Source organism: Sebastes umbrosus, chromosome 16 (assembly GCF_015220745.1).
Source record: "Sebastes umbrosus isolate fSebUmb1 chromosome 16, fSebUmb1.pri, whole genome shotgun sequence".
NCBI lineage: Eukaryota > Metazoa > Chordata > Actinopteri > Perciformes > Sebastidae > Sebastes > Sebastes umbrosus.
In genome coordinates, this window is record NC_051284.1 from 23340842 (window position 1) to 23476694 (window position 135853).

The 135853-nt window shown below is 40.5% G+C and overlaps 6 protein-coding genes across 8 annotated transcripts; 4 read left to right on the top strand and 2 right to left on the bottom strand.

Moving 5' to 3' along the window:
- Nucleotides 1–28803: 28803 nt before the first annotated feature.
- zgc:110158 (uncharacterized protein LOC553590 homolog) lies at nt 28804–78433 on the top strand. 2 transcript variants are annotated; one of them, XM_037747087.1, is made up of 18 exons: nt 28809–29584; nt 38573–38645; nt 39291–39352; nt 47536–47620; nt 64725–64814; nt 68539–68622; nt 69756–69815; nt 69951–70017; nt 71253–71317; nt 71644–71705; nt 71906–71951; nt 73112–73147; nt 73259–73313; nt 73540–73610; nt 74864–74942; nt 75037–75065; nt 75180–75281; nt 78256–78433. In XM_037747087.1, the coding sequence occupies exons 1-18, from the start codon at nt 29529–29531 to the stop codon at nt 78283–78285; spliced, it is 1152 nt and encodes a 383-aa protein (XP_037603015.1). In that variant the 5' UTR covers nt 28809–29528; the 3' UTR covers nt 78286–78433. The 2 variants fall into 2 exon arrangements, with proteins under 2 accessions (XP_037603017.1, XP_037603015.1); XM_037747089.1 differs by lacking the exon at nt 68539–68622 and having other exon boundaries at nt 28804–29584.
- A 5197-nt stretch (nt 78434–83630) lies between these two features.
- On the bottom strand, nt 83631–89124 carry LOC119504321 (ankyrin repeat domain-containing protein 34B). Of its 2 annotated transcripts, none has more exons than XM_037796384.1 (5): nt 89014–89124; nt 88060–88275; nt 87305–87487; nt 86256–86472; nt 83631–84693 (listed from the first exon to the last, which is right to left on the bottom strand). In XM_037796384.1, exons 1-5 carry the CDS (start codon nt 89068–89070, stop codon nt 83852–83854), a joined length of 1515 nt encoding a protein of 504 aa, XP_037652312.1. In that variant the 5' UTR covers nt 89071–89124; the 3' UTR covers nt 83631–83851. The 2 variants fall into 2 exon arrangements, with proteins under 2 accessions (XP_037652312.1, XP_037652313.1); XM_037796385.1 differs by having other exon boundaries at nt 88900–89118.
- Nucleotides 89125–90702: 1578 nt separating this feature from the next.
- LOC119474840 (RNA polymerase II elongation factor ELL-like) lies at nt 90703–99619 on the top strand. Its single transcript, XM_037747121.1, has 12 exons — nt 90703–91011; nt 93657–93701; nt 93803–93924; nt 94645–94805; nt 95801–96105; nt 96321–96445; nt 96701–97214; nt 97302–97386; nt 97479–97545; nt 97781–97952; nt 98353–98397; nt 98517–99619. The coding sequence occupies exons 1-12, from the start codon at nt 90880–90882 to the stop codon at nt 98619–98621; spliced, it is 1878 nt and encodes a 625-aa protein (XP_037603049.1). The 5' UTR covers nt 90703–90879; the 3' UTR covers nt 98622–99619.
- A 2651-nt stretch (nt 99620–102270) lies between these two features.
- Nucleotides 102271–113461, top strand: d2hgdh (D-2-hydroxyglutarate dehydrogenase). The gene is made up of 11 exons (XM_037746376.1): nt 102271–102443; nt 103985–104353; nt 104445–104502; nt 104590–104729; nt 104847–105040; nt 105394–105562; nt 105744–105887; nt 105970–106112; nt 106521–106686; nt 107450–107736; nt 113172–113461. The coding sequence occupies exons 2-10, from the start codon at nt 104011–104013 to the stop codon at nt 107710–107712; spliced, it is 1620 nt and encodes a 539-aa protein (XP_037602304.1). The 5' UTR covers nt 102271–102443; nt 103985–104010; the 3' UTR covers nt 107713–107736; nt 113172–113461.
- acvr1l (activin A receptor, type 1 like) lies at nt 108908–119684 on the bottom strand. Its single transcript, XM_037746377.1, has 10 exons — nt 119517–119684; nt 117806–117889; nt 116315–116563; nt 115374–115585; nt 114542–114641; nt 113784–113930; nt 113114–113389; nt 111951–112148; nt 111632–111762; nt 108908–110476 (listed from the first exon to the last, which is right to left on the bottom strand). The coding sequence occupies exons 2-10, from the start codon at nt 117876–117878 to the stop codon at nt 110345–110347; spliced, it is 1518 nt and encodes a 505-aa protein (XP_037602305.1). The 5' UTR covers nt 117879–117889; nt 119517–119684; the 3' UTR covers nt 108908–110344.
- A 2822-nt stretch (nt 119685–122506) lies between these two features.
- Nucleotides 122507–131245, top strand: LOC119474717 (otolith matrix protein). Its single transcript, XM_037746906.1, has 9 exons — nt 122507–122752; nt 122952–123088; nt 123662–123764; nt 124423–124608; nt 126193–126367; nt 127525–127592; nt 130002–130186; nt 130526–130697; nt 130864–131245. Exons 1-9 carry the CDS (start codon nt 122662–122664, stop codon nt 130872–130874), a joined length of 1128 nt encoding a protein of 375 aa, XP_037602834.1. The 5' UTR covers nt 122507–122661; the 3' UTR covers nt 130875–131245.
- Nucleotides 131246–135853: the final 4608 nt, after the last annotated feature.

Below are 135853 nucleotides of genomic sequence, written 5' to 3' on the forward strand. Positions count from 1 at the left end.
ACGCTTATGAGCAGTGATGTCCTGCTTGGATAAAGAGTGTTTGTCCATGTTAAATGGCTCAGAGAGAATAATTAGCCAGCAGAGCCTCCACAGTAACCTTTTTTCCAGCCGTCCTGGAGAAAGACGAAAGGTACTGGAGTCACTCCGGCGTTAGTCATCAACCGCAGACGTCACTTGTGTGTTTACTTATCTCTCTCTGCGCTGCTGCTCTCCATCTCCTCCATGGCTCACCTGCAATTATCCCAGCAGGCCACCAAATAAGACAGTTCTGGACGGAGCAATTATTCAAATACATGTCAAGATTTCTGACAGAGAAAAAAAATGTTCATGTATGTTTCATTGCTATTCTGGAATAATGGTGATTGTGGTTTGTCTCCATTTGCATCTCCAATTTCAAACTCTTGAACATTGCATTGTGAGCATTCATTTATTGACAGAGCAACCTGTTGGACGACGAGCAGAGATGAAGCAGTGGTGGAGGAGGAGGAAGTGGCAGCAGCAGAGCTCCGGTGGTGCATTCGGGGCCTCCGGAGAGCGAGAGCGGAGACAGACGAGGGAGCGGAGGGCTCTTACTCACTACTTAAAGCCCCTGCACAAGAGCAAGTGAATCACATGGCGAAGGCATGACGCAGGCATCTCTCACACACATGCATACACAAATATGTCCGTACACAAACACATTTGTTCTTTATCTGTCACATGCATATGTGTGTGAGTGCAAAACAAAGCTGGCTGTCTCTTATTCACAGGCTGTGGAAACAGATTTGCCTCAATGCTTTCATTGTCTCGTGAGGGGGAGAGGAATACAGAAAGAGATGTACGGCAGGGAGGTTGGCCTTCCGTAGAGAATCAGAGGAGGAAAATTAGTACACATACAGATGTAACCGTGGTACAAGTCCGTCTTTTGCATGCTCGCTGCACTAATGCTGAGCAGTTGCACAACCCCAAGAGGAACTGTTGGAGGAGAGAGTCTCCCTCTGATAGAGGGACGGAGAAAGGCTGATGCCATCTATAAGAACTGGAATCACTAATTCTTCATGTTTATAGTGTGAACAAAGTCATTATTTATTGTGCATAGTGTTTGTACAGTTAGCAGCACCAGAAAGTGCTATACGAGCTCAGCAAGTGTTCTTCTTACATACTTTATTCCTTGGATGTCATATTCAAATGTATTAACTAGGGCTGTCAAAGTTAACGCGTTAATGCAACTTGCGATTTTTAATGAACTTCTTATAAATCCGCCAGGCTGCCTTTGGGCCCGTACGCTATTCTCTCTTTCGGAGGTTATAGCGGGCTCAGGTTTAAAGCTAGTGAAGATATTGGCATCATATGAAACTAGAAAACCTAATGAATCCATTGTTACCAACCATGTCATACTAGTTTGTCGCAAAGGAGGTTAAATAACGCTACAAACTTATGCTTAATTTTGGCAAGGAAAACTGGCATGGCCATTTTCAAAGGGGTTCCTTGACCTCTGACCTCAAGATATGTGAATGAAAATGGGTTCTATGGGTACCCACGAGTCTCCCCTTTACAGACATGCCCACTTTATGATAATCACATACAGTTTGGGGCAAGTCATAGTCAAGTCAGCACACTGACACACTGACAGCTGTTGTTGCCTGTTGGGCTGCAGTTTGCCATGTTATGATTTGAGCTTATTTTTTATGCTAAATAGAGTACCTGTGAGGGTTTCTGGACAATATCTGTCATTGTTTTGTGTTGTTAATGGATTTACAATAATATATATAGACATATTTGCGTAAAGCAAGCATGTTTGTCCACTCCCATGTTGATAAGAGTATTAAATACTTGACAAATCTCCCTTAAAGGTACATTTTGAACAGATACAAAATGTTTGATTAATCGCGATTAACTATGGACAATCATGGGATTAATCGTGATTAAATATTTTAATCAATTGACAGCCCTAGTGTGAACACAGGAAGTGATAGAATCCAAAAGAGCTGATCTGATCATCAATCATTGCATAACAGAGCTCGCAACCTGCTGAAATGTGCTTGTATAGGGATTAAAAAGTCCATAGGAGCTTAGAAATACTATAAGTGACACATGCGGTGTGTTGAAACACGGAGCTGTCCGGCCTTTTTCACGTCTTCGCAGGGCGAAAGAAGCCTAAAGGGGCCGAAGCAGCGTGAATATTACAATAAGGCTTATCCCGTTGGATATGGCTTATTCCACCCTTATTCAGATCTGCAAGCAAGCAGGAGGTAGAGTTGAGCCTCTATAGGCTCTGAAGAGGTGGGGGGCTTTAACGCCACTGGGCCTATATAGCTGGGTTTGTGTAGGTGTGACCTTGGGATAGTGATGACCTCATCAACATCCCTGCCTGCAAAGCTAATCTGTTACATTCTGAAGGATGCTCCTACCGATGGAGCCACCCATGAAGGTGACATTGGTGAGAGGGGCTGGTGGCGTGGAGGCGCAGCCCTCGACGAGGCATTCAAATGAGGATGCATGTGAGTACTGTACATGCATGCAAATACATGTGCCCGTATTAGTCATTTGACAGAAAGATTCGTGCACACTGTCACGCTCTAACTACATGAAACTTTATGTAAAACCCCCTTGGTTTACATCAGCTGATCACCCAGATGCCTGCAGCAGGTGTTGCAGCATGATGGTGGTTAAAAGGTCAGACTGCTTTCTCTAATCTGACCCTAAATAATGCCGGATTTCTGCTCAGTGGCCAACACACGAGGCACACATTTTCTACCTTTTATTTTCTAGGAAATGTTGAACTTCTTTCTTCTCTTCTTTCTCATCCATATGCAGTAGTTTCACTCATACAGTATATGTTGCACAGCACCCAGCAGGTGCGGGTTACACGACTTTGCTCCCCCTCAGAGCTGTTGCTGCTGCCCTGGATTAACTGTTACCAATGATGCTAACGTGTATGACGGTTTCAGTTTATACAGTGTGTTGCATGACTATGCCTCGCCCTCCTCTCTGTCAACAGATGCCCTTGAGCAAGGCGCGTCCAGCTGATGCAGTGGAGCCGATCAGTGAAGAAGAAGAAGTCATGTTATGATTTGAGCATATTTTTCATGCTAAATGCAGTACCTGTGAGGGTTTCTGGACAATATGTATCATTGTTTTGTGTTTATGGTTTCAGTTTATAGTGTGTGCATGACTAGCCTTGCCTTCCTCTCTGTCAACAGATGCCCTTGAGCAAGGCACGTCCAACCGATGCAGTGGAGCTGATCGGTGAAGAAGAGCAGCAAGAGACAGACGGGTGTGAGTAAAATGAGTAGGAAGCAGAGCATAATGTGCATATATTCAGCCAGTTGCATAAGTTTTAGAAGCAGTTGTAGCCTACACACTATTTAAACTTAACAGTTATGTTACATTGGCTGAGTTTACACCTGATTTATTTATTTAGGGCTGTCATTCGATTCAAATATTTAATCACAATTAATCGCATGATTGTCCATAGTTACTCGTGATTAATGCAAATTAGCCGCACATTCTTTATCTGTTCAAAATGTACCTTAAACACAGATTTGTCAAGTATTTAATACTCTTATCAACATGGGAGTGGGCAAATATGCTGCTTTATGCAAGTGTATGTATATATTTATTATTGGAAATCAACTAACAACACAAAAAAATGACAGATATTGTCCAGAAACCTTCACAGGTACTGCATTTAGCATAAAAAATAAGCTCAAATCATAACATGGCAAACTCAACAACAGGTAACAACAGCTGTCAGTGTGTCAGTGTGCTGACTTGACTATGACTTGCCCCAAACTGCATGTGATTATCATAAAGTGGGCATGTCTGTAAAGGGGAGACTCGTGGGTACCCAGAGAACCCATTTTCATTCACATATCTTGAGGTCAGAGGTCAAGGCACCCCTTTGAAAATGGCCATGCCAGTTTTTCCTGCAGTGGGTAGAATTGGAGCAGATATGATTAAAAAAAGTTATTTTTATAAAACGGTCACTATATCCTGACAGTAGAGCATGAGACAGGTAATCTGGAAAAAAATCATGTGCCTCTGTGTCCTCCGGTGCTCCTAAAAGCACCTGCAAGATTTCACAGACCGGAGGAAAACAACCAATCAGAGCCGAGCTGGAGTCTGCCGTCTCTGAGCAGCTGTCAATCTCTCCCAAACTCCGATCAAACGGTCAAACTATTCAGCGCTGATCAAATATGAATCAATATTCTCTTACTGTAATGCCTATTTTTCTCCTCAAATATCTTCAGAAACATCTTGTAGTGTACAGTTAAATGAGAAAGTTTGTGACACGGCAGCCATGTTGAGATTAGATGAGGAAACACCAAGCACCGCCCACCAGCCAGAGCACAGCCAATAGGAACGCTCTCTCTCTGAAATGACCTGTGATTGGTCAAAGTCTCCCATCACAGGCTAGATTTTTTTAAAGCCTGAAAACAGAGCCATGAGGAGGTGCAGAAGTCTAGTTTTCTCTCAGAACACTTGAATTAAAATATGTTGAAAGGTTATTATGGAATTTTTGCCCAATGATGTCAAAAACTTTCTGCCTACTGCAGATTTAACTTGTCCAACATTTGTTGTAATTTATGCTTAAGGTACGATGACCAAACATTGCGGTTCTTCCCAGTTTCAAGCTGGGTGTCCAGAGTCCCGACAAATATCTGTAAAACACTAAAATGTCCCAGTTTTCAACATTCACTACCAAACTGTCCCGGTTTTCACCACAATTAAATAATAATGATAAAAAATATTTTACCTGTTTTCAGCTCTTACATAGACGTTTATCATGTTCTGTCCCTTTCATTGTTACCTAACCCAAAATAAAAACATAAACTGCCTACTGCACATTTAAATACTTGACAAATTCTCCCTTTAAGGTACATTTTGAACAGATAAAACAATGTGATTAATTTGCGATTAATCGCATTTAACTATGGACAATCACGCAATAATCACGATTAAATGTTTTAATCGATTGACAACCCTTTTCATAACATATATATTTCTTTGTGGCACTCTATGGTGAGTTCATGGTGGCTTCTACTTTTAATGATTATCTAGCATCCTTATGCATCATTCCTGCAGGGACATATAGTTTCCTGACATCTTTGCATAGTGTTTAGTAGGGTTATTTTTTGTAATTATATGCAGAATTTCTGTTGTTTATTCGTTAGTGATCGGAGCCTGTAAAATGAGAAAGTTTGTGACCCGGCAGCCATGTTGAGATCAGTTGAGAAAATAGCAAGCACCGCCCACCAGCTGGAGCACAGCCAATAGGAACGCTCTCTCTCTGAAATGACCTGGGATTGGTCAAAGTCTCCCGTCACATGCTAGATTTTTTAAAGCCTGAAAACAGAGCCATGAAGCCGTGCAGAAGTCTAGTTTTCTCTCAGAACACTTGAATTACAACATGCTGAAAGGTTATTATGGAATCTCTGCCCAATGATGCCAAAAATATTCTGCCTACTGCAGGTTTAAATACTTGACAAATCTCCCTTTAAGGTACATTTTTGAACAGATAAAACATGTGTGATTAATTGCAATTAACTATGGACAATCATGCAATATATTTTTACATATTATATTAAAAATATAAAATACATATATATTTAAAATGTTATGTTTCTTTGGTGCATTTACAATGTGTTTTGTGGCACTCTGTGGTGAGTTCATGGTGGCTTCTACTTTTAATGATTATCTAGCATCCTTATGCATCATTCCTGCAGGACATATAGTTTCCTGACATCTTTGCATAATGTTTCGTAGGGTTATTTTGTGTAATTATATGCAGACTTTCTGTTGTTTCTTCGTTAGTGATCGGAGCCTGCCTGTTGTGAGCATGTAGTGCGGCCGACTGGTCTGTGTGTTCACTTCAACTGTGTTTCTCTCAGACTCGGAGGAAAGCATGAGTGGACGGTTTCAAGCTCCCCTCTCGCTGAATTGATTCTACTATGGGTCCTCCAGAAACACGGCGCAGAAACACGGGTGAGCTCAGCTTCAAACTATCCCTTACATGTGCTTATTTTGACACTTTAAACACACTACGTTTAAAGAATATAAGTTTAAAATGTTAGCATGCAATTTGTGGTGCAGCTAAAACGTATGCATTAGCTATCCCCCCCAGGTTTCCTTGAAATGCACGTTTCCAACTCCCCCCCTGTACCCAAACATGGTATATTCCACAATTTATTCCAGGGAAAGACTGACAGTTTTTTGGGTCATGAAGCAGCTGTTCAAGTCAGTGGTTCGCCCTCCCTCTGCAAGAATAAGGAATTAGTACATTTCAAATTAGATAACGACAAACGTTGGTGCAAGAAGAGAAAAAAAAAAAAAAAGTATGACATTGTGTCCATGGCACAATATAAAGCATTTAAACATGATGCAAAAAAAAATATTTTAAACAAAAAAACCTTAAATTATCAGTAGATTTTTCAACACATTAATATGAGCACTGTTGTTTATATTTTTGTGAATAAATAAATTCTTGTGATATTAAAGATTGAAAGCTCTCACATACACACACACACATACAGTAGAAAGTGGAGTTGAACAATGGTGGAATTACAGTTGACCCCTCTTCAATAAATCCAGTCAACGTTCGCTTGTGCCTCGGCAATCCACCCGCCTCCTATATAGGTTTATATTTTCATCCTGGCCCCTGTGATAAAAGGTGATAAAATCAAAGATCTGTCCGGACTTGGCTACTCAACCTGCTTATTATAAATTCCATGATCAATACGGACCGCCCTTTTGATTTGTGTATTGATAAACGTATGGAATGCATCCATTTACCTTAAAAAAAACAAAACATGTGTCTATGAGGAGTGACTGAATCTGTGCATGGTGCTGCATGCGTGATTGTTTTTTGTGCATGCGTGTGCGCATGCAACGCGGGTCAAGCCCCTTGGAAACAGCAGCAGAGGTCCTCTGCTTTTAAGTGGATTAAAACTCCAGCACAATCCCCAGGGCCAGCAGGCATTGGACAGACTGGGTGTAGTTTAGATGAGGACTTAAGACTGATTATCTCTCATGCTGCCTTTGTTTTTGCTGCTACTGTTGCGTATATTGGTAATACTGTACTCTATGTGGACATATTAGCAGGGAGACAGGTATAAGCTAGTCAGTCTGCAAATTGCTTGTGTAGTTTTTTACCATCTGTGTTGAATCTTTTGCCGAGCAGCTCCACTTTTGAACATTACCAACTTTGTCGCAGTGGAAAGATTCCTCCGCTCTGGATGTGTATACCTGCAGAGTGTTTATGTTTAGTCTGCCGTCACGCAGCCTGTCTTATCTACGCTATAATATGTGAGCTCCTGTTATGGTTTCCCCTGGACCCAGTGTGTGTCACTCCCATACTTCTTGCAATGTGTCAGCACCAATTAACCAGGTCAATATTTCTGTGCTCCAGTTGTTGCAAGTCTGACTCTGACACTGATTCCACTTCTGATTTCGATGTCTCATTCTACAAAAATCGTAATAACCGGCGTACTTTAGTCTAAAGCTGCCCTAATGTCTTGTATAAATAAGAAGTTTTACTCATTATGTTTCTCATTTAAAGCCAAAAGGCCGAGTTCATTGGGTTAGCATTAGGGCTGTCAAATGTAACGTGATAATAACATGTTAACACAAATTTGTTTTAACGCCTCTAATTTCCCACAGTGAAGATGCTGGTATTATGTGAAACTAGAAAACTTAAGGAATCCATTGGTGCCAACCATGTCATACTAGCTTGTAGCGAAGGAGGCTAAATAACGCTCCAAACTTATGCTAAATTTTGGCGAGGAAAAACTGGCATGGCCATTTTCAAAGGGGTCCCTTGACCTCTGACCTCAAGATATGTGAATGAAAATGGGTTCTATGGGTACCCACAAGTCTCCCCTTTACAGACATGCCCACTTTATGATAATCACATGCAGTTTGGGGCAAGTCATAGTCAAGTCAGCACACTGACACACTGACAGCTATTGTTGCCTGTTAGGCTGCAGTTTGCCATGTTATGATTTGAGCTTATTTTTTATGCTAAATGCAGTACCTGTGAGGGTTTCTGGACAATATTTGTCATTGTTTTTGTGTTGTTAATTGATTTCCAGTAACAAATATATACATATATTTGCATAAAGCAGCATATTTGTCCACTCCCATGTTGATAAGAGTATTAAATACTTGCTAAATCTCCCTCCAAGTTATAGTTACAGATAAAAAAAATGTGTGATTAATCGCCATTAAATACTTTTAATCGATTGACAGCCCTAGTTAGCATACCATAATTAGGATTAAGTTCGAAAATGCAATACATCAGACATCTAATGTTTGTGTTAAGCAATATATTGTTGTGAATTCAGTGGTTGTTTTCCCTTTGTGTGACCCCGTATGATCTTCATAACCTCTATAATCTTCTTAGGATTTATGAGGCTTGGAACCAATGAAACAAATTAAATGATCCAGTCTTTTTTCCACTTGCACACATGTCGGCTGTTGTTGTATTAAGTGAGCATCACAGTAGGTTTTCAAAAGTAATGACAACAACAGTATATAAATGAAGTCACACCCACACTGTAGTCGTGATGCTTTGGGTGTGGATCTGGCTTCTGAAATCACATTATCTGCTCCGTCTCTGTCCCTCCCTCCTTCGGTGTTACTGTCCACTGTATAATACAATCCAATGAAGCAGAAATGCTATAAAATTAATGTTTAAGGAAGTAATGACAGTCAAACAGTGGCGCTCCCAGCCAACAAGATAACAATGTCTTTGGCATACAGAAGGCGACGTGCTCTACTAATCTGACTGGATACTTAGTTTTACCACTGATGCATTTCTTTTGTTTTTGTTACTTTGTGGCCTAAAAAAGCCCAAATCTGCAAACTATAGTGAATTAATTTGACAGTGCTCTATCTTCTAATTAGGTTCAAATGTTGCTGTGCATATTACAAAATAAAATAACCCTAATAACCCAACGACACATTGATTGTTTGACACACATACAGAGAAATCACTGTTGAATTCAGACGTGTGGTGCATTGTTTATGTTTTTATATTGGGTTAGGTAACAATGAGAGGGACAGAACATGATAAACGTCTTTGTAAGCGCTGAAAACAAGTAAAATATTTTTTATCATTATTATTTTAATTGTGGTGAAAACAGGACAGTTTGGTAGTGAATGTTGAAAACTGAGACATTTTTGGGTTTTACAGATATTTGTCGGGACTCGGGACACACCAGCTTGAAACTGTGACAAACCGCAATGTCTGGTCATCGTACCGTAAGCATAAATTGCAACAAATGTTGGACAAGTTAAAGTTGCAGTAGGCAGAACGTTTTTGACATCATTGGACAAAAGTTCCATAATAACCTTCCAGCATATTGTAATTCAGGTGTTCTGAGAGAAAACTAGACTTCTGCACCTCCTCATGGCTCTGTTTTCAGGCTTTAAAAAATCGAGCCCGTAACGGAACACTTCGGCCAATCACAGGTCATTTCAGAGAGAGAGAGCGTTCGTATTGAGTGTTCCTATTGGCTGTGCTCTGGCTGGTGGGCGGTACTTGGTGTTTCTTCAACTGATCTCAACATGGCTGTCGGGTCAGAAACTTTTTCATTTTTCCAGTTAAACAGTACACTCCAAGATGTTTCTGAAAATATTTGAGGCGAGAAATAGGCATTACAGTAACACAATATTGATTCATATTTGATCAGCGCTGCCTAGTTTGAACATTTGATCAGAGTTCGCAAGTGATTGACAGCTGCTCAGAGACGGCCGGCTCCAGCTCTGCTCTGATTGGTTGTTTTCCTCCGCTCTGTGAAATCTTGTAGATGCCGTTAGGAGCACGGCAGAGGCACATGATTTTTTTCAGATTAATGGTCTCACGCACTACTGTCAGGATATAGTGACCGTTTTACAAAAATAACTTTTTTTAATCGTATTTGCTCCATTTCTACCCACCGCAGCTTTATGTTGCGTTTTGGACAAGCTATGCATGTATGCATTCAGATTGGGATAAAAAGTCAGGCGGTTGTCCAGTAGTTGTTGTTGACCGACTGAGATAGATAAATCTCTTTGGAGTAGAATTACAATCCTTGCACGATGCAGCAATATGCACAAAATACAAGCATAATTGACGCAATCATTATAGCCATCTTTCCCCCACACACTTCCAGTCTGATAACAAGGCAGTTGTTATATTGTGACGCCCTCGAAGAACCTGATTGGACAGACCCTGAATCTGACCCTCAACGTCACCCCAAACATGACCATTCATTTTCAGCTCTTGTCACACGTCAACCATTCAAGTGCAATCAAGGGCAAGACTTGTTTTACCCGTATGATTCCTCTGGTTGGAGAAAAAAAAACACAGCAACTTAAAAAAAACATGTTCCAACAACATTTATCTGAGGTAGTCAGTGGCAACAGTGTCTCAAACATGGCCGCCGCTACATTCATTTCCACTTTATCTGCCAGTCTATGAGTCTGACCACAGAATTGAGCAAATACAAATTCCCTCCATTGTTATTTCTGTGGCCACTTGTTGACTTTTTTGTAGTCCTTTGTGATTGATTTATCCCATTGTTCTGGAGAATCTGGATTTGTCTATCTCCTTCCACATTTTGGCTTGGCACATGAAGCTCGCATGTCTTTTCAAACTTTTCAGTCTTCTCAACATGTTGTCAGTAAAAGCATCTTCCTCTACTGACGATCATTTTTCACCAAACCGAGCTACTAAACTCTCCGTCTTGCTCTCGACACATCTGGTTTCCTAGGACACTTGTGGTTGCCTAGGAATGATGTTAGGTTTTACATGGTGATGACATCACCCTACCCCCGATCCTCGCCGCGGCTCTAGAAAAGCAGGTTTAAGTGGCCGGAACAGGGTCAATTTGAACGTCTGAGAACCAGTATTTTTTTGCGATGAAAATGCTAAAATTTTTAGTTAAGAAACCAGTTCAACACCGGTCCCTTGTCGGTGGAAAAGCCTCAGGGGGGAAATGGGATCAGGCCCCACAGAACCCCATTGTGCATGTGTGAGTGTGTGATGCATGTATACCTGCATCTACATGTGTGCACGTCCATGAGAGTGTGTATGTGTGTGTGTGTGTGTGTGTGAGCATGAATGTGTGTGTCTACTCCCGCCAGCCTCTAATGGGGATCATGTGTGGAGTCAGCAACGCAGACACACAAAAACATGCTAACCCCCACCCCCCATGCACGGTCCGCATTAACACGCATGTGCACGCACACACACACACAAACACACACATGCACACAAATACGCAACACAGAGCGTGCCTCAGTCAGCGAGTTAAGAACAACTCCTAGGGGAGGTAAAGCACCAGTTTGTGTGAGTGTGAGTGTGAGTGTGAGTGTGAGTGTGCGTGTGCGTGTGTGTGTGTGCGTGTGTGTGCGTGCGTAGCAGAACATACACTCTGTTTCAGAAGGATGGGGGTTTGGGGGAGGGAGTGGGGGGGGGGTGTAAGGAAGGCGGAGGGGGAGGGGAGGGAACGAGAGGAAGGAGGGGGGGTGAAGAGAGAAAGGAGAAAGATATGGGCAGTGAGCACAGGCAAAAGGATGGAAGGAGGGTGTGTGTGTGTGTGTGCGTGTGCGTGTGTGTGTGTGTGTGTGTTTGTGCGTGGACGAGCAGGGGAAGAGAAGGAAAGCGAGAAGCGAGGGAGAGAAAGCAGAAGATCGACAGGGAGGATAGAGTGAATGGCTGAGAATAAGAGAAAGAAAGAGAGAGAGAGGCTGAGGGGCCCTGCACAGGGGGGAGAGGAGGCCCTGTAGTTTTAGCCGAGGGGCGAGACAGTCAACAACACATGTATCCAAACCTTCAGACAAACCTCTTCATCCAGGACAATAGCGAGCTACAGCGGCGAGGCTCGCAAACCTGCTCTGCATGTTTGTAACCGCCACAGCTTTATCCTTTTGTCATTTCTGTTCATTTCTGATGTGATGAATGTTTTTTTTTAGTTGAATCGGTGTTGAGATGTCGTGATACCTGATGGGGATCTGAATCGGGGGGGGTTGTTCAATGCACATGTTCAAGAAAACAATCCAGATAAAATCAACATTAAAAAACTATTTCTAAGAATCAAGCAGGTGTGAACATTGAACTGCCAAAAACAGCTTTGGGCGATCAAAAAGTCTCCAAAACTTTCTTTCATTAACTGTAAATTGTCAGTTTGGTGAGCTCCACAAACATTCATTTAACTTTTTCAATGAATGATTACCTCCGCCAAGGCCAGAGGCCTGGGAAGGAGGTTATGTTTTCACCGGCGTTGGTTTGTTTGTTGGTTTGTCCGTTTGGACGATAACTCCAAAAGTCCGCTATGGATTTGAATGAAATTGTTTGGAGGGGTGGGGTGTGGCACAATGAACAATCCATTCGATTTTGGTGGTGATCCGGATCATGATCCGGCTTTGGGAATTTTTTTTAATAACTCCGCTCAGCCTGTGCATTAACACAACAGGTGTACCTACATTACCCATAATGCAACCCGACTACTGACAGTTTGGTCTGGGAAGCTCAATTCTTTCTTATGAGCCTTTCGCGCTTGCGCTTCGCTCGGCGCAGCGAAAAGCCGTTGTGCTGCGCTAGCCATTGGAAATAATGCGTTTCAGAGCACAGTAGAGCCATTGCCACTTTTTTTTCCATTTGTGGAGGAATGGAATTTTTTCATTTTCAGACTTGTAGTCTTCATCCCCAATCAACACTGACTCAAGTGACATCAGTTGAGGCAATTTATCAGATTTCGGGCAACTCCCTCTGGAGCCACAAAAGGATTCGTACAACTTTTTCACATATGCAGTCGTACTCCACAACACCTGTAAACAGACTTTGCTGTGTAAAATCCACTCAGCTTTACATTCAAAGCAGCACTAATCAGTTTTTCTCCACAACGAGCTGATCATTACACACACACATCTGACGTATTATGGCCTTAAAAATCTGATTGTTAACATGTTCAACATATCCTCACACAATAGTTCGTAAGATATCTTAAGAAAGGTTATTTCAGATTTTTTGTGCATTCTCTTGCAAATGTCCAGCAACACGAGTGATCAGTGCGCCTGTCAGATCAAGTCCCTGCAGTGCAGAACCTGCTGTTTAAGCAACAGAACTACTTGGTTAGGTTTAGGAAAAGATCGTGGTTTAGGTAAAAATAACTATGTTTGTTACAAATACAACTCAAAACTCAAAACTCAAACCAACACAAGACTTTCAACCCAGGAGACCGCTGTTCGTGTCCCGTGTGAAACTAAAAGTTACGTTGACTTATTTTGTCACGTCAGTGTTTAGTCATGTGACTCGTCGGTATATCGTCAATCCCGTGAGTCACGTGAGTCGTCTAAACCTAACTTCCCGTGAAAACGGAAGTTTCTTTTGAAAGGACACTATGCACATAACGAGCCTTTATTGACTCACCGTCCCTGATCCGTCCAAAAGTAACGCTAGAAGAGTACCCCGTGCGCCAGTCTCCGATGCCGAGGGGCACTGACCAAGCGGCGGTATTTGACGAGTTGGGACTGAGAATGTGTTGAACAAGGAGGTGGAAAATGCTCCATAGAGCTGAGGGGAACTACAGTGTCGGGTGATATGAAAGGTAGAAACATGATCAAATATTCGCCAGTTTACAACTCTGATTTGTTTCCTCTCATAGAAACAGCAGCTGAGGCTCATGGGTATTGTGGTGTTTAGAGCTATAATAAACATGACTTCTTAGCACCAAGCTGAGATCATCAGAACTGATGGCCATAACATATACCTACTGTAGATTATCTAGTGTTTCGAACATGGAGGATGTGATAAAAAGAAAACTTTTAAATGAGAAGTTGCAGTGAGGAAAAATACTTCCACAGCCAACAGCTCTTCCTGACTCTGTTTTTGTCAATTAGGTGAATAGATATATGACGACACAAGGCATTCACAGAATAGCTCAAATTAATCAACATACTTTTTTTTACAGTAGCAGTTGTTAATATACTGATAAGAGCTGATACTGGACTGTGAACAGCATCGCCACATGGTCACCGGAGAACGCACCGTTCTCAATCTCAGAAGGTGACAGAAAAACAGCATCTGAAATTACTCTACTAGTTGAAAGAAAATAACATCTGTAGACTGTCTGCGCAGCCAATTATACCACCGCACACTCATGTTTGTGTCTCTGATAAAAACATAGAAAAAAAAGGGTCTTGTAACTGTTCAAACGTTTTCAAGAAGGACGCGCAATCTGGTTCCAATTTGACATCCAAGTCAACATATGTTTCTGTCGCGAGCTTTCAGGTCAAATGTAAATAAAAGGCTGTGAGCACTTTATGTTGTGAATTCTTCACACAAAAAGAAAATTGCCACATTTCTGAATCCATACCAAATGTATGACTTCTGCTTTTGTGGTGTGTTGAATGAAGTGTAGCCTTCATGTGTTGGTGAGGTCTACTATGTATTCACTGGTTTGGTTTTCTTCTGAAATGTTCATAAGTACATTTACAAGCATATAAAGAATTCCCATTTCAACATGGTTACTGTTAAAAATCTCAGCTTTTTGTTGACATATAGTAAACATAGTTGTTAAAATCACACATTATTTGATTATGATAAACACTTTATTTTGGCATGTAAACCTTCCAGTCCATTAATTTCGGTTTTGGCTGTTGTGTCAGTTGGACATATTTTTTAATTATGACAGCAACGAGATCATTTCAGCAGAAATAATGGTAAAATCTGAATGGTTGAAGTGAATAGGGGAGAGAATCAGGAAAATAAAAGGCACAAATAAGAGGGATTAAACATTTAAAAAACAGCCTTTCTCATTGAACTTTATAACTGTTGTTTATTTGGGGCAGCAGGGTACAATAACTCCCCGTTTATGAGGCATGGGCACAAGATCAAGGTTACATTATTCCTGGTGGTGTCAGCACACAGAGGACATCTGACTTGTGTCTCCCTTCAGAAGCCAATCAATCTTTTTTGGTGAGCATGAAAAAATATCTTTTACATACTCAAACGTGTCTTAAATTTGGATTGTCAAAGAGTTTTTTACTGACTGAGCGTCTACTAAGGATGCAAAACCGAACCGTAAAAATAACAAACCTTTCAATGACGTACAAACCGTTTCACCACTCTTAACTAGAGACCTGTTAACTATTTGATGAAGTGCCAGAGACATAGAAGAGGCAACTATCTGAACACCAACCTACTTCACCATTAAGTAGCCTGCGTTATTTTGTGTATTAAAAAACAGTGTTATGGCTTCATATTATATAGAAATATCATTCATTACTATCAATCAATCTACAGTCGAAGTTCAAACACATTGGAAATGGTTGTTTTTCTTCTCCTTTAAGTGCAAAACAAACCGAATTGAAACCAAAACCATGACCCAAAAACCGCAAAACAAACCGAACCGTGGGCTTGTTGAACCATTGCACCACTAGTGTCTACATAACAGTTAATGCATTCCTCTCATTGGACAAGAGACTATTTCCATTCTGCATATTATCAGTCAGTTTTTGTTTTTTTCTCTTTTTATATAGGGAAAGAAAATATCACTGAGTGTACAAAAGCTTTTCGATATTTTTGCATATGAACCTTCCAGTTTGTTATATGCATGTATATATGCATATGCACAGAAAGAGGTATTTAAAAGCCACAGTACTTGTGGGCCGCAACTCAGTCCTCAGGAAAGCTTTCATTCCTCCATCTTCACTTCTAGGAGTATATATCCGTGTATACCCTTAATCCTCCAGCGCATTCACAGGAAAAAGTGTGAATGACACGATAATGCGCGAGGCATTTAGCGTGCAATAAGAACGCCGTTTTTGCTTTGGGTTGTCATTTGTAGGCCACGTAGTCTGTACCTGTGCTGACCGCATAAATATGCAACAGTCAGAGTTAGTGACGGTGAGCGGGAGGGGAGGTCCAACAAACACAGGACTTCAAGCAGTAGACAGTCATTTTTGAAAGTTACCTTAGTGACGTTTGTCACATGTTTTTTGTTTTGTAAGTTACCTTAGTGAAGTTTGTGACGTTTGTCACGTGTTTTTTAGTGACTTTTGCAACGTGTTTTCAGTACTTATGTTACGTTGTTTCTGTACGAGTTTTACTTTGTTTACATTCTTATTTTGAGCCCAACCATGACGTTTTCCCTAAACTTAACTAAGTGTTTTTTTTTGACCAAACCTAACTGTAGACGTTACTGTAGTTTTGTTGTGTGGCGTACAAATGACATATCGAAAAAAACTAAAATGCGTCCTTATGACACGCAGAATGTCTTTATAATGTTGTGCTATTTATACGCCTTCCCGTGAGAGCGGTTTGCTTCCTCATATACAGGTGTAACACATCTACACAAATACCCATCTATATTCACCCGATTGGGCCACATGCACACAGTCAGCTTTTGTTTTTTCAAGAGTTATTTGAGAATATGGATACGTCTCTCATGTTGGAGCTGGGAGGTGATTAGCCTAGCTTAGCATGAAGACTGGAAACAGGGGGGATACAGTGCCGTTTCAAAAAAGGCCCCTACAGCTGAATAAGGTGTGAGGTCATTGACTTCCATTTTAATTAATATGTCACATGCTTACAGTGTGTGTGTGTGTGTGTGTGTGTGTGTGTGTGTGTGCGTGTGTTTATATGTGTCAGTCCCTGAAGGCATGTCCCTGTCAACCCTGGGAACTTGTGTGTGTGACTGTAAGTCCTCAGTCCTGGCCTGTCAGAAATAGGCCGGGTTAGGTTAGAAAATGTTTCATAAGCTTAGACTGACCTCTTTCCTCTCTGCGTCTCCCTCTCTGCCTCCCCCCCCCGTCTCTCCCCTTCTCTTTCTCTTGGTGTTGCTGTCTCGCTCTCACTCAAACATTAAAACAGTCGATACGCAAATAGCATCCCATACCTTTACCTGAAAAAGTCTACTCATTTCTCTTTGCTGTGCCACATCCCAACTTCTTCCACAACTCCCCGCTCTTTCTTCATTTTTAATCTCTCAGAAAAGTCTCCGTTCTCATTAATATTTCCTGCATTCTGTTTTCTGATAGCTTTGTGCTCTAAGAATAAAAATCCTCCCTGCTAAACTGACTGAGGAAGGTGACTGAAATACTTGAACGTACATGACACCACAGTGTGTGTCTGTAAAATAATTAATGTCTGTGCGTGCAGGTGTGTGAGTGTCCATGCGTGCAGTTGCCGGTCTGCATGTGCATTTGTGTGCGTGTGTGTGTGAGAGCATGTAATTGCATGCATGTGTCTCCGTGTTTGTCTCGGTCTACCATTTGACTGCCATCTGAATCTGTGGCACGTACAGCCGAGCTACGAAACGGCAGATAGACAGACAGGAGGGAGGGAGAAAAAAAAAGGAACAGGAGGGGTGAGAAGGAGTGAAGAAGTAGAGAAGAGAACAAGTGAGGTGGAGGAGGAGGAGGAGGAAGAGGGGGGAGAGATGAGGACAGAGAGAGGAGAGACAGGCAGAGAGAGAGAGAGACGGTGAGCATGAGAGTAAGACAAATAGAGATACAGAAAGAGAAAGACAGGCTCGGAGAAGAAGGAGGAGGGGGGCCATCAGCATACAGAGGCAGTCTGTGGTCTTCCAAGCAGCAGCAGCAGCAGTAAAAATAGGGGAGAAGAAAAACAACGATGGCTTGAAAGATTAAATTCCTGTTGGAATAGGAAGTGCAGAGAGAGGGAAGGGCAGAGGCTGAGGGAGGCGATGGGAGCACTGGGTGCTGCCCGGGTAAAGGTGCTGGGTTTAGTACATATTGTTTAAAGGAAGGATCCACACTAAACACCGTCAAGAAGAACAATTGGTGATGAAGGATGGTTGCCTGGGTATCAAAGCTACTGTGAACCTCGGAAGTAAAACTAAAGATATACCTATATAATATAATATAATATATAGATATCATTTTATTCAAATTCTAAAAAAGAAAAAAGCTATTTAGCCATGCAGATAGCCAAGAGTCATCAATCATAGACTGTATATAAGAAGTGGAAGTAGTCACCGTGACGACACCCATTGGTTCGTTGACTGCCGTTCTGAAGCCTCGAGTTTGGCATTTTGGCCGTCGCCATCTTGTTTTTTTGCAACCAGAAGTGACACGAGAGGGTCGAGCTAAGTACAACTGAAGGCTGACATTTTTAGGCGACCAAAAAGGTTATAATTAACTTTAATGAACAGAAAACACACTGTGAAATGGTTAAACCCTGCTTTAGGATCTATTTGACTCTAAATGGGACCATAATTTACTAACTGAACATCATGTTGTATTGAAGAAGACTTGAAACTAGTGATTGAGACCATAAACTCATGTTTACAATGTTTACTGAGGTAATAAATCAAGTGAGAAGTAGGCTCATTTTCTCATAGACTTCTATACAATCAGACTTGTTTTTGCAACCAGAGGAGTCGCCCCCTACTGGCTGTTAGAAATAATGCAAGTTTAAAGCACTTCTGCATTGGCTTCACTTCTCAGATCCCGGAGTTGCTCACTGTTAACAATACAATACAGTTAGCATCTATCAGTGATCAATGTGCCACCTTCATACAGGAAGAAGCCCATTGTAAGATGCAGACACACCAGTGACAGTGGCCTCAGCAGAACACCGTTATATAATTTCATAACATATGTTGTGTTTTCAGTAAGCGGCACACCTTGACTGGAAAAACATGATTTATCGCTCTCTTCACATGCACTGAATTCAGCAAGTTCAGGCACATTATCTACAGGTTGGCAAAAGGAACTATGAGAAATGTTGGAAATTATTAAAAAGATTGTCACAGGTTGTCTTGTGACTAGTTCAACCAAAGATAGTTTTTTTTTCTTAAATCTTTATAACTATTTTAGAGGCCTTCAGGGGTAAAACGCATCCAGTAATTTGCAAAAAAAATCTGTCTCGGTTGCTCTTCCTGAGTTTTTTTTCCATTTTTCCCTGTTAAAGGTGTTTGTTTTTCAGATGATTCATTTGAATTGAGGGGCTAAGGACAGAGGGTGAGGGCTGTGCAGATTGTAAAGCCCTTTGAGGCAAATTGGTGATTTGTGATATTGGGCTGTATAAATAAAGAGTCAGAGATAAAAAATAGAGTCAGAGAAAATCAACATCATCAATCACTATCCTGTTAATCATCTCACAACCCCTCAGATTTTATTTGCGATCTCTTTACAGAGTCTTAACCTCCAGATTGGGGAAACACTTCTGATGTGTTTCCACTGCATGGTACGGCTCTGCTCGACTCAACTCACTTTTGGTCCTTTCCTTTATGCCATGTTTCCACTGCAGGTAGTACCCCCTCAGTGTTGGCCAACACGTTCTCATCCCAACCTGTCACATAGGCCTACTGGCGCTTTGTCACTCCCCTTGGCGTCACCTTAGATTTAGGCATCAAAACCACTATAGTTACAGTTAGGAGAAAAAAACATTGTTGGGCTTAAAACTACTGTTTGTAAAGTGAAAATGAAACTGAGCGTTGTGACTACAGGGCACGAACGAACAGCTGATTGTAACATGAAAGTGAAACTTAACACACGGGACACAAACAGCGGTCACCTGAATGAAAGTTGTGTGATTGTTGGACCCATCAACCTCCTCTCCCGCGCTCCCGGCACACTTTCTCTGAGTGTTTACTATTGCCACGGATGGGTTTAAATTGTAGTTGTTGGAAGCCTGTAGCCAGGCTTCTCAGCTGATCGCCATAGCGAAAGCACATGAAACTGCCGTGACATCATCTTCAACGGCAACCAAACACAGGAATGTCTGCACTTCGTCAATTGTACGGCGTAGTGTAGGGTGTAATTTTGCAAGCTGCCATTTTTTTCAAAATCTGGGTTGAGTGAATTCAAAATTGCGGTCACTATTGACGGCAGCTTGGCTATTTAAAAACGGCGTGTTTGTGTCCCGTGACGCACTAGTGATGGTTCTCTCTGACCTATCAGTGGTCTACAGTGTTTTAACTCCAACTTCTACTATCGGCTCAGCTCGCTTGCAACCTCAACCGAGGTAGTACCAACAATGGAGCAGTCCGATTGGTACCATCCACAACATTTGCTCATGGAAACGCGAAAATAACTGTTCTAATGTGTAATGAAATGAACCGGACTGGGCTGCTTGGTGCGAACGCGGCTTTCATGACACTTCATCCAAAAATATCACACTGATAACAGAAAACTATCAAAAGTTTGTAGGTGAATGTGTCTCACATGAGAATATTCATATTAATGTACTTTCAGCAGGTTTGATGGATAATGATTCCCCCAAACACTGTTCTTACATCTTCTCATTTTCCGTAACAATAGTTTGGAATTTTGATTTACATTGATACGACACAAAGCAAATCTTTTAATTTTATTTCATTACCCCCTAACTCACAAAGGGAAAGCCTGTTTTTACAAAAGAATACGGAGGAGGAGAAGGAAGGAAGTGATTGCTAAGAGCTGGAACAGGTCCCACATCTCTCTTAGAAGCCAATGAGCTCTGATAGAGAAATTCCAACAAACTGACTGATTGGTGCTGCAAAGAATCCCATTCAATTAGAAATGAACGTGTGAATGGGACGCTTCTGAGAGGGATCTGGAGTGATGAAAAATACAGGTTTGGCATGATTGAGCTCCAACCTGTTTGGGGATTGCTCATGTGTGCCTTTGTGCATACGTGTGTGTGTGCACTCTCACTGATAGGATAGGGGCTTCGTTAGGGTAATTACAGCTTTGCTATGTAAATAAGGCTGTCATAGAGGAGGGAGACACACCCACCTCTTTTTCAGACCCAATTAACCTAACTCCCCTGGAATTAACAATCTACAGCTAACACACACACACCAAAATCAATTCCAGCACTATTGCATGCACACTTGTATACACTTTATTAAAGTGAAAATATACTTATCCATGCATTCATACTAGTGGGCTATACCTTCGGGTCTGAAAAGTGAAGCTAATGCAGAACTGCCTTAAAATTGCATTCTTTCTAACAGCCAGCAGGGGGCGACTCCTCTGGGTGCAAAAAGAAGTCTGATTGTATAGAAGTCTATGAGAAAATGACCCTACTTCTCAATTGATTTATTACCTCAGTAAACATTAGTTTATGGTCTCAATAAAGTAAATTATGGTCACATTTAGAGTCAAATAAACCATAAAGCGGGGTATGCTTTACGGAGTGTCTATCTTGGGATTGACAGGTCGTTACCACAGCGTTGTCTGGTCTGGGAGTTTTCCGCATTTTCGTTTTAAACATTATCCCTTTCACAGTGTGTTTTCAGTTCTTGAAAGTTAATTCTAACCTTTTTGGTTGCCTGAAAATGTCTTACTCAGCGTTCGGTTGTACTTAGCTCCACCCTTTCATGTCACTTCTGGTTGCAAAAAAACAAGATGGCAATGGCCAAAAACCAAGATGTCGATGGCCGAAAACCAAGATGTCGACGGTCAAAAACCAAGATGACAATGGCTGTAAGCCCAGATGGCGATGGCCGTAAACCAAGATGGCAATGGCCGTAAACCAAGATGGCAATGGCCGTAAATCAAGATTGCGACGGTCAAAAACCAAGATGGTGACGATCAAAAACCAAGATGGCAATGGTAAAAAAACAAGATTGTGACGGCCAAAAACCAAGAAGACGACAGCCAAAAACCAAGATGGTGACAGTCTAAAACCAAGATTGCGACGGCCGAAAACCAAGATGTCGACGGTCAAAAACCAAGATGACAATGGCCGTAAGCCCAGATGGCGATGGCCGTAAACCAAGATGGCGATGGCCGTAAACCAAGATGGCAATGGCCGTAAATCAAGATTGCGACGGTCAAAAACGAAGATGGTGACGATCAAAAACCAAGATGGCAATGGTAAAAAACCAAGATTGTGACGGCCAAAAACCAAGAAGACGACAGCCAAAAACCAAGATGGCCACGCCCAAAAACCAAGATGGCGACGGTCAAAAACCAAGCTGGCAACGGCCAAAAACAAAGATGGTGACGGTCAAAAACTAAGATGGCAAGGTCAAAAACTAAGATGGCGATGCCCAAAAACCAAGATGGCGACGGTCAAAAATCAAGATTGCGACAGTCAAAAACCAAGATGGTGACGGTCAAAGACTGAGCTGGCGATGGTCAAAAACCAAGATGGCGACGGACAAAAATCAAGATGGCGACGGTCAAAAACCAAGATGGCGACGGACAAAAACCAAGATGGCGACGGACAAAGACTGAGCTTGCGATGGTCAAAAACCAAGATGGCGACGGACAAAAATCAAGATGGCGACGGACAAAAACCAAGATGGTGACGGTCAAAAACTAAGTTAGCGACGGTCAAAAACCAAGATGGCGACGGACAAAAACCAAGATGGCGACGGACAAAGACTGAGCTGGCGATGGTCAAAAACCAAGATGGCGACGGACAAAAATCAAGATGGCGACGGACAAAAACCAAGATGGTGACGGTCAAAAATCAAGATGTGACGGCCAAAAATCAAGATGGTAAGAGTCAAAAACCAAGATGGGGACTGACAAAAACCAAGATGGCAACGGCCAAAACCTTAGATGGCGACGGCCAAAAATCAAGATGGTAGAGTTGGAGTTGTTTTCGTCTTATAACTTTAACCCTTTCACAGTGTTTTTCAGTTCATGAAAGTTAATCATAACACTCTGAAAATGCCTTATTCAGCGTTCAGTTGTACTTAGCTCCACCCTCTCGTGTCACTGGTACTGGTTGCAATAAAACGACATGGCGACGGCCAAAATGCCGAACTCGAGGCTTCAAAACGGCAGTCCACAAACCAATGGGTGACATCACGTTGACTGCATCCACTTCTGCAGTCTATGATTCATACGTGCACCAAACTTTCTCTTTCCACACAGAGCCAGTCGTAGACACAAGGCAGTGTGCAGTGTGTGTGTGTGTAAACTTGAGTCCCTTTGTGTGCATTGGATCCTGGTTGAGGCGGTAAACTACAGCGAGCCAGGTGATATCTGAATGCATAAGGCATCACCCCGGGCTAACTGGCTGCTGGAGCTGTGGTGAGCAGCATCTATCATCTGAGGCCGCTGATGAATGTCTGTCCTGAGTGGCTCTGTGGCATAGTGAGGGGAAATGAGTCATGGTGGAAGGAGAAGGGAGGAGAAGGGGGGAGGAGGAGGAAGTGGGGGGGCAAGGTGTAAAGACGAGGGAGAGAGTGGGAGTGATGAAGAAAGAGAAAGCAGAAGATAAAGATGGAGAGAAAAGGAATAAGAACACGTAATAAGAATATTCAGTAAGAATGTGTAAGAATGGAAGGATGGAGATCCAATTGGAAGAAAAGTAGAGGAAGTGCAGAAGAAGAGGAGAAGAGAGGGTGAGGGTGGAGATGCATGAACATAAGCAGGAGACAAGAAGAGGGAGAACAGAAATGGAGGAAGAAGAGGAAGGGGGAGGAGAAAGAGAGAGAGAGATAGAGATGAAGGATGTGGGTGCACGAGGAAGAACAGAGGGAGATAGTGGTGAGAAGGCAGGAAAGTGGGTCAGAGGAGAGGACGACGATGTGGAGGAGAAGGAAGAAGAGAGTGGTGAGGCGAGATGGAGAGAGAGATACCAGAGGGAGAGGTAAGAGAGGGATCATAATGGAAGTTTGGAGGGCAGCGTTGCCAGGTGCCGAAAACCAAATCATAAACCAAATAGGCCTCCAGAGTTTGCAAAGAATATGAATCTGTGCCAAAGGTCTGCGCCACGGTTCCAGGACGCACTCTGCATATAAGCAAATTGGGTATACAGGTAGAACGTTTTGTATTAGCCAACAAAACAATTATTCAAAGTTGTGAAATACAGTCACAAAGAGTTTAAAAGAGGTTCTCACGAGATCTCAGCAGAGATGTGATTGCATTATTTAGGGCAGATCCAGGGTCAGTTAATAAACCCGTAATACATTATTGATAGAGTACAATGTACAAATCAGGTTACAGTTTCATTCGATTTCAGTGTTATGGTGGGAAAAAAAACCTGAAGCTATAACCAGGCCTCCATCTACATGTTATGCATATTTTAACCAAATTTCCCAAAGATTGGCAAAAAGAAAATGCAAATGTATGTATGTGCGTTTATATATTAAGAGTTGGTTCATTGAGATAATAAACAGCTTGTGCTGCTTCAGTTGGGCGCCATTAAACCACCGCAGAGGACGAGGGCGCAACGAGATCATGTAATTAAATTAGCGCCAGTCAAACCTCAAAATGTGACGGAAATATGGCATTTATGTTTGTGTCATGTATTAATTTCATCACTCTAATGCGATATTTAACAATGAACAATAAAACTGTTGAAGGACAATGTACTCAAGGACATTCAGCTACGTATATACCTGCAATACTGCCATTTATATTTATATATTGTTGCCACTTTATCTGCACTGTTCTCTTTTTTCTCTCACTTTTAACTTTTAACCATGTTTGTTATCTTGTACATGATTACTATTTTGTTTATTGTTGTATCTTTTGATCACTTTGGTATATTTTTATCTGGTATTTTGTTTATTTAGCTCTTATAATTTGCCCTGGGAGTTTGATGCAGCAGCATTTCACTATACGTTCTTGTATGTATATGTGACAAATAAAATCTCTTGAATCTATTTAATTATTTTTCAAATTTTCTGCATTTCCTTTCAGGTTTTTTCTATGCTAGAATTGAAAATGTGAATAAAAACAGGTGGATGGAAACACACTTTTAATGACATGTTGAACTTATTGTATAATTGTATATTTACAATTTTTAGAATTATCTATCATACATGGTACAAAGGGTTAAGTTATCGTACAAATACAGCAATTACAGTACGTACAACTGCCAACAACACTGTTGGAAGGTGGTGTGGTTAGATGTAGGAAGGATGGAAAAAAGATGGATGGACGGGAATGAAGCATGTGTACAAAACACTACCAACCTTATCGGCTCATCTGCATTTGATAAAACCGAGAGGAAGTACACAGTGATGCTGCTTGTGTTTATCCTGAGCAACGGAGGAAGAGCCAGTGTTCCCGGGGATCATTGGGTTCTCGGATCAATACTGGTGCTATGATGAGACAGTGATAGAGTTTGTGGTCTAGAGCTTAAAAGATACCTAGCCTCCACCATCACTTTCTCTGTTTCTCCTTCTCTCCAGGAGTATACGTACAAGCCGGCAAAAAATTTGAAGATGCATCTTGATCTCACTGTTTTGGCCGTCTGTCCACACTATGCCGACATTTTCACACCCGAAAATGTAGCTTGTTTGAAAGAGGTCTCCAGAGTGGAGCCATCTGAAAATGCCGGCGTCACATTTTAGAGTGGATGGTGAAAACAGAACTTTTGGAATATTATGGCATACGCCTGTTCTAACCCTCTCTGTGATCACTCATTTTGAATGTACATATTTTGTCAGATGAATTTGCAATCATCAAATTGTCATTTAATTGATAGCATGGAGGGGCAAATTCACTATTCCCCTGTTTAAGCGCATATACTGTATAGTATAAGAAGTGGACGTAGTCACTGTGACGTCACCCACTGGTTTGTGGACTGCCGTTTTGAAGCCTTGACCGTCGCCATCTTGGTTTTTGGCCGTCGCCATCTTGTTTTTGTGCAACCAGAAGTGACACAAGAGAGTGGAGTTAAGCACAACCGAACGCTAAATAAGACATTTTTAGGTGACAAAATGTTACAATTAACTTTCATGAACTGAAAACACACTGTGAAAGGGTTAAATCTGTAAGACGAAAACACACAAGTGTCGCTGCCACAACGCCGTGGCAGCGACCTGTCAATCACAAGGTAGCCACGCCCTAAAGCATCCCCTGCTTTATGGTCTATTTAACTCTAAATGGGACCATGATTTGCTAAATGAACATCATGCTGTATTGAAGAAGAGTTGAAACCTGCGATTGAGAACATAAACTCATGTTTTCAACGTTTACTGAGGTAATAAATCAAGTGAGAAGTAGGCTCATTTTCTCATAGACTTCTATACAATCAGACTTCTTTTTGCAACCAGAGGAGTCGCCCCCTGCTGGCTGGTAGAAAGAATGCAAGTTTAAGGCACTTCAGGATGGGCTTCACTTTTCAGAACCGGAGGTTGCCGACTGGTTAAGAGGTATATTTTATGAGCCGCGATCAATTACTATTCTATGCTCTTTCAGTTTTCTGACAACAGACATTTTATGTGGACAAAGAAGAGGAAATTTAACCATTTTCGTTTATTTTTTTAGCATTTCAGTGTGAATGGAGATCATTACTAAAATGTTCATTATAAAAATGCAATTTTGTTTTCACATGTAAACATCATTTTCAGATTTAGCTCTAGAAGTAGAACAAAGAAAATGGCAGAAGGAAGAGAACATTTCGAGGTGTTTTTCTGTCTTACTCTGCATTTGTGTGGGAGTTTAAGTACAATTCAATGTATACATGTTATAAACATATACAGTATATCACTTATAACAATACATTAGTCTATACGTATTGTATCTTTCAGTACATATGTGTTGCAAAACATTACATACACTATTTCAAGGTGAATTCTTGCATTTATAAAGATAATGCTCCTCACTCCTTTCTCTATTTCCTTACTCTATTATTCCTCTATTCTTTTATATCACGTCTGCTCATCATGTTTGTATTCCCATGTTTAAAAAAAAACAAGCCCTACCACACACATACAGAAATGTATTTTCTCTCTCACTCTCTCTCTCACACACACACACAAATACATGCGCTTGTCTCTACACATACACACACCGGCGTGCGCACAAACACACACAGACAGTCAGCTGTGCCCTTCCCACAGCTAGTAGCACGAAAACAGAACACACTGCCTGTCCCTGCCTTACACACATATACACACACATGTGCACACACACACACTAACTCTGCAACTGCCCTCTACGCACTCTTAAAGGGACATGACACAGACTTATACATCGCTACCCAGAGCCAGCAGCATACCTGGACACTAAATAAACATTTACAATAACTGCAGCATACTATACACTGATTAAAATTCAGTGTGACTATGAAGCAAACTATTTGAAAGGGTAAATAGAGCAAAGTGTCATTTGTACGAATTGTTTGGGAGTGGCGGATATATTGAGAATTCATTCATTCTGTTGTTGTGGGTTTTTTTAACACTGAGGTAACAAAAGATGAACCTACAATGTGATTGTGTAAAAAATGCATCTTTACTACAATAAATGTTTAACTGATGGCAACAATTTGTGCATGATGTTTTTCTTATTGTTACGTATTGTATTATTCCCTCATTATTCTGTTCATCAAATGGTCAATTTGGATGTTTACAGTTTGGATGAAATGAGTACTGATGCACTACATTTTGAGAGTAGCATACACAAGACCATCAAAATGTAATATATAATGTACTATATCTGAATGAAGTGTTTACATTTATATTAGGTAAATGGTAAGACCACCTTAAAATCGAGAAATGAATGCTGTTCTAAATCTGCTCTTCAGTAAAGTCGGAACAGATTGGAGCCAGGAAGGAAACTGGCTGTGAGAACTGGTATGGCAGCCTTAACAAAAGTTTCAAATGATGGGGGTGAGGTTGAACAAAAATAAAACAATATGGACAAACAGAGACGTATTTTTGTCCATATTGTTCAGTTTGTCTTCAGGTGTATGCTAAGATAGTGGTTCCCAAACTTTTTCATGTCAAGGACACCTGAACTGACACAAATTAGACCACGGACCCCCATTTGATAAGATTTAGTCCAAGGGTCCCCCATCCGAAAGGATTTTTGCTTTCAGATGTTTTATTACCGAAAGTGTATGAAACCTGTGAACAAAAAGTCATACATTCTGTCATTGTGTTACTTATGGATGAAATTATCGTGAAAAACTATTTCCATTTTTGCTGAACCCTCTCAAGCCCCACAAGACCCCACTTTGAGAGATACCCTTGAGAAACCTCTTCTTCTTCTTCTTCTTCTACTTCTTCAGAGAACACGTAAAATAGACATGCTTTTGAACTCAGCCCTCATTTAGATACAGGAAAGCTGTGCTTTAAACAGCTGCTCTTGCAAATTAGATAACATAATTAAATAAAACTATTAAATAGTTGTTAAATGAAATATTTCCTCAATCAGTTTGGAGCCCCCTTCATCTCTGTAAGGACCCTTGGTAGTCTCTGGACCCCAGTTTGGGAACCAATGGCCTAGTATTGCATGGAAAAAACAAACAATAAAACTTATTATGGTTTCATATTTGCAGTTATGTAATCAGGTAACTTAATAACCACACCAATCAGTGGAGTGCATGAACTGTCTGCAAGTCAGGGGTGACAGTTAAAAACATTCACCTTTTTATGTGTGTGGAGTAAAGGGACGTGTATAGCTGTCCTAAGGTCCTATACTGTAGGACAGGTGCTTGGGTTGAACACAAGAGGCACTTTGGGGGGCACTCAGGTCAACCTAGGTGGACGTTTGGGCCAATCAAATGCCCTTCTGGTATGATATCAGGACAAAAACAACACATTGGAATGCACCAAGTATATGATACATTCAATTACAGTTTCAAAATAGTAATATGGATCAGTATTAGCAATTTGGTAAGTCAAACGTGATGTAAGGCCTGAACTCGAAGGCCTTCCAGAACATTCACCTTTTTATGTGTGTGGGGTAAAGGGACATGTTTATTGCTGTCCTAAGGTCCTACTGTAGGACAGGTGCTTGGGTTGAACACAAGGGGCACTCAGGTCAACCTGCGTTTGGGCCAATCAAGTGCCCTTCTGGTGTGATATCAGGACAAAAACAACACATTGAAATGCACCAAGTATATGATACATACAATTAGAGTTTCAAAATAGTAATATGGATCAGTATTAGCAATTTGGTAACTCAAATATGATGTAAGGCCTGAACTCGAAGGCCTTCCAGAACATTCACCTTTTTATGTGTGTGGAGTAAAGGGACATGTTTATAGCTGTCCTAAGGTCCTACTGTAGGACAAGTGCGTAAGTTGAACACAGTGGCACTTTGGGGGGTCAACCTAGGTGGACGTTTGGGCCAATCAAGAGCCCTTCTGGTGTGATATCAGGACAAAAACAACACATTGAAGTATATGATACATTCAATTAAAGTTTCAAAATAGTAAAAATAATCAGTATTGGCAATTTGGTGCTGTATATCAACTCAAACGTGATGTAAGGCCTGAACTCGAAGGCCTTCCAGAAGAGAACTTGAACTTGAGCGAAGTCGACTAAAAGCTGAGACACTGTGCCTTTAAGAAGCCCCCACCCTCTCACAACAGGGGGGGCGTGAGCTGAATCCTGGAACAGCGATTGAAAAAAAAAAAAAGCTCCACCAGCGGACTGTTTCAAGTCCCCCCCCCCGGCTGAAACCCTGCCTGATTTGTGGGCAATGTTGGGGATGTAGAGGAAAAAAAGGAAACCGGAGCAAAGAGAGCGCAAGGAAGGAAGGGAGAGAGAGAGAGATAGAGATAGAGAGAGAGAGGGAGAGACAACACTAACCGGGTAGCTATGGAGATAGTAGCTTCTCCTGGTAGCTTTCTTTGACAGGTGTCGAGTGGGATAAAAAAAACACAAAGTATCACAACAGCCTCCAAGATGTACGGCAAGGGTAAAGGAGCTGTGGTCCCCTCCGATAGCCAAGCGAGAGAAAAGTAAGTACATTATTGCACTGTCACAACACAGAGACACACAGACACAGAAGAAGAAGAGAAGAGAGGGTGCTAGCTGGCTAAACTTGCTAACTGATGTTCAGCAGCTCAGTCACTTCAGCAGCAAAGCTCTCTTTTTTATTATTAACACACAAAGCTACAAAAGTGATGCTAGTTTATTCGTTGTGTGTCGTGGTGCTTCTTGCATCCTCTAACTAACACAGTGCTAAGTTAGCCCCTCGCAGCAGCTAGCTCCACTGCACACTTTCTACTCTTAATTCAAAACAAAGACTTAAAGTTGCACAGCTTCTACAAAAGGAGGAGGAAGTGCTGCTGCTGCTGCACATGCTTCCAGCTATAGTGCATTTAAATGTGCACTCGTGGGGAGGTAGAATAGTCTGTGAGGGAGCGTTGATGGGGATCCCACTTTATAGTTCCATCTCGCCCCAGCCAGTGTGTGTGTTGAGGAGGAACAATGCACTCTGGAGGAGTGACGCTGAGCATTGTAGCTAGCTTGGCTTTTGTGTGAAGCAGCAGCAGGTAAAAATAGAATACAGCTGTTTGGGGGCTTTGTCACAAAATAGCAACAGGAACGCGTTCTAGAATTGTTCCAACGTTCCACGCTGATACTGTGTCTCCGAACGCGCTGCATACATTGTATCCATCATGTGTGTTCGGTCAGCGGAGAGAAGCCGCCAGAGCCGCCGCTACGTTCCTCCGTTGCTCGGAGAGAGAGCTGCGCCTCACAACTTTTGTGGCCCGTACAGATTTTCTCTCCAGTCAACGTGCTGGAGATAAAGTGCTTGTAATTGCCGCCACCGACTGCTTACAGGAGACCCAAACACTGCCTCTTTCTGTGGCTGGTTTAGTCAGGAAGCTTAGGTTAGGTGTGTGTTAGCTTGGGGGAGCTTGTAGCCCTCCAATCCCTTTGTCTGCACGCCACCGTCTCCATGCCTGTTGTTCGCTCAGGAGATCCATGCCGCGCAACCATTAAAACAATCTGGTTTTAAATCCATCAGAAATATGAATTCAACTAACTTAAAATGCATCAATTCTGAAATAGAAGCTAGTATCTGCAGGGAACTTCCTTTAGCTGATAGGCAGAGCTAACAAAGCCAGCTAAGACCTGTGCATGCTTTCATTCAACTTTGTAATTGTTTTAGAGCCCTGTGCTGTGTTAAAGGGTAAAGGTACATATTGCACTACAGAGGTAAATAAGAGCCTCCACACAGGTGAATGCTTATGGCTTTATTCCTCACAGCTGATGGGTTGAACACTAGCAAATGCTCACTCTTGACTGGCTGGACCAGTCAGCAAGATAGAAGTGGGACATAGTTGTCAGACTCCTGTGTGTGTGTGTCTGCGTGAAGATCAGCAGGCACCTCACAACCTTAAGCTCACAACTCCCTTTGTGTTGTTGTGAATTACTATTATTCTTTTCTTTATGCATCTCAGCTCTTCTAATGTCTTTCGCCATCCGCCTCCCAACTCTGACTCCCCATCTCTTGCTGCTCCTCAAAGTCCTCATCCCCTCCGCTTCAGTGTTGAATTATTGAGACAGACTGAAGCAGCTGCTCTCCGCTTTGCGTCAGAGTTGAGAGAGACAGAAGAGGAAGAAAGAGACAGAAGAAGAGAGGGAGATACGGTGGGCATCCATGTTTAAAGAGGGGGGTTTCGTCGTGAGCCTCCCGGCAGGATGTCAGGTGTGCCGATGGAGGTTTCTCAGTCTGATGTCCCATCTCAGGACATAGGAGGGAATGGCAGGGAGGGAGGTCAGGAGGTCACCTCACATGGTGTGGTGAAGTAGATTTAGTTTCAGCTTGAGAGATGCAGAAATCAAAAGTGTGATTCCAGCCATATGCTGTAAAACTTTGGTGTCACAAGGTGAGGTAATATAACGTCAAAAAATTAGAGAGTAAGGGTTGCTGGAGCTACCATTCAGATTTTTTTACCTTGCCTTATGAATATAATTTCACATTCTGGCTGTCAAAAACGACCACTGCTTTTCTAAATTCCTCTCCATCCTGACTTGACTGCTCCTCTGATCCCCTGTACCACCTACTGTTTCTTCCTCTATAAAAAAGGGGCATGCCCCCTCTTATGTTCCAGTCAAAACTCATTTTTCTCCTCCACCTTTACTCCGCCATCCTACAGCTGCTCCCTCTCCTTCTTCTCCCCCTCCTCCTCAAACTTCTCTTCCTTCTCTATGAGCTGGCTTCTGAGCTTTAATAATGCAGTAGGCCAGGTGCACGCACACGCAGCCCCTTTTGCAACCCACACGAAAACACACATACACACACACACACCACACATAAAAATTTCATCGAAGGCCTCTTGGGGAGGGGGGATCTGCAGTGTGATCCTCGTATCCCCAGACATAAGACCTTAACCATCCCCTTATAGTCAAACTCTTATAGAAAGCTGCACATGTGTTAAGCAAGCCCGTAAACCTGCAGTGAACCGGGAGATGCAAACAGTATCAATATTTGAAGCGCTTGCTGTGTCTTAAAGCTTCCTGTGAGCATTCGCTAGGCATTTCAAAACTGTCAAAATTAGTATAGATGTAGGCAATCTGTATGTGTTAACGTGGGATCAGTAAACGGCAAAGTGCAGAGGTAAAATAACGATCTTTGTGTGTGCTGTGCAGATGTGTGTGTGTGTGTGTGTGTGTGTGTGGCCCGATACTAGACTGACCTGCAAGTGGCAGTGACTTACACTCTACACCAGCGGTCACACACAGCTTTGTGACCTACAAATTGCTAGGAGCCTCAGAAAGTGGTCAGATTCCCCTGGTTAAAGTGGCGCGTGTGTTAGCAGAACTGCAGTCTTTAGTCTCTTAAGCGCATCGGTCATTTGCACAACAACCAATCTGTCCCACTGTCTGTGTTGAATTAAGCAAGTCGATGCATTCTTGCTGTTGGATATTGTTGTTGTGCAGTGATGGAGTTGAATCATATCAACCAGTGTAAATCACTCTGGGACGTATAGACTTGAGGCCACTTCTGCTTTGTTTGTTTGTTCATCTGGATGTCGGCCTGCTCATGTATGTTTTCTTATCTTGGTGGCTATCTGCTATAGAGGGGAACACCCTCAACTATTTATTACCTTCCGAGCAGGATGGCCCGCTGTTCACATACAGAGACACGTGCATGTTGAAATCACTGTTATACAGGAGGGGCTACTAATGCATGTTCGACCTGCGATTGACCCGTTCATAGTATAAGATTTATGTCACACTTTAATCTGTGGTGTGCGTTGTTTAGTGAGACTCATGTCTGCAACTGTGGTTCAATACATGATGCAGATAAACTATAGAAGTTTCAGTTTCTGTTCTCTCTGGATGCTCCGTCTCTCTAGTAACTTTTTCTGTTTTTAAAAAAAAACAAGTGGGGGGAATTACTTAAATTATTTTCAAACGTCAATAACTTTAAACGTGCAGTAGGCAGAATGTTTTTGGCATCATTGGGGGAAAAAAATCCATAATAACCTTTTCAGCATATTGCAATTCAAGTGTACTGAGAGAAAACTACACGTCTGCACCTCATCATGGCTCTGTTTTCAGGCTTTAAAAAATCTAGCCCGTGACGGGAGACTTTGACCAATCACAGGTCATTTTAGAGAGAGAGCGTTCCTATTGAGCATTCCTATTGGCTGTGCTCCGGCGGGTGGGCGGTGCTTGGTATTTCTTCAGCTGAGCTGAATATGGCTGCCGAGTCACAAACTTGCTCATTTTACAGCTAAACAGTACACTACAAGATGATTCTGAAAACATTTGAGGTGAGAAATAGGCATTACAGTAACAGAATAATGATTCATATTTGAATCAGCGCTGCCTAGTTTGACCGTTTGATCAGAGGTTGACAGCTGCTCACAGACAGCAAGGCTCCAGCTCGGCTCTGATTGGTTGTTTTCCTCTGGTCTGTGAAATCTTGCAGATGCCATTGGGAGCACCGGAGGACACCGGAGGACACAGAGGCACATGTTTTTTTTCAGATTATCTGTCTCATGCGCTACTGTCAGGATATAGTGACCGCTTTATTAAAATAACTTTTTCTAATCATATTTGCTCCAATTCTACCCACTGCAGCTTTAAATTACATTCCTATCAATAATACAACACAAAATCCAATTCAACAAAGTGCCAGCCCAGGTCAGGAGGATGGTTATGATGCCAAGTCAGATGCTGTGCGTTGACTAGAGCTGCAACAATTAATCGATTAGTTGTCAACTATTAAATTGACAACTATTTTGATAATCGATTTATTGGTTTGAGTAATTTTTAAAGAAAAAAGTCCACATTCTCTGATTCCAGCTTTTTAAATGTGATTATTTTCTGATTTCTTTACTCCTCTATGACAGTTAACTGAAAAAACAAGACATTTGAGGACGTCATCTCGGGCTTTGGGAAACACTGATTGACATTTTCACCATTTTCTGACATTTTATAGACCAACGACTAATCGATTAATCAAGAAACTAATTGTCAAATTAATCAACAATGAAATGAATAGGTAGTTGCAGCCCTAGCTTTGACCCATCCAACCACGGTGTCAGTCTGAAAAGGGGCGTACTGTATATGGACTGCTAAAGAGCACCAGCAGTATTTAGTCCAGGATGGCTATTTCAGTGCCCAAACTGCCCATGTTATATAAGGTTGGTGCCTTGGTGAGAAAGTAAACACGTCTATCTATAGTTGTGTGTCTGAATTATTAGTGTCGTACTTTATCATATGTACCAAATGCCAGTTAATATTAGTGTGTACTTATTAGTATGTGGCGTGCAGATCGCTTTGACATTCAAGCAGAACAGAGCACATTTAATCGTACAATTGTTAAGGAGCATGCATTTAAATCTGCCAGCTGCTGCCCCTCCTCCTGTGACGTTGTTTAGAAAATGTCTGCGTTGTGTCTGTGAAGGACAAGGTGTGATCATGTGGCAACCATCGGCTCCCTACTACAGTTATTGTCTATTTTTCCTATTCATACCTATTACGGACTACATTTGCATACTAACAATACATATTTTAAACATTTGCATATCATAAGTAGTAAGAACTGGCCAGGCACAGATCATATCTCCACCATCACAACACACTACAGCAGTTGTTGCCATTTCTGTTGCTCCCATGTGTTCGCCTCATCTGTAGCTTGATTCGAGGCATTTAGCACTAATAGTAACTAAATGAGTGAACTCCAGCATTGAAACCTCACACAGAACTGGCAGTGCTTTACTATCCCCCATGTGGACATTTATTTGTTTATGGTTATTCTCATAGGGACACACACTTAAGTGTAGACTTTTAACTAACTAGACTAATGCCTGTGTATTATAGCATTTATAGCCTGAGATAATTTGCAACACTTGTTCCTAAATGGGTATTCATAAAAAAACATTCAACGCAATAAAAGTGCGTATGTAATCATAAAATCCTAATAGAAAATGTAAAATTATAATAGAAAGCATCATAAAAGTAGAGGGAATCCTCAGGAAAGATATGAGCATGAACAATTATTTTCATTATCGATAAATCTGCCAATTATTTCTTTGATTTTAATCCTTGAGTCAGTAAAACATCAGAAAACAGTGAAAAATGACCATTACAATATCCTGGAGCTAGTGTTGTCATTTTCCTCAGAATCGATACACGGGTACTAGCTAGACCTGCAACAATTAATAGATTAGTTGTTAACTATTAAATTAATCGCCAACTATTTTGATAATTGAAAAAACGGTTGTTTTTTAAGAAAATAAATTCTCTGATTCCAGCACCTGAACTGTGAATATTTTGTGGTTTCTTTACTCCTCTGACAGTAAACTGAATATCTTTGAGTTGTGGACAAACCAAGACATTTGAGGACGTCATCTTGGGCTTTGGGAAACTCTGATCTTCTGACATTTTGTAGACCAAAAAACTAATTGATTAATCGAGAAAATAACCAACAGATTAATCAGCAATGAAAATAATTGTTAGTTGCAGCCCTATGACACACACAGTACTATTTATCTTTTAATAAAAATCAAAAATTTGACACCCTCAATTTTGTGTAAATTTTCCCTGTTTTACAAATATCACTATCTTTCAAGGTATTGCATCGAAGTTAGAAATTCCAGTATCGTGGCAACACTATCTGGAGCACAAGGTGACATCATCAAATGTGTTGTTTTGTCCAACAAACAGTCCAAACCCCAAACTATTCAGTTTGGTATTAAGTACGACCAAGAAAAGCAGCAAATCCTCACACTAGGTCATTGATTTTTTTTGGCATATTTGCTTGAAAAATTACATAAATGGTTAATCGGTTACCAAAGTAGTTGTCTGATTAATCGACCAATCCAGTTCGAGTTCTGTCGTGTAACGCCGAATTCACACCAAACAGCGGTGAAGTGCAGAAATTATTATATATTTTTTGCAGCTGTGCGGTGTGTTCCTGTGTTATAGGCGGGAAGAAATTCTTTGTGACATAGATCAACATGTCGCAGGATCTGGTCACTGATTGGCTGTGGGTCGTCTCTGGCAGCACTTCGCTGTTAAAAGTTAAACTTTTCCCTACTTTTAGTTGGGCCGCACTCCGTCGCAGAATCACCCGGCTGCAGCTTGCTGAGCTCGGGAGCGGCCGCCGCAGCTTTCCATAGACAATGCATGGCAGTTCACTGCAGGCCGCACTTCGCCACTGCTCTGGTGTGACTTCGCCGTAACGAGTTCCTCATATTCCTTCACAGGCAGCCTGTTAAAAGGAGGTTTTCTACAAAAGAGGGTTTCACCCTGTCACTGAGCATCTTAGGAGCACTGTGATGGAGAAATGTAAAGATAAAGTCTTCATTGGCAAATTAAGTGCAGTTATTAAAACTTACCCTATTTAATTTCTTAAGAACGCGGCGATAGAGAGAGCCTATCAGCTTCCTATCCAAAACTTTTATTGTCCAACTATATATCATGTTTAAGGGTTTTAAATGGACTTAATGAGCACCTTCATCCCACAACTGTACAAGAGAAGAGAGCTTTGGAAAAGAAAATGGGCTGAAAAACAAACTGCACAACAGCCTTATTATCTCAAAACCATGTTTCATTGATCAGTTCATTGACTAATGATGGGGACTATGACACTGAGCTACTGTCCTTCTCATTAGGACCTTATTGGCCTGTCAGAGGACTGTCTGCTCTGGGCACACAGAGCACTGTCATATCCACGCTGCCGGTCGATTGATGGTCCATTAACAGCCTATTAAACACGACTAAGTGAAGGCGTTAGGAGTACAATGTTGGGCCAATGGGGGTTTCCCACTCCACAGCATGGTTCTTGTGTCTGTTAATAGACCCTGGTGGATTGCTGTTATCAAGTGTGGCTGGCCTGTTATAATGGTGATTTAAAAAAAATCAGGGCGAGAGCTTTTAAAATGTTGTTGGATTGGAGTGCCTGTCGTGTGCAGCTATTTCCGTCACTATTTGGGGTGCTCAGTCAGGTCACAATATTTTTCATACAGGTCAGGAGGTGTTTTTCAGCTTCTGTTGTGATTTGAAGACTTTGGAGGCTTAGGATTGGTACGATGCACACGGGCAGTTGTGGCACAACTATACCGGCCACAGAGGTGCTGCGGAGATGGTGTGGCCCATTTCGATCGTAAGAAATCAGGACACTTTAGAGGAACTACGGGTGGGAGAAAAAAATCGATACGGCTTAGTGATATTTTGCGTGGCAATATTATATTGATACACGGACGTCAGTATCGATCTTTTATTATATAAACTATTAACCTCTCAACAATCTGACGGCCGCTATTCTGTCTTTCAGAAGTTGTGATCTTAAAGTTTAGGTGAAGATACGGGTATCATATGAAACTAGAAATCTAAGGAATCGATTGGTGCCAACCATGCCATGTTAGCTTTTCGCTAAATAACTCTCCAAAGTTAGGCTAAATTTTGGCGATGAAAAACTGGCATGGCCATTTTCAAAGTGGTCATTTGACCTCTGATGTCAAGATATGTGAATGAAAACTCTCAGATAAACAGAGTGAAAACTGTATCTTATTAGATAAAACAGATGTTGACAAACTGCAATATTTGCAGTTGAAAACTTTTACCTTGACTAAGGCGGAAATTGACATGTACGTCTTGTGTTGCTGGACATTCGTCTGCGGCTATGTCGACAACCCACCCGACCCGTCTTGAAACACGGACCAAAGAGTCTAACGCATGCGCGAGTCAGAGGGTGTAAGCAAAACCCTGTGGCGCAATGAAAGTGAGGGCCAGTGCACGCCGGCTGGGGTGGGATTCTGGCCCAGCGGGGTCGAGCGCACCACCGTAAAGTGGTATCGGTGCCGTTGTATCGGAGCCGTTTTGCGAGTACGAGTAAATGAGCATAGTGTCGGACCCGATACCAGTATCGGTGCACCCCTAATACGAACCAGTATATGAGAATTCTTTGTTAAATTACAGTTATACAGTCGTCTTCTCTATATATTGAGCAAAAAAAAAAGAGATAAAAGACGTGAACAAGAAAGAAAAACAAACCTTTTCTTGTATTTGCTAATTGTTTGAATAGGTTATATGCACTCGTACGGCCTACTTTGGAGACAGGCATCTAGACTACATGTCTGTTTTCCAGCATCCATTCAAACATCATAGTCACACAACAGTAAATTTACAAGAACAGCATGACTCTGTTTTGTTGTTTCAAGCGAAACCATGAAGCCATGTTTTTTCATCCATTGTTGGTGTAATCTCCACGGTTTCTCAGATGTGGTAAATATGCAAACACAAATAAACTGCAATAACGTTTAGTCCCTGCAATAGTTCTTGACTATTAGCTCAAGGGGCTTTATAGTTTATGGGACTATTTGGTTGCTGTTGTAGGTCTGGTTTTCATTGTGAATGAAACAGGCCACCCAAATAAATTTAATTTTGGTTGCAAAATAGGGAGTGCAAGTAGGAAGAGTCTTGAGAACTGAGGAGGCTGAATTTGGTCACTAACTATTTTTTCCTTTCCGTTTCAGGTTAGCATTATATGTGTACGAGTACCTGCTACATGTGGGAGCACAGAAGTCCGCACAGACCTTCCTGTCTGAGGTAAGATGACATCAATGACTTTATAAAGCACTGAACCAATCATTGTTTATGCCTCTTTTTGTGAAAACTGCTTATCTAGAGCTAAAGAGAAGAGATAAAGAATTGATGAAAAATCTCCTGCAAGGAAATCAAACACACGTCATGAATGTAAAACAGCTTTCCTCATTAGTAAAACTGTACATACTATAAACCCAGCCGTAGTTGATGTTTACAACAACTTGTGCCGTCAGTGCGAACATGCTAAACATGATTACAGAGCGTAAGGTGTTGCATCAATTTTTCAGAAGGAAATCCTATAAAGTTACACAGATCATGCTCCCTGTCTGCCACGGTGAATCCTGGTGTAAAAACAACTAGACATCTGTAGTGTTTGCATTTCCACCTAACAGTGAATGACTGCATGACTTCCCTTGATCCAAAACACATTTCACATGTTAAAAAAAAGAAACTGAACAGAGACGTAACGGAAGGAAAAAGAGAGTCAGGAAGATGGAGATCGGCAGAGGCAGAGAGAGAGATGCCTATCTCCACGTCCCAGGCCATTGACAGTTTGAGACTGACTGATTATATGTTCTTAACCTCCGGACCTGCAGACATAATCCTCTCTCTAGTGGCCGCAAGTGACTCTTCTCTCCTCTCCTCCAGATTCGATGGGAGAAGAATATTACATTAGGGGAGCCTCCTGGATTCCTCCATTCGTGGTGGTGGTGAGTGTCACTTTCAGTTGTTTTTTCCCTGTTTGTTTTGATTAGGACTGTCAATCTATTAAAATAGTTAGTCGTGATTAATCGCACGATTGTCCATTTATTTATATCGCACAGTTTTTGATCTGTTTAAAATGTACCTTAAAAGGAGATTTGTCAAGTATTTAATACTCTTATCAACATGGGAGTGGGCAAATATGCTTGCTTTATATAAATGTCTGTCTATATTTATTATTGGAAATCAATCAACAACACAAAACAATGACAAATATTGTCCAGAAACCCTCACAGGTACTGCATTTAACATAAAAAATATGCTCAAATCATAACATGGCAAACTGCAGCCCAACAGGCAACAACAGCTGTCAGTGTGCTTACTTGACTATGACTTGCCACAAACTGCATGTGATTATCATAAAGTGGGCATGTCTGTAAAGGGGAGACTCGTGGGTACCCATAGAACCCATTTTCATTCACATATCTGGAGGTCAGAGGTCATAGGATCCCCTTGAAAATGGCCATGCCAGTTTTTCCTTGCCAAAATGTAGCGTAAGTTTGGAGCGTTATTTAGCCTCCTTTGCGATGAGCTAGTATGACATGTTTGGTACCAATGGATTCTTTAGGTTTTATATGATGCCAGCATCTTCACTCTAGCTTTAAAACTGAGCCCACTATAACCTAAAATTGCATGATTCGTTAAAGAAATTAGTGGCGTTAAAACAAAACGCATAATTATCGTGTTAACTTCGACAGCCCTAGTTTCGATACAGTAAGCCTATCCATGTAAGCGGTGTATTCCCCCCCTAGCCACACATACACACTCATTGATAGGGCTCTAGTGTCCATCCTGACTCTACATAATTCATGACTGTCAAATGCACAAACAGTAGCTTCATTTGAGCGTTCGTGGTCTGGAGGCTCATGGAAGAACCATATTTCAATTTTGAATATATTAAAGGTAGGGTTGGTAAAGATTTTAGAAAATGTTTTGTTATATTAGTTGAAATTCTCCTGACGGCAATCAATAAATCAAACACTCTGACAAAAAAAAGAGAAAAAAATGTGGTATATGTGGCTGTCGCAGGACTGTAATAAACCCGTCCAATCATTTAATTCGACCTGAATGTAATGATTGGACGGACTACCTACCTGCCTTGCTGTGCGTACTCTCACTTATGAGTGCACACTCATAACACGTCAACGAGTCTTCCACAAGCTGCTAGCTTGACAGCTGTGAGTACTAACAATAGTCATGTTTGCCGTTAACATTCATTATGATAATTTTATGTTCATATTGGAGTGGCTTTGGAGGGAGGCCTGAAGGGACGGACAGCCGATTCGGCGACTTTCTCGCTGGATTTAGCGACTTTCAGAGCTAATGCTGCTAGCTACTTTCATTGGAAAAGCGTTGGCAACACTGGGCTGGATTGTTTGGTTGGATCAGTTTTAAAAATCTAGTGTCTCTTGCTAGTTTCTCAAGATTACAAACTCTGCCTTTTAAAGTCGTATTTTATATAAACAATCGTGCTTGAAAATGACCACGTTTAGATTTAATTGATGGTGCTTGTCCTCAGTCATGATTAAAAATGACTTCCATAGGTGGGGAGTTCTAGCAGCGTCTCAGCCTTGGGGTTGACCAGACTCACGGAGGGCGTGACCCCTCCCTCCCCGTCTTCTCCCCTCTCCCCTCCTCCAGTTCTCCATCCTTCACCCCCGTTCCTGAAACAATAGATCCAGATGGTTAGGGAATGGACTCCCCCCTCTGTACTCCCCGCCCCCTCCTCACCCTCTCGTCACCCTTTGTGTGCCCCCCTACCTCCCACTTTTCTCCTTTGTTCATGTGGGAGAGGGATTCTTAGCAGATTAACCCTTTGCATTCCATCTTCCTTTGTGTCACCTCTCCCTCCGCTGTCTTCCCCCCCCCTGTCATTTCTGCCCCTGGCTAAGATTTGACCCTTAAGGTCATCACCTCAAGCACCGATCAGCAGTTTCACTTGTTTTTGGACGTCGGAGTCACCCGTAGTTCACAGTCACTCTGAAATCAGGATGAGGCAGGGAATCAAAACACGTTTACAGGCACTACAATATACGTGTTACTGTAAAACCACATTTACATACAGCTGTCAGTGACCAGATGTCTCTCCTACCTACTATATGTTTAAACAAGGGCTGTCTCGGCCAAAGAAATTATTAGTCGACTAAAGCCTCAGTTATGCTTTCCGCATGGGCGGTCGCTCGGACATTAGCTCACGTGGACTCGTGGTGAGGAACCGCTCGGATCTTTTATACTATCCTCGCTGCAAAGAGACATTCTCAAAGCTCCTCAAAGATCTCCATATTCTCTTCCGCGTAGTTAGAACATTTTGATGTCCACGGAAACCTGCCGCAGGGAACCACCGCGAAGGCCCATGTCTGACGGTGACTTTGGCCGTGTAGACACTCGCAACCCTTGCGTATGCGGCAAGTATAAATCACGCTTTACACTCATATAGGATTTTGTCGACTAATCAATTAGTTGATTTAATCGACAAATCTGTAATTTCTCCACAAAGAATCACACAAAAGCACCACTTTAACTCTTATGTTTCAAGAGATGTGCTCAAAGTTTCTGTGAAATTAGACATTCAGCATAAAGAAAAGCATAAAAAACAACTAATCGACGAAAGACATCTTAGTTCACTAAGAACACAACAACCTATTAGTCGACAAAGAGGAGGCAGCCCTAATTTATACCCAGGCTCAGCAATATTTTAAGTGTATTAGTGATATATGATGCTGCTTCCTGACCCCAATTGATGTAAATGCACTGAATGACCATCGCTGAGGAATATCTTATGGCTCTAATGTAATGATACTAAATCCTTTACCTTCAGCACACCGTTATAAAGGATGAAGAGTCCAGTCTTTACCAGTGTGCGACTGTAGTTCAGACTATTGAGACTTGAATCAACTGGACTTAGCAGACCTGGACTTGCATGAAAATGTTCTTTAGCTGTGTGAGCTGAAGAAGACTTTGAGCCAGGTCATCAGATAATCTGACCAGAAAAGGATAGTTATATTATTTACACCTGATTTTACAAATTGTGTCTCACCAATGCAGCAGCGAAGTCCCGTCTTTTCATCTGCACAAACAAACACACGCAGCAATGAAAGCTAACGTTAGCTGCGGTCCTTTTCCTGTGAACTACAGACTCCACGTCCTGACAGGCTGCAGTTTGTTCATCCTGAACAAATACAATAATTCACCCTGATGATAACAAGCGGTTAAACGTAATGTAAAACTGTTAGGGATGTCCATAATTAACCGTTCAACCGTTAACCGGCATTAAGCATTTTAACCGATTAACGCAATCGGTTAAAACGGTTAAAAGAAATGTTAATAATTAACTCAAAAGCTGAACGGCTCAGAGGAGCGGCTCGTCACTTTAAGGAGTAAAGCCGGTCCACCTTAACAGCCCACCTTAAGAGGCGGAACCGGAGTTGCAGGATACAGGAAGCCGGCTCCGGTCTCTGGCTCGCTTGAGCGGAGTTGTAGTTTCGTAGCATTTATTCACCGACAAATAAACTGTACACACACTGCTACACCTACGTTCACAGCTATAACGCCACCAACAACCCCACACTCACCGCCAACACACACACACACATGGTCTGTTGGAAACTCGCTAAAGTTACGCAGACTACGTGTGCGGCGGCGAGGCTCTGGTAATGCTAGAGCTGCTAACGTAGCACAAATACACACTGTTTGTTGGACCCCACTAAAGTTATGCTGGGCAGACAAACAGCTGACAACCTCCTAAACTAAACTAAATGTGCGGTGGAGACTTTTACTGGGAAAGTGGCACTACACGCAGCATCGTAGCTGCCAAGTTAACGCTCCCTGACGGGTGAACTTGGGACTCCCGTCAACGAATATCTGTTGTGCTCCTGCAGCTGGTACGAGGCACAAATCTTGTCGGTTAACGGTTAACTATTTGTTAACGAGGGTCGATTATCGGTTAAGAAAATTTGTAAAAATGAGCATCCCTAATTCAGAACTTCCCACTACAACCTACTACTGCACGTTTCGCTGAGTAAAGACAGCGGCACCCCGAGCCTACGTAATATGACGCATTTGACGTTACAAAAAGAGCGTTTTTAGAAGCATTGCTCTAAACGACTACTTTCCCCTCTGAATTTCTGCCCTTGTGTCTTGCAAAACATAAAAAATCCTGCATTCACTTTTCAAATGGTCATTTTAAGGGAAGGTTAGGTATAAATTTAGTAAAAAAAATTCACTTGCAAGTTTCTATTTAACAGTTATGTTACATGTTTTAATAGTTTTTGGACAACAATGGAGATCTGTGGCACAGAGGAATAAGGCTTTAGCTACACAGACGACACTTGTTAGTAGGATCAATTATTAGTTTTGGTCTTTTCAGGGGATTTGTTGACAATAAGATGATATACAGTAGAGTAACACCAGCCTTATCCTTAAAATCAAATAAAGAAATAAACCCTACTCTACTTGAGAGCTAAACCACCTTCATTTGCTTCCAAATTGCAATTAAAACAGTCTGGCAGAACTTGAATAAATTAAGTTTTACTGCATGTGTGGATCACATGGTCCTCACCGCTCTTTTCTAAAGCTTTATCGTGGAAAATACTAAAAGTAACTGTATAAACAACCCTTTAAGGTTAAGTCTTTGCACTTCTTTCTTTCCTCAGGAAGATTAAAGCACCGCTACAAAAACTGAGCCGCTGGATTCAGAATAGATTCACTGTGTTGCTGAAGGACACTGTACGGATATTAGCACTGTACACATTACAAAGGAACAAATATTTAAAAACCTGTGGATGTAGAATTACTGACTTGTAAATATACTCTTAAACGGTCTTTTAAAAAAAGTACAGTATCTAGTGTAACTTTTCACCTGGGGGGGGTGGCTCTGCTGAGTCAGAAGAATGAACGTCAGGCTTAAAGAGCACCATCAGCAATATGAGACCAAGGACATGTTTTAATAAAAAGAAAATGAAGGAACAGAATAATAATTTGAAAGCCTACGAGCCTGGGTAAATCTAAAGAATATGTTTGTTCTCTTGCTCAGTTAAGGACTAAAATCTAGATGTACGGGTTTTTTTTTGCACATAAAATAAATAGTTTAACATTATGTTTTTAATCTGTAGACTCTTCTTCTTCTCTCCTTGTTTAGGCTTGTAGTGAAAAAGGATGTAATTTTCTTTAAAGAAAGGTTTGAGTCCAGTGGCCTCTAAGCATTTCTCCCTGTTGATGTGTCCTTGAGCAACACACTGACGTCCTTATCATCTGTAGCCCAACTCTGTCCTTCTTGCAGAACGAGGAAGTTTGAGGTTAAGTCAACCTATTCAAAATATTCCATAAATTCCTCTTAAAGGTCCCACATTATAAAAAAGTTAGATTTTCATGTTTTTTTATTATAAAGCAGGCTTAAGTCCTATATAAATACTGTGAAAGTATTGAAACACTCAATCCACATGGAAATACACACAGCCCGTATTCAGAAACGCTGTCTTTGAAACAAGCTGTCAGGATTTGTGTCCATTTGTGATGTCACAAATATACAATATTTAGACCCTTTACACAGATTTAAACATAAACATTTAAAATGTGTCCCAGTTTATTCCTGGTTGCAGTGTATGTGTATGTCATCAGCTGGCAGGAAGTACACATGGACCCAAGCTGTTGCCTAGCAACGCAATTCTGTTGCAATTTTGTCGCAATTCCGTCGAAATGCGCTAAAACGCAGCGTTTCAGACAGAGGGTGAATACAGGCATATTCAGGCCGACAGTATGAGGAAAAATAAAGTTGTTTTTTTAATTACAGCATGTAAACATGTTCTCTTAGAAACACAAAATACAAGTATGAACCTGAAAATGAGCATGATATGGGACCTTTAATGTGCTCAAACAACTCTCAGTGGAGCTCAAGATGAGTAACTGTAGTAGACTGTGTCTTCTGAAGTGCAGAGGTGTATGAAGAATTCCAGATGTTTGGGATTCAACATGTCTGTGTGCGTCGCAGATTGCCAGGACATGTGAAGTGGCTGCCTGATTAGTCCTCTCGTTAGCCATGTCCCTGTTTCACTGGGTCTATAGCACTTCCACTAAATCAATGCACAGAGACGGATTCGATTAGGACCTCTCAGACAGGTAGCATACAAGCAGTTAGCGTCGTCGCTGGCTGTGTGTTTGTGATTTTCCACTTCAAATGTTCAAATAGACTGAAACAAAAGCTGTTTATGTGTGTGTGTCAGCTCTTGTTGTTTATCCCTGAAAGGGTCAAATGATGAGCAAATACCCTCACTCAGAGGCCATTTACCATTTGTCACAGATAAAAGAGGGTATTGTACAACTAGGGCTGCCCCCTCCTAGTCGATTACTCGACTAATCAGTCTTTCGCTCTTAGTTGACTAAGATTTCTTTAGTCGATTTGTCGTTTTTTATGCTTTTTTTTATGCTGAATGACTCATTTCCAAGAAACGATCTCTGGTAAACACAAGATGTAAAGTGGTGCTTTTGTGTGATCCTTTGTGGAGAAACTGCGTTTGACAGATCTGACGATTGGAATCAATTATTCGATTAGTCGACAACGATTTTTCTTTGGTCGAGGACATCACTATTTACAATATTTGGCATGGCACCGCGGGATCTCTGTCTCAACCAATATGGAAGAAAAAAACAAGTCTTTGCTATGCTCCTGGCTAGAATTACTTAAATACTTGCTTAAATTCAATCCAACTTTTAATCTATGGATTTTGTTTTGTTAAAAGAGGCTGTGTCCTCAACTTTAACATCATTTGGCTACAAGTTCTGGATCAGGTAGCAAAGATGGACGCCTCAGACATTTCATATGTATAGATATAACCCCCGTTTTCTTACCTCATCTGTGTTCTTTGTGTGTTTATAAATCGTTTATCATTACTATCGAACCTAATTTGTAATGGAGCAGTAGGTTAGAGTGACTTGTGTGATGGGATTCTGTTAAAATGTAATAATAAACTGTTTTTCAATTTATATTTTGTATTAAAAAAAAATACTTGGAACAAAAAAAAAAGGGTATTTTAGGGATTGAGTTTAGTTGTACATTAGGGCTGGGCGATATGGCCACAATCCTCTCTTCCCGATATAGGTCATTTCATATCTCGATCACAATATAATAATGATAATTTATCTATATAGCACCTTTCCAAACAAGGTTACAAAGTGCTTTCCAATTAAGCATGATAAAAATAAAATCATATAAATAGTTACAACAGTGCACCATCAGTTTAGAAAAAGCCATAATATAAAAGTGAGTCTTAAGAAGAGATTTAAAGGAAGATACCGAGTTTGCCTGCCTGAAATCCTCAGGTAGGGAGTTCCAGAGCTGAGGGGCCCGGACGGTAAAAAGCCCGGTAGGTCACCTTTGTTGACAAGTTTGGATTTTGGAACTGTTATTAGGGCCCTGCCAGAGGATCTCAAGCATTGATCAGGCTCATAGGGAGTCAGCAAATCACCGATACAGACAGGAGCCAGACCGTTCAAGGCTTTAAAAACAAGCAGTAAAAACTCACAGGTAACCAGTGAAGGGCAGCAAGGATCGGTGTGATGTGGTTACTTCTCTTGGTACAGGTTAAAAGCCTGGCAGCAGCGGTATAGCATGTTTTCTGGTAATTCAATACATAAATAGTCCATATGAAATAACCACATGGTAAAACCTCTTTTGGTTTTTCTCATTTTAGTGCATAATTAATAGAGAAATTATGAAATAAATGAATATAGGCCTATATCACGATAGAAACGATATAGCAAAATGTAAACAATAGACATTTTTTTGACGATATATATCATCATATTGTCCAGCCCCTCTGCTCATGTATCCTTTAGAGTAACTGTTAAAGTTAAGGGTTAAGAAATGGATGCAGTCAATGAGTGGTCCATGCTAGTGTGGTAATGTAAGTGTGTGTGTGTTTTGGAGTGAGTGAGAGGTTGATTGAGGGGGCGACACCGACATTGTGTCCCTCTTACAATGACGCTCAAGTGTATGAGAGGCAGTTTAAGAGCGCTAGGGAGATAGTGAGAGTGTGTGAATGGGTTATGAATAGCTGTTACACATTTGCTTGTATTGCTCTGTATGGTAACCTTTGACCTCTCCCCACCCCCCCCTTCTCTCTCCCCTCCATTTCAGTGTATTCTGGGATTTGTATTGTGCAGCTCCAGACCGAAGGGAGACATGCGAGCACTCCAGCGAGGCAAAGGCCTTCCACGACTACGTAAGTGACGAACGAACACTTCTTTTCTTCTCACAGAAAAACACTCGCTGTGGAATTTGTTTCTTTATATGTCTGCCTGAGACACACATGTAAACAATGTTTATATTATAGTGTGTAAGGGGAATCTTGAAGTGGCACCCACAACAGCAGGTAGAGGACAGTGTGCACCTTTATCAATATAATCATTATCCGCACTGGGGATCAAACTTTCAACATGTTTCTCTAACAACTAGAAATATCAGCTGAGTACAAAGTAATTTGTCTACACAAATAATCATATTAATATAAAAATTTCAATTCATACCACATATTTGTGCCGTATTTCTGTAAGCAGGGAGTAGGGATGTAACTAACTTCATTTATTGATAAATCTATAGCAGTGGTGCCCAAACTTTTTCACTTGGAGGGTCAAAACTGAAACGTAATGGTGGGCCACGGCCAGTAAACACCTATTGTATTTTATTGTATTCTTAAGATGCAAAATGGTAGTAGCATAATTCATAATTGGGGATCCTGCATATTTAAAGAGCATTTTTTCCTCGCAAAAAAATATTACTGCATAACCAGTAATTTATATTATAATTTTTAAGAAACATAAGCTAGAAACATCTGGCGGGACCAAATCGAACCTTTTGGCTATTAATTTGTGCAGCCCTTATCTACAGATTATTTCTCAAAGTCGATTAATTGTTTGGTTTATGAATTGTAAAAAAAAAAAAAAAAAAGGCCCATCACAATTTCCTGAGGCTCAAGGTGATGTCCTCAGATTCCGTGTTTTATCAGCAGCAACAGCACTCCAAAACCTGAAGGTAAATGTTTGAAAGTCTTCATAATTTAGAAACTAGAACTGTGGAAAATTTGGCATTTTTTTCTTAACTTGCATGATTTAATCTAATTATTTTAGTTGCAGCAGGGAGAGGTGTTGCATCAAACCAAACGCTCCTAGTCTCTGGAGTTGCATTCATAGTCTCTGGGACAGAGTGTCTAAAGCCCCAGTCAAACCAACCCAACATCAGAGAGCTAGTGTCGACAAAGGCCACCAGTTGCGTCGCCTCACGTTGCCGTTGTCTCGGCCAAAAAGTTGCACTCGAACACACCGCAAAGACTACAGCCAACGGCCGACTACCACGTATGTTCTGCGCCTGCGTGAGATGAAATAACTCTCCACACCAGCAGGTAGCGGTAGTCTGTATTCATACCACTCAACTTCAGTCCCAGATGTCGTTGTGAAAATATCTGTGTATTGGAATGATAAGATGAGATGAGATAAAGATAATGAGAAGAGCCGTCTGTGTTTTTCCTCTTGACGTCACTCGTTGGCTTGCTTTCCTCACGTCCGTTTCTCTTCTCGTGCACTGATTCGTTTAAGCTGAAAAGCCAATGAGAGTGATTTCTCTCACCGACGGGCGCCGCCGCCGCCGATCCAACATGCTGAATCGGCCGAAAAAACTCAGCTAAAAGCAGACTAGAGCTGACAGTGCGGGACCCACCTCAAAAACTAGGCCGACGAACGCTCGCCGACGGCCCCAAACTGTCCTACGGCCGACCATCGGCTTGGTGTGTCAGGTCCCTAAGGACTGAGGGTGTTGCTTGCTGTACAGATTTGACAGAATATTAATAGAAAAAATCACAATACTTAACATTTTTATTCAGAATTGTAGCCGTTATAGTAGCCTTAAGGTTTGTTTACATTGTATGTATTTTGTTTTGTGTGCCTCCTTGAGGAGTTATCGATGCCTCTGGAAGCTTGAAGGAGAAATTCTTCTTTCCCTGTCTTGTTGCTCTCTGAGGTCAAAGGTCAGAGGTCAGCTATGAAATAGCCTTTCTGGAGTTTGTAGGGATTCAGTGTCTTGCACCAGGACCACTTCAGCAGGGTGGCCACATGTTGTCACAGGCGCTCAGCTCCAGTTCAGAAGGAGTCTCACTAACAACAGCTCCATCATGCTGCCTAATAATAATGTAAATACGTTTTTCTCCACTAAGAGGGTGACACTGTAACTGTATCCACTTGTGTGTAAATGTCATGTGTCGTGATTGACACTGTGCGTCTGTCTTCAGCCTGTCCTCGCAGGTCAAGACAGTGTGGCATTGTGTGCGTGTGTGTGTGTGTGTGTGCGCTGTATAGTGTGGGGAGATAATGGAATAGAGTTCTAATCCGGTAATCCCAGCACTGGGCCGAGGCTAAGCCAGGGATTTATGTGTGTGTGCGTTCGTGTGTGTGTGGGTGTGTATTTTTGGACGGGGGGGGGCATCTTTGGCAACCAGCCCATAGATGGAGGGTGGAGGGGCTCACACCCTCAGTGCCAGTGTGCCAGTTAACCCTATGTGTGTGTGTGTGTGTGTGACTGTATAAATGCAGATGGGTGTGCTACGTGGTTGCTGGCTGTCTGCTCCCTAACGGTGATAAAGCGAAGGAGACGGGACCGGTTTAATTTTGGCTCCGGCCCCCTGAGGCTGGTCTCTGAGCACAGGTCCTTTTTTTTTTACTGGTTTCAAAAGAACGAGCCGGTTAGAGGCGTCGGAAGACAAAAAAAATGTTTCACCTTAGCTCAAAAGAGTTTCTGTCTTTTGAGGATTGCTAGATTGCCACCCAGCTTTTAAGAGGCATTATCACAGTTCTCTCTGCTGGGTGCCGAGACGCAGCAAAAGTTCAGTTCTAGTCTTTCCACAGGTCCTGACAACTGGTTATAAATGTAAATGTTTGTCAACTTTCTAATTTGTTTATGTCAAGTTTGGGGTTTATCGTTGCTTATAAGTCGCTTTAAGCATCTGATTCACCAAAGAGGCAGACATACAGAGTTTAGCATTTGGAAAGCACATAGAGGCAATTTTTCCTTCATATACCGATTCATATCATTAATTTTATGTGTTTTTTAAATTGATCTATTTATACAGGCTTTTAGTTATGGCTTAACAAATCTGAAATACAGAATGTACAGAGCTCTTTTTATCATTTCATTGTGATGCATTTATTATTTGATGATATTCAGTTGAAGTTGGGAAGTAAGGAAAACAAAAAGATGAGGCATATTTTCATGTTGTGTTACAGAGCTCGCATGTTCTTCTATTTAGCTTCATTAATTTTAACTGCCGTGCATGTTGTCTGCTGCATTAATAAGACTAAACCTGTGTTTCATCATTCAAACATCACGTTATGCTTCGATTAATGTGCTGCCTTGATTAGCAGTATTAATTGTTGATTCTTAAATCCAGTCCATCCACTACCGTCACATGAATATTGGGCGTTGTGAGGAAGCACCAACTCCCTCACTAAATATTTACTAAGCCCTTTTTTTGTTAAGAAAAGGAGACATCCTCTCACACACAGTTTTCTTTATTTAATTTATGGTTCCAGTATTTCTTTAAAATATATTTTTAAAAAAAAGCCATAACCTGTCAGCGATTGAGTCTTTGTGGAAGCAGTCTTGTGCCGTTGCTTAAAGAGGAAGCACACCTCAACAGTAGTCCTATTATGTGGAGTTGTAGTGGTGGTGGTGGTAGTAGTAGTAGTAGTAGTAGTAGTAGTAGTAGTAGTGATAGGCCAGTTTAAACTGGGAAGGTTGTGCTATATGTTAGTGAAATGAGAGAAAATGGACTGGTTTTTGAAGAGCAGCACAAGAACTGTTTTCAGAAGTGTGAATAATACAAAGGTTTTTTTTGGTTTTCATGTTTTTTTTCCTCCCTGCCAGCATGACATTTTGTCTTCCTCACGTTTCACTATGCTACCCTGCACCTAGTCTGACTCACTGGATGTAGATTGTGGGTATAAGCCCGCCGTTGGCTGCGTATTTCGCTGTTTGTGTTATCTATTTTGCATTCTGTGCTTAGCACCACACAAGACGATTGTGATTGGTTTAAAGAAATACAAACAAGCCCCCTATACCAGAATGATAATGTGTGGAGCCAGACCTTTCTTGGAGATACGCCTGGCTATGTGAGAGACTTCTGCACCTCTACAACGGGGCGTATCGAGATAACAGCTGGTGACGCTAATTCTGTCAGGTCAGGTACCGTTAAACTATTGCAGAAGAAGAAAAGAGAGCACAACAAGATGATGTAACTACAAGAGCGGCAGTCAAAACTCAAACAAATGGGAATATGATTGTTTCATGCATTCATTTCCGAAATGTTACAATCTTCTCATCGGTCTAACCCAGGGGTCTGCAACCTGCGGCTCCGGAGCAACATGCGGCTCTTTAGCTCCTCTCCAGTGGCTCCCTGTGGGTTTTTAAAAATGGAAATTTATAACTGTTTTTTGTTTACATTTTTATCTTTATCATTGTTGTAGGTTTATGGTACGACAGAGTATTAGGGCCACATTGAGGGAAAAAAAATAAATCTGAGATATCGAGAATAAAGTCATAATATTATAAAGTAGTAATTTTACGTGTTATTTTCTTTTTTTCTCGTAAAGTTATGACTTTATTCTGGAAATCTCAGATGTTTTTCCCCTCAATGTGGCCCTAATACTCCGTCGTAAATTTGCACTTTGGCCCTCACTGCATTAGACTTATATACTACATACTATATACTTAGACTATAAACTGTGTTACCTTCATCACAATGATCAAATGTTTTGCGGCTCCAGACAGATTCTTTTTTTTGCCTAAAATGCCTCTTTTGATAGTAAAGGTTGCTGTAACCAGATCTGTTGATCTGATGCGTCATGACTCATTCGCTAAGTCTGCTTCCATTGCACTTTGTTGTATTTTGCTTTTACCAATACACCAATTTTTCCATCTCCGCCAAGCGTAAAAACTTTTTTGTGATATTTCGACTTTTGTGCATAAAAATAAGTGGATGGAAACACATTTATAAACATATTCAGCCTGTAATGAGGGGTTATGAATATGCTTTGCTTTGCTATAAAGAGTCACAAACCAAACGTGGTGCAGCTGTTTTAACATAACAAGATACACAGTAGCGGTACAGGTGTGTATGCATGTACGGTATTTAATCAGCACTGTGTTATGTTGTTGATACTTACTTCCTGATTCCTTCATCACAGTCTTCCTCTATTATTTTTTTTACCTGCACTGTTGTATCTGCCCACGTTTCTCACTTCTCTCCTTCCTCACTCTTATTTCTGTCTTTTACATTTGTGCAGCTCCAGTCTGTTCACATCATGTTTCCTCTCGCTGCTGCGACACCCCCACATCTGCATCTTTTCCCTCCCTCCCTCCCTCCCCTTCTTTCCCCACCTTTTTTTCCCTCCCACACTCTCTACTATATCTCTTACTCTCTCCTTCGCCCAGCACGCCAGTCCACCCCCTCTCGTCTCACTCGCCTTATCGCTCACTCCCTCTCTCCGACTCTCCTCCTCTTCTCCTATCTCTTCCCTGACCCTCCCTCCCTCCCTCACCACCACTACTACCTCTGTTCCCCAGAGAAGATTGATTGGCTAATCTAGCTGTTTACCCACAATGCCTAGTTGTGCCGAGGAGGAGAGGGCAGTGTAGACAACATGAAAACAAGAGAGAGTTAAGGTATTTGAAAATGGAGTGAGTGGGCAAATGTCAAAACAGCGAGAGAGAGATGAGGGGGAGACGGATGGAGGATAGGCCTAGTTTTATTTTTATTTTAAATCAAATAACAACACTAAAGAAAAAAAAGCTTTATATTGAGGTATGTGCTATTTTAGTAAAAATAAAAGAACTATTATTTTAGGAAAATAGTAGAGCTGCAACAATTAATCGATAAGTTGTCAACTATTAAATTGATCGCCAACTATTTTGATAATCAATTAATCGGTTTGAGTAATTTTTTTAAAGAAAAAAAGTAAAAAATTCTCTTATTTCAGCTTCTTCATTGTGAATATGTTCTACTCTCTTTACTCCTCTATGATAGTAAACTGAAAATCTTTAAGTTGTGGACAAAACAAGACATTTGAAGACGTCATCTTGGGCTTTAGGAAACGCTGGTCGACATTTTTCACCATTTTCTGACATTTTATAGACCAAACAATTAATCCATTAATCGCGAAAATAATCTATAGATTAATGGACAATGAAAATAATCGTTAGTTGCAGCTGTAGAACATATTGCTTCTTACATTTAGTCAAACTTGACATTTCGTTGTAGTGAGAATTGTACTCGTTTAGCAGTTTGTTTTATTAGATTGAGGCAAATATGACAAGGCAATATATTATGTGTCTTTTGTGTATTTAAAGGTCTCAACTGCATTTCTAAATTGTTCCAAGTACAGACAGTAGTATAAAAGCGCAGGAAACATTTTTTTAGTGTACATTTTGGGGCTTTTCGGTACCTTCTGATGCCTTGCAGGATGACACTAGTGTTATTTTAGTTTTTCCTATTTCCTTAAATGTTCATGAAATATCCAAACCCAGCTGTATTAGTTACGGTTACTGTCTTAAATGTTTCTTCAGAAATTCATTAAAACCAGCACAAATTATCCAGCATTTTAAACAACCTTGAATGTGTTTTTTTTTTCCTACTTTACTTTAAGGCCAAAATAATATTCATTGCAGTTGAATCAAAAGAAGCTCTGTTTTCCCAAAAGCTACTTGGGTGCATTGTGCTCTGTTTATCCTCCTCGCTTCTCTGCCACCAGCAGCATCAGCGCGCTGTCATGGAATAAGTGAAAAGAGCTCCATTAAACTTGATAATTAGCTGTGTGATGAAGTTAGGAAACACTGCGTTGCACGTGTTGCACAGTTTGATGTGTTACATGGGTGAAAACGGCAGTTTGTCTCCATGTGTTATTTTTGTACATTTTGGGGGAAACTGTGTTTTTTAAACAGTAGCGAAGTGTTTTCACATTAGCTCCCAGGATCCCACTCTAATGTTTTATGGAAAAAAAATGTCAAAATTCTCTGATTAAATGTGAATATTTTCTGGTTTCTTTACTCCTCTATGACAGTAAACTGAATATCTTTGAGTTGTGGACAAAACAAGACATTTGAGGACGTCATTTTGGGCTTTGGGAAACACTGATCGACTTTTTTCACCATTTTCTGACATTTTATAGACCAAACAGCTAATCGATTAATCGAGAAATGAATCGTTAGTTGCAGCTCTCGACTCAATGTGTGACTATCAGGGCTAACGCTCTCTTTAGGGCTGCAACTAACGATTATTTTCTGAATTAAACGATTAGTTGTTTGGTCTATAAAATGGTGAAAAATGTCGATCGGTGTTTCCCAAAGCCCAAGATGACATCCTTAAATGTCTTGTTTTGTCCACAACTCAAAGACATTCAGTTTACTGTCATAGAGGAGTAAAGAAACCAGAAAATATTCACATTTAAGAAGCTGGAATCAGAGAATTTTGACCTTTTTTTTTCTGAAAAAGTGCTCAAACCAATTAAGCGATTATCAAAATAGCTGGCGATTAATCTACTAATCGATTAATCATTGCATCTCTAGCTGCCTTGTACTTGTCTTAAACCAACTAACAGTGGAAATTGTGTACATGGTTTCATGCTTTCACTAAAAACCTGCAGTGGTAGTTTAAAGTATACTCTCTTATTGGACAGTTAGGGGTGGTGGAGCACCTGGGCAGATTATTTTGGCCACTTCCACTCCACACTATGTCATTTGGACAGCCTTTAATTAGGGCTGTCCTTGACCAAAGAAATTCTTTGTCGACAAATCGATAAGTTGATTTAATCGACAGATCTGTGAAACTGAGTTTCTCCGCAAAGAATCACACGAACGCACCGCTTTAAATCTTGTGTTTACCAAAGATGTGCTCACAAGTTTCTTGAAAATAAGTCATTCAGCAGAAAAAAAGAATAGAAAAACAGTAATCGACTGAAGAAATCTTAGTCAACTAAGACCAAAACAACTGATTAGTCTACTAATCAACTAAGAGGGGGCAGAGGACACACAGATACAGAGATGGAGTGGACAGGCTGAGGGTTTAGGGTCCTTATGGGATTGAGCGATAGTCTCCACATCACCTGAAAGCTGGAGACACGTAAATCTCTTATTGTAAGTTTGGTTGAAGCTTATTCTGGTTCACAGTTGTTCTCATTCTCCTCATATTCGTGTCTTTGGCCCTCTCTGCTTTCTCTCTGGAGTGTTGGCTAAGTGGATGTTGTGTCTGCAGCATGTATTAGTGCTGTCATCCGGTGTGTGTGTGTGTGTGCACGAGTCCGCCTGTCTGGTTCAGTACTGATGCTTTGGCAGCAGCTTTTGGGGAAGTGTGTTTGTGTGTGTGTGTGTGTGTGTGTGTGTGTGTGTGTTGCGCCAGTTTTGAGGACCAGCTGGGCTTTCAGAGATTGTGTGTGTGTGTTTGTGCATTTGTTTGTCAGACGTGACGGTGAGAGTAGCAGCCGTATCCTGTTGCTCCAGAGCGAAACACACTGTTTTGACTGGGCTGATAAATTAGCCAGATCACCACAGTCAGCTATTTTTTCCTCCCGTCTCCACACTCTCCCTCTCCTCACTCCTTCACCTCCCTCCCTCCTCTTTTCTTTCCCTCTCTCTGTGCGCTAAGGACAGCAGGTCAAGGAGACAGTGATGAGGTACATATCAGTGTGAACCAGAATGTAGATTAGTACCCTCTCCAGGCAGGGACACACATAAATACAGACACACACACACACAGATACATTCGCTGTCTCTTCCTACCTCTCCCCTCTCTCCATCCAGTGTTTATGTCTCTGTCTTTATCCCTGTGAAAGGTATCAGGCGGAGGTCAATAATGTGTTGAGCACTATTGATCTGTCCGGTAGGTCCTATGGGTGCAAGAGAGGGAGAGGGAAATGGAGAGGGAGGGATCAATGCTATTCTGTATAGCCATCTACATACTGTACTGTTCCAGCCAATCAGATCATTAGTCTTTTGTTCTCGGATAGATTCTTCATCAACGTTGTGGGTTTGTGCTAAGGAGGAAAAGCAAATACAACACGGCGTCCTCGCACGGAGCCACAACACGTCACAGTTACAAATATTTTTGTAACTAAGACACCATCGTGTTGACTCAAGGAGTTGGATAAAGTTTATTACACGGTACTTTTGGTTAGAAGCTTATCTAAACCTGCTTCCGTCTGACCAATCTAGATAACCCTCCCCTGACCTGGAGGGAGTAGCTTTGGAAAAATAACCTCATTAAAATAGCTGGATACCAGCAACCAACTGGTGCGTGTACTGGGAAATATGGCGGTAACCTATTTCTGGTGATTTAAAGTGGCAGTAGGCAGTTTATTTTTGGCATCATTGAGCAGAAATCCCATAATAACCTTTCAGCATATTGTAATTCAAGTGTTCCGAGAGATAACTAGACCTCTGCACCTCATCATGGCTCTGTTTTCAGGCTTTAAAAAGTCTAGCCCGTGACTGAAGACTTTGACCAATCACAGGTCATTTCATTGAGGGAGCGTTTCTATTGGCTGTGCTCCGGTCATGTGACCGGAACTTGGCGTTCCTTCACCAGATTTCACAATGGAGGCGGCGTCACAAACTTTCTCATTTTACAGCTAAACCGTGCACTACAAGATGGTTCTGAAAACATTTGAGGAGAGAAATAGGCATTAACGTAACATAACTTGAATTTCCCTCGGGATTAATAAAGTTACTATCTATCTATCTATCTATCTATCTATCTTTAATATTGATTCATATTTGATCAGCGTGGCCTAGTTTGACCGTTTGGTTGGAGTTCGCGAGTGATTGACAGCGGGCTCTCATAGACAGCAGATGGACAGCAGACCTCAGATCAGCTCTTACTGCTTGTTTTCCTCCGGTCTGTGAAATCTTGCAGCTGCCGTTAGGAGCACCGGAGGACACAGAGGCACATGATTTTTTACCTGTTTCATGTACTACTGTCACGATATAGCAACCGATTAATAAAAATAACTTTTTTTAATCATATTTGCTCCATTCTCGTCTAGTTTGTCAATTTATTCATCATTAAAATGTATTTTTCTTTAAAATTAGGACTGGGCAATGTGGAGACAACCAAATATCACATTATTTTTTACCAAATACCTTGATATCAATATTGAGACAAAATTGTAGGGTTAACTATTGGTGCTTTCACAAAATATTTAGCCAAATAAAAAATCATTATTAACGTGGATAGTCAGACACTAATTACTCTTCATCTAATGTTTTATGTTATGGCAAAGAAGAAAATTCATGGATGTGTAGCCAATTAAATAAATAAACACATAGTTGGTGTAGCTGTTTTTAATAAAATGTCGATCCTTAAATATAATTTTAAAGAGACTGACAATGTTATATCACGCTGTAAAAAGAATGCTAAAGTTAGCAGTTCTCCATCCAAAACTACTGAAGCCACAACGGTGAGCTACAGTTCAGGTCTGTGTGTCCAGATTGTGTATTATTGATAGCCAGGTAACATAAAAAATGTACCTAATATTATTTCTGTGCTTTGACACCGTGTTTGTGCAGCGCTGCCGAGGAAAAAGGCCATTAAAATATAGCTTACAGTTAAAACAGTGTAAATATTCCCAGACATTTGAAAATGTGTCCCGTGGGTTTTTGTTGAACTTGCAGCCAGCTTCAATGAAAGAAACGTATTCTTCTCCTTCCTGCTGCATGTCAGGCATTAAAGCCCTTTTTAAGTTGCGCCGCCACCCGCCGCTTCCTTTGCACACTCCTTCATTTACAGACTCCTCTCTCTCTCCGTACGTTCAGCCTGAAAATGAATAATCAACTACAAAAAATCCATGTTCATTATATCAACTAATTAGTGCGGCACTAATGTCTGCTGTGGATTGCACCGTCTGCATAAAGGTAGCGTTCGCTCTACCTGTACGTTGTGTCTGCATTATTGTTTACCTGCACCAATGTCAACAAGATAAACTAGATTTACTTTCTCTGTGAATCAAAAGTTATTCTGATTCAAGGAGGCAGTCTTGTCACAAGGTTTTTCCGACAGTGTGCCACTTCCGAGTTGAAATAGAAAGGTAGATATAGACGGTACTGTGGGCGCCACCACAAAAAAAGCACAGTTGGATCCTTTTTTTTTGTATTTCCCCGGGCCAGTTGGTTTTAATAAAGACCGACCGCATACTAAATCTACCTCTAACTGCACTTTCAGCGTGCTGGAGGAATGCACAAGCAGTAGGGCTGCAAGATTATGGCCAAAATGATAATCCCGATTATTTTTAAATCAATATTGACATATTATTTATCACGATTATTCATTGATTTTTGCGACAACATATTTTTTTATACTGCCCTTTCACAAAACAGAGCGCTGCTTTCACTGTATGTACAAATTAGAGCTGCACAATGTTGGAAAAACTGACATTGCAATCATTTTTTTTCTACGATATGAAGAAATACAGGAATATTCACCCTACCCTTTTCGCTAGCTACATTTGAAAGTGAAATACATCAATTTGGTGAACTTTGAGAGCAACATTAAGAGGCTAGATAAACAATTTTACGCTCTCAATTTAACCTCTTAAGCCCTAGGGTGCTGGAAGGTCTGGTTCTCCATGACAGACACACCCAAAATAAATCAAGAATAGCTCCACTACTACCAGGTCTATATGCATGATCTTGGTCTCTATGGATAGGTAAGACCTCAGAGAATTCTTCCCCAGTGAAAGTAACATTGTGACTGTTACTATGTCTGAGTAAATTGTGATGAACCAAAGGAAAAATGTACATCTTTACCGCGCCTGAAATGTTTTCTAGATTAAACAGTGGATAACACCGTTATAGCAATGATGCCACTGAATTCATTCAGCAGCTCATTGACTACAACTGTGCCAAAGCGGATATAAATAACACAAAACACATAGATTCTACAAAGGTTTTTAATAAGGATAGGACCAGACGGACTCTCCATTTGGCCACTTGGATACCCAAAGTGTGCCAAATGGGTTTTTCTACCTCTTGAGAGGGAATCTGGCTATAAAATACTACTGATATCCATTACAGGGGGATATGTGCACACAATGGAGTCTTTGGTCATGACATGTACCCCGTGCATCATCACATTCTACCATTGTGCACAGTATAAAATCAATACAAAAAAACAACTAAATTGTATAATTTTGACTCCGAATGGAGTCGTTTTATTATAATAATGAGATATGATCAAGTTAAACTTAGATAATAACAATTAAGATCCATAACAATGTAAATAAGACAACAAAAAATATTCCAAAGTCAAGTATGTACATTCTAAAAAAAAAAATATTATAAAATGCGTTGATTTTGTAACTATAATATTGAAATCATTGAGAAACAAACAATGTTTGGACGAAATACCACCACAGCATTACCGGTACCGGGGTCATCGCGTTAAAAAGAGATTAATCATAAACACATTGGTTGTATAGATTATATCTATACCCCAAAAGTGAAGCCAAAACATCTCGATCGCCGGCCGGTGGCTAGCTGTTAGTTTGAGAAGCGCTTGATTTGATACGCAGCCGAGTTTTCTATGAGCAGAAAACGCATTTTAAACTGCAATATCGCAGGTGATCCTGTTCGTTTAATTGTGGGAAGCCAAAAATCGTGATTAATATTCGATTAATTGTGCAGCGCTAACGAGCAGATAAGTCGATCATTAGCAACAATAATGTGACCAAGTGATTGATTGTGAACAGAAATCTTGGCTTTTTTCTCCCCCATCATCTTTTTTTTTTTTTTTTTTTCCTCTTCTGCCTCACTCTCTAACTCACTCTCTCCTCTCTCTCTCTTTCTCTCTCTCCTGCATCTTCTTATTCTCTCTCTCTCTGCGCTCCTGGAGCGGGGGATGCCAGGGGGACAGAGTGCAGATAGGAACTGTCTCCATAGCAACAGCTTCTGCAAGCTGCTGACACCCTACTGGGGGGGTGGGGGGGGAGGAGAGGAGAGGTTGTGATGGGGAGGAATAGTACAGGGGTTGGGGCACAGGAAAGGTGTGTGTGTGTGTGTTTATATGTGTGTTTGCCAGTGCTGGGAAAATAAGTGAGGGGGGTCACGGAGAGGAGAAAAGATGGAGAGAAAAGTGTGCAGAAGAAGAGATGAGAGGGAGGGAAGGAGGATGGAGGAGGAGAGAAAGAGGCAGCCGACCCGGCTTCTTCCCCAGGGACTCAGTGGCCTGCTCATGTTCACTAGCAGAATTAGCATAAAGATGGGGGGAGGTGTGTGTGTGTGTGTGTCAGTGTGATTTTTTTTTTTTTTTTTAAATGTGTGTTGGTTTCAGATAGGAGGAGAAGGGCAGCAAGTGTATTTGTGTACATGCGTGTAATTGGTAATATGTGTCCAAGCATACAGTGTATGTCACATGGATGTAGTGTGTTCGTCGGGTGTGCGTGTGCTGGTGGAACGGTAGATATATGTGTGTGTCTGTGTGTGTGTGTGTGTGTGCGTGTGTGTGTGTGTGTTTGTGAGAGCGACTCCCTCCCCTGGGTCTTAAACCCCCTCCCTGTTCTGGTCCTGTAGCCTGTGGTTCTCCCCTGTCTGCCTCTCTGTACTGAAGGGCTGCACTTTATGAGCCTGTGATGCAACTCTTTGTGTGTCCCTGACTGTGTATGTATGTGTGTGTGTGTGTGTGTGTTTGCGCGTTCATGTGCTTGCGTGTGTTTGTTCCGGCGTGCTTATGTAAGCACTCGGAACACGCTTCTCCATCTATGTGTGTTGACAAGAATACAGTTATATCATATTTAACTCCCGGGCTGAATCGTTCACCCCCCCTCTCCTCTATCCTAGATTCTAGTTTTATTTTTTCCATATTGTTGTTGACTGACGGGAAGGAGAAACAGTAGTATTGTTGTTAGATGCGATAATATGATAAGTAACAGTTGCTCAGCAGGTTTAACTGTTGTTTTGCTTTTAAACATTTTTTGGCTCTCCAGACTTAAAACTAGGGATCTCCTGATCAAGTTTGTTTGGCCCTGAATTGATCCTGATCCGAGTCTGTAGGGGTGGGAATCACCAGAGGCCCCCATGATATTATCACGATACTTAAGACACAAAATGATCTAAGTGCAAGTTTTTCCTCGCCAAAATTTAGCGAGAATTGAGCATTATTTAGCATTCTTCCCGACAAGCTAACATGACATGGTTGGTACCAATCGATTCCTTAGGTTTTTTTAGTTTCGTATGATACCAGTATCTTCACTCTAGCTTAAAGACTGACCCACTACAAGCTCTGAAAGACTGAGTAGCGGCCGTCAGATTGTTTAGAGGTTCACACTTTATATAATAAAAGATTGATACTTGACGTCCGTGTATTGATACAATATTGCAACAAAAAATCTCGCGATACTGTACTGCATTGATTTCCCCCCCACGCCTAGAGTCCTTTTATATTGGATATCTGCCAATACCGAGTCCGCTAGAGAGAAGAGGTATCACTCGGCTGGATTTATGGAAACCACGGCAACACTCAGTCCGCTCGTGGTTGTACAGTGGTGTCGGCTTTATTTTAGCCGATCTATTAATTAAAACATGCCCAGATCGACCCCGATACCGATCCGTAGGATTGGCTCGGGACATCCCTACTTCAAACAGCATCTAACACTCCTTATTTTTAGTAAATGTAATGTTGTATGATCTAATAATGGTGTTGTTGTGTATTATGAATTCAAAGTAAAATCTATATTCTCATATAGGATATAAAAAAAGTAATCGTAAACATTTTGCATTCCAACTTTCTTAAAACACCATCTAGTACCCCATTAATAGCTACTAAACACTACAAACTCAACTTATTTGCTGATGACATATTACTATATTTTTAAGTGTAATCCGTTGATCATATGAAGGATTTAAATAACGGTAATTTTAGATATGAGGATATACAGTCAAATAAATGTCTAAAAATGTATCATGTCCGTTATAAAAAAAAATATTTTGTGGAGAGATTTTTAATCGGGAAAAAAATTTAAATTGTTCGCTATTTATTGTTGATATTTAATATACAAAATACCTTGACAAAATGCCTTATAAAATATAAATTGTAAACTAACAAAAGTAGAAGAAACAAGTATTTTAAAACTAAGATGAAATAGATAATCCAAAGTGAAACTCACCTAAATAAAATAAACCATAAATATCATGACAGTAAAAGATGGACCTTTTAATTAACATATTTTTTTATATAATATGGAAATTATATGTGTAAAATGAGAAACAAAGATAAATCAGTAGTGGTTTCTTAAAAATAAATAAAACTCTTTAGTGATACAATACAACACCACCTACAGCATCCTAAGAGTTGAATGTACACCTCTGACACTGTGACGGAAAAATTAACTTTATAAAGGTATATTTGTCTGTTGTTTTTGTTTTCATTGGATGCACTCAGCTGTACCTAATAAACTGGCAACTGGAGTGTATTATGGCGTTTCAGGATCATCCAAAGATTCAGTTATGAATTACCATTGGGGATGCACCGATTATGAAATTCTTAGCCGATACCAAATATTGTTGTTATTTATTCCTTTTCTGTGCCGGGGAAACAAAGACATCTTCATTATATAAAAAAAATAACTGAGCTGTTTTAAAGTCATTCAGCGTTTCATTTCACTGTCTTTGCATTAGCACAATCATTCAGATGTATGAAACAACCTTTAATATAGCCTTCTTTCACATGAAAAAGATTATTTAAAAGAAATTGTAATAACCGGCACAAAATTGATGCAACACATTAGATTGGCTGATAGAATGTCATCTTATTTACCGATCAACAAGGCAAATATTAGCCGATACCAATGTTCGGCCGATAAATTGGTGCATCCCTAATTGCCATATTGCCACAGTCCACGCAAAGGGGAATTATTGTCTTAACCGATAACTGACCCTCGTTAACCGATTATTAATCGTTAACCGACAAGATTTGTGCCTCGTACCAGCTGCAGGAGCAAAACGGATATTTGTTGACGGGACTCCCCAGTTCACCCGGAGCGTTATCTTAGCAGCTACGATGCTGCGTGTAGTGTCGCAGCCACTTTCCCAGTAAAAGTCTCCACCACACATTTAGTTTAGTTTAGCAGGTTGTCAGCTGTGTGTCTGCCCGGCGTAACTTTAGCGAGTGTCCAACAGTGTGTGTATTTGTGCTACGTTAGCAGCTCTAGCATTGCCGGAGGCTCGCCACCGCACACGTAGTCTGTGTAACTTTAGCGAGTTTCCAACAGACCGTGTGTGTGTGTGTGTGTGTGTGTGTTGGCGGTGAGTGTGAGGTTGTTGCTGGCGTTATAGCTGTGAACGTAGGTGTAGCAGTGTGTGTACAGTTTATTTGTCGGTGAATAAATGCTACGAAACTCTTTCGCTCCGTTCAAGCGAGCCAGAGACCGGAGCCGACTTCCTGTATCCTGCAACCATGTACCCGTATCCCTCTTAAGGTGGGCTGTTAAGGTGGACCAGCTATTCTCCTTAAAGTGACGAGCCGCTCCTCTGAGCCGCTCAGCTTTTAAGTTAATTATTAACATTTCTTTAAACCGTTTTAACCGATAGTGTTAATCGGTTAAAATGCTTAATGTCAGTTAACGGTTAAACTTTTAATTATGGACATCCCTAGCAGATACCGATGTTCGGCCGATAAATTGGTGCATCCCTAATTGCCATATTGCCACAGTCCACACAAAGGGGTCACTGTTGATTTGCATACAAGAAAACAATATAGGAGTTCTGTGGAAACATCTGAGAGGTTGTACTGTTGTTCGTTAAATAATGAAATATACTGTAGAACTGTGTTTTTTATATGAGATGGACCATAATAAAACAAATCTACCTGGTAGATTAATAGGTTTTGACTTAAAGCAACAGCACATACTGGTCAGAAAAAAGCCCTTTTCTTTACAGCTTTGTGTCTCTGAAACTTCATAATGTTTCTCCCAGAGATCTGACTCCTTTAGAGTATAAGAATAACATCATTGTTGTGTGATTTCTCCTTGAAACTTTTCTCTTTGCTTCTATCCTAGTTCACAGAAAGAGAAGAGCTTCTCCTCTCTCTCTCTACCACAGAGATGAGAGGACTGTTTAAAGGTTTTAATAGAAGACACTTTTCTGAATTAACCATTAAACTTTAGATGAGAGGGGGGGTGCTGTGATTGCAGGTGCAGACACTGCCCCCTGTAGTCATATTTTGGCCAGTGCATCATGTTCATAAATATTACTGTAGAGCAGTTAGAGACACCTCATTTAATCACCCTGTTTGTGTGTTTCAGAGCGCAGCGGCGGCGCCCAGCCCTGTGATGGGCAACATGCCCCCGAACGATGCCATGCCAGGTGGTCCCATGCCCCCAGGCTTCTTCCAGGTATGACTTACCCCCTCTGTCACTGTCCTGTTCACTCCTCCATCACCTCCAATAACACTCATCTCTGTCTCTCTGCCATTCGCCCACCTGACTCTCCAAAAACAAATCAAGTTTAGGCAATATTTGCATATTCTTTGAAGGAGATGGTATATTGTATCGCAAAGTAAAGTATATTTATTTAATTCAGTTATGTTTTAAAAAGAGATTTAATGAAGAAGAACCACTTCACCGTAATTAAAACACACAAATCACCAAAATTCGAGGAGTTTTTTCAGTTTTTCCTTTTTAAAAAGCTAATTTAGAGCATTTCAGACTAATTGTTAGAGCCAGACTGATATCAGCAGGCCAATAGTATTGAACGAAATTAGGTTATTAAATATAAAACAGTGTTGGCATTTATGTTTGCACGTTGGGCAGAAACTGCAGCAGTAAAACAGCTTTGTTTACAGCTTTGTGACGATACATTGTTCAGCTAATTCACTGGGTTTAAAATGGTTTATTTAGCTTAAAAAGATCAAGGATTTTCTAAACCTACTGTTATGCCTGAGGAAAAAGTTTATCGTTCATTTTTCGTCTAGTCAGACGTATCTTAAGTAGGGCTGAAACTAACGATTATTCTTACTGTCAATTAATCTGTTGATTATTTTCTAGATTAATCGGTAGTTGTTTGGTTTATAAAATGTCAGAAAATGTTGATCAAAGCCCAAGACGACGTCCTCAAATGTCTTGTTTTGTCCACAACTCAAAGATATTCAGTTTACTGTCATAGAGGAGTAAAGAAACCAGAAAATATTCACATTTAAGAAGCTGGAATCAGAGAATTATTACTTTTTATTTCTTAAAAAAATTACTCAAACCAATAAATCGATTATCAAAAATAGTTGGAGATTAATTTAATAATTGACAACTAATCGATTAATCACTGCAGCTCTAATCTTTATCATAAAAAATGTTATATATATGTAAAACAAAAACAATATCGGCTGATTATCAGATTTGCATCGATCAATATCGCCCTCAAAAAATCCAGTATCCGTCGGGGTCTAGCAATTAAGTCCTTCACTCTTAAATCAGTAAACGAGGTTTATGAGATGGCGCCACAATTCCAGCTCTCCCACTTGTTTTTTCCTTTTTTCCCCACATTTTTCCAAACATTCCACTCTGGATGTTTACACCCACCACAGCCTCACGCCGTTCATTCATCTGTGGCTCGCTCTCACCGGTGCTGCCGTTCGACCGACCTGTGATTCAACCATCCCGTATTCATCCTCTCTCCGCTCGCTCCATCTCCGTCTCTGTCTCTGACCTGTCTCGGCTCTGTGAAGGGAAAGGTTTAAGTGTGGGAGATGGCTGTCTGAAGAGTGAGGAGAATGAGATGCATATACAAACACGTACATATCTGCACACATTCAACAAACACAAACACACTCGCGTCGTCCTCCGTGAGGCAGGCAGCGGTGTGATGGACAGCACTGGCATTTGGCAGGAGGCACGATAAGGTGGTGGAGAGAGGAAAAGCGAGTGACACGATAGAAGAGAGGGAAGGATGGAGGGAGATGAAGAGGGGTGAGAGGAAGAAGAGAGGGAAATGTGAAAGATCAGTGCCACCAGGATTGTGGCCCAGTGTTTGTTTCTGTGGCTACCTACCACTCCATTGTTTGCTTGCTGAGAGCGAGGCGATGTACAGAGAGGATGGTGGCGGTGGTGGTGGTGAGGCGGGATTAGTGAGAGTACGACTGTGAATAAGCAAGGGGAAGGGTTGGGGGAGAGAGGGTGAGGAGAGACGCATGGAAGTGCTATTTATAACATTGGTGGGGGAGTGAGATTGGGCGAGGGTTTGTGTGTGTGTGTGTGTGTGTGTGTGTGTGTGTTTGTGTGTATGTTGTGTTCAAGGGGCCTTACTGTAACGGAAAGCTTTGGTTGTTTGCTGCAAATGTGGTTCATACTCACAGTTAGGGCCATTTCAAATCTTTTCGATACTCTGCTTTGAGAAATAACATATTTATGTTGTTCTTTTCATTTAATCCAAGAGGCCATATGCTCAAGTGTTGAAACTAGGGCTGTCAAAGTTAATGCCTTAACACAAATTTGTGCTAATGCCACTAATTTCTTTAACACAATCGATCTTTCGGAGGTTGTAGCAGACTCAAATTTAAAGCTAGAGTGAAGATACTGGCATCATATGAAACTAGAAACCTAATAAATTAATTGGTACCAGCCATGTCATACTAGCTTGTTGAAAAGGAGGTTAAATAACGCTCCGAACTTGCGCTACATTTTGTCAAGGAAAAACTGGCATGGCCATTTTCAAAGGGGTCCCTTGACCTCTGACCTCCAGATATGTGAATGAAAATGGGTTCTCTGGGTGCCCATGAGTCTCCCCTTTACAGACATGCCCACTTTATGATAATCACATGCAGTTTTGGGCAAGTCATAGTCAAGTCAGCATACTGACAGCTGTTGTTGCCTGTTGGGCTGCAGTTTGCCATGTTATGATTTGAGCATATTTTTTATAGTAAATGCAGTACCTGTGAGGGTTTCTGGACAATATTTGTCATTGTTTTGTGTTGTTGATTGATTTCCAATCATAAATATATACATACATTTGCATAAAGCAAGCATATTTGCCCACTCCCATGTTGATAAGAGTATTAAATACTTGATAAATTTTCTTTTAAGGTACATTGTGAACAGATAAAAAAGGTGCGATTAATCGCAATTAACTATGTACAATCATGTAATTAATTGCTATTAAATATTTGAATGGATTGACAGCCCTAGTAAACATGTTGTTAGTTGTTTTCATTTAACAAAGGAGGCCACATGCTCAAATGTCAAAACACAAGCAGGTGTACAAGAACTTTGTCTGAATAAAATCTCTTTATTTTAAATAAAAACATGTCTGATCAAAGCATACAAAAGATTAGGACTGCAGCCTTCATTATGTGTTGATTATATATATTTTTTTAATAGATGAATAGTTTTTATTCTATAAAATGTCAGAAGATAATAAATCCCCATGACCGCCTCCCAGAGCTCATGGTGTTTCAAATGTCTCGTTTTGTCCGATCAACAGTTTAAAGAGAAGAGATGAAGGCGCTGACCGTGATAAGAGCGGAAGAGAGACCGTTGCATAATGAGTTATTTATTAGGGGTCGTTCACCTCTTGTCTCGAGGTGAAATGTCAGCAATAACACAGCAGTGTGTCGCAGGAGCGCAGGGGTTGCTTTTGTTGATACATTGTTGTACTGAAGGTGGTTCACAATGAGCAGGAAATAAAAACTTTAACTAGTTTTTGTCAGGATCATCTTCGTGGTTTTAAAGTTGCCACTTAGTGCCTGTCCTGCTGCTTCCTGTCCTGTTGCACCGAGCCTTTGGCAACACTGCCCCCATGTGGTTGAGAGGAAAACTACCTGTAGTCCTCTAACCTGAGGGTCCGAGAGGAAACCATCAGATCGACAAAATAAATATTTCTGTTCGCTTGTTAGGCAAATTAAAACTGTTTTCCTGTTGGGCTTTTCTGTGTTTTCATCCAAGGAGTATCTAACTGCAGATTTTAAAGAGCTTTATCCATCTTCTTGCTCCTCTTCTTCCTAAAGACTCCCCGCTGACTCCCCCCCTCCTCGTCCTCCTCTTTTCCTATGATTTTGATCGGGTAACTCCTCCAGGTGTAAAGCCCACTTTTGGGCCCTCCCCTCTCTGATATCGCTCTTCTTTCTTAAAGGGACCACCCGGCTCTCAGCAGTCCCCCCACGCACAGCCCCCCCCACACAACCCAAGCAACCCTATGATGGGACCCCATGGCCAGGTAAGACGCAAACTCTTTCTCTCAAACACCCCTCTCTCTTTCATCCACCCCCCTCGCCCACACACAAGCTCTTTTCCATTCACACACTTCTTCTTCTTCTTCTTCCTCTCTTGCCCTCGAGCCCCGTTAGCTCTAGTTCTTGCTCTGGCTAACTCCTCGTAGATGCCGAGCCCCTTTGGTCCCTCTCGGCTCCTTAATGAAAGCATCCAGAGGCAGCGGGGCCCGCTCCTCTCCGAAGCCCAGAACCGGCTATCCCTGTGTGGGATGAATAATTCACTCCTTGCCCCACCCCCAGAGCAGCTTGTGGGGGGTTGCACACTTATCCTCCACTGTTAACACACACACACACACACACACACACACACACACACACACACACACACACACACAGCCTACTCCCCTCCGCTCTGCTTACTTGTTCTTGCATCTTATAAATAAAACAGGGGGACAGGCACTACGGACACGTCACACATACGTACAAAACACATGGGTACACACACTTTACACACACATAGAAAGGACTTCCAAACTAAATAAGAGCGTATTGAATATATTCAGCCCTGATAAACTTTCTCAGTCAGCGTCAGCTTATCCAGAACGGTAGCTACAGATGCCACTGTGGAGGTAAAGCTAGCCTTTGCCCATTAAGTGCGGCAGCCCGGCTCTTCATTCTTGTGGTTTCTGGTTTCCGTCTTGTGTGCGAGAGAGTGTGGACATGCTTCCTCTGAGGCTTTTGGACGGTGTTGTTGGCCTGAGGTGTCTCTAACTACGCAGGCAGACCGCAGGCCGAATCGGCTTACACCACAGCAAGAGGGTGTGCAGGGAGCTGTGTGAGCGCTGTCTTCTTTACACACACAAATCCATGCTTTTGAGTGTGTGTATAAGCAGGCATTGTTAAAAAATCATAAAACACTGACTCGCTTAAGTGTATTTTTTAATGTTTCCAGGCTGATGTGTCGATGATCTTTCAGTGCCATCCTCCATCCTCCAACCACACTGTGTCCATCTGTGTGTCCTCCCTGTTTGAGTGCTCCTGGATTTATCAATAATGAAAATGTCGTTTTCTCTGTGTCCCTCTTTTCCCGCCCTCAACCCCCCTTTTCTTTCCCTCTTTCTACCGTTTCTCTCCGCAGCCTTTCATGTCACCACGGTATCCAGGTGGACCGCGCCCCGCACTCCGAATGCCAAATCAGGTACATTAGAAGTTTTTTTTGGCATTTCTTAGTCACTTTTTTGTTGATTTTTTTATTTTTTTTTAATATCTGTGTTGCCAAGTGTGAGAGTGAATCAGTATTTTAATCAGTTTCCATGTCTGGTCTTTCCTCCAGCCTCCGGGGGGAATCCCTGGATCTCAGCCTCTCCTGCCAAACAGTTTGGACCCGACAAGACCGCAAGGTGAGGCTGGCACAGAATTTTGGTTCCTTATTATGAAATATGTTTATTTCATATAGTAGATGTTGTCTATGATGGTTGATGCCTCTACTAGAGCTGTAACCAATGATTGTTTTCATTATTGATTAATTTTAAGTCATTCTTCAATTAAATAATTACTTTTTTAGTCCATACGATGTCAGGAAATAACAACAGGATATCAGCAGGTTGATTTCAGTTTCCTCTAAAAAAGGACAACATTGACAACAATGTATATATTTTTTTCATAGTTTGGCTAATTTGACTGTGAAACGGGTGTTAATATACATTCTTTGTAGTATTTAAGGGCGCTTTCACATGCCAACGTTTAGTTTGCTTTAATTGAACTCTGGAAGGGTAAACATGAGTGCAGAAGTCTGATGTTCGCTTGAAATCTGGGCCAAAGAGAACAGAATATGCTAAATAAAGCCCGTAAAAACGGTGACAATTAAAAAGTATAAACTGGAGAAGAGATTTGTGCGCAGAGTAGATCAATGCCGACTCAAAGTGAAAGAAGTGGCAGCTCTCGAGATGAAAAAGATAAATTCGCTCCTTCGGACACGCCCCTCAACACAATTAATTTATTTTTATTTGGTCCATTTTGATTTATGCACTGTGAAACCGAACCAAATTAAATAGAAAACAAAACAAAAGCATCAATTTAACTCTGACAAGGACTAGCCAAATGGACTATACCTTGTGAAAAGCGCCCTAAAAGTGTTAAATTGAATTTAGTGAACCGTATAGAAACCCTGAATAAGGATAAAGGCCCATTGCAAGTTGCATAAAATAACGAGAAAACAAGGGATTCGGTTCATAATGATAAAAGATAAAGAAATAGCTACTCAACCTGATATTGGAGAAACTAGAACGTCTCAAAATCTTTGGCGTTTTTGTTTGACACATTACTTAAAACGAATAATAAATTATTAAAATGTTTTTATAATTTTCTCATAGTTGATAAATCAGTAAATAAACAGGTCATTTCAGTGTGGATTGAATACTTGTGGGTGTGTCTGGCTCAGCGAGGGGTCCGGGGCGATATTAGCTGCAGATTACAGCTAGAGGGGCCAGCGGGTTACAACTAATGGGATTAGGATGAAGCATTGTCTGCGGCACGTCTTAATTCCTGACTTTATAAGAGAGGAGCCATATGTGGATTTAATGCGAGCGCTGCTGGTGTGTTATGTGATGTGACTCTGTGGGTCTGTTTCTTGCAGGACATCCTAACATGGGTGGACCTATGAGGATGAACCCTCCTCGAGGGATGGCCATGGGCCCACAGGTACGACGCACCCGAAACCACAAAGACAAACACACTTATTCATTTATTATTGATTGTCAATTAGACTCTTGTGAAGATTAGACACTTTGAGGCTTTACAAGGATCAGCATATGTGTTGCTGTTCCTGTTAATGTTTCTATTAATGCAACTGAACTGTCATCACATTTAACACTTTGGTATATTCTTATTCATTATAAATCGCTGTCTGTAGGTGTGGTTGCTCTTACAGGATCAAATTGTTTCTTTTCTTGAATTGTAGTTTCTTCCGTATACTCATAATGACGTCTCGTTGAATGTTCTAACGTTTTACACGTTTTGTTTCACAGAATTATGGAGGTATGAGGCCTCCTCCCAACTCCATGGGCGGCCCCATGCCAGGAATGAACATGTAAGTATAAACATCTCGTATATGAAGTCAAATAGAATGATTTCTAGTGTCTCAATGCAGGGTAATCTCTGCTTCTGCTGCATCTTCTACAAGTTATTTATGTTACCCTTTTCTCTTCACACCTCTTCTCATCTTTCCCTGTTTGTCATTTTCTCTCCTCCCTTTATTCTTCTCTTCCTTCTGTCCTTGTTTTGCCTCAGGGGTCCCGGAGGAAGAGGGCCTTGGCCAGGACCTAATGCTAACTCTGTGAGTCAGAAAGCCTTAACCTTTTACGCACGACCACATAAAGGTGTTGGGCAAAGAAAGAAAGAGAAAAAAAGACCTTCAGTGCCGTGCAATCCTTTTCAACAGCCCCAGCAAAATATAAACGCTACGCTTATGATGTTCAGCTTTGGTTTAGCAGCTTAGAGAAGTGTTGATTTTGCTCTGTAATCTGTTGTGTTGCTACACAAATATCAAGTCTATCAGTCGGTTTAATCGAGGGGCTACTTGTGACCACTGTTCTTCTTTTCCGAGGCAGTTATTTACAGTACAGACTGTGGCATCAAGAACTTACCATAGAGTTGAAACGACACGTCCTCGCTGCAGTCTGAACATTTATAAGTAATAGTTAGTTCACACTACACGACTTTAGCCCTGATTTTCCACTCCCCGTTTTTGGAGCTCCCCAACAAAAAAGCCCCGGATTAGAGGCTCGCCGCTCGCATATCAGCGCTCAAGCATCATGTGTGAACTGCTCAAAGACGCAAGCCGAGAGGTTTGCCGACGCTCACCGATGCTTCGGAGACACATTCCAGATATCTCATGCTAAATATCTTGACCTGTCGGGGACTCCGGCCACGAGCTACAGCCAATGAGAGTGTGAGACACGGGTTGAGGGGAAACCTGGGGACGGAGGGGGCGCCTGTAACAATAGGAACTTACTGTATGTGTTGGATTTGCAACACGGAGCAAAGTTGTTGTTGCATCTAGAGGAATAAATAGTAAAAAAAAAGACCTGTAGAAACCGATGGAAAGAGACTATACTATAGACTAGAACACGTGACAACAACATCAGCAATGTGTTATTTAAGTTATTTACAGTGTATTTCTCGACAAAACGTAGTTTGGAGACCTCATCGGGATTTCTCCCAGAGAAAGATCTTGTAGTGTTTCAACCCCTGTTGTCAGTCAGTCATGTAGTGTGAAAACCACAACGACTTCAAGACTCCCGATTACAAGACAGCGAGTTGTGTAGTGTGAACAGTAAAGTGATCTGATGACTTTGAACTTGGCTTAACGTGTACTGCAGGACTGTTGTATTGGATTGTAAAGTGTTCCTCTTATTTTGTCCACCCTGTATAGATTCACATTCCTCTGACCCTCAGATCTGATTATGTTTTTTCCTCTCTCTCTCCCCCCGACAGATAGCGTACTCCTCCTCATCTCCAGGAAACTATGTGGTGAGTTCAAATCTGTGAACAACCAGAGCAGCTCTCCTGGATACAGTTAGAATTTAATTCACGTTGTGATGAGTGTAATTTTAACCTCTGAAATCGCCGGTTGTTCCCCAGGGTCCTCCAGGCGGAGGAGGTCCACCTGGAACTCCCATCATGCCCAGCCCAGGTGGTGCGTCACCTAACTACGTCCCCAACACTAACAGAAATAGATGTCTCTCTCATTTTTTCCTCACTAAAACAAGCATGAGTGTTTCCCCTCACCAACCAAGCTCTATCATGTCTATTTCACATTTCAGTATTTAATTTGTTTGATAAAATCTTTGTAATTAGTGCTTCATAGAGGTTTGATATCATCTCTTTAATATAATGTAACTAAGGTTTTGTTTTATCCTCAGATTCAACTAACTCCAGTGAAAACATCTACACGATGATGAATCCTATCGGACCGGGAGGCAACAGACCCAATGTGAGTCTCACACATGATTTATTAAAGGGACAGTGTGTAGGATTCAGTGACATCTAGAGGTGTGGTTGCAGATTGCAACCAACTGAGTACCCCTCCGCTCACTCCTCCCTTTCCAAGACTGCGGTAAAGTGAGCCGCCGAGTGCAAAACCGTGGTAACGCCGTAAACCTCGCTCAGAGGCCATCCTTACCATAATAACACTACTTTAGCATGTTGGAGAACCAGGGTTATTCTAGTAAACTAAAACAAAAATAAGCAGTGAAAAATATTTTTTTGTAAACTGAAACAAAATAAAAACTATATCCTTTAAAAAAACGTAACTAAAACTATATATCCTGATTCAAAAATAAATAAAAACGAATGTAAATTAATTTCAGTTTTAGTTTTTTAGCTATAATATATCTAAATACTGTATATTTATGTCAACTCTCGTGACATTGAACCACAGAAACTGAACTTGACCTTCCAGGAGTAGCGCAAAGACTAAACATTATGGCCAGTCTTACACAGTTCTCCAACCATGTATTTTTTATGTATATGAGGCTACAGACTTCTGAGACGTCATACCAGGCCAGAAATTGAAAATTCAAAACTATTATAACCTTGTGGAGAACTACGGTGGCCTTCAGGTAACATAAAAACACGAAGGTCTCTCTCTAGAGCCAGTGTTTGGTTTGTATGTTCTGGGCTACTGTAGAAACATGGAAGAGCAACATGGAGGACTCCGTGAGGAGGACCCGCTCCCTATGTAGATATGAAGGACTTATTCTAAGCTAACGAAAACATTCTTAGTTTCAGGTGATTATACATTAATAAAAACATAGTTATGAATATTATGTTCCATTTCTGCTAATAGATCCCCCAAAATCTAAATCACTGTTCCTTTAAGTTCACAAACATCTCTGTAATGTTGTTTTAAAAGTTTAACTTTCCAGTCTTTAGAAACTGCAGATTGATTTCTGGCTTCAAATTCTGGATGTTTTTGTAGTGATTAAAATTACACAACCTTGCCCACAAAAATGAATCCAGCTCAAATGGGGTTTCTAACCACATCACTGGGCACCAGTACAGCTCAGCGTTAGAGAAACATAATGCTGCCACACCGAGCTCAATAAGAATCGACTGGAAATGAACCAGAAAGAATAAATTAGATAATTCCGACTTCACCCCGAGCTGAAAAAACCACAGAGGTCAAACATGAAAAATAATGTTGCAGTCATTTATAAGGCTTGCTCTATATCTTTTTTTCACCAGTTCCCTATGGGGCCTGGGCCTGACGGGCCAATGGGAGCTATGGGAGCCATGGAGCCACACCACATGAACGGATCACTAGGTGGGTTCAAACAAAGTGTGGCTTTACAAATCACTGATAATGTGTACAACTAAAACAGCGCTTTATTTTTGAACTATTTCTTTCACGTCCTCAGGGTCTGGGGATATGGACGGGTTGCCAAAGGTGAGTCAAAATCTGGTTTTCAATACACTTCTCTTGTTTTGCTTTCTATACTTTACCGATGCTGTTTTTAAAACGCAAGTCTCATCAGGTTTTTTTTGCCGTCTCTTCCTCCAGAGCTCCCCTAATAACATGGGGGGTATGAACAACCCTCCTGGAACGCCGAGAGATGACGGCGAAATGGGCGGGAACTTCTTGAACCCATTCCAAAGCGAAAGTGTAAGTAGAGCGAGTGAATGGCATCTCACGACCCCTTAACAGTTATCCTTGACTTCATGACATAAACCAGTGCAAGAATGCAAGCAGAGGGTTCACCTGATTTCTCAGTATTGATCTCAAGACTATTGATAATGTTCTGGTAAAGTTTGTGTCTTGTCCCTATTTTTAGTATTATTTTCTTTTTCTGTTTCGCTGTATTGGTTGATCCAACACACATTATTTGAGAAGAGACGTAGCAGTGTTACTTTTCTACTGATTCTTCCTCTTCCGAGGCCGTACTTTATTTGTCAGTAATTAAAGAGATGCCTATGATGAAGTGCAGTAGTTAAAAAGCAGTTTGAAGTCGAGGTCTTCACTGGTCCAAAATGTTATATTTCCAATTCGTCGCTAGTTCAGGAAAACCTAGCCAAACCCAACAAGGTGATTTTAAGAAAATGAGACCCGATGCGAGAACAATCAAACCCCAAGAAGACCAAATAGAAAGAGACCACTAACACGAGCAGCAGCGTGATGTACCAGCACATTAACAAAGCACTTTTCCTGCACACTCATGCAACAAAAACACATTGTATTGCTGCAGAGGGTATTTACTACACATCGGACCCAAATAGATGACCGAATATCATTTCGACTAGATTGAATTTGATTTCCGGGTCTCTGTTACAAGAAACCAAGCAGACCTGTGAAGACCTCTAGTTTTAAGTGCAGCACTCGTGCATAAAGGAATACTTCACCCACAAAATAACTATTTGTGTATCAATTAACTCACCGCGTGTTCTCTTAAATTCTTGGAGAAAACTTTTTGTCACATGCCTCCACGGTGGATGGAGAATCAAAAAAACAGAGAAAGGTCTTGATGAATTGAAGTAAAATGGGGCCGCGTTTAACAACAACAAAACTATATCAAAACATCCGTTTACAAACTGTAACACAACTCCTGTAGTGTAATCCAGGTCTCATTGATCCAGTTGTTTGCTCAGTACAAACACTTCTTTATGTCTCCGCTGCTGGCGACAGCCGTGGCCAGAATTTCTTCACATTTGGCACAAATGTCACAAGGACGAAGTGATTAGACTTTGGTGGTGGAAGGTCACTGTGACCTCAAAAAACACATTTTTGGCCATAACTCAAGAATTCTAATGACGATTTTACAAATATTTGTTGAATCGGATAAAATTATTAAGTGACGACATTTTGGACGGACATGAATGTCCGTCCAAAATGTATTCCATGCATGGATGTTATCTGAAACTTGACTGGTTCGCGGAGGCAAACAACCACCAGGCGGTAATTCTAGTTTTACAAAGCCCTTTGTATTTTAAATAGTAAGGTTTTAGTGAAGATTCATGTGTTTGGGAAGTACTGAGCATACGACTGGATAAACGAGACTTGGATTATAATGCACGAGTTGTGTGTGAGTTTTTGATTTTCCGTTCACTGTGGAGGCATGCAAGGGAAAACTTTTCTTCAAGAATTTAAGGTAACACGGGGTGATATACAAATCATTTTGTGGGTGAAGTATTCCTCTTTAGTCTTTATATTAAAGTATACTATATAACGTGGGACACAGCACTATAAATTTGAAATGCAAAACATGCTATACGCTGTTCCTGAAGCATACAACAGCGTGTTCATTGTGCAGAATAACAATAAAAAAATAAGGCTGTAAAGAATATCTGATGTTCTGCTTGCATTGTAGCCACCTACTAATCACTTAGAAATGCATTGTACACCCTCTGTATCAGTGTTCAGCTGACGCCTCGTCTGTTTCATTTATTTGTTTCTATTGAAGGACACATGTTTTGAACTGTAAGAAGTTAAAGTAGTTGCTAAAGTTTTCTGCGTACAGCAGGTGTAGGGCGTACCGTGTTCCTTGCATTGTGTAAGATTGTGTCTTAGCCTCGGCCTGCAGAGCCACGGGGAGCACAGCCAGGAATTATAGTCCAGCTCTAAATACCTCGATTCAGCAAATCAGCAGGGAATCATTAGAGATATTTCAAAATAAGAGCTGTTTAGAGCCATTATTAGTACATTTTGATAAAACACCAAATTACTTTTTCAATTTCTTACTTTGAGGAACATTCTGTATGTTTGGAAATTCAAATGTTGATTGTGTACACAATCTTTTCCTAATTGGCAAAATTAGATTTTAATGTAAATATCTGGTTAAAGAATAAGCAAACCAAAGGGCTGTCAAAAGATAATGCTCCAAACTTGTGCTAAATTTCGGCGAGGAAAAACTGGCATGGCCATGTTCAAAGGGGTCCCTTGACCTCTGACCTCTGAAGATATGTGAATGAAAATGGGTTCTATGGATACCCACGAGTCTCCCCTTTAAAGACATGCCCACTTTATGATAATCACATGCAGTTTGGGGCAAGTCATAGTCAAGTCAGCGAAACTGACACACTGACAGCTGTTGTTGCCTGTTGTTGATTTTCACATGTTTTGATTTGAGCATACTTTTTATGCTAAATGCAGTACCTGTGAGGGTTTCTGGACAATATTTGTCATTGTTTTGTGTTGGTAATGGATTTCCAATAATAGATATATTCATACATTTACATAAAACAAGCATATTTACCCACTCCCATGTTGATAAGAGTATTAAATACTTCTATCTCCCTTTAAGATACATTTTGAACGGATAAAAAATCTGTGATTAAATCTTTCTATTGATTGATAGCCCTAGTAAACAAGGCTATGAGTCTGACTGCTTCTGATGCTCTGTGCCATTTACAAATTCTGTCTGTACCAAAAAGGTATTGAAGTTCAATACCCAGCCCTTACCATCAGAAATCTGACTGAATGGTTGCAGTATTGACTTCTTGAATGAGGTGTATCAGAGGCTGAGTCTGTGCTTCCTGTCGCTCTGCAGGTCTGGGTCTGAGCGCCCTCTGGTGTTCTCATGTTGTCAGTGACATATCCACTCATCTGTGCCCTCCTCCCCCCTTCCCTCTCTCTCTCTTTTCAGTATTCACCCAACATGACGATGAGTGTGTGATTTTATTTTTTCCTTTTTTTTGTATTTTTCTTTATTTCCCCTTCCTATTTTTGTACCCCTGCACCTGATTTTTTTTTTTTTTTTTTTTTTTCTCCTTCAATTCAATCCTTACTTCACCTCGGATTGGACCACCTCCCCTCCTAACACACACACCCTCTACACCCATAACGGGATCCGCTATCTCCCCCACCTCCACCACCACCACCCTTTTCCCTTCGCCCTCGGGAACTCTCCGGCCACACAGCCCTCTGGGACGGCCCTGGAGCACGCTGGGACTCTAATTAAGACGGGCCCTCCTGGAGCATGCAAGATGGCCACTGGTCTGAATAGGAAGCAGTCACAGAGCAACAGGAAGAGCCTCCTCTCTGACTCCGGCCCCGGCCTCCCTGGCTTCCTGTCAGGTTCTAGACAATGAGCGAAGGAAGGAGGACAAACAGAGAGAAAAGAGGAGACTGGAGGACACAGCTGCCTGGAAGCTTCTCTTTGGACTTTTTAATCGTCTTTTATTTTATTTTTTTTCATAGCTGTTCCTCCCGACGGATTCAGTTGAGGGGTCGGATGAAACGACCCCTTCGCCTCCCACATTGTTCTCTCTGTGTGTACATTTTTAACAGAGGTGTTGTGATGATCAGTGAACTTTTTTTTTTCCCTTCATTTTTTTTTGTGTATGTATTGTATCATTGCTATTTTTATTATTGTATTATTGTTATTAATGATATTGGTATGATCATTTTAAGATATTGCTAAGGGCACATTATTATGATGAAGACAGCACACAAATCATTTGCTGTGAAACATGTGGCTCCGTGGGAGCACGCTGCCCCCTGCAGGTTAGATTTGATCCATCTCGGTACTGATTGGCCCTTTTTTTTTTTTTTTTTTTTTTTTTTAAGTCTTTCTCAGAGTTTTAGCAAACATCTACATTTTTGGTAACACTTCATTTTACAGGTCCACAAATTTCATGGTAATTAGGTGATGATTAGCAAGTAAACTATTTGAAATTTCTCTGGAAATTACCCCAATATTTACCTCAAAATTTATCAACAATTACTTTATTCTAAATATTATTTAATAATTATCATATAATGGTTAAAATAGGGCCCTTAGGCTTGAGAAGTGGCGGTGCGCTGCTCTCCATTCGGAGGTGGAAAACTAATAAAAAGACACTTCTGATCAGGCACAAATCTCACCATTGGGTGACTTATTGTCTACACAAATGTAACCTGGTAACTAATGTAATGATTCAGGGAGTTTTTTAAATAAGTTATTTGCTAATTATTATCTATTTATCAGCAGACATGGAAATAAAGTAATTAACTTTGTATTATTTTCCTGAAAATGTGTTAAATAAATCACCACTTCATCACTATTGGGAAATAACGGAATCTAATTATTAAATAATGTTTATAATAAAGTAATTAGTAGTTAAATATTGGAGTAATTAAGCAGTAATTCCAAAGAAATTTCAAATAGGTTACTTGCTTATTATCACCTAATTACTATGAAATATGCAGACTTGTAAAATTAAGTGTTACCAAATTTCTAGCTCAATAATCCAAACCAGAAGAAGAAGAAGAAGCGGCTCCTGTTTTAGTAGCTTCCATGCAGTGAAATGCACAGCTCTATTTATTTATGTACTTTAAATTTGTCTTATGAATCATGTTACTTTTTTTTTTTTTTTTTAAAGTGTTATCCCTTTTTTTTTTTTTTTTTGTTAATTGCAGAACTAGTAGCAACTGTGTAAATATGCAGATCCAGTCAGCAGCGTCTCCTCATCACTAGAGCCCTCTATCCGAGCCCTGAAGGTGCTGAAGACCTCCCCCCCCCACACACACACACACACACACACACACACACACACACACTCATGCTGCTTCCACTATAGGTTACTGTTCACTCCGACATGTGCGTAGGCTGCGTTATCGTCTCTGCTGACCTGTAGTGAACACTCGGATTGTTTTTGTTTGAGTCCTCAACACACTGTGATGTATGTCTGTGCTTTACGGGAATTTTTGCTTTTACACACCAGTCGGTTTAGCTTGCAGACATGTTGTCGTACTTCCCTCTGAAAGGACTTCTGGCTCTCTCTTGCTTGGCGTTTTTATGTCGGAGCGAAGCAGGAAGGCGTTGCTCTGTTGACTGTAACGAGTGGCCTCCCACTCCCTTTCGCTCATCTTGAAGAAAAACCGTCCTTTTTCTCCCCCCTTTTCTCACCTTTCCAACAGGCCAGCATCAACACACTCACTTTCATCACCTCCCTCTCTCTGATTTGTTTTTTTGTACAACTCTCTCCATCTTTTTGATTTTAATTTTTTTGTAAATACTGTAAAATGCATTTTGATATCATTGACATGTTTTGATATTTTCAAATCACAACAAACAGTTGATCAGAAAACGTGCTGATTCGGGGTTAACTGTGTGTGTGTTTGTTCAGAGATGATGAGAATCAGAAACTGGAGCTGCTATAGACTATTATGCTATTTCACCTCATCACAGACGGACGTGGCGCGTCAGAGCTGTAGCGTCGAGGGGGAGGACGAGTTTGGACAATTTTTGCAGTGTTTGGACGCCTTTAGCTAAACTCAACTGTCACACACATTTCCTCGACAAATCTTTTCAATTTAAACATGACTCTCGTCCAGAAGCCTCCCTCCTCTGCCTCTGTTGTTGGAAAATTTGGAGCAAAGTGGCCAAAAAAGCCACAAAACAGGCGTATTTTTCACTGTGTTTGACTGGGAATTTTGCAAGAACAGAGCAAAAGAGGCCAGTTTTTCATAATAAAACTTCCACGTCTACCCTCGAAAGCAGGCCACACTGGGCTCTCAATCTGACACACCAGGGACCAGAGTACAGACTTTACTATGAAGGATTTTTTTTTTTATCTATTTAAAAATGGGGCGGGGAGAAATGTTTTTGGGAAAGTAAAGAGAAAAAAAAAATAACGGACAGATTTGTTTCTGAGAAGAGGTAGAGAGAGAGAACAGGCGTTTCCTCCCCTGTACTTTGAAATACTGTTGTATAAAATGCAGTCGAACTTCTCTCTATCTTTCTGTCCTGTAAGTAAAGCCGTCACAACGTTGATCATTTCTGTATTTCTATTGTGCTGATGTATAATACTGTAACATTCAGGGGTAGGGAGGGTTAAGAGAGGAACATTTTTTGAGGGGAGTAAAGATTTTTCTGTTCAGTTCCTCATTTTTTTTTTTCCTCTTGATGACAAAGCAGTATTGAATATGAGGCAGTCTGTCCTTGGGGAGTTGCTTTGTATCTCATGTTAGGGTAGTTTCAGATCCTAAATGTCTCGTGTAGTAAAATGAGAGGTTCCTTCTTCGTATGTTTCTTTATATTGTAAAGTTTCTTTAGACAAAAAAATGTTGCTTATTGGAAAAAAAAAGGTGGGAAAATTGCATTGATAATAAATGTTTTTTTTTTTTTTTTTGGTTTTGTTTTAATTTTCATCAAGTTGTCAGTCGTTTTTGCCTGTGTCCCCCTTGTTGTAGATACATATTAAAAACAAATAAAATGACTTCACTCCTTTTGCCATGAACATGCACTTCTTTCACTGGACGTATACAGTTGTGATATGACCCCTTAAAGGGACTGTTTGTAACTTTGTAAGCGTATGAATGTAGCGGGTTGGCACACATGCGTGCTCACATATGCGCGCTCGCATATGCGCGTTCGCATGTAGCCGCTGTACCCTCCTCCTCTGTCTGCTCGCCTTCACTCAGAAAAGCACGCGCGTTCTCGCTCAGCTCGCTCCACCTCTAGACGTGAACGCGCGCTCACTCCACACTGCAGAAGAGTTAGTTTAGCTCTGAGAATATCTAGTGAATGCACAGGGGACGTTTGAGCAGAAATAACTGCTGCAGCTCCTCCAGACCAACAGAGGCTTTCCGTGTCTTGTGAAGTGACGGAGCTCTGCAGAGATTTACGTTGTCTTCTCGTTACCGACTGGGTGCCGGTGTCTCCTCTGCTCTCTCCGGCTGCGGGCGGAGAGAGCAGGGAGACACGCTGCAGAGCCCCGCTGCATCAGCCTGCACTTAGGCAGGAAAAGCCAACACTAGGATCAGATCTAAATCATGTTCATGGGGAGACCTTCGTCTGGTCAGCTAACATTACTGCCAAGCAGGTGAAATATAGAGTGATATTGTGGTTTTAGCTGACGTGTGTCGCCTCACTGTTTTGAGCGATGCTCGTTCAGGTATATTGAGAGCGAGCAAGCGCGAGCCCGACGCTGACTTTCGTTGATTTCACGGCCACAGGTGTCGCTGTTAACAAGCAATTCTGAAAGTTACAAATAGTCCCTTTTAAAATGTTCAATTTTCCAGTGTTTCTGTAGATTTACTTTATCTTGTGATGTGGATAATAAAATTGATTCCTCAAATCCAAAATGCTATCTATAGATTTTGGATTACTGGTTACAGATTAATCCAGTGGTTCCCAACCTAGAGGTCAAGACCCCCAAGACAAATCAGAGGGGTTGGAAAATGCTTGGTAGGGAGGAAGAAAAAGTATATTTGTTACAAAACAATTGTGTATTTTCTGAGATTTTCTAAAATATTTGCTTTTTGTTGCCTTAATGGGTGAGTTTTACAATTTCAGACCTAAAAACTATTCAATAACAAGCAATCCTCAAACATAATTTGATTGAATTAGCATTGGATATGAAAGCTGTGAGAAGGGGTCAGTAGGTAGCTATAAAGGGTCACAATTCAAAAAAAGGTTGGGAATCATTGGATTAAAAACTTATTTTTGACAGCCATGGTTTATTTTTTAAAGATGAGATTAATTGCTCTGTTAATTTGTTTTTTGTTATTTTTGTTTAGAGAGATGTTCAGTTTACCATCAAGAAGACAAAGAAAACCAGCAAATGCTCACATTTGAGAACCTGGAAACTGATTATTCTTTTCTTTTCTTTTTTTTTCTTTATTTTTTTAATATTTTTGCCTATTTTTATTTATATTATTTTATTTTACATATTTGCCCATTTTTTAAATTTATTTTATTTTACAATTTTGCCTGTTTATTTGTGTATTATATTTTTGCCCATTCTTTATTAATTTATGTTTTTTGCATTTGCCTATTTTTCATTTAATTATTTATCTTTTACATTTTTGCCTAGTTTTTTTTGTTATTTTTTTATAATATTGATATTTTTTTCTATTTTCTTTTTTTTGTCATCACAATCATTGCTGCTCTGTCAATCAAGTAAATGTTTGATCAACTAATCTGTTCAACTCTCCTGGTCCCTTCTGTAATGTAACGCTTTACAGTAAATGTTTGTCATCAGTAATACCGAACCAAATATACAGAGGCACAAACATGGCAAAAACTTTTTTTTCCAATGTCATTTTATTTTTTTATATTTGACTGGTTTGTTTCGCACTTCTGTTACAAAACAAATAACTGTTTTTGTGATATTGGCATCTTAAAATGATTTACTCAGTTGGAGTTTTGAAGATTTGTGCTTTCAAACATTGTCCATTCTAACCCCATATTCAGGCTGCTGCTTGAACTTTATGCTTTCTCCTGTCAGAGAACCACATTATGGAGGGATGAAGGCCTAAATGCTTTCTCCTCCTCCTCCTCTGATCTGTTCGAGCTGTACCGAGTGGCGACGCGGCGACCTGCTACTCCTCTCGCTGCAGCAGGAGGCAGGAGCAGCAACCAGGGAGGTGACGGAGGAGGCGAGCGGCCGCCGAGGGAGCAACGCCGGCCTCGCAGATGCTCTGGATGAAGAGGAGGGTGGAGAGGAGCTGGGCGGGTGAGGCAGGAACACCATGCTCCTGCTTTTGGAAGTGGGAACCTGGAGGTGGGAGGCCGATTGGTCGACTAAAGGCGGGAGGTGAAGCGGAGGAGGAACCACCATGACTGAAGGGAGGGTGTTCCTGCGGAGTTGAGAGTGAGGAGACAAGCAGGCGGGAAGCTTATCAGCACAACTTTTTAGGGTCATGTTGTCCAACGTTGAACCTCCAGGTGTCAAACACCTCTTAGGGAACAGTCTGCTCGGGGATGCCTGAGACGAGCTCATCTCTGTGAGGGAGAGAACCGACTGAGAAAGCCTCGGAAGGAAATCCTCCCGGCAGCTGCTGTAATTCTCTCCTCCATATCTGTTATCCCTCCTTTGAACCACGCTCTCCTTCCTCTCTTCCATCCTGGACTGCTGAAACTGTGGCTCCTCATCTCCCCTCCCAGAATCCTCTCTGTCGCCCTCCTCCCGCTGGCCACTCTCCCTCATGCCCTCCTCGTAAGCCCGGTTCAGACAGGCCAGGTTGTGAATGGCCAGCCATGGTTCAGATAACACTCTCTGTCTGGCCGGTGGAGTGCTACACTGGCTCAACGGGCTCAGCTCACAGGAGGGATGTCTGGTGCTGCTACTGCTGCTGCTGCTGCTTCCTCTTTTACCTGATGGAAGTGAAGAAGACACGGTGAATAAAAAGCAAACATACGGAAGTGGTTGAGAAGAAATGTGTGTCCTTTTGCATTTTGCATATCTGTCCATCTTCTTCCTGCAGGTTTCTTCCATTTTTTTTCTCCCATTAACGGGTTTCCTTATCCGAATCGACGGTCTAAGTATGGAGGGTGTCGCATGCTGTACAGATAGTAAAGCTCTTTGAGGCAAATTTGTGATTTTGGGCCACTATACTGTATATAAGTAAAATTGACTTAAAGGTGCAGTGTGTAGGATTTGGCGGCATCTAGTGGTGTGGTTGCAGATTGCAACCAACTGAGTACCGCTCCGCTCACTCCTCCCTTTCCAAGACAGCGGTAACGTGAGCCGCCGAGTGCAAAACCGTGGTAACGCCATTCACCTCGCTCAGAGGTCATCCTTACCATAATAACATTACTTTAGGAGCAACGTAAGTCAGACGGCAGCTGGCGGTACCACAGTTTTGCACTCGATTCTTAGTTTCAGGTGATTATACACTTAATAAAAATATAGTTATGACTGACATTACCATCCCTAGTGTCGCTAAAAGCACACACCTATACATTCTCTGTGCACAGCTTGTAAAGGGGATTCATCTTAAATTCACCGTCCATCACTTCATCCTCAAATCTTTCCTCTAACACCCTAAATCAAACTTTATTTAAAGACACTCTTCTTAGTTTTCTAAGTGTCAGTTCCCCTGTAGCAGAAGAAAGGTTGCTTCTTTTATCTTAATGCGCCACCAGATTTAGCTCCACCTCACCCTGACAACACATTTTCATCTCGTCTCCTCAGGAATGAGCTCAGCACTCAGCTAATGATTTCAGCCACCAGGAATTTATTCTCCCCTGTCTAGACTTGCCTTTGTTAAACACAGCGCTGCTACATCCAGGAGGGACACGGTGTCTGCATACTGAGTACTGTTGATGGTACTGATCTCAACATCAAGGTGAGAAACCCAGGAAGCTTGCATAATATTATACAGATCCTGAGTTAAGACACAGTGTGTTTGAGGAAGGAAGATTACTCACTAATGTAACTAGTTTTTTCTCAATTATTGAGCTATTAAAGGACCATTCTGCTGAAATTAAAAGTGTCTTGGCAGATGTTTAAAGGTGCTATTGATAACATTGATAACATTCAGCCACTAGATGTCGCATTCCCTCTTCCCTGCCATTGCATTCACTTCACAACAAGTCGTTGCCAGCCACTTACTATTACTACTACTTACTATTGGCTCACAAGCCTTGTTAGAAGTGGGAACCAAATGTCAATTGTCAAATCGACACGATCAGTTTTGTAGAATTAAAACCATGCAACGATAACGTGACTTGTACAAAAGCAAAAGTGGACATAATGCTCAGTGTGATCAATTACCTCCAATATCAAGTGTCTCAAGTAAGTTTCAAACTCCTGCAGGGGGATGTAAAGCGTGCTGTAACTGAACTAAACCATCCAAAACTGTAGTATGTTTGTGTAGTATGCATGCAATAGTATGTTCTTTAATCTGTAATTCAAAACATTCAGCATCACTCACTGGTTCCTCTGAAGTTGAAGATGTTTTCTCCCTCAGGTGAGTTGGGTGAGCCCGTCTTGAGGACGATGTCAGACGGGGACATGCAGGACACCGGCGAGGTATCAGGAGACGGAGGAACATTCAGGTAACGCCTGGTCACCGGGCCTCCGTTCACACCCATCTCCGTGGCGATGATGATGATGTCACGACCTTTGGCCCGGCAGGCGTCCATCAGCACCTGAAGGACACACAGTGCTGCTGAGGTATTGATTGGCTTTGGGGTTTGATGGTGGCCGATATTCAACATCTACACATTTGAACTGTTTTCATGATGATTCATCATTTAAAAAGATTCAGTGTTTCCTTTATATCTGTAGGGAGGAATATCTTTTGAAACATTAAACCTTCCACTAAAAAGTTTAAAAATGTAGGTACTTTTAGTGGAGTATTATATATATATATATATATTTTTTTATTTAACCTTTATTTAACCAGGTGAATCCTATTGATCTCAATCTCTCTCTTTATACTTTAACTCCTCTATATTTCTGAGGGAAATATTGTACTCGTCACTCCACTGCTTTTATTTGACAGTTTAAAGTTCCTTTTCAAATTAAGATTTTAAATACAAAACACATGATCAATTTATAAACATTGATGCATTGTTATAGATTAAAGTTCCCAAACGTATATAAATAAATTAAAATTAGCTCCACCTTGACATATTACATCATTAAAACACTCCTAAGAAATGAATGCATAAATGATAATAATCCTTATAATCCTTAACAATATATAATGTTATAAAATGTTGAATGCAGCACTGTAGTTTGTAGTGGTGCATTTTTACATTGTGGTATTTATACTTAAGTAAAGGATCTGAATACCTCTTCCAGCACTGCTAGATAGGGCCTAAACTAAGCATTTTTTGCAGCTTTGTTAACTTCCAGTTAACATAGACAAATCTTTACACATCATCATACAGTAAATAGGGAAAAAATGTTTATTTAGATGCTTTACTCCAATTTATTTTTCCTCCATCTCCACCAGTCTCCACCACATGTACTGACCTTCAGTGTGGGCTGGTGCTGTGCGTTGATGGCGTACACCAGTGCTGAGGCTCCAGAGTAGTCCTCTATGCTGGGGTCGGCTCCTGCAGCCAGCAGGGCGGACGCCACCTGAGCTCCTGCTCGCTCCATACAGGCGTACATCAGAGGGGTGCGTCCGGCCCGGTCCTGAGCGTTTGGATCTGCCTGATAGGTACCAAGGAGGACAGTTGATAGAAGAAGACGAAAACTCAACAAGTTTGTTTACCTTTTAAATTTTTTTTTATTTTTGCTATTGGGTTTATTGTGTATATTATGTTTTTTCTTTGTTTTGTATATTGTTTGGACCCAAATGTTTTATCTTTTTGTGTCAATAAAAGAACTAACTAACTATCCCATGAAGCCTCAGCAATGGCCCAGGGAGAATTAGGTGTCTAAAGCTAAACTTCATAAAAAAAAATATATGTAATCTGCATATGATGACACTTTAATCTCACATCTCTGTGAGATCTGATCTTCACAGTCCTCCATGTGGTCAATAATTATCTCTCTATCTTCTTTGTGTTGTGTTCTACAGGATGCATGACACAAGCAGAGCTGCAAACATCAGCAACCTGTTTACTATGCATTAGTACCGCATACCTCTCTCACTGCAGGTAAACATTTATTATGCATTAGAAATACATCTAAATCAATAATACTTCAGTGAAAACCTGCATGCTGTAGATTGCATATATTCTGAGTTGAAATTGGAGATATAACTTTCACTGCAGACTGACCTTGTTCTGGAGCAGGTAGGTGAGGAGCTTCAGCGTCTCCGGCCCAGCAGGCTCTCCTCTAAGGGCCTTACAGGCAGCCAGCAGAGGGGTCTCTCCTTTTGGGTTGCATCGGTTGACCTGAGCGCCACCTTCCACCAGCAGGCGGACCAGACGGATCTTACAGGAGGCTGCTGCACTGATGAGGGGGCTGCAGTCTGACAGGGGGTCGCCCATGGCCTGGAGGGTTAACGTAAGTCAGACTGTATTTTTACTAACAAAGATTCACTATGCTACAATATTCAAATTTACTGCCTGTCCTGGACATCTTTCTGAAAATATAGTTGAAAGGGCAATAATAATAATAATAATAATAATAATAATAATAATAATAATAATAAAAATAAAAATAAAAATAAAAATAAAAATAAAAATAATAATAATAATAATAACAATAATAATAATAATAATAATATTCTCCAGATAATATTCTTTTATCAGTGTTTAAAAAATCTACAAACCAAAATACATTATATGAAAGTATGATATGTTCACATAAACTAAGGTTAAGTAGTCCTTATCTGTCTGTTTTCTTTGTTCAAACTTTCAATACAATGTTTATTACATCAATAAACAAGACAAACTGGACACAGAGATCATTTATTATGGGTAAGTGTAGATTCAAGTTATTCAAAATGAAGTAAAAATGTGTTATTACAAATGTTTAAAAAAAATGGACACGTAGGTATCCACAGGGTAATAAATAGATGCATACACCATCAGCAGTACAAATAGTAGATAGATAGATAGATAGATGTACTTTATCGATCCCAGAATGGGAAATTATTGAAACAATAAACTCACCTTGACGCTCCCTCTTCAGTTCTTATTTACCTGTTCCTCTAATACAAACCAGAAGACAGCAGTCATCCTGAGTTCATGGTGCCATTATTTCATCCTATCCTTTAAAACATTTACCTGGGCTCTTGGATGAAGCGTCCTCATGTTGCTGGCCTGCAGCAAACTGCAGAACATAGCGAGAGTGAGTGGACACTAACTTTCATCCTCTCCCTCTGTCCCTGCTGGGTCTGAAGGGGAGGTTTCGGTCCCACAGCGAGCGTTCAAAGTTATAAAAGGTTTTGAGCCCAAAATGTCACCTGTTGCAGACACTGTGCTACAAAGAGTCAGAGGCCCTTTGATATGAGTCAGCTTTGAACAGTTCTCATCTGCCTTTTGACCACCGTCTGCGTTCAAACACAGGCAGAGACAGACACACACACACACACACACACACACACACACACTGAATTTCAAATGCACACACAGCAGGTCATCTGTATCAAACCATTTGTGATGTGCTTGTTCTGCCTTTTGTATTTTTCAGTTTTTATGTCTTTTGTTCTCTGCAAAGCACCGAGCTGCTCCACTAAATACATCTGACATGAATGATTTCAAAATGGCAAAGTGGGAAAGAGGAGAGAGAGAGAGAGAGAGAGAGAGAGAGACTGGCTCCGAGCTCGTCTGACTCCAGGAAAACACTTCAGATACCAGATGTGCAATTAAGTCAAACAGCAATTAGTTGGAGCTAACAAAATTAGCAGCATGCATGAGCAACAGGGAAGCATATTAATCTAATTTCCCTGCATTCTTAACATGCAAACATGTCATGAATGGGCATGAAACAATGCCCCCCCTTCTGTATGCTGCAGCTTTTCAGAGTACTTGTGCTTTTGAAAGTATTTTTCAAAGTCAGTAATTTTACTTTTAGCTGAGTCTGTGTCGTACTCATTTGCAACATATAATGTCTCACTTGTGCAGTATTTTTTAAATTGTAGATTTTAAAATTAGAAGTGTTCTTGCATGGAAAAGAACATGGTTGTATACTACTACTATCAGTAAAGTACTTCTCTCTCTCTCTTTCCACCCCTGTTAGTTTTTACTACTAACTTTCCAACCAGGGGTCACACTTTGAAGAGCTTTTATAAAATCAATATGAGATGTACAGACTGAGATAAACACCCAACTGAGCCTCTCAAGCTAAAGTTTGTTGCAATATCCTGTACAGCCCAATAACAACACCGACAAACATTAAGCAGAATTAAAAAAATAATTACTTCTCCAATTTGTCATATATATATATATATATATATATATATACCTAAAGAAATATATATATACATATATATATATATATTTACCTAAAGAAATATATATATATATATACCTAAAGAAATATATATATATATATATATATATATCTACCTAAAGAAAAAAAATTATATATATATATATATATATATATCTACCTAAAGAAAAAATATATATATATTTCTACCTAAAGAAATATATATATATATGATATATATATATATATTTCTTTATATATATATACCTAAAGAAATATATATATATATAAATATATATACCTAAAGATATATATATATCTACCTAAAGAAATATATATATATATATGTATATATATATACATATATATATATCTACCTACAAAAATATGAATGACCTGTTGTTTCTCACTCACACGACAGAAGAAACTCCCTTTATGTGTGAAAGGAAGAGAATTAGGGGAGGCATATAAAAAGTGGAAGTGGTTACGTAAGACCTACGTAGGGGTTTATTTATGTCTCTGGACCAATCAGATCTCTTCAGCCGTGATGACGTAACGCGATCTACTCCAGAATAGCGCGCGGCGGAGGAGCAGCCACACGGAACCGTGTTTAGCTCTTTATCTCTCTCTCTCTCTCTGGATGTTTGTTTGTTTATTTGGGTTGAGTTCGGGTCCGGAATAAGCCTGGCAGGTGGGCAAAGGGGGTAACTTAGGACGGGATGTCGTTGCTGAAGGAGAACGAGTGTTACGGACTGTCCAGCGGTAAAGTGAACCGCGGTAACGTCTCTGTGTTTCATGTCAAACTCACTGACAGCGCGGCAAGAGCAGTCGGCTCCTTTAGCCACAGCAAGGTGAGCTTTACACACACATTACTCCTCATTTATTCAACTAAAACACTACAGTAGTGGTTCATATTGTTGTGCCACTTCATCAAAGCCTTTACTTTAAAAGTGGGGAAGAAGGCGGGCTGTGTGATTTCAGCACGAAGTTGTTGTCTCCTTTTAAAGCTATGAAATGGAAAATACATGTTGCATAATACAATGCGGAAACCTCTTCCCTCTGTGTGGTGATGATGCTTGTAACAAGCTGCTGGCCAAGTCGTCACAAGCTGCTGCTGGCCAAGTATTATGAATGTTAATCAGTCGAGGAGAGAAGAAAGGAAACAGGCTGTGAGGGGGGAGGAAGGAAGGAAGGAGGAAGGAAGGTAGTAGTAGTAGGGTATTTTGGCATTTCATTGATGGAGTCAGGGTCTGAAATTAAAGGTCCCATATCATGCTCATTGTCAGGTTCATACTTGCATTTTGTGTTTCTACTAGAACATGTTTACATGCTGTAATGTTAAAAAAAAACTTTTTTTTCCTCATACTGTCTGCTTGAATATACCTGTATTCATGCTCTGTATGAAACGCTCCGTTTTAGCTCATTTCAACGGACTTGCGTTGCCAGGCAACAGTTTGGGTCCATGTTTACTTCCTGTCAGCTGATGACATACACATACACTGCAACCGGATATAAACTGGGACTCATTAAGAATGTTTACGTTTAAAAACCGTGTCATGGTCTAAATATTGTATATTTGTGACATCACAAATGGACAGAAATCCTGACGGCTTGTTTCAAACGCACAATTTCTGAATACGTGCTGTGCGTATTTCTCCGTATATTAATCGTTTCAATACTTTCACAGTATTTATAAAGCACATAAACCTGCATTATACTATAACAGACATGATAATCTCACTTTTTACAATATGGGACCTTTAAGTTTTTTCCTCGTCACTGAAAATTTCTACCGGGCACTCAATACTTTTGTCTGACACTTTTGAAATCTATGTAGAATGCTTTAGATTTTGTTAAGACAGTAGAAATATGGAATATATCATGTAACCTTAAAGCTAGAGTTGGTAATATTCTTCAAAAACATGTTTTATTATAGTTGTTGAAATTCTCATTACACCCCGACGCAATCGATAAATCAAATGCTCTGACAAAAAAAGAATAAAATGCAGGACTGTAAGCCCGTCCAATCATTTTATTCGGCTCAAATATTCTTAATATAATATTTCTGTTTGCCATGGTGGCGGGTGACCTGAAATTTGTACCTGCCACAGCCAACATTTACCGTGTATTTGGCAGGTGGCAGGTGCTAATTTCATTCCCTGGATGGAGTACTTCTCATTTCTTTTGTAAACATGAATGGAGTTTTTATCCACAGTGTAGCTTCATAGAGACAGATGGACAGATTCAAACTATTTGACCCAGTTAATCACAAATGAATCAGACACGGTGCAGGAAGTCTGATGAGCAGAGAGCAGTCATATACACTTCCTCTATTCTGTAATTCCTTGTAACACAGATTGGAAACTCCTCAGTGAAGGAAATTACCCAGTTTCTGATGAAAGGGTGACAACCGCACTGCTCCTGTCATACCTCTGGTTATTCTTGTTATGATGAGATAGACAGGAAGGAGGGGAAAACACCTAACACAGAGTCTAACATGCACATGCATCGCTGTTGCATATATCAGGCTTCTTTATTTGGCTTTAAGTGTGGTTATTCATAACCCACTTTGGTGGTCTGATCACAAAAAAAACACCTCCAGTACTGGCAGCCACCTCACTCTCTGCACTCATCAACAGGTGGACTCACAAATCCCTCTCCATGAAAAGGTCAATTTGATTCTAGTCATCGACATAGTTTCCATCCCGAGCTGCAGACGTGTCATTTCTGCCGTTTCCTTACAGGCTAATTCACCCCTCTGAGAGATGGCAGGCTGTGTTCTTTTATTTCACTCGGTTCACCGTATTCTCATGTGACAAGCTTCTGTATTTGAGCAGCAGGTCGTAATGACCTTAACCAGTGCCCTCTTCAATATCAAATTGAATTTATTTAAAGGGCACATCATGCACGAATGTCAGGAAGAATACACCGGGGTACGTGTATCCCAGGGAGGGGGGTACATTGTGGATTACTCACTTCATTTGAAAAAATAGAAATTATGATGGTGTTGGTTAAAAACCTATATCAGCGTATCTGTGTTTAGGGGGAAATGAGCACTTATGCAGGTGAGTAATACAGTAAGGGTAATACAGATTAATATTTTGGGAAATAGATAGCCTGGTATTGGATTGGTACTTGGCATCAGCTGATAACCAGAGTTGAGGTGTCATAATCGGTATCAGGAGAGAAAATCTTTGCATCGCTGGTCGTCACAATAACCAGTAAACGGGGCACCAAAAAAAAAATGTCGGGAACCACTGTCATACTGTCAGACATGGAGAACAACAGCCTACAGACAGCAAAGTAAATGTGTTGAGTAATAGCAGTAATGAAACCACAATGGAGGAAGATGTAGCACTTATACAAGCAGACCACAAAACGTCCTCTTTGTTTCACATACGTTTTTGCTGGTCTGTTATCTGATCTGTGTGTGTGTGAATGCTTACTAGAGACTCCAAGACACACTCAAATCCCATGATCTGTCTTTTTTCTTCAGGGTTTGTCTACCCGTCCCACCATCTGTTTTAATGGCAACAAAGGGGTAAGAGGAACTGGTCGACCTGTTGACAATAATGCTAATTCAATGATTTCCTGTCATGCATGAAGATTTGATTGTTCCTCTTGTCTCCCTTCGTGTCACAGAGAATCACCGTCCCCTGCTCGGAGAACAGAGATGAATTGAGGATATTCACCTTTGGCGTGACGAACGTCGCCCGCGATAATCCGAATGGAAGCTTTGACTGCTTCCAGCAGCTCAGCACTCGGTAAAACGCAACAAATAATCATATAAAAGACACAGTTTTTTAGATATAAATTAGATTAAATCTGGCATAGTTAGATGATAAGAAAAAATATAAGAGTTTGCATCAGACGGAAGGGTGCAAAAATGTTATTCGAAAGCAAACGGCAAAGCAATGATGCCATAAAAATAGGGGAGATGACACATTTTGTGGTGCATGTGTTGAATTCAAAACCTATTCATGAGTGCTGATGTTTGATTATATGTTTACTTGCTTCGTATCGAGTTAACTGAACTTCTGAACAAGTTTTAAAATGTCTCCGCCCCCCCTACTGCTGTGTAAAAGTCACCCTGCTGGTAACGTCTCTCTGTCAGACTCTATTTAAATGCCAGAAAACCCAGGGTGTCCTGACTGTACAGGTCTAGGAAGCCTGGAAATATAGAGTTGTGAATTTGATAAATGCCAAGAGTTGTTCATAACATCTGCCGACACAAATACAAAAGCAAGCGTCGGAGCTGTTGCCAAACTGACGAAAAATAATGTTAAAATAAAGATAGATGTATTATTTGGTAGTAAAGTAGTCCAGCTGATAGAAGCACAACACTATCAAAACATCAGTCAAACAAATACGCACTCAAACAATCTATCATTTGAAATAGATAACATATAGAAAGAGTCCTGAAAGCTCCGTCAGATCGCTGTCTTTACTCGCTGTCTTTACTCGCTGTCCTCCTTTCCTTCCAGTGCTGCCGAGGAGCTGTCATGTCTCGGGGTGATTCAGAAAAAGATGACAGTCAACGCTACAGATGACTCGTACGATAAGGCTCGTCAGAGCATGGCCCAGGCTGAGGAGGAGACGCGCAGCCGAGGGGCCATTGTCATCAAACAAGGGGGGCGCTTCCAGGGTAGGAAACACAGAAAACACTCCCGAGTCTGCTTGGTTATACAAGAGATAAGGAATAAGACTGGCCTGGAGACAAATTTGTACTCTGATAAAATCCAACAAAAAAAAAAAAGGAAAAGAAATACAGTCAGCCATATTGCATTGGTTGCCATAGCAACATGTGTGGTAACCAGTGACATGGTAACAGTCTTGTTTTCTTCTGCAGTTTTTTTTTTTTTTGATCGTATACTTCCTATACAGCACACACATGCACATACAGCACCGTATATATTGTTATTGTATTTAATAAAGTCATTTTAAAGGAAACTCCACAAGCATACTTGCAGAACATACAGAGACTATTCTGCACAACATACTCCCTAAAATATACAAACACATGATAAAACTAGTGATTTAGCTTTTTTTTGTGTCACCGCACCGTCGTCTTTCTTCTTCTAACCACCAAACCACTTCCTTCTAAACATATATTTTAGCCGTCGTCATCTTGTTTCAGTGAACGCACACACACTTTTGATGATTTTGTCAGTTCAGAGGAAGCCTGTACCAAAAACACTTCCTCACTCACTACATGCTTGTGCAACCGTGTGGTTATTTCCTAAATTAGATGGCAGCTTTCGCTCACTGAGACCTGTGAATGTGTGAATGCTTGTAACCCGAATGTGGGTTTCAGAAGAGGTGAAATGAGGTCTTTACTCTCTTCTCCTTTTTTATCCACAATTCTGCCTCAGGGCAAATATGGTGATCCATTAAGTCCTCTCTCTCAGGTGTCTGATCCTACCAGATCTAGCCTGGAAAAACACTCTTTTAAGCAGTAGTTTCACACATTTATAACTGGGAGTGTATGTTCAACCTAGTCACTTTCTAATGTGCAACATTTTAAGAATGCAAAAGGTAACTTACCTTTGATGATGGAAACCTCAGCCAAGCTCAAGCATATTTTTGCTTTATATGGCAACAAGTGCTGCTTTTGATGTGAGATTTTCTGCTCCCTCGCAGGCAAGAAGGTGACAGTGCGAGCCCCAGCCCCGGCGCTGGCCAGCCTCACCAAGCCCCGCCACCCGTCCCCGTCTCCCCTCAGCAACGTTAAGAGGCGTGTCCAATTCGCCGTGTCAAAGCCGAAGAAGGGGGCCTGTGCTTCACACAGGAAGAGCGTGGGCGAAGTGCAGGAGAGGCCGCTCAGGGAGAGATTGACACATCTGCTGGCTCTGAGGCCGTACAAGAGGCCTGAGCTCATCTTGAGGCTGCAGAAAGACGGACTGACGGCAGGAGACAAAGACACGCTGGACTCTGTACTGTTGGAGGTAATTCATTCTCCTCTTTAGCCAGATAAATACAGGTCTCGTTAAAAGCACGCAAGGAAAACCATTTTGGGGCTTTGGAGAAAAATCATTTTGCACATCTTTTTCAAATACTGTCACCCTGAAACAATTTAAACTGATCAAGGAAATAAATTTGTACACTGAGCACTGAAGATAAGTCTTTTTTCTGCTTTGTTTATGTGTGTATTTGTATGCAGGTTGGTCAGCTCAGTAGCAGAGACAACACATTTGTCCTAAAGGACGGCCTGTACAAGGAGCTGCAGAAGGACTGGCCAGGCTACACCACAGGAGACCAGCAGCTTCTTAAACGCATCTTTGTCAGGTAATGCTAATAAGACACTTGCCACCATGTTCATATTGTAGCAGCATCTCGAGAACTGTGAAGAAGATGCTGTACAGCGCTAGAAACAGGTTGTGATAATGGAGAAATTAAAAAATGTATGAAAATCTGTCATAAATTGGGAGAAATATGGGAGAATTGTGACCCTGGGAGGAAACCGGGAGAGGGCAATGAAAAACAAGAAAAATGTGATGGTTGGCAAGTATGTTCATTTATCACCTTCTCTTTACTGTGCAGGAGACTGTTTCAGCCACAACAGAACCTCCTCACCGTCCCAGAGGCCCAGGTCAGTCCACTGCGAGACACCCCCAACTCCTCCCCGGCACACCGTCCAAAACCTTCCCCGCCAGACCGTCCAAAACCTTCCCCGCCAGAAGAATACACCGACCCTCTGGCGAGCAAGAAGCCCAGGATATCCCACATGTCCAGCAAAGCAGCCAGCGACAGGTCAAGAGTGAGGCCTACTGAACAAGCGGCTCATAAAGACGTCACAGAAGCGCCGGGGAACGACGGGCAAAAGAACTTGCTCGATCCACAAAAGCTTTTTCGCTCCTTGTCAGAGGTCTGTGAGCAGGAAGCAGAAGTGGCCAAGAGGCTAGAACCAACTCCCCGTGTTCAGGAGGAACCAGAAGTCACAGCAGCAGAACCCCCTCAACCCAACTGTGATCGCCCTCCGTCCCCTCTGATGGTGCCTGAGCTAAACAGACACACAATCAAAAGGAAGAAGAGCAAACACAAACACAAAGATCAGGTAAGAAAAACACTTTTTATTTAGTTTTATGGTTTATTCGTTTCACGTGATGCATTGTTAATTTGGGACTTGTTTTTGATTGTCAAGGAGAAGGATCGGTTGAGAGAGCGGAAAGAAAGGAGAAAAGATCACAGTTCAGAAGGTCCAGACAAAGTCTCCATGGACTGCATAGGTGAGTGCTGTTAGGTGTCAACTAGTGACTAGTGAACTGTCGATTTTTCAGTATTTTCAAATTGTTTGACATTGTTTTCTTTTTTCTTTCAGAGTCAAGTGCAATTTTGTTTGACTCCAGTGTGCTTCAAACAGACAATGACAAAGCAGACTATCTATCGTAAGTATACCTGTTATTGGTTCTTTGACACAAAAATGCATCCAAGTGTGTGTTCAAAACTTTTTTTCAGTAACGCATTGATAAAATAAAGTATTTTTAGATAAAAAATTTAGTAATCAGGTTTGTTGTTTTTTTGTTGCGGCACAAAAGCTCTGCAGATTGTTAACACGGTATTCTGCTGGTGAGTACTTACTACTGATCTGATCATAATGTCCCTTTTATGGTCTCTGCACAGGAAGTACACAGTGATTTGCAGTCCCGACCAGAGACAGAGCTACAAGCAGGACTTTAACACGGAGTACAACGAGTACAGAGATCTACACGCTCGTATTGACGGAGTGACGCGGCAGTTCATGGAGCTGGACACGCAGCTCAAACAGCTACACCACGGATCCCATAAATACAAGGTAAAAAAAACATGAAGAAATGTCACAATGACTTGTGAAAGTGCCCTAAAGGTATCCTGTGGAGTTTTTCTTTTAAACAAACAAAAGTTATGTTTACATTCACTGTTACTCACCAAAGCGCCCTGTGTTTGTTCTTGAGCTCGAACGCATTTTCTTCCTCACAAAAATGTTTGCAAAGCCTTTTTTTTTCTTCTTTTTTAAAGCAGCAGCATTAAAAGTTAAGTGGTTTGAAATATTTCTATAGATAATTTAAGTTTTGTTTTGTTTTCCATCACATTCATATTATTAGGAATGTCTCATAGACTGGGCACATAGTATTACGACGTTTAGCAAACTTTAACAAACAAACAAAATCTATAAATGTCTACATGTATTAATTTATTCTATTCCTCTCTTGCAGACGGTTCGTAATCAAATTCTTCAAGAGTATCGCAAAATTAAAAAGGTAACGACTTTATTAAGACTTGTCAATATTTATCCCAAGATTGCTGCATGTGGCAACTCCACGTCTCTCTTTGCTGTTAAATAATCAAGTCTTTTATTTATTTTTTTGTCCCTTTTTAGTCCAACCCTAACTACCACCAGGACAAGACTCGCTGTGAATATCTCCACAACAAACTGGCCCACATCAAGAAGCTCATCTCAGAGTACGACCGACAGCAGCTCTGACTGCGAGACCGGTGAACTCGCAGAGTAGAATAATCACCCTGAGACGGGGGAGGTTCACGCTGCTGAGCTGAATGCCATCGAGCTTCAAATCTGCGGTCTTTATGGCTAAACGTGGTCTCACCAGACCTGCTGGAAATGTCACTGAGGTTGGGAGTCATTTGTGAAGAGCAGCTGTGGTACGCTGGGGAGAGCAGACCTATAATATGAGATCTTTTCTTAGAAGATGGGAAATCTTTGGGGAAAAAAGTGGTTTGACCAATGGGCTGCTACCACGGTGACACAAGGAGTAACAGTAGTTTCGCAAAGGCTCCTGAGGCTAAAGCTCTCACTCTTAAAAAATGCAAACGGAAACATGTGGATATGAGGTGCTAAGACTAAAAACATTTTGTAAATTCACACCCCCATCATAGTATTGTTTGTGAATTTTAACAGCTTGGGTATTTGCTTAAGTGTTCTGTTATCCATGTCAGCATTAACGTTTACGCCGGAAGCATGACATAACTGCACGCTGTACATACCCAGGCGGCTCGTACGACTGGCAGCTGGGACGCAGATGTGCACATCCTGAGAAGACATCTGTTCTTTGGGTTTGATGATATCAGTGTTGTTGTGTTCTCTTCAGTTCACATGTGCTCGCTTATGACTCCTGAAAGTGTTGCCAGTGCCTGAAATGGTTTCTTATTCTGGACTGGATTCATAGTATTCCTCTGGTGTCGTCCCTCTCGTGGCTTTCCTGGATCACAGAAGACCGTTCTGTTAAAACACAATGTGAACTTGAAGTTGTATTCAGGGAATTTGCAGTAAAAGTGTAACAGATAACTGGTTTTAATTATCAGAGTAGGGGAAAGTTACGGAGTCATTGTTACTGTAGGCGGTGGAGAATTAAAAAATACAAATATTTGGTTGCATGCGGTGTACTTTACAGAATGCATGAGGAATAAATCAGAAGTTTTGTCAAGAGTTTCAAATAAATTCATTTGTATTCATTTTGTATGATCTTTTCCCTATTTATAATGCTTTTCTTTTACAAGGCCGGTCAAAAATCTCATGCAGTTATTTATAAAGATAATAAAATATAAGTAAAGAGTTTTAAATTACTGGAATAAATGTTACTCTTGATATATTCCAGTCAGACACCTGTAGCAGACAACAAACATGTTTTTATTACTGTATGGTCTGCCAGACATTTTTTTTAATGTATTTTATTTAAACGCATTTTAATATTATTTCTTTTTTAGATACCTTTTTTTCTTTAATTTACTCTTTGGTGAGCTGTGCTTCACTGGCCAAAGATGTTTGAGCACAATGAATTTTTCTCCACGAGCTCCCGGTATACACAGTGCCAAGAACAAATGAGGGACAACAAAACTAAACAGATACATGCTGTTGCATAAGGAGTACATCACATATAAATATCCTATGAGTGTTGCAACAAAGACCTAAATCGTTCTATTGATGAACCTACTAATTGCAAAGCTTTTAGATCCTAATGGTACTCTCTTTTTTTGTCTTTATTTAAGGCAGGTGTTCCAAAAAAGGCTCGTCTGTTTGTGGTGGTCTACGACAAAATCTGAAAACGCTCAAGCAGTGTATTTATCAGAAAATAAGTTTAAGTTAGAAAGTATAGTACGGAATGGGTATGGATTAGTGCTGTATTAAAGATGGGTGCAAGACAAGGTTCACCTCAAATCCCATCAGTTCTTGGTCAATAATTCTCTGTATTGTTTGTTAAAGGGGATGTATGTAAAAAAAAAAATCTTGCATTTATAAATACCCTTAAAGTTAGAAAATATAATTAAAGAATTGGTCAAAAAGATTTAAAACAGTTTAGATTAATGCTGTCAAAGTTAACGTGATAAATGCAAATTTGTTTCCACTAATGTCTTTATTGCATTGACGCAACTCGTGATTTTTAGGTTGTAACGAAGGAGGCTAAATAACGGTCTAAACTTCCGCTAAATTTGGGCGAGGAAAAACTGCCATGGCCATTTTCAAAGGGGTCCCTTGACCTCTGACCTCAAGATATGTGAATGAAAATGGGTTCTATGGGTACCCACGAGTCCCCCCTTTACAGACATGCCCACTTTATGATAATCCCTACAGTTTGGGACAAATCATAGTCAAGTCAGCACACTGACAGCTGTTGTTGCCTGTTGGGCTTCAGTTTGTTATGATTTGAGCATATTTTTTATGCTAAATGCAGTACCTGTGAGGGTTTCTGGACAATATTTGTCATTGTTTTGTGTTGTTAATTGACTTCTATTAATAAATATATACATACATTTGCATAAAGCAAGCATATTTGCCCACTGCCCTGTTGATAAGAGTATTAAATACTTGACAAATCTCCCTTTATGTTACATTTTGATTTTTTTTTTTAAATTGTGATTAATTGTGATTAAATATTTTAACCAATTGACAGCCCTAGTTTAGATGTTTTAATTTTCTGAAATTACTCTTAATAAATCTCATTGGTAGGGTTAGTCAGCATATTTTCTATTATACAGACATTTTTCATTCACTTTCATGAATACAACAACATGTCAAAGGCATTTTTCATTCATTATTTGTTATATTCAAATCCTAATTCAATCCAATTCCAAGCAAAGTGCCTGTGGACAATTAAAACAAGTAAATATTAGGTTGTTTCCAGGCCAGGCAGCACGTTATAGGGACAGATTATCCCTCGTGGTTAAGTAAAAAGAGAGTAATTACTACACCTGAAGAAGTGAAGTGACTTTACTTTCAATTTTGTTAGTGATATTGACTGGCAGAGAGTTTGGTACTTACCGCAAAAGTTCTTCCTTCTAACAAATAAAGTACAAGAGGTGTCATTTAAGTTGACCCACAGATTCTATCCAGTGAAACATTTCTTAACAAAAGTTAAAGAGTGACATAGATGTAAATTGTTCCTTCTGCGAATCACATCCTGAAACTTGCTCTCATTTATTCTGGTCCTGTAAATTTACATGTAAATTGTGGAAAGATGTCAATAATTATATACTTAACATTTTCTCAGATTTTTGCACTGTACTATAGAAATATTATATTTGGTTGCTACGATTATAGTGACAAAGACAGTAAAGCATTTTTTCTTATTAATTTAATTTTAATTCTTGCAAAGTTCCACATTCACAAGTGTAAATTTACCCCCCAAAAAAAGCCTTACTTCAAGATTCAAGATTCAAGATTCAAGATTCAAGATTCAAGATTCAAGATTCAAGATGTTTATTGTCACGCCGGTTATACAGGTACAAACGTGTGAAATACTTTTTGCTGGGAAGCTCCTTTAAAATAATAAGTTATATTACATTTACATTACAATTTCATTTACATTACAATTATAAAAGGAAATGTTTTCTACAAGGACATATTAAGAACATATACATTAAGAACATATACAATATATACAGTATAAGATATATTTTTCTTTGTATTTATGAAAGAAATGGATCTTTATCTGTCAACGATTTCTTCCTCATAAAAAAACAAAAAAGCAATGAAAACAATGAATGAATGCATACCTTTAAAGTTTTTAAGTGAAAAGTGACTTTACTTTCCACAGTCCTGATTGGCTGCGCAGCGATGACGTAGGCTCGCAGCTATTGGTTCAATCTCAAATGAAAGCTTCTGATTGGTCCGTCCGTCTTCTCATGACCTTTCACCTCCTTCACCCTCAGCAGCAGCAACATGCTAGTTGTAAACACTTCTCTAGCCACTATGACATTCCTAAGTAACTTATTAGTCCTTGAACTCTGTGACAGGTTTGAGATATGACCCACACGGACAGAAAGAAGCGGGTTGTTCTCTGAACGTTTAACGGTGAGTAAATAAAGATATTACCTGCTAATTCCTTGTCAAACTATGATGCTAATGAAGCTAAGCTAACTGAACTGATAGCTTCACCAGGTAGCTCTCAAGAAATCAGTTTATTGTGTTGAAAACAGCCATGAAAAGCAATGCCAGTTTACTAGTAGTTTGTTAACATGAAAGGCAAATGTCTCGTACTCAGATAAGCAGCTTGCTAGTTTATTTTGATTCCCTAATTGCACTAACAAATACAGTGGTGCATTCAGGGAACACACAAGCATGATGAGACATCACTACTTTAACTACTTACTAAGGTTGTGGAGAGAAAACAATATGGTATGTGACTATCCTATAATGTCTCAAAGGTAAAAACCCCATATTTAGATAAATATCTCATACATTTTATAGCTTTTTTTTATTGTTTATTGGATATCTTGCAATATCATTATCATTATTACTACTCAGGTGTAATTCATAATGTGCAATATTTTCAGGTGGAATTTCATTTCATTCTCACTATCACTATCATTTTCCACTTGTGCAATTTTGTTAATAGTCTGTTTATAGTCAATACTGTATATACTGCTGCTATTTGTATACTTCCTTCTATTTAAATGGTTCATATTTTGTTACACTTTGTTTAGCTCTTTTTTTACTGTGTTAACTGATGCTTCTTGTTTTTTGCACTATCCCCTTTGCTGCTGTACACTGCAAATTTCCCCACTGTGGGACTAATAAAAGAATATCTTATCTTATCTCTTATCTTATATAGAGAATATTGTGTCCACACCTGTAAGAAATACATCTCATGATTTGCCTTCTGTTCAGTTCATTTCTATGAAAGCATAAACAGGCTACAAGGATTTGAATGTTATACAGTAAGTAGGCCTAATTGAAAGTTAATTATGGAATTTAGTCATTGCTCAATATTTGATATTGTGCACCCATAGCACTGAATCTATAGCATTGAAAGATTTTGCTGCATAAAGCAACTATCTGATTTTTTTAAAAGTTTGAATCACACTCTTTGACATTTCCAGTAGGTAATTTCAAGATTTCAAAAATTAGATTTTTAATATATTGTTTAGGCTTCACAAAAAAAATATATAAGTATAAAACAAACAATATGCAAATTTATCAAATTATATTGGTCATTTTCTGATCTGAAAATTCAAGTAAAAAATCAGGTTGCTCAAATTTAATTTGTGACATTCAGACACCCACAATAAAGATTAAAAATAAACATGATCCAAAGTTCAGATGAGCAACTGAAACTTGCTTTTTCTATATATTTATTTGTGACACCCTTGATGTATATATTGACACTAGGTTTCTCTCTGTAGTTTTCCGAGTCCTTCCAGAACCTTTCAGTATGTGGACACAAAGCTAACAAATATGTTTCTCTAGACTCATATTCTACATTACAGGAGCACTCCACAACCTAATCCCAACTCCATACAAATAATAAGAATTAGAATTAGCTAAAGTGAGAGGTTAACCAGCTTCTCTCTTGAAGAAACAGATTTATGATTCATCCCATGTCTTTTCTGCAGCCTGTTTTGCCGCCTGTACTCCAGTCATGACGGGGATTTTCCAAAGAACACTAAGACTAAGGACAGCTCTCCGACATCTGAGCCCCCATAGCACCTTCTCATCAACAGCCACAGCAAGACTTTCACCTGTGGACCTCCGCAGTTCATTTCTTCCCACTACCTCATGGCAGTTTGGAGTCTGCTGTCGAAAGCTGCACACTGGGGCAAACAGTCCCAAGCCGTCCCTTGCTGCAGTCCCAGACAGGCTGCCTTTCTCCACAATAACTGAGGAGGATTTAGCTTTCTTCAGGAAGATCCTACCAGGCAGAGCCGTCACTGACCCGGACCTGCTGGAGTCCAGTAATGTGGATTGGCTCAAGTCAGTGAGAGGTGATGACTAGAAATGAATTTAGCTCAGTCAAGATATATTTTCGTACACCAATTCACTAATGTCTTTCCTCTGTTCATTCGTCTTCTGCAGGTTCCAGTGAAGTGCTGCTGAGGCCTCAGACAACAGAGGAAGTTTCTCAAATTCTCAAGTAAAGAACAAATAGTGGGTGGAAGGACAAATGCACAAGTGAGGGTTTTTTGAGGTGGTTAAAGTTGTTGTATTTTCCCTCCTGTAGGTATTGTAATGGTCGTAATCTGGCGGTGAATCCTCAAGGAGGCAACACCGGGCTGGTTGGGGGCAGCGTGCCAGTTTATGATGAGATCATCCTCTCCACTGCCCTCATGAACAACATCCTTACCTTTGATAGTATCTCTGGTAAGTCTTAAAATACTGAACTTTCACCCAAAATGAGTTGCCTGCCTTTTCCAAAAAGTGTTATGTATCTACATCATATTTGACTATTCTTAAGAGATTATTTCCTCCATCTGTCAGGTATTCTGACCTGTCAGGCAGGTTGTGTCTTGGAGAACTTGTCCCTTTACTTGGAAGAGAAAGACTACATCATGCCACTTGATCTGGGAGCAAAAGGCAGTTGCCACATCGGGGGAAACGTGGCAACGAATGCAGGTGGACTCCGGCTGCTGCGATATGGTTCCTTACACGGGACTGTGCTGGGTCTGGAAGTGGTGAGTGGAGTAAATATATGATAAATGTTGATATTCTTCAACAACAAATATTGTATTTTTTTCCTCTCTAAAATGTAGCTTTAACTGTGGGATGTTATTTAGCTTCCTTCTTGACATGCTAGCATGACATGGTTTGACATGGGTACCAATGGATCTCTTAGGTTTTCGTATTTCATATGATATCTGTGTCTTCACTCTAGCTCTAAAACTGAGCCTGCTACAGCCTCTGAAAGACGGTAAAGTTGGCTTACGGCGCCAACGCCCTTAAGGAGTGGAGGAGGTTAAAAAAGCTAAAAGATAAACCCACTGATCTAATGGTTGTGTGTATGTGTATGTGTATGTGTCATGTACAGGTGTTGGCAGATGGGCGAGTGCTGGACTGCTTGGCCACACTGCGTAAAGATAATACAGGATATGACCTCAAACAGCTCTTCATAGGGTCAGAGGGCACGCTGGGGGTCATCACTGGAGTGTCCATCCTTTGTCCACGGAAACCCAAATCTGTTAATGTTGTTTTTCTGGGTAAGATTTTCTCATTGCTTCTCTTTTTACAACCACTCAAATCTATCTTTCCGTCATTGTTACACTATTATTGCCAAGTGTTGCAGAAAGTTAAGGACATTGTGTCACAGTCCAGTTGATAAATGTCAAGATGAGTTGGTTTTCATAGATTTTTTAAAAAATTCTCTTTCATTCTTATTAGGTTGTGAGACATTTGAGCAGCTGCTGAAGACGTTTCAGCTCTGCAGAGGCATGCTGGGAGAAATTCTGTCAGCCTACGAATTCCTGGACAGTGAATGTATGAGGCTGCTGAATACCCACCTCAAACTACACAATCCCATATCTGGTAGGCACACACACACATGCACACAGTTTATGAAGCATTTAAACACACACAGGCATGACAAACTCTTTCCTCCATCTTGCAGATTGTCCATTCTACGTTGTCATAGAAACGTCTGGATCCGACCCAACACATGACGGGGAGAAGCTCCACAATTTCTTAGAGGAAGCGATGACATCGTCATTGGTTACCGATGGGACTGTGGCGACTGAAGACTCAAAAATAAAGGTTTCTTATCTTTTAATGAATAAGTCTGTTAATAATCTACAACAAAATAAATAAAAGTATATATATGTGACTTGTTTTTAAAGATTCAAGTCTTCAGTAGGAATAAATAATGCCACAGACAGTGTAGGGAAATTGGAAAGTATTGAGAGACGGACTAACGCATTTTTTTTCTGGTCTTTTTGGGGGATTTATTGACAATAACAATAATATAGAATATCTAATCCTTAAAAGCTATTGACCTAAACTGAAGTGATCAGTTTCATACTAGGGTTGTTTGATTAATAATTCTGTGTTGACTCTAGAATCAAGCTTCCTCTGTTTTTAATCTCAACTGTGTTTAAAATCCTGGTTTAGATGCAAATGATGATGATATAGATCTAATCAACCTTTCCATTTCTACCTTTTCAGGCTCTGTGGTCAATGCGTGAACGTGTCACGGAAGCGCTGACTCACGAAGGCTTCACTTACAAGTATGACATCTCCCTTCCGGTGGAGCGGATCTACCAGCTGGTGACAGACATGAGGGAGCACCTGGGGGGCCGAGCCAAGAGTGTGGTGGGATACGGGCACGTAGGTAAGACAGGAAATGTTATTGTATTGCGGTAACGTGCGGTCAAGCCAGCCGTCACTCTCATCTCTGTGGTCAAATCGGCCGACGCTAGAGCACCAATATACTGACATTTATGTTAAATGCTACGTCCGGTTTTCAAAATAAGGTGTTAACAAAGGGAACTGTATGTGTAAAATACATATATGGAAATAAGATTGATTAGATTATATTCACCAGTAGTATAAAATAGTACACGTCCCTTATAAAATAAAAAGAAAATACCACTAATTGTTGAGGGAAATGTCTTTATTATTTGATTTTTGGGTTGCTGGAAAATCTTTTTATAAATATTTCCTGACAATGACTGATATATTTGACTTCAGTACATCTCTGACTACATACAGGCTGAATATCAAACATTTTTACTGTATCAGTTTAGATATTTTCCAAAGTAAAAGTCCATAGAAGTGTATGATTCAACTTTTAGTCTTAGTCTAGTGTTAAAAAAGTTAACAAAAATCGCAATAAATCGTAATACTTGTAGAATTGCAATGCTTAAAAATTGCAAAATGTATCGAATTGGTACCCAAGTATCATATCGAATCGAGAGATAGGTGTATCGTCCCAGCCCTAGAAGATGGAAAGACATGATTTCTTGGTAGCTCTTTGTTTACTAAACCTACAACAGCTCGATCTCCATTCTGAAATACTGAGTAATTGTGGTATATCGGTGGTTTACACACACCTCACAAATTGTACCCTCATCTCTTTCCATCTGTACTTTTAGGAGATGGAAACCTCCACTTGAACGTCACCTCTCCTGCCAAAGACCCTGCTCTTCTCGCTGCCATCGAGCCCTTTGTCTTCGAGTGGACGGCCAGCTGTAACGGCAGCATCAGTGCAGAGCACGGGCTGGGTCTGAAGAAGAGGAACTGTATCTACTACAGTAAACCCAGCCAGGCTGTGGCTCTGATGGGTGATATCAAGACCATGCTGGACCCCAAGGGGATTCTCAACCCCTACAAGACTCTACCAGATGACCTGAAATGAACCAAAGTGTCTCACTGCTGTGGGGTAAGTGGAAATGTATACAGAGCTCATGCAGGATCTCCATCTTAGCTATAACCTTATTGCCACATGGTTTTTATTGCAGCTCATGCCCTTTCCTGTGATACCTTTTTCACACAGTTAGTGCCGAGCTGCAGGTTTTGCAAATTTCAGTGTCACCTGCACAAAGCAAAGTTAATCTGCTGACTTTGTACTATAGCAGTCTTTGGGCTTAGAATATTAAAAGTGAAGTTACTGCTAAATGTTATCAACTACCTCTGCTACTCACACTTACAGAGTAGTTTTAGTCCGATCCACTCCTTATTCCTTAGAATATCCAACAAGTTTTAGATCTTAAAGTGGCAATCCGTAAGATGTCAGTCCTGGTTGATTTTTGCGACACCCTATTTACTAGTGGTAACACCGTGATCGGGTTGTATGCTGCACACAGCATGAGTCTGCGAACAGCGAAAGTGAGCAGCTCTTCGTCTAACAGCTCAATGTGTCTGCGATTTCCTGTTCCATTACTCCTTGCAATATTTAAAACTGATCTGCTTTAAGAAAAAAATGACAAAAAAATATAAATTTGTTTACATATTTTTGAATAACTATAGCGGTCAGTGCTAAGCTCATTGACAAACACATACTATACTATGACTTTTCTTCGACACACTATACTGACTTTTTTTTTTTTTTTTTCGACATACTGTACTATGACTTATTTTTCGACATACTATAGTATGACTTTTTTAATTTTTTTTGACATACTATGACTTATTTTTTTTTCGACATACTATACCATCACTTTTTTTTTTTTTTTTTTCGACATACTGCACTATGACTTTATTTTTTCGACATACTACACTATGACTTTTTTTCGACATACTATACCATGACGTTATTTTATTTTTCTGACATATTATACTCTTGACTTTTTTTTATTTTTTCAACATACTGTACTATGACTTTTAAAATTGTTTGACATACTATACTGTGACTTTTTCTTACATACTATATGACTTTTTAATTTTTTTCGACATACTATACCATGACTTTTTTTTTCTTCAACATACTACACTGACTTCTTTTTTGATATACTATGACTCTTTTTTTGACATACTGTACCATGACTTTTTTTACATTTCCGACATACTATACTATGAATGCTCATGACATTATTTTGTGGCACACTATACTATGACCTTTTTGTGACATTTTTATTGCATACTATAGTAAGACATTTTGACAACTTTTTCGGCAGCCCAAGAGGGGTTAAAGTACATGACATAAAAATCTTACAGTATGGATAATCACTAGGCAAGAGTGCATCAACTGTTTTATTACATATAAAAAAGACAAAGCAACATTTCTTTCGAAAACAAACCCAGCATTTGTGAAGAAATGAATTTGTAACCGTACACCTAGGCAACTTTATCTGTTTATAATGAATCTTGAATTAACAGTTTCCAAATGAAGATGGAGTGTTTTTCTTGTTATTCAGGCAACTTGTAGTGTGGCATGATGGAAGATGAGAAGTTAATGGAAGCCCACCTTGCTACAGAAAATAACTTCACCTCCAATATCTTAAAAATGTTAGCTCTACCACAAACAAGTCTTCCTTGATTCCTCTCTGCTTGCACAGAAGAGCCACAGTGAGTTTAGGAAGTGTGCCAGGCAGAGAGGATCACATTCTTATTATAAGATACAGACTAATGCCTACTGGCAGGAACTTACTGTGCATCTTTTCAAGGAACCAACAGGATAATTGTGTATCTGTAGTATTTTATCCTATAATCCTATAAACAAGCTCAGTGGAAACAATGCCCTACCTTTTCCTCCATTTCTCAACAAATCATTTCTTACTGGCTCCAATAATGACAATATGGGTACAGAAAGTCCAGTAGAGTAAATGCCTACGTATACAGTCCGTTTCACCCACCATCAGTCTTACATTATCTTCAGTAGTGTGGTAGCAGTGGAGATTTAATAAATATCATACTATTTTTATAAAGTTGAAAACAAATTTGATACGATTGGCTCTTTTCCTTTTTGTATGTGAACATATTTGTGTGGATTGTAGTGCGAGTCTTTGTGGCGATAGTTGGCATGTTCTAATAAAGCTAAATGAGTGAAACACTTCTGATTGTCTCTGAGAAGAATGCCGCCACCACCACCACATGCCAAAAACACTGTCTGGGTATCAGAAATTGAATTGCAAGAGACTCTCAGTATGTGTTTGGTGTGTGTGTGTGTAAGCAGTCTTTCATGGGCGTTAAAGCATTGGGATGGAGTACTACAATATGCCATCCTTGTTCTTCACACTCGGTAACAGTCTACAGAGTTCAGGCCAGTGTGAGCACAATGGCAACTAGTTTGTGTCCTGTAACGAAGGCTGGCTTTTTCAGACTGGGAAGGTCCAAACGTCTGTGGGCTCCAAGTCATAGAGGGATGTCGGTGGAAGGCAACCACAGAGAAAGTGAGAGAGCAAGAGAAGAATGCGGTTGGATGACAGTTGAACAACTCTTTCCTCTGGTCCTCTGTCCGTCCCCCTTATCGTCCTTCCTCATTTTACAAACGCCGGGTCTTCTCTAAGCCGATCCCTGACATTAGGCAGCTGCCAAGGCTCCTCTCCCTCTCACGACTCCTTACCCTTCTCCAGAGAGCTGTGAATCTTGTCCAGGGTTTTCTTGATGCGCAGTGCGGTTAGCCTTGCAGAGGGGTTCTGGTACCAACACTCCTTCATCAGTTTCACCAGAGCAGAGAGAGTCTGAGAGAGAGGGGAGAAACAGAGGATGAAGACGAGGGGGAAATGAAAAGAGTCATGCAGTGACTGGACATACTAAACGATGACTTTTAATGATTGAAATTATTATACATATCGTACAGTATGTTGAAAGAAGTTATAGTATAATATCGAAGAAAGTGATAGTATGGTATGTTAAAATAACTTTGTGTATAGTAAGTCAAAAAAGTCATAGTATGTCAAAAAAGGTCATAGTATGTCGATAAACGTGAAACAAGTCATAGTATAGTATGTTGAAAAAAGTGATAAAAAGACGTTTTTTGACATATAGTACTATGACTTTTTTCATAAAACTTTTTGACATATTATACTGTGACTTTTTTTTCATAACAATTTTCAACATGCTATACTATGACTCTTTTCATAAAAGTATTTGATATACTATACTAAGACTTTTTTTCATGAAATTTTTCAACATACTATACTATGACTTTTATTCAAATCATAAAATAGAATGTTGAAAATATTAAAAAAGTCATATAGTATGTAGTATTTTTTTAAAAAAAAACTCATGCTATAGTTTGTCTAAAAAAATAAAAGTCATATAGTATGGCGAAACATTTTTAAAAGTCATAGTATAGTGTGTTTAAAAAAAAGTCATATTATAGTATGTTGAAAACATTTTAAAAAGTCATAGTATAGTATGTCGGAAAAATTAAAAAAAAGTCATAGTATAGTATGTCAATTTTTTTTTTTTTTTTTAAAGTCAGTGTACTATGTCGAAAAAATAGTCATAGTATGTCGAAAAAAAGTTTTTAAAAAGTCATAATATATTATGCTGAAGAAAAGAGTCAAAAATACTTATAGTATAGTATATAAAAAAAGTTACAGTGTAGCATGTCGAAAAAAATATTTCAAACATTATAGTATTTCGAAAAAAATTAATTGTATAGAATGTCGAAAAAAGTAAAAAAGAGTTGTAAAAAAAGGTCATATTATAGTATGCCATAAAAATGTCACAGTATGTCATAAAAAAATTCATCATATATATAGCATGTCATAAAAAAGTAATTTTACAGTATGTCAAAGAAATGCCATCGTATAGTATATAATAAAAATGTCATAGTATAGCATACCCTAAATACACTGATACATTATACGTAATAGACTAATACTTACAGGATCAGAGAACCACCGATTGGGAATGAAAGGCCTCTGCTGCTCCACACACACCACCTTCCTCATGTCGTCGAAGCTGGGGTCATTTGGCACCTGATCGTAGAACGGTGGCTTGTATTCCTCAACAATACCTGGAAAGTCAAATTAAGATGATAGAGATCAGTGCAAGTAACTGGAGCAATAGGATGAACGAGCGGTGAATTAGGTCTTCCTCCTAACAGCAGGGCCTGAAGCCGATAAGAATAGACAATAGTATTTAAGAATAAATAAGTAATTAATGTCACAGCCCTAAAAAATGCACCACATTCATGCCACTCACCATTACTGTATGTTCGTCTTGCTATCTCCCACAGCACCAGCCCAAAGGCCCAGATGTCCACTCTCTTATAGGCATCAAAGCAGTCTGTCTGAATGGTCTCATCCAGCACTTCAGGTGCCATGTAACGCTTGGTGCCAACCTTCGGATTGTTGCCCACATCCAGCAGGTTGTCTGCCTGGGAGTGGGTCACAGCCAGCCCTGTAACATGCAGTTACATACAGTATTTTAGTAGGACTTAATCTGTGCTGATATAGAAATAGTAAAAGATGGGCCTATACAAAGACAGGCCCTGAGACACGTCGCTAGAAACGCATCGCCACTAAAACGCATCGCCACTAAAACGCATCGCCACTAAAACCATTGTTTTCCTATGGTATGCCGCACCTGCTCTCTTGTGCCGCGCGTCACGTTTTCCTAGCGGTTTTTAGACATGCAGAAAAGATCCAATATTCTCAATTTTTCACACATCCAGTGTCCGATAGGATGGGTGCTGGATCAAAGAAATATCTAACAGAATTACTGCTTTGGGCTTCACTACTTCACAGAACAGCAACAGAAAGAGCTCGATGTCTTGGGGTCTGGAATCCATTTTTTTCTCGCTAATCACATTTGATCGCCCAGTTGCACATGCAGCCCCGCTCCACATGCAGCCCCGCTCCACAGGTGCACCACGCTGCTTTGCCAAGCCGTTTTTGAAGCGGATGCATCTATAGTGATGCACCTCGGTATGATCGTGCCCATACTGTGCAAAAGAAAAGAAGACTGCAACCAAATGAATGGACACAATGCTGGTTTCCAAACATTACAAAAAAATGCTCAGAAGCAAGAGATGCAGTCAACCTATTTGTTTGATTATCATAATGTATTTTGTATGAGAATCATTAGGCATCAACAAAACAATGTTTGTTTACAATTCAGACAAGATTCTTTTCTGTGATCTAATCCTTCTGTGATTTTATTTTGATGTCATCTGTGTAAAATGTCTGTTTACTACTGAGCCATCAAAATAAACTTTGAAAAAAATCAAAATAAATTGACCTGTTAATGCTGCTAAAACATGTAGCAGAGAGCAACAGGTGGGTTGGTTTGTCTGAAGCATGAAGTACTGGACAATCCAAAGACTAACAGATTAATAATAGAAGAAAGTAAAATAACAGACTGACCCAGGTCTGCGATGCAGCAGCGCAGCTCCTTTGTGACCAGGATGTTTTTGCTCTTCAGGTCCCGGTGTGCGATGGCCGGTTTCCCCTCTGTGCCGAAGATCTCTGTGTGCAGGTGCACCAGGCCGCAAGCTATCGACGCCGCCATCGCCAAGCCCTCTGACGTCTCCACGGCAACCCGTTGCAAGTAGTCATAAAGCGAACCGTTCTCATGGAAATGGGTGATGAGCCACAGCTGGGTGCTGGAGTTGCGAGAGGTCATGTCGGACGCCATGAAGCCTGGAAGGAGAGACGGGGGCGACACACAGAACAACATGACAGATGAGAATAAAACTTGAAAGATCATCAAAATGTGTATTATTTATTTATTTGCTATTATGCCCGATTGCATTATATTATTACATTATTATTTATTAATAAAAACTATTTAAATTGGAATGGGTCTATAACTTTCATATTGCCGTACTTGATGACAGTTTTATAAAAGTAATAGCTCACTTCAGACCGTGATATGTTAGGGGGTTGTTTTCCTGTCGTGAGCTATTGCTTATACATTAATATACAGTATATATATATATATATATATATATATATATATATATATATACACACATGCATACATACTGTATATATAGTTAAATACACATGCATACATATTATATAACACACTCACCCAGTATGTTATCATGTCTTAGCAGCACAGTGTTGTAGATCTCTGTCTCTCTGAACCAGGACTTCTCATCTCTTGAGGAGAAGATTTTTACCGCCACGTTCTCCCCCTGCCACTGGCCCCGCCACACCTCTCCATACCTCCCTTTGCCTGGAGAAGAGAGATGAGAAAAGGAAAAAATCAGAGACGTTGTCTGCATTTAGAAATCTAATGTCTCCACATCAACAGCACAAAGCTGCACGAAAGCACATTTTTCCAATTCCAATCTGGTACAAACTGTACTGTGTGGTACAAGACAGGATCTCAAAGCATGTGACCTACATACTTTCATTTTGAATTTGCCATGATAATAACGAGTAAATCTTACATCACCAACCTAAGATAAGTGTCATAATTTCTAAATATGGTCGACACCACAAAGAATGGAAAGACAAAGAAACACATGACTTGTGTTTTGACAGTTGCTTTAAACCAGTGATTCTCAAAGTGGGGTCTGTGGCACTCTGCAAAATAATTTGCTATAAATTAAAAACGTTGTGCTGTATCATTAAAAACCGCAGATCGACAGATGAGGTCATATCATTCCCATTGCAAGTAAGATAATATGTACAGTAGCCTGCTCGTTTGAATCAATTTGTTCAGTTTGTCATATTTTATCTAAATATTATGCTGGTTGTGAATTTACTCCGTAAGGCTCTAATCGATAGAATCAGCTTCTGAATCCAACCTGCAGATGAACGGTGGTGTTTTTTTATACGTACCTACACACTCCATCAGGCTGATCTGCCTGGCCACAGTTCTCTGGACGAGGAAGGGAAGACCTGAACCACTGCCTGACGTACACGAGTGGTCCAACAGGTCCTGAAGACAGACACAGATATCAGATTAGCTGCGTACGCCATCTTCTTAAGAAGGAGCATATGTATACACACATCACATGTAGGTGCAAAGCTACTAAACTTCAGCAGCGACAAAGATCTGACTGGGGTGGAAACACCGTCTATTTATAAAAAGAAAATGTGGTTTGTGTAGGCGTTACTCTTGGTCTATGTCAAAAGCTTTTCCTGCTCTACAGACATTTGGGGCCTAATTAAGGCACAGACAGCAGGACATAAGAGTGAAAATGGTTATGACCAAAACACTTTAATGTTGGAGTTAAATCAGGGTGCCTGTAAGTTTCACTAATTGGATGGTTTTATACACCTTGTGAATGCCAATTAAAATAGAATAATATGACAGATTTTATTCAGTGATAAAAAAAATAGAAAGCAGCTTTTGTCCTTTCACGTTCGAATGAATTTAATGTCTCTATAGATGACCAGAGCATCATAAAACCATATTAGACTTTACAAAAGCGAATTTGAAACACAAAAAGCAATGAGCACCATTAAAGGCCATACATTTTGATCAATCATATAATCTGACAGTCTTCACCTTGACTTGTAGATACCCTGAAATAACATTTTCAAAATAATGCCTGGGAGGGGAAAATACCTTGCCAATACAGATGAACACATTGTTAAAGCTGAAGGTGAGAAGAACATGTTTCAAAACTCTTTTCATTGTTTCAACAAGGATCTCTCTTATTCTTACCGCTAAAGTGCTGTCTCCCACATTGGAGGTGATGAGGCCATCTATGGCTCCCTGCTCGGTGTCAAACTCCTGCAGCCTCTGCAGACGGCCGTGATGGAGCCTCCTGCAGGCCAAAACTGACACTACAGACAGCAGAGCCAGAACCACCACTGGACCGAGAACAAAGAGAGCCAAAGCCTCCACACGGTACCGAACTGGCTCACCTTCTGGGGCTGTGGACAAAAAGGAAAAATTAGATAGTGACATGACTTGCCTTTTGTCAGATTATTTAACCTCTTTCACCCCTTGAGGGCACCAGCTCAGTTTCAGAGCTATAGTGAAGGTACTGGCATCATATGAAACTAGAAAAACCTAAGGAAACCATCGGTACCAAGCATGTTATGCTAACATGTCGTGGTTAAATAACGCTCCGAAGCTACGCTAAATTCCTTTTGAAAATGGCTTCGCCATCCAATTTTTATCAATTCTTGAATGGTAAAAAATGGTAAATTTAACACTAAATCTGTGTAACAAATACTATCAACCCAAAAATTGCTGCAACAACTTACGAGACATAAATGAACATGGGAAAGGCCATCATATACTTCCATCATAATGTTCTTAGCCCTTAAACACTTTTAAAATGGATTTTAATTAATTAATTATGTTTTTTTAACTTCTGATTCATGACTAGAACAATTTGACACACAGTGCTGAGCTGCATCTCAAATTAATCTTCAGGTTCTCAGCTTTCAGATAATGTACACCACTTCTATGTGACATCTACTGTTGACTTGCTATCTCCCCCAAAAGACCTTCTGTACCCCCCTAAAAAAGACCAAAAACATGTCTATGGTAAAGAGTGGTGGAGTGGAAGAGGTTAATAGACAGCTACAGGAAATGATTGTGTTTTACAATTCCCTTCCTTGCTAAAATAAAGCATGTTATGATCTAATATCAACCTGTTGGAAGCAGAGACATCAGCAAATTGGTGGTGTTGCCGTTGCACATGTCCTCGGAGCAGCAGGAAATGGCATGTTGGGAGGACGGAGCTGTGGAGCACTGCAATTGGATTTTCTGCGACCCCTTCAGGCAGCCACGCTCAAACAACATCCCGCTGCTTCCGACTTTGACAGAGGAGAAGCACCGGGTACCGTGGCACTGGGTGTCCAGGCATTTCATCTTATCACACACACACACCAACTGTACATCTGTGGAAGAGATGATATGAGTTCATGCTGTTTTGCAGGTCAGAGAAACACATACACACACTGATGACTTATTTAGGGCAGCAAGCCAACAGAAAGACTTTTACCTCACCAACTGTGTCACTCTCACTCATAATAACAAGCTGCTCAACTGGCAAAACATAACTGTCAACTAAAAGACAGACAAGCAGCAATGGGCACTCTGATCACCCTCTAGTAGAGCGGTTCCCAACTTTTTTTCTGAAGGGAACCCTTCTCTATCATTGAGTAAACTGATGATCCCTGACTAAGTGACATATTTTACCGATATTTCATATTATATTCAATATATGACTGTACAGAACAACTGATAAACTGTACATTTAACCCAAATAGTGAAGCCAAAAACTGCAGGAAGTGACGCCTAGGAGTGAATCTTCCCTGAATAAATAAAGGTAAAAAAAAAATATATATATATATATATATACACATATATATATATACAGTATATACCTAGTATCACGAAGATGGATTTGTGGTATTTTTGTTTACTTATAGCCTAATACCATCGGACACTCTGTCCATACACCGTTAAACCGTTTAACGCACTTCTGTTACGCCATGTAAACAAACCATGTACCTATCAACTGTGAGCTCCAGATCAGACTAGAGATGTAGCCACTTAAAAGATGGGAGAGTAGTACTTGCTCTCTTCCGATGCTTGTGTTTTTTAAACAGAAAACACGGGTTTTATACTGTGAAATTTACTGGAAATGACAATACAGCCATCAGTAGCCTAAGTAAAGGCTCCAGGCAATCTCCCTCCAGCCAGCTGTCACCTTATTTAGGTGTTTGTAGTGAAATGAGGAGGTATCGTGTCAGATAAGTCCTCATTTTATCTTCACCAATCAGCCGTTCCTCATCTGCTAGAATAAGGAATAAATAGAAACAGGGCGTCTGACAAAAGTTAAGCTAAAACACGCACACTACGCAGCGCTTCGTCGCTCACGGTCAGTTAGTTCATTCAAACAATGCAATCAAACTGATCTGTTTGGAGGGTGTAATATGTAAGCTACACACATCCCAAAACATTAGACCTCTCTGCGTTGTATACATTACATTCACTCTAGATTTTGTTTCGTGAACCCCCAACCTTAAAGTTCAAACTGCGCCTATGGCTGCCAGCCACATATGTTGCTCATGAGCATTTGAGTGCACAGTAAGAAAAGACAACCGATAAGATGGATAGACAATTGAGGACAATACCTGAGTCCTCAGCTGATGTCTGCAGGGCCTGCAGCAAGAGCAGCAGAAGGACGTGGAGACTGCAACGAGCCATGTTTCAGTGCACTGACACAGAGGGAGGGAAAGAGGAGCCAGAGAGAGTTCAAATGAGTACACTATTGCAAAGAGGATAATTACATTTACCCCATCTATGTTTTTCTGATGATGCCTGCCAACGCTTCAGACAGAAAGGAAGAAACAATGTATAATGGCTGAATGCCAATAGTCCTCTATCTGTCTTTGTCAAAGCTTTATTTAAAACACATGACTGATTATGGAACAAACTGCAGCCATTTCAAAGAGAAACCCGCTGCAATATATTTACACTATTAATTTCTTTCTTCCAAAAGGTATTTTTATTAATTGTCAATTATCAATAGAAGAGTCACTATACAGGGAAAGTTAATTTTGTTTTTCTGAACAACACTCACCAGTGACACAACACATCAATCAATCAATCATACCTGATAGCAACATACACACAAAACAGCCACAGCTGGCCAGAAAGGACCTAACTGATTCTTAATCATGGATACAAAAAATTCAAATTGTAGAGAATACAACACAGGAAGAGTATCCACAAATAAGACATGAAAAATAATAATAAGAAGAAGAATAAGAAGAAGAAGAAGAAGAAGAAGAGAAAAAATATAAATAATAATAAAAAAAAAAAAATATATATATATATATATATATACCTACATACACACACACACAAACATATATATACACACATACACATATCCATATATACATACATATATACACATACAGAAAAATAGAAAAAAATAATAATAATAATAATAATAATAATAATAATTAATAAATTTAAAAAAAAATTAAAAAGGAAAAAGAAGATACTACTACTGGCTACTCAGAGATGACTGTAGTGGGTTTCTCAAAAAACTGACAAGAATTTTAAAGAGCTTAAAAAGATAAACCCTGACATTGCTACCGAAGGCATAGACATTGATTTATTTATTCATTATTCTCATCATTATTATTATTTTTTTCTTCTATTTTAATATGTGTGTGTGTATATATATACATATATATACATATATATATATACATATATATATGTGTGTGTGTGTGTGTGTGTGTGTGTGTGTGTATATATGGATATGTGTATATATGTATGTGTGTATATGTGTATATATATGTTTGTGTGTGTGTGTATGTAGGTATATATATATATTTTAAATTATTATTTTATTTTTTTTCTCTGCAATGCAAGTCCATAATATACTTGTGCTTAGTTCTTAAGTTGTTGATTAACAATCTTATTATTACTTTAAGGTACCATTTCTCTCCTGGAGCTGCTGCTCTGCAAGATAACAATTCATGCAGCATTGGTAAGAACTAGATAGCATAACAATAACACAGCCAACACCTTGCGTTTCAATGTCACAGCCTCTGGTTTAGACGACCAAAGCAAAGCTATCAGCAATTCCCCCGTAGTATATCTCACAGACTGTGTGCCTGGCTGTTTGCTGTGGCTAACAGGCCATTAACAAGCGGTTTTATTGGCCGTCTAGAGGCGTCTCTGAGGCGCCAGTCAGACAGACGTCTGCTGCTGCTGCTAGCCTGCAAGCTAAGCTAAGCTAACGTTAGCTTACAGAGCACACAAGGCGCAGCCTGGTTAGCAGGGCGATAACACTCAAAAACAGAGACATATAAATCATCCACCTACCTGGCACACACGGACTACAGCCTCTAACTCATCCTGCGGTGTTTCTGTATCCCTATATTAGGTTTAAATGATCGTTTTGAGTGTTATTTTGCGGTGTGAGACGCAGAAAGCAGGACCACAGCCCAGCCCACCTACTGGCTGTGTCTAGCTACACATGACGTCACCAAAACATTATCACAGAGGTGCATTGTGGGGCAGGGGAGTCCTCCAACAGGTAGTAGGCCAAAATAACCATAACACCAGTGATATACTGTACATGTATATGCCAATACATCCATGGTATATACGTATAAATAAACTCTACATGACAATTTATTGGGAATGAAAGATTTGTGGGGTTTTGCCAACAAAAGGTATATTAACTCAAGAGCTGTATAAGTAATAATAATAATAATAGTAATAATAATGATAATAATAATAATAATAATGATGATAATAATAATAATAATAATAATAATAATAATAATAATAATGATAATAATAATAATAATAATAAATTGGACTTAATTAGCGCCTTTCAGAAACCCAAGGACGCTTTACAAAGGGGGCAATTAAGTACTTATTCACTACTAATAAGTACAGTTTTAAGTAGTACTAGCACCATATTTTAGGTTAGTCTTCCCATTTTCCCATCTTTGGTAAATATTATACTATTCTTTATTTAACTATATACAGGACATGTCCAATTGTGGACGAAATATTCAGATACCTAGTAAAAGTAAAAACACTTTGTTACAAGGTCTGCATTCAAAATCTTATTTAAGTACAAGTACATAAGTATTAACAGCAAAATATACTTAAAGTATGACGTCACCAAAAGATTACCACTGAGATGCATTGTGGGGCAGGGGAGTCCTCCAACAGGTAGTAGGCCAAAATAACCATAACATCAGTGATATACTTACAGCCTAAGAGACAACCACAACAACAACACATAATAGATGTAACTCACACTCTGCCTTTTATTTACTCCTCTACTTTATGTTCTTTTTTCTTTTTTTTACATTTATCCTTTAATATTGCAATATATTGTTATTAATTGTTTTTTATTTGTTTGTTTGTTTTATTGACACAACAAACATGAATTACTTCTTTATTGTTTTCTTCCATTTACATGCATGTTCTTTTTAAATATCTATATATTGTAATTTGCTTAATTAATTTTTGTATATATGTATGTCTATATTGTATATATGTATGTCTATATTTTTGTTTTTATTTTGTTCTTTTTTTTAATTTGTATTTATTATTGAATTGACGCTTTGGCAATATTGTTCATCTGACAGTCATGCCAATAAAGCAAATTGAATTTAATTGAATTGATATACTTACATGAATATGTGTATAAATAAACTTTATATGACAATTTTTTGGGAACGAAAGATTTGTGAGGTTTAGCCAATAAAACATACATTAACTCAAGAACTGTATAAGTACTTATTCACTACCAATAAGTACAGTTTTAAGTAGTACTAGCAGCTTATTTTAGGCTAGTGTTCCCATTTTCCCATCTTTGGTAAATATTGTACTATTCTTTATTTAACTATATACAGGACATGTCCAATTATGGAAGCATGCCTTGTGGAATAATTGTGTGTATCTGTACTAAAGGATAGCCTTTTGTAAAAAAATAAATGGAGTCTTTGTTGTTATGACATTCTTAATAAAAACCATCAATGAGTACAGCAATCTATTTCTCACTTCAAACCAAGAGAGACATTTATGCATTTTAAGAACATTTGTTCTCCACCCACAAGAAAGAGCTACACGAGCCACTTTATTCTGGACCAGTTGCAATTTTCTTATATTACCTAATGAAGTATCGGACCAGGTAGCCAATGTAAGGAAGCCAGGATCGGTGAGATGTGGTCATGTTTCCTTGTCCGAGTCAAAAATCCTAGCTGCAGAGTTGTTTATATACACACACACACTGTTTCCTGTGTTTAGTATTGGAGGTGGAGGCAGGCCACCATACCTGAAACAACCACCTCTAATAACAACCACTAATATCGTAAGAAATGAATGCACTTTTGTGAACTGAAACATATACTTTTAGGGGAAAAGAACAGTGGTGCTGTTTCACACAGAGTGGGTGAAGCTGTTTTTTTATCCTTATGTACTAAACAAAATAGTTTGTGAGACAAGAAGTGTCATCTGGGTGGCTTAACACCTCAGTGAAACAGTTCATTCCGAATACTATGTGACTGCTTGATTTAAACAGTCCCTCTGTGGTTCCTTGTCCCTTCACCCGTGCATGCTGAGGATCAGATACCCCACCCTACCTCCCCACCCCAAAAAAAGAGCCCTCCCTCTCTGAAAAGCTCCATGAAAACTAAGATGACCCTTCATCTCCTGAGCAATCATGCAGATCTGCCGTTGCATAACACTGCACCTAAAAAGCGGATTAGAAGATGAGTTCATTTTGACTGTTTTGATTTACTTAATTCTTTGTTGGCTCAGTGGCTGTTTAGAAAAATGCTTGTGAGCATGTGTGTGTGTGTGTGTGTGTGTATGTGTGTGTGTGTGTGTGTGTGTGTGTGTGTGTGTGTGTGTGCAGAGAGAGAGAATTGTATCAAGTAGCAGATATGTTTTCTCTCCACTGGGTCCCGTGGCTGCGAACAATAGCTAGTGCTGTTTGTTCTTGCTTTACCTGGGGCTTTAGTCTCCAGTGAGTCGGAGCAAGACCCAGCCGGTATCTATTCTCCACCAGCACGGCTCCAGCACAGAGACACATTGTCCGCAGCTTTTTTAATTAAAGACCCCCGGGTCAACGCTCTGTGCCAGGTGACCTGAACTGCCCCGCGCCTACGTGTGTCTACCACTATCCTCTCCACTGGGGATAAGTCTCAGTGGATAATTGGAGGTGGAAACGCTATACTGCTATCATGAGATGGAGGAAGGATTATCTACTGAGGAGTTCGACTTAAGAGGAGGGGATAGAGGAATAATGTAGTGTTTTATCCTTTCTACATCCAGCCTACCGGCCTCATTCTCCCACCTTTTACCCCCCCTTCTTTCTCTTTTTCTGTCTCAGGGCCAGGTTACAAGAGAGGAAGGCGGAGTGTTTCTTCAATGAAATCCACCTGCTCCTCATCTCTGTTGTATTAGAGAGATTGACCCAAGCAGGTTTCCTACCAGAGCCGACATGGAGCGTCTAGAGAGAAGACTGCCTGGAGCTTTCCTCCTGCTTCTGCCTCTTCTGTCTGTCAGCTGTGTCTCCAATACAAAAACCACAGGTACATCCAAAAAGAATGTCAATTCAAGACTATTTGTGGATTAACTCTTACTTAGGTGCATGTTTAAAATGATGTCTAACATGTTTTAAAAGGTGGAGTTGGGGTGTAGTTATGAAACAATTGCAGGTTCAGTGTATGTTCACCTCTACTGTATTTCATTTTCACTCATTTCCAACTCTTCCCCCACTGTTTTGTTCAGTCTCCTGGTGTGTATTGGGTGACGCCGAAGAGCAGAAGTGTCTGGATTTGGCCGGGAACGCCACAGCTCGGAATATTAGAGGAACTTTGCAATGCGTCCGTGGCGTGAACACCAGAGACTGTATGGACAGAATCAAGGTACCTGAAGAAAAAGGGGATGGGGAAGTGGATTGATCAGTCTATATTAATACATAATATGACTATTTTCACCTTCATTAGAGTGGCAATCCTTAAGATTTCAGTCCTAATTGATTTAGGATTTATATTTGAGAGAAAACAATGGATTATGCTTAGAGTTGTTAGTCTTTTTGTTGATACATGAGCTTCAAGTTTTCAGAGTTGTGCGCATAGTTAAATTTCTTTGCGTGTATACAATGGAGAAAAACAGTAATTTTCCAGGAATATCACCACATAATATAATAATATTAATAATAATACTGCAAATATATAAATATTTCAATGCTTTCCTCAGTCAATCACCATTGTGTTACCTCATTTGGCGATAGATAGTGACTTGACAGACATTTATTTACGTGAAAATCTTCGAGATTGCCACTTCAATGACTCAAATTCCCTAAAATATGAGAGTTTGCGGTGGGAAATAGACTGAAATATTACACAGTAATCCAGCATTTTTTCTGGAAGATTTGCATTTTCAGTGTTTGGAATAATCGACATTTGACATTGACAGAATAAATGTGTTTTTGTCAGAATGGGACAGCGGATGCAGCCTCCATGTTTGCAGATGACATCTACGCTGCTGGCCTCTGCCACGGCCTGGAGCTGGCTGCAGGAGAGTCCCACAACGGAGTGGGTAAGTCACAGGTTTGCGCACCTCAGCACACTTTTGTATCGATACCAAATAACCGTTCATTACTCACAGACTACTTGAACAATAATGAAAATAATTAGATATGTTCAAAATGTACCTCAAAAGGGAGATTTGTCAAGTATTTAATACTCTTATCAACATGGGAGTGGGAAAATATGCTTCCTTTATGCAAATGTATGTATATATTTATTATTGGAAATCAATTAACAACACAGAACAATGACAAATAGTATCCAGAAACCCTCACAGGTACTGCATTTAGCATAAAACAATATGCTCAAATCATAATATGGCAAACTCAAGCCCAACAGGCAACAACAGCTGTCAGTGTGTCAGTGTGCTGACTTGACTATGACTTGCCCCAAACTGCATGTGATTATCATAAAGTGGGCATGTCTTTAAAGGGGAGACTCATGGGTACCCATAGAACCCATTTTCATTCACATATCTTGAGGTCAGAGGTCAAGGGACCCCTTCGAAAATGGCCATGCCAGTTTTTACTGTCCTCTCGTCCCAACCGACCCCACTCTCCCTTACAGTATGCTTGCCAGAGCCACATATACAGGTGTAGACACATTATCCTTTGTGTCTTGTATCTCTATAATAATGTTCTTACTGATCTGACAAATGCTTTCTCCAGATGCCATTAGCTACTACGTGGTGGCGATGGCCCGCCGCTCCTCCTCAGACCTGTCCCTGCTGGAGATGCACGAACGCAGCTCCTGTCACCCCGGCATACGCACCACAGTGGGGTGGACCGTTCCCATTGGCTACCTGGTCAACACCTCTCAGATCAGCATAGGGGAGCAGTGCAACTTCCCCAGAGGTGAGACAGAGCTGGATGGGTTAGTGGAGGTGAGGTGAGACAGGAAAGGTGAGGGGATGTATATGTGTGTGGAAGCTATTTGAGAGGTTCAGAGGGAGGAATGGGGAAGCAGTGATGTGGAACGAAGAGTGAAGGGATGGAGGTAAGAGGAGAAGAGTCAGTTAGAGAACAGTGCATCTGTCTCTGTAAATGTGAGAGTGTGGGGATGAACAGAAAGACATATTGGAAGATCATAATTTCCTCAAGAGAGCGAGAAGGAAGCAAGATGGATAATATGAGTATCTTTTAAAGGATGAGGCTGGTGATATTCATCTTAGTTATTGTCAACAAATCCCATGAAACCAACAATGAATTGATCCCACTAACAAATATTGTCTGATTCATCTTAATCCTCTTTGCTACAGAGCTCCATTGTTTTTCAGAAACTATTAAAAACACATAAATGCCAAAGCACAGTGTTGCACTGGGTGATGTGTTCCTTTAATATGATAAATACGTATCCGTAGCTGAAAATAGTCAGCTGGGGATTAATACAGCGATATTTACTTCAGTTTTAGAGCTGGGCATAAATAGTGTTTAGACATAAAACTATATATTTGTGACCCATTTTAAAAGTTTGAAAAACATAGAAGAAGGTCCGCACACTGTAGCTCCCTTTAAGTGCAATTTATTGGCACATCTTAGTAAGTGACGTTTCGAGCACAAGCTCTTCTCAAGACTATTTTTTACTATTTTAAAAGTTTTCCATCTTCATAGGAAAAAATGTGTTTGGGGCTGAGAGCCACAGAGAGGATTGTATTGTAGTACTGGAAAGTACTAAGTAATGATGGCAAATTTCCTTTAAAAATGTGCTGCTACCTTACAGTGTTATTCCCATTGTGGTTGTCTATTACTTTATATGGCAGCAGGCAGGAAAAAGTAGTATAAACACTATTAAAACTGGAGTAAATATTGCTGTATTAACCTGCAGACACAATAAAGTATAAAAAAAAAGTTAAAAAATGTCTAAAGCCAAGGTGCTCTCCAATCCAAACCCCTAATATATTCAGTTTACTATCACATAAAACAAAGAAAAGCAGCACATCTACACAAGTCAGAAGCGGAAACTAAAGAACGTTTGTCATTTTAATCAATTACCAAAATAGTCCCGAATTCATTTTGTGTTAATTGATTAATCAGTGTCTCTGCTCGAAGTGTTAACTATAGTTTGACCCTTCTTTTTGACACTCCGCTCATTTTGAATAGAGCAAATATCATTTAGTATAATTGTAGGGGAGGGCAGGATGAGTTAGAAGTGGCTAATTGGAGGACTGACTTTTTAATTAAGAATGAATTATCCTCCTTTAGCCCTTCCTGTTCTTCCTCCAACGTTTCCCAAATTTTTTCACGTCAAGGACCCCCAATATGACAAGATTTTATCCCAGAGTCCCCCATCTGATAGGACTTTTGCCTTTAGATGTTTTATTACAGAAAGTGTATGAAAACCCATGACCAAAATGGTTATATATTCTGTCATTGCGTTACTTATGGATAGCATTATATTGAAAATAACCGCTCTAACTCATTCGTTGTCTTCTTCTCCAGCCGTTGGCAACTTCTTTGGCTACAGCTGCGTGCCGGGCGTTAAGGACATCCAGCACGACCCGAGAGGCAACAACCCCAAGAACCTGTGCGAGGCCTGCATAGGAGACGACAACGACAGACACATCTGTGCCAATAACCACAGAGAGAGGCACTACGGAGAGGCGGGGGCGCTGAGGTACAACACTGACACTAATAACATGGGAAATAATACGCTATAATGGCACCCAGAGGCGGAGTAGTCGCTACGACCTCTGCCTCTGTGTCTCCCCTACTTCATATCGAGTTCGGCCTACTGACTCCATAAAGGAAAAATAGTCATTAAAGCTGCCTGTTCTGAAAATATAATAGAGTGATGATAGTAATAACTAGAATGGCACTCGGAGAGCGCAGACCTCCGCCAAGGTGCCCGAGTATGATTGCCCTCCCTCTCCGTTCAGCTTGCACCATCATCCACGTGTATTTGTGTTTATGATGAGATCAGCTGTACGTAGCGGAGCATCATAAAACACTTACAAAACAAAATAAAACTCACCTTAACCGTCGTCGTTACTCTTTCCAACGATCACCAAGTGTGCTTTGGTCAAACTCAACTGTAATTTCACCGAGTTTAATGTGGAAAAAAACGCCGAATCTACAGTTGTGAGGGTTGTGTGTATACTCCTGCATTCTGCAAGGTAAAATTATAATTTTTGTGGATGGAGTCTGGTGGCTTTGAAGAGAGCGATATAACGGCTTCAGTTCCCCGACGGAAAGGGCCGTCTGACCGCGAGGCAAAGCGACCGTAGAAAAACACATTTTAGCCACCTAAGAAAATCTGTTTTTAAGTGTACTTAAGTGTAATATTTTCATATATATATACACCAAAATGTTAATGTTCAGATTTGAATACATAAGGAACACCACTGGGAAGCTACACAATGATATAAAAGCCTAAAAAGAAAACGGACCACCCTTTAAAACAGACTGCAAACAGAACATACGGCTTGGATGTGTGCTGCAATTTCATTTTAATGTCAGTTTCACTCATTGCCTGCACTTGTAGACAATGACATGATTTCATTCACAACTCACAGTAGATTACTGTGTATTACAGTGCAGCAGTGCTCAGTAAAATAGCCTTTGGTGTTGTAGTTAAGTGTGTGAGTGATGGGAATAAAAGGGCTACCGGGGCTGTTATTAATTCTTGAAGTGCAACAATAGGCGGCAGAGGGAGTTTACTTACGGTCTCCAGAGTCATGCTGTTACAAAAACATATTCCCAAATGTGCTGATTTCCATTTAATTCATCTATTTATAGATTAAATGTGTCTGATTATTCATTTTCTTCTTTCAGGTGTGTTGCGGAGAACCTCGGCGATGTGGCCTTCGTCAAACACACAACCATCTTTGACAATTTGGACGGTCAGTGTGAATGTGCATTTCTAGAAACTACACCACTGGTTACATTATGATGTCATTTTACCATTTAAATGATGTAGGTTGGTAATGAGAGAGAGAGAGAGCGAGAGAGAGAGAGAGAGAGTGTGCTAGTCCATGTCAAGACACAGGATGTCAGTGTTTCACAATGTTTAAGAGTCTTCACACCGTGTGAAATCCAGAGAACAATGAACAGATTACAGTGTTTATACAGGATATGAGTGTGTTTGTGAGACAGAGATAGACAAAGAGACAGATAGATGACAATAAGATTAAAGGAGAACATACGTGAGAAACAGATATCACACAGATAGGAAGGGACAGACAGTGGTTCAAAAATGTTTTTGTCCAGCAAAAAAAAAACAATGCCCCAATTCTTTGTTTGCTGCATCTGCTCCTCCGCTTTGGACAACATCCAAAATTAATGGTGATCATTATCGCGGTCACGCTACACAGACTCTGCTGGTACAGCCGAGAAGGAGCAGTTTGACGCCGGCTCCACAAACACTGCAGCTGTTTAACGAAGCGTGCTTTCTCATATGGTTCAGAAACGTCCGGAGTCAGACCAATTAACGGAGGTCAGGAAAACACAGGAGGTCTGTGCGGTTGTCTTGGGAGGGAGGAAGTAGCTTCAAGGTGGACTATCTTTTGCCTCCAATTATTTTTTTGGCAAAATGGGGTTTTGTGTGCTTTTTAAATTCTTAGGTGGCTAACCAAAACGCTCAAAATAAAAAAATATGAAATATTCAAGACGTAGAGTCAACATTCACATCACAAGCTGATTTAATAAGCTGTAGCTAGCTAGTGTGAGCTAACCGTGATAAAACTCTGTGAGTTTGTCTGGAGTTGTTGGACTGTAAACTTTCCAATAAACACAAGGTTTTCATCCTGTTCGTGTCCCATGCGTTAAGTTTCACTTTCATGTTACAATCAGATGTTTGTTTGCGTCCTGTTTTCACAACATTCAGATACTTTTTCACTTTACAAACATAGTAGCCCAATCATGTAGTTTTTTTCTAAACCTAACTAAGTGGTTTTGTTGCCTAAACTTAAAGTGACACCAAGGGTTGTAACAATGTGGTCGTATTTGACGAGTTGGGATGAGAACATGTTGCTTGCTCACCACTTAGCTTCTTTCCAGATGGTCACGTCATGAAAATATCCGTGTATTGGAATGATCAGATGAGATGAAGATAAAAAATAAGAAGAGCCTTCTGTGTTTTTCCTCTTGACTTTACTCGTTGGATTGCTTTCCGCAATACAGTTCCTCTTGTCGTGCGCTGACGATTCAACCTGCTGAATCGGCCAACAAAATTCCAACACGGGCAGACTAGAGCAGACAGTGTGGGACACACCGCAAAAACTAGGGTGAGAGATGGCCCAAAATTGGTGTGGTCAGGGCATGGATGTATAAAGAGAAGTGGATAAGGCGTTGTAGGCGGGCTCTCGTTCATTCCTATGAGAGTTGCTCAGTGGTGCATGAAGACAAAATGGCTCGACTGCCGAGTGATAAAGTACCCGGATCATCCGGCAATCTTACGCAATCATTGGGCCCATAGAGCAGACGCAGTAGCGTTTCCTTTAACCCCGTTTCCTTTAATGAGACTTGGTCCGGGGCTCATTCACATGAATGGGATAGGGGGGAAAAAACTCAGAATTCGGCTATTAGTGCATTTCCCAACTTTTAGGACTTTTTTAATAAGGGCTATTTAACTGTTCATACTGGGAAGTTGATTTACCTCAAAAAAAATGTATCCGCTGAGTTACAGACGTCTTTTCCCCAATGTAAGTCTATGGGAAAAAGTATTTTTGGGCCCAATGGCATCACGTGACGGACACAGAAGTTGTAGTACTGCCGTTTGGCCACTACGTAAAATTTGCTTCAAAGCCCGACACTTTTCCTGAGGGGTTTGGGTCAGGACCTTATGGTTGCTACTGTAGGTTGTTAGCTAGTTAGCCAGGGATGCTACTGTTTGCAGCTTATGTAAGGGGCAAATGAACACGCTGTGTAATCCATTTTTTACACTTTTTTTCTTGTATTTTTGGTTTTGGAGAGGGCTAAAGAAGAAGCCACCCTCCAAAATCTTGACATAGCCTACTCAGTTTACTAAAGCCTCATGTACAATGGTTCAGCTTGTGGACAAATCCAAAGCTTGACAGGCCTGCCAACGTCGGGGGACGGGCTTTACTGTACAGCGGGTGGTCTTTGAGCAATGGTGCATTTTATTACTTATACAATTTTTAATTTTTAGGTGGAATATTTGGTAATTTCTTCTTTGAAAAGTGACATAATCTTTTTAATTTTTATCATCTTAATACATGATAATGCTGCTTCTTTGAGTGGGAGTTCTGAATGGGCATTAATTAAAAATGTGACACACCTCTGCTGCCCAGGTAAGAACCAGGAGTCCTGGGCCCTGGATCTGGAGCTGGAGGACCTGAAGCTGCTGTGCCCGGATGGAACCGAGGCGGATCTGGAGGAGTTTGGCCGATGCCACCTGGCAGCTGTCCCGGCTAACGCTGTGGTGGTGCGCATGGAGGACAAGTGCCGCGTCTGGAAGTTCCTGGAACGTTTACAGGTGGGTGGAGGCAGAAATTGTATCAGCCATGTGTGTGTGTGTTTGTGTGTGTGTGTTTGTGTTATTCTTCAGATATGTGTATTTATGTCTGTCTCATATCTCTGTGGAGTCTGTGTTATCGATCAGCACGTCTCAGAGTGCAGGTATCTGCTAAACTGTCATCCTTCTTCCTTACTGAGTGTGTGGGAGACGCCAGCATGACTGTGCTGAACCCCTGGCTACACACACACACACACACACAGAAACCCAAAGAAACACACACATGTGTACACAGAGCACGCCGACGCACACATTGCTCTCGTTCATTAAGTCCTGTCACACACTTTCTCTCTCCTGCAGAACGCGTTTGGCAACGCCACCGAGGGCTTCCGCCTGTTCAGCTCAGCGGGCTACGGCGAATCCGATGTGCTCTTCAATGATGCCACCCACCACCTGCAAAGGGTTCTGGGTAGCTACACCTCTTGGCTGGGCCCTACTTACACCACCATGCTGCAGGCCTTCGAGTGTGAGGGTAAGAGTGATTTTGCTTGTGGGTAAACGTGTGTTTATGTGGATCTGTTGATGAAGTGGCTGGAGGAGTGTGTTCTCCTTTGTGTGTGTGTGTGTGTGTGTGTGTGTGTGTGTGTGTGTGTGTGTCCACTGCAGCTGTTCTCATTATTGCGCTTTCCCTCCAACAGGCTTCTGCTGATGGAGCAGGAGGAAGACATCCAGAGCATCAACTTCCACCCCATCCCTCCCGTCTCCGTCCTCCCGTTCCGCCTTCCCTCGCTGCCATCTGTGTCCTTCTGCCACTCTGTCTCGCCATCGTCTTTGCTTCGCTTCTTGTGTTTGTTTTCTCCCATTCTCTATTATTACGCCCTCGTCCTCCTCCAACAGTAGTGCTCCACTCGAATGTGCTGGCTGGCAGGGTAGGACATCGCTAAGAGGGGCTAATCAGAAAAATATCAGAAAACGTCCCCAAAATTGAGCTTAGGTTTACTAATATTATTCTAGAAATGGTGTATTTCTGCATACTGGGGTCCCTAAACAGTCTTGGAATTACATAAATTGGGTATCACTGCAAAGCTGAGACTCTTGTGGATCCAGTGAGCCATCCAAGTTAGTCCCCATAGTAGCCATTTCATTGTAGTGAGACCATTTTTAAAAACTTGACCTCACTGTATAAAATGACCTCTGGTGACCTCTAGGATAATCACAGCCTCATGACACTTTACAGTCACAAACTAGAGACCTAGGGCATTCAGAGGATGGATGGCTTTCCTAGGTATACTGACAATAAGGGCATTTCTGAAATGTTGTCATGAACAGAAGTGCTCGCCATCCAATCACCAAAAAATGCAATTCTTGCAGAAATCTCCAAATGTCAAAGGTTTTTGACACCAAATCACAGCATAGCTTTTTCTATGGTGTTCCTCAAGATCTTGGTGTCTTAATGTGGTATTTTGGAGGGATAATTGATCATTTTTTATCAATTATCGAGTCGTAAAAAAAATGGTTAAACTTAGCACTAAATCTGTGTAATAAATGATATCAACCCCAAAATTGCCGTAACAACTTATGAGACATAAGTGAGCATGGGAATGACCCTTTATTTCAGATTTATGACTAGAAAATCTTGACACACAGTGCTGAGCTGCATCTCAAATTAATCTTCAGGTTCCCAGCTTTCAGATAATATACACCACTTCTATGTGACATCTACTGTTGATTTGCAATCCCCCCCTAAAGACACCCTGTACCCCCCTAAAAAAGACAAAAAAAAGTGGGTCTCAGAGAGTTAGAAAGAGAAAAGACTTTAATGGAAATCCCCCATAAACATGAAACATCACCCCCACTATTGATTCATACATACAAAAGCACTCCTGTGAAATGTTCCTACCCTGCATGTTTGTCAGGAAATTGTGTTGCATTAGTCTAAGCATCAGTGCCACCCATTCACCCCCCACCCTCCTCCCACAGGGTCTGTCTCTGGCACTGAACAACTGGGTGCTATTAACTTTGAGCTTAGAGGTCTCAGTTACTGTATGCGTGTGTGTGTGTGTGTTTGTGTGTGAGTATAGACTTTTTCCCACAGCCATTATTGCCCTAATTGGCAGTCTGGCATATCATACTGTTTGTGTGTAAGTGAGAGAAAGTGTGTGTGTGCATGTGTCTGTACGTTTATGTGTTATAGTGTTGATAGGATTGCTGCTTTCCCATGGCTTGTATAGCTTAGGACTTTGGATCACTGCTTTCTCACGTCTGTTATGGTGGAACGGACCATGCCAACTCGCAGTGTATTGTTACACTATACAGTTAGGAGATACTGGATTAGGGCTTGGGCTGCCTCCAGTGAGCTCCGAGTGAGTTAAAAGCTTTGATAATTTTCCTCATCTGTGACATTTGCATCCCCCCAAAAAACTTCCAAAATGTTCTCACCAATCCCTACTCTGTCTGTCCTGCTTCAACACGTAAAGGAATACGTGCTGCGTTTTCCTACAATTTATCATTTATACTTTAAGATTGCTAATAATAGCAGAGGGAGGATGACCAAGGCTGGTCTTTCAAGCAGAAATTAGTCAGTGCAGTGTGTGATATTATCAAAGAATTGTCATGACTTAATGTGCTATGAAGAAAATGTCCAACAAAAAAAAAATCCATTTATTTTTCTGATATGTTTAAGGAAATGTAATTAAATTACCAGCACGTTTAAAGCCTCACTTGACCTTGAATCATGTACTGTAAAATGTATAACGAACTGTAATTCTGGGGCTTTATTATCTTTATTATTTCTTTCACGTTCTGCACCACAGAGCTCGGCAATAAACTGATAAACCGGATGAAGTTCTCCTCGTCAAACTGTGGTTTTTGACCTCATCGTGCTGGAAGAAATCCAATGAGTTAGAGCTAATACAACAGATTCAAGTAAAGGAATGTATTGGGCTTACTGAAACAACATAATGCCTTCTTTTTTTTAAATAAAATCACATTTCATTACAGTATGTGTTGTGTTTTGGCTCTTGATGGCAAAAAAAACTCCCCAAGGTTGAATGTGCAAGATGAAAGACGCCACAATCCTTGAGAGAAGCAATATTTTGCACCTCATTTGTGAAAAAAAAATCTGTTGTACTAATTCAACTGTGGTTTGTACCATTGGTGCTGTTTCTACTGTTGTCCGACAGGCTTCAAATGATGTAAATACTCCTCACTCACAGCTTGAACGTGTAGCGCTGCTTCTTTTTTTTTGTTTTTCAACCAATTAAACGAATGATGATAAAGAAAATAATCCTCTTCTCGTCCTTTCTGGCTGACTTCTAATTATCCTGGAACAGCAACATGATATCTGTGTGGAAATGAATTATGTTTGATATAAATCTCTCTTGGTCCATCTCACACTCCCTTTCTCTGGCACACACATCCACTCAGAAATAGGCTGTTTGCTCCCTGACGCTCGTTTGGGAAAGGAAGGAGAGAAAATGAGGGGGAGGAATCAGGTCGTAGAGAAGTAGTAAAAAAAGTGAGGTCACCCACACAAAGACCTGCATAGAGAGACTCACAGGTGCTCACTCAGGTGGAGAGAAGCACCTCCCAGGTAGACAGGTGAATCAGGGACACTAAATCATCATAGGTGGTCCCCACGCAGAGACAGACCGCTACTCAGCGTGCACCAAATGCCCCTGCTGGCACTGCTGCACCTCATTTACAACATTAATCCTTTAGAGGAAGTCTGTGTCTGTGACGGAGGAGTACCATTTAGCAGCGGGCAGATACTGTAGATTAAACTGCATTGCAGCACAGTGCTGCAATCGCTCTCCATCCTCCGCCGCGCTCTTTGCTGGCCATGTTGCCGTAATGCACAAATAAAACTAAAACTAATGTGGCCTCAATGCAGCCCTCTCAACCTTGAGGTGTGGGTTTGTAAAGTGTGTAGTACCAGTGGTGGAAATCAACTAGTAATTTAATATGTTTTGCACTTATATAAACAGCATAAAAACAGATAACAGAAGTGAAAAAAAAGATAGATCAAAAAATCATAGGCGTATACAGTGGACCTCCCCCAAGCGGATAACCTAATATAAATGAACTAGTAAAATAAAAATACACATATTGCATACATATGACCTCAAAACTGTACTTTGATGTATTTCTATGTTATGCCACTCTACACTTCTACTGCACTGCAATTCAATTTTACTTTTTACTACTGTATCTGACAGCTGCGTATTAAGATGTTACAAAACATATAACTTTCTAATGAAATATGATGCACTGTTATAGATAAAACTACCCAACAGTACTTAACGTAGATCAAATTAGCATCTTCTGACCAGCTACAGCATTACAATCTGTGGCGGGAACTTTTACTCAAGTACTATATAAGTACAATTATAGGTACTTGTACTTTAATTGAGTATTAACACCTTATGCCACTTCACTTCTACTAGGCTACTCCTACTTTTATATGATATTGATGACTATTTACGTCAGCAGATTTTCATATAAAGTATTTGATCAACTTGCAAAATATGACTCATTGCTATAGATTTAAAGGAAGTCACTCTCCCTCTGTGTGCGTTGCACTCCGAGCTTCTCCATGCTTTGTTGACATCGCCGGGCCGGCCGCGTGTGCTTTTCAGTGCATGTGAGCGTGCCCCACTAGCTAGCTCATGGCTGGCGCTCTGCACTGCCCTTATACGGCGGTTACAGCTGATAACGCCGTCCCGACTGACGGTACTGTTGCGGAAGCGTAACATCCTCCGGTTCCACCTCAGGTTAACACTGTTAGCTCTGTCAGCACTGTTGCTGTTGTTTTCACTGTTAGCACCATTAGCTGTGAGCCGGCGCCATGTTGAGAGCCGTGCGGAGGCAATAGAAATGCTCCCAATCTCGCGTTTAGCACCTTTAAAGTAAAGTATTCGAATAGTTCTTTTACTCCTCGTGGACGCCAACGTGTCTGTATATAAAAGTGTGTGAGGATGCATGTTTGCGGCGAGGATGTGCGAGCGTGTGAACCCGTGCAGGCGTGTCATCTTTCGCGTGTTTGTGGGTGTCTTTATCTCCGCTGGCACGGGTGACGGCTCGGGACGGGACGGCACGGGAGACAATTTGACCGGAGGTTGCGAGGCGAGAGCGGCGGAGAAGAGAAGGGATGACAGTGATGGAGGGAGAGAGGAGGGAAGAGTGACAGGTAATCCATCAGAGGCGTTACTGTCATTATTCAATTACCACCCATCCTTAGCACTCCTGATAACCCCAAAACACACACACACACACACACAGGCTACATCCCCACACATGCACGCAGTGGGAAGTTGCATTGAAGAAGCAGATCCTCTTACACAAGGTGGGTTTGTGCTGTGTGGGTGGTGAGGTGAGTCGGGACACGGGGCTTGGCACTGGTTCTTTATATGCTTTTAGTGCAGCAGACCTTTAAATCTCCACTCCTTCCTCTCTCATGTCCTCTACTCCCCCTTCACCTCTCTCATCCTCCACTTTTTCTCCTCCTCATCTCTCTTGCCCTATCGCCTCTTGTTCTCCCCTTCTCCCTCAACCTCTAGTTCCCACCATATCCCTCTTTCTCTCTCCTCCCCCTCTCCACAGTTCATTCCATCTCCTGAGCCCGGAGCCGATAAGGAACATGGAGTATGATTAGACGCCAGTGACACCAGGCTTATCGCTCTGCTCCCA

What these genes read in the sequence shown, in the direction of transcription:
- zgc:110158 (XM_037747087.1), top strand. Translation starts at nt 29,529, where the DNA reads ATGTACGGCAAGGGTAAAGGAGCTGTGGTCCCCTCCGATAGCCAAGCG. An exon ending in TGCCCCCAGGCTTCTTCCAG is followed by an intron (nt 64,815 to 68,538) that starts GTATGACTTACC and finishes TCTTTCTTAAAG; the next exon opens with GGACCACCCGGCTCTCAGCA. An exon ending in TGATGGGACCCCATGGCCAG is followed by an intron (nt 68,623 to 69,755) that starts GTAAGACGCAAA and finishes TTCTCTCCGCAG; the next exon opens with CCTTTCATGTCACCACGGTA.
- LOC119504321 (XM_037796384.1), bottom strand. Translation starts at nt 89,070, where the DNA reads ATGTTCTGCAGTTTGCTGCAGGCCAGCAACATGAGGACGCTTCATCCA. An exon ending in AGCACCAGCCCACACTGAAG is followed by an intron (nt 86,473 to 87,304) that starts GTCAGTACATGT and finishes TGTGTCCTTCAG; the next exon opens with GTGCTGATGGACGCCTGCCG. An exon ending in CTTCAACTTCAGAGGAACCA is followed by an intron (nt 84,694 to 86,255) that starts GTGAGTGATGCT and finishes CACTTCCATCAG; the next exon opens with GTAAAAGAGGAAGCAGCAGC.
- LOC119474840 (XM_037747121.1), top strand. Translation starts at nt 90,880, where the DNA reads ATGTCGTTGCTGAAGGAGAACGAGTGTTACGGACTGTCCAGCGGTAAA. An exon ending in ACGGATCCCATAAATACAAG is followed by an intron (nt 97,953 to 98,352) that starts GTAAAAAAAACA and finishes CCTCTCTTGCAG; the next exon opens with ACGGTTCGTAATCAAATTCT. An exon ending in AGTATCGCAAAATTAAAAAG is followed by an intron (nt 98,398 to 98,516) that starts GTAACGACTTTA and finishes GTCCCTTTTTAG; the next exon opens with TCCAACCCTAACTACCACCA.
- d2hgdh (XM_037746376.1), top strand. Translation starts at nt 104,011, where the DNA reads ATGACGGGGATTTTCCAAAGAACACTAAGACTAAGGACAGCTCTCCGA. An exon ending in GAAGTTTCTCAAATTCTCAA is followed by an intron (nt 104,503 to 104,589) that starts GTAAAGAACAAA and finishes TCCCTCCTGTAG; the next exon opens with GTATTGTAATGGTCGTAATC. An exon ending in ACTACACAATCCCATATCTG is followed by an intron (nt 105,888 to 105,969) that starts GTAGGCACACAC and finishes TCCATCTTGCAG; the next exon opens with ATTGTCCATTCTACGTTGTC.
- acvr1l (XM_037746377.1), bottom strand. Translation starts at nt 117,878, where the DNA reads ATGGCTCGTTGCAGTCTCCACGTCCTTCTGCTGCTCTTGCTGCAGGCC. An exon ending in CTGCTGCATCGCAGACCTGG is followed by an intron (nt 112,149 to 113,113) that starts GTCAGTCTGTTA and finishes TGCATGTTACAG; the next exon opens with GGCTGGCTGTGACCCACTCC. An exon ending in AAGACGAACATACAGTAATG is followed by an intron (nt 111,763 to 111,950) that starts GTGAGTGGCATG and finishes TTGACTTTCCAG; the next exon opens with GTATTGTTGAGGAATACAAG.
- LOC119474717 (XM_037746906.1), top strand. Translation starts at nt 122,662, where the DNA reads ATGGAGCGTCTAGAGAGAAGACTGCCTGGAGCTTTCCTCCTGCTTCTG. An exon ending in CTCCAATACAAAAACCACAG is followed by an intron (nt 122,753 to 122,951) that starts GTACATCCAAAA and finishes TGTTTTGTTCAG; the next exon opens with TCTCCTGGTGTGTATTGGGT. An exon ending in GGAGAGGCGGGGGCGCTGAG is followed by an intron (nt 126,368 to 127,524) that starts GTACAACACTGA and finishes TTCTTCTTTCAG; the next exon opens with GTGTGTTGCGGAGAACCTCG.